Source organism: Pseudoliparis swirei, chromosome 9 (assembly GCF_029220125.1).
Source record: "Pseudoliparis swirei isolate HS2019 ecotype Mariana Trench chromosome 9, NWPU_hadal_v1, whole genome shotgun sequence".
NCBI lineage: Eukaryota > Metazoa > Chordata > Actinopteri > Perciformes > Liparidae > Pseudoliparis > Pseudoliparis swirei.
Window position 1 is genome coordinate 15,183,739 of NC_079396.1, and position 123,405 is coordinate 15,307,143.

Consider the following 123,405-nt stretch of genomic DNA (forward strand, 5'->3'; position numbering starts at 1 on the left):
GACCTTCCCCGAGGTGATTGGTGGAGTGACGAGCACTCTGCATGTGACCTCTACAATGAGCTTCCACCCACGGAAGAGAAAGAGACCGACAAGCCGGTTAAATACCCTCCAAAATAACACAGTCATCTAGATTATGGTGCAGAAAATATGAACTTAGAAATGTGACCAAGAAACTGACTGCAATAAACACAATATTAGTATCGTGGAACTTTGAATGCGTACGTTTTATTGGATTTGTATTCTACGTCTTGCTATGTTGACAATGACATGGCCTCCTGTGGCATGCTGGGAAACTGAGCCACAGCGAACCGCTACAGTATTACTGACTGGTGAACAAAAAATAGGATATTGTGCCGCAGATAATTGTGGCAAGAAATTATTTAGCAGGTAACCTTTGTTTCTTATTACATGCTTCACTAAAAATGGGCATTGCCTTCTGTGGGTCCAGTTCAGCCAGTAAAAGGCCCTAGTAGATAACACTGAACAGAAGTGCACAATGACATTCTAATATATTCATCTTGAGGTCATCCTGCTGCAAATAAAAGAACTTTTAAACTAAAAAGGAATAGTGAATAACAATGACCTTATGTCCCTGAGTTCCTTAGTGTATGGATACATTTCTCCACTGTGGGACTAATAAAGGATTCATCATTGGCTGCAAACTGGACTATCCGAAACAGATGGTGGAGAGGAGGTCACTGAAATAATGATTGTCCATATTGGATAATCCGGACCACCTACTCCTCCACCTTCTGCAGGGACACAAGGAAAGACACAGGAGAACATTCCTGCAATAAACACAATATTGGTATCGTGGAACTTTGAATGCGTACGTTTTATTGGATTTATACCAGGGGCGGCTTGTCCATAAGGGCGATTGGGGCGACGCACTGCCTCGGGGGGAAAAGAAAAAAGAAAAGAAAAAAGTCGCATTCTACCACTAGACGTCTGCTCTGCCTCTGTATGTCATTGTCCAATCAGGTAACAGTCATTCAGTCAGCCTAAAGTCGTGCTTCAAATGGCCCCGCCCCTTCTGGGGCGACTTTGGGCGAAATGAAAATCGCCCAGACCTCTCCCATTGACTCAATGTTAAACCCATTTTTTTCACAAAACAGAGCTCTCAATGCATTCTCTATGGCTTCCGGGAGGAGTCGCCCCTCCAGGTCTTGTCATCAGTAATCGACGTAAAAGCGTCTCAGTACGTCATACAGCTTCGACAGAGGCGTATTCAGTCGAGATGGCCAGTGCTCAGGGCAACAGCAGCGATTCAATACTTTCTTTGAAAGAGACTCCTTTCGATCGGCGTAACAATGAAGACACATTGGCAACAATATAAGTCGGACCTCCTAGAGCAGCGGTCGCCAACACGTCGATCGCGATCGACCGGTAGATCTCGGAGACGTTCGCTGTCACTCCAAAATAAAATGAAAATAAAATCAGAAACACATTGTTCCTCATTCTCGAACATTTTCTAAAGTGTCTTCTGAAACGTTTTCTTCCTGACGATCGACGTCAGAAAAGATCTCCGCCTGATTTTAATGAACGCCTGTAAACGGGTTCTCTGACAGCCGTGTTGTCAGCTGTGCTCTTGAAAGAGGAATGTAGGACGACAGGTGAGGCGCAGGGGAAATGCAGAAATACCTTTATTGATAACTTCACATGTTACACAAGGTCAAAGTACAAAGACAAATAAATGTTGAGATGCCTGTACCTTAGTGTAAATGTTTACGTTACGGCATTAACAAATTGCGCCTGCGCATGCGCGACAGCCGAGATTATTGGCGATTTGCCAGGTTTTACCTCCGTGAGTTCGGCTTTTCTGGTGTTGCCCTTCAAAACAAAAACTCAACATTGATCTTTTTTCTTGTCTGGTGGAGCAATCTGGTTTACTTGAAAGTGATTACAATTGCATTTATTCTAATATTTGAAAAAGCTCAGATGCAGGAGTCACAAATGAGGATCTGATATTTATTATTATTATAATTATTTAAATCTTGTTGAAAAAAATCACCAAATCAAAGACCAGGAGCTGGATTACTGACAGCAGCTAACAGACGGCCTCAGACTGTCTGTGCTTATGAACTAACTACAAGCTCACAGGCAGAGTTCAGTCACAGCCGTCACACTGACTGGAGTCACATGACTTGATGGCATTGTGATGATGCTACACATAGACAGCTGTCTGAAGGTCTGTGGTTTTGGGTTAATCATTATCAAAAAAATTGGCCCCCCTGAGAATTTTTTCAGGAGCCGACACTGCTTTATACACACACACATACACTGTATATACTTAGCATATCTTTTCATTTTCCTTATGATTTAATTTTCTTAAATGTCATATAGGGATGAAAGTATATATATATCTATCTTAAGCACATTCAGTAATTATGCTTTATGTCTGTTCTACAAATACAGCTGAAAACGGGTTTTTAATTAAACACCAAAAATTGTGGGTGGAGAGTAGTCTGAATTGGGTTCTGGAGCTGTGCCCCACCTCATACATCGCACTCATTTGCTAGCCGCGAGTAATTCCAAGCCTGTGAGCGCCACATCCGCTTCATGACGCTGAAACTGCGCCATGAAGCTTCTTCTGCGACAAGCGCTCACATTGGCCATTGCTTTCTGTTCACTCGCTCACCCGAATCAGGTGATGCCCTGCGAGGGTAGCTATTGGCTCTTGTCTCAGACCTTCCCCGAGGTGATTGGTGGAGTGACGAGCACTCTGCATGTGACCTCTACAATGAGCTTCCACCCACGGAAGAGAAAGAGACCGACAAGCCGGTTAAATACCCTCCAAAATAACACAGTCATCTAGATTATGGTGCAGAAAATATGAACTTAGAAATGTGACCAAGAAACTGACTGCAATGAACACAATATTGGTATCGTGCAACTTTGAATGCGTACATTTTATTGGATTTGTATTCTACGTCTTGCTATGTTGACAATGACATGGCCTCCTGTGGCATGCTGGGAAACGGAGCCACAGTGAACCGCTACAGTATAACTGACTGGTGAACAAAAAATAGGATATTGTGCCGCAGATAGTTGTGGCAAGAAATTATTTAGCAGGCAACCTTTATTTCTTATTACATGCTTCACTAAAAATGGGCATTGCCTACTGTGGGTCCAGTTCAGCCAGTAAAAGGCCCTAGTAGATAACACTGAACAGAAGTGCACAATGACATTCTAATATATTCATCTTGAGGTCATCCTGCTGCAAATAAAAGAACTTTTAAACAAAAAAGGAATAGTGAATAACAATGACCTTATGTCCCTGAGTTCCTTAGTGTATGGATACATTTCTCCACTGTGGGACTAATAAAGGATTCATCATTGGCTGCAAACTGGACTATCCAAAACAGATGGTGGAGAGGAGGTCACTGAAATAATGATTGTCCATATTGGATAATCCGGACCACCTACTCCATCACCTTCTGCAGGGACACAAGGAAAGACACAGGAGAACATTCCTGTATCGGCAATAAGACGTTATAATAAATCCCCTCTGGGAAGATCTTCCTCAAATTGAATAAACATCAACAACCCTTACAGTGCTTTCACTTTATATACTTTATACACACACATATACACTGTATATACTTAGCATATCTTTTCATTTTCCTTATGATTTAATTTTCTTAAATGTCATATAGGGATGAAAGTATATATATATATATATATATATATATATATATATATATATATATATCTTAAGCACAGACAATAATTATGCTTTATGTCTGTTCTACAAATACACCTGAAAACGGGTTTATAATTAAACACCAAAAATTGTGGGTGGAGAGTAGTCTGAATTGGGTTCTGGAGCTGTGCCCCACCTCATACATCGCACTCATTTGCTAGCCGCGAGTAATTCCAAGCCTGTGAGCGCCACATCCGCTTCATGACGCTGAAAGTGCGCCATGAAGCTTCTCCTGCGACAAGCGCTCACATTGGCCATTGCTTTCTGTTCACTCGCTCACCCGAATCAGGTGATGCCCTGCGAGGGTAACTATTGGCTCTTGTCTCAGACCTTCCCCGAGGTGATTGGTGGAGTGACGAGCACTCTGCATGTGACCTCTACAATGAGCTTCCACCCACGGAAGAGAAAGAGACCGACGAGCCGGTTAAATACTCTCCAAAATAACAGTCATCTTGATTATGGTGCAGAAAATATGAACTTAGAAATGTGACCAATAAACTGACTGCAATAAAAATCATATTGGTATTGTACCATTTTTAGTCCGTACATTTTAGTGGATTTGATTTTTAGAGCTTGTTCGTGTAACAGTGACACGGTCTCCCGTTGCATGCTGGGAAACGGAGCTGTTTTCATATGTCTCTGTCTGTTATGAATCGGCGTGCATTTCTGCACATAACTTAGTCTATTATTATTCCCCAAAACGTATGTAAATCATCCAGGAGTACTGACATCTTTGTTTCAAAAATAATGTAATTAGATATTTTCTATCGAAAACCAGATAGATTGTGTGGAACGTTTCCTCGTGGTACTTTAACGGAAAGTAGACCTAAGTTAAAAAAAACATATGTTTTGTCAATTTGTTGGACAGGTATATTAATGCTTTATTGTATCAGTAAAGGTAATCTAACATTTAAAGAAAAACTCATATGGCAACAAAGAAGAAGTGAAAAATAAAATACATTTCACCAAATTTGCTTTCACAAGACTTAGGCTACCTCCACAGTTACACTATTTAGTATTGTTTAGTCATTACTCTACGCCACAGGTGTCAAATACAAGGCCCGCGGGGCGAATCCAGTTCTTCCATTGTTGATTCCTCCAGACTCAGGTCTATCTCTGGTTCACACCTGGTTGAAGTGAGTGCTGACTAATGTTGTTCAATATTGACCTACTTATAAGATATTCAGAAGAAAAGTTAATGTCGTATATTTGAATCTTTTAGTTACATTTATTTTGAGTTTGTGGATAAAAGCTCCTTTTTGTAGTGCAGCGTTGGTTGTCATTGATTCAGTGAGTGAACAAGTTACATCTTTGGAGGCTTTTAAAAACTACTTCTCACTCGACTTTTGTATTTCATGTTTGTGCATGAAAGCACTGCTGAGGGCTTTTTGAAAGTCTGAAGTTCCTGAATTGTTATGCATGTTGTGTTACATTGTGTCCTTAATGTGCACTTTTTGGTTTATAATTGACTGTAAAAGGACATTTCCCGAACTATTTGTTTGTGCATTTAGTGATATACTTTAATATCTCAGGCTACGTCATCTTTTCATTACATTTTGCTCTTCGTTGAATTTGCTTCCTGCTATGGCTTAATTTGACCACTAGATGGTAGACAAACACTGTTTCATATTTAGTTCCCAATCGTGAGTGGGATGCTGTGTGCATGTATCTGTTGATTTAATCAATTTCTTTTCCACAGCCAGCTGTAAACCGAACAGTAAAACTCACCCGAACAGCATTGTTTAATAACAATCCTCACTCAAAAAGTAACCCATGTGACAGGTGTAAAAGGAACACAATCAGATGTTACAGCTGGCAAGAAAAGATATTTAGTCCTCAGCCCACAGGTAAGGTATTTATTGTCCTTTCATATGAGGGAATGTATTCATTTTCTTAACCGCAATCCAATCGCACAGCTTTGTGCGCACATGCACACGACAGCTGCGTGGGCGGCAGTGAGCATCCTGCTTCCTTGGTCATATAATAAGTTGCCAAGGTAAGGTGCTCTTTACATAAAGAAATAACAGCAAAGCAAGAGTGCATATATCTTGTTGACAAAGGAACTAAATATTGATTTTAAATTCATGTTATTATTAAGGGAAGCATCTTCAAGGGCAGTGCAGTCAGTTCTCTGTTTGTCTCCAGTAGGATTCTTCTCACACCCATTGCTAACACATTTATTTTTACCTGGCAAAGGTGACATAGCTCTTGTGTTTAATGAGTACATGAACATGTTCTGTCAGCCAGGGTTATTCCTACCTGAAAACAAAGGTAGCCTATTTCACTTGTATTTCAAGGAGAGAGAAAGAGAGCTTTTAGGAAGCATTTTTCTTTTTTGAGTGACCTTGGTACACCTCAGGAGAAGAAGGAAATAGTTTTGACCCAAATCCTCCTTGGTGTCCTTGAAGACACACTCGTATTAATAACCTCGGGAATCTGGAGACCACCTCCGCTGCTCCCTTTCCTCACAGCAGTGATCTTCCTCGTCCTAACTTTTATTCAACTCCTTTTCTGGGTGTATATGCTTTTACTCGCACAAACCTGCGAGGCCCATGGCCTCAAAATCAATCTGACAGAGCTTAAAATAATCAACCTAGTTGTGAGAAGAGGGCTTACCAGTAGCGTGTACAACAGCTCACTCCCTCCTCTCCCTGTGAGTGTGAGGAATGCCAGCCAGGGCTCGGAGGTGTCTTTTCATTTCAGTATGGTCCATTCATTTCCTTTATTTATTTCATTAATGCATATTCCTTCATTTTTCTTCTCTAATTAGAGGTTTCCATCTTTTTAATGTATTTTGGTTGGTTGTCAAGCTGGTAACAAATTTGTGTTTTGGGAAGACCTAGAAGTGAATTACACTGTAAGTACTTTTTAAAATGATCAAGTACTTATAGAGAATAATTTAAAGGGACAAACAGGGTACCTTTCACAACACATATTTCAGAAAAAGAAGCCAAACTACATTAGGCACCACAACTTAAAAAACAAACAGAAAACATCATCCTTTTGAAAGCATGAACACATTGTATACAACTAAAACCTATAGTGTTATATTCATAGTTGTAAATTCATACCATACTCACGTATACGTATGTGTGAAAAATTGCCTATTTACTAAAAAAAGCTGGAATTAAAGGTTATCTGGGCTCCATAATTGGTGACCCCTGTCTCAGTAAATGGTAACCCCCAGACAGCTGAAAAATATCATTGATCATCCAGGATAAGAATAGCATTAGAAGCTGGCCGATGGCCAACGCTGAAAATTAATTTAGGCAATTAACGACAGTGTTCACAGTGATGCATCCAGCTGAAACTTCAAACAATTGATATCCCTGTCTGTTACAACCTTTAACTAATGAGTTATCCTGCCAGTAAAACTGTCACTATTAGAGAACACTGGTAAAAATGTAGCATGACCCAGGTTGGAGCTAAAAACCACATTTAATGAAAACAATCCACTGAAGTCATGCTCTGTTTCTCTGTGTTCTTTTTCCTTTTCATGCTTAGTTCATTACATCTGCTGAAAATCTTTCCAGACTGCTATTTATTTTTAACGGAATGCAAATGTTTCCCAATCCAGTGCTGAAGTCAAGGAGGCATTAACCGCTTTACCTTCCAACTCAAATATAGCTGGCCCAATTAAGGCCAACTCAGTAAGCTACATTGAACATGTGGGAGAAATCCTTCTACATTACTGTTTTATTCTGTTGGACGACACACACCGTGTCAGTGGATACAATCAGCTGGAACTTTAGCGAGGCACAGCACACTTAATACCAACATGCATGAATGTGAACAAGACTATAGGGATAACATGGTGCATCTGATGGACTTTCCTTTTTGTCTTTTAGCGGTCCAAAAAAAATGGATCAGAGGGTTTAGTTTATAAAGTGGGAATAGCTATTCAATCTGTTCATCTTTTTCTTTATTCTATTTCTCGCTTTATCTTTTCTTACTCTCTCTTCATTCCTTCCCTTTCGCTGTTAGAGGAGGAGTGAAGTAATTACAACCTGCCTCTGACCCACACTGGCCTGCAGCCCAACGAGGAGGCCCTGTGGAGAGCCACCAAAAGAGAAGAAGAAGCAGAAAAAAGACATATTATAAAACAGACTGCTAACAAAAAAATGGGAGAAAAAGAGGAGGAAGAGATAGCACAGGGAAAGAAAAGAGAGTGACTGCGTGTGGGATGCGGATGAGTGACAGAAGGAGTAGAAGAGGGCAGGAGAGATGAAAGGATGCGAGGCGAGCAAGATGGCAGAGGGAGAAAGGGAGGGTAAGCTTCCGACAAAAGGAAGTGGGAGACAATCCAGTAAAACACATGGTGAGAGAGTGAGTGCATTTGTGTGTACGCATCCCTGAACATGTTAGAGCAAAAACACGGTTAGGGAGTGCAAGCACTCGATGGTCACGGCATTCATTGTATTATATTACTTGATGCCAAATTTAAAATATACATAGAAGGCTAGATTGCAGGCTGTTAGGAATTTAATTCTAAATTAAGCCTCTAAGTAGAAAATGTGCATGTGAGTCCATGTACCAAACCACGACTGTATGTATGCACAACAATCAGAAGCAATTAAATCAGAGTCAAGACAACCAAAGAGTGGGTGCCAAGATAACTCGTAAAGATGAGCCCAGATGCCCATACACACATAACTAAGTGTGCTTGAGTCCGGATGATGATTATTAAAACGTATAAATTGTTTTTCAACCTCTACCCTGTGAGGATTTTAATAGCCGATAGGTTTCGAAACTGAGAAACACACTGGCACACACACACACACAAACACACACACGTTCGCTGAGTTTACGCCAAGTGTGACAAAAAAGGAGAGCAGAGAAAGCAAAGGAATGGAGATAAAACTGTGTGAGGTGAGAGAGAGAAAGGAGAAGCAGAATGTGACAAAGTGAGTGAAGGAGAGCCAAGGCTCTGAGCCCTCCTTCTCGATGGCTGCCGGCCTTGAAGCCTGTCGTCTCCGAATGGCACATTTGGCACATGTTTGCTCCGAGTCCTCAAAGCTACAGTGCGTTTTACTTTTGTCCCAACAGCTGTGCTTTCTGCTCAGCTGACCTCTCCTCTGTGCCGAGTTAGAAAACTGTCTTTGTCCAACAGCGACAGTCAGTGTGTTTTCTAGCTTTTAGTGTGTTCAACTCACGGAGGCGATGATGATTCTTGAGGAAACATAACGGTCATCTCACACCTCTGTGCATGCACTGATGCTGTCTTGGTCCTATCTGTTACTACCAAGTTGTTGAGAAGACAAATGTCCACTACTTGATGACAACACATGCTATTTGATCATTAAAATACAAGTTTTTAAAGTAAGTATTTAAGTACTGTTTTTAGTATAGATTAGGGTACTTTAAACAAGGATACTTTGATATTATACTTTCAACTCACTACATTAGATGAACAGGCACAGCTGTAGTATAATGCAATATATCCAACCGCCTTGTCCCTGCATATAGATCTACATTTTAAATAAAGTATTTGTGGATTGTCAATGTTAATCCAACTTGATGGTAATCTTTGCCCCATACCCACCCATATGACCAAATATGGTCCAAATCTGTTGATTACACTTTGCCTAAACATGCACTGTAATGGTGGATGTTACCAAGAAATCACTGACGAGAATTTATGCTCATATTTTTAGGATTTCTAGATTTCTAACACATACAAACGCACAAACACACACATACTAACAAAGGGTTTTTTTCCACAAATGAAAGCTGCAGCAGACTCAAGGTCTCTTCTGAATGTCTGTGGTGTGTGTGTGTGTGTGTGTGTGTGTGTGTGTGTGTGTGTGTGTGTGTGTGTGTGTGTGTGTGTGTGTGTGTGTGTGTGTTTTGTTGGTAGAAGGCTGCTAGAAAAGGAAATAGATATCTGTTGCCTCTGCATCAAACTCTCTCCCTGTCTCTCACTCACACACACACACACACACACACACTCATCTAACAAGCTTGTGCACAGGCATGTAACCTCACAGACACAGAAACCCAGTAGTTAGTTCCTGCGTCATTACAGTAGCCATCTGTCAGTATGCAGGCACAAGTACAGCGACTTGGCTCTGCGTATGCGTCAACATAAACAAACACACATTGCATAGCCACATGCACACACATTCAATAAAGAAATATTCCATCCTGGTGATCCTATCTGCCCTGCACACCTTGCTGGTTGCCTGGTGGAATTTTACATGAAGCATAACAATTCATGTGAATCAGTCTAAAAGGTGAAAGGTGTCCTTTCCTATAGTGTTCTCATTTCTTCTTCTCTTTCTCTCCATCCCTACCCATATGAATATGTCTGTTTGTGTGCATCTGCCAAAGACTGATGTCAGTGTCATCAAGTGTGTGAGATGAAATGATGTTGATGTATAATCCTACGGTTTAATCCCTGGCCACTCCCAATCCCCGGCCCGCCAGCCAGAGGAACTCTTCTGACGGACACACAGACAGACCGTGTTGTTGAACCACACACATGTGGGCCTCCAGCAGCCTTTTATAATGATCTCACATTATTCAAATATACCCACCTGCTAGGCAAAGAGAGAGAGAGAGGAAGAGAGAGAGAGAGTGTGTGTGTGTGTGTGTGTGTGTGTGTGTGTGTGTGTGTGTGTGTGTGTGTGTGTGTGTGTGTGTGTGTGTGTGTGTGTGTGTGTGTGTGTGTGTGTGTGTGTGTGTGTGTGTGTGTTTGTTTGTGTGTGTGAGGGAAGGAGGAATAGAGAAAGAGAGCAGGACCGAGGGAAAGAGAGAGAAATATTGAGAGCGAGAGAGAGAGTGTGTGTGTGTGTGTGTGTGAGTGAGGGAAGGAGGGAGAGAGAAAGAGAGCAGGAGCGAGGGAAAGAGAGAGAGACATATTGAGAGCGAGAGAGAGAGATCGAGCGCGCGAGAGAGATGAAAGATTATGTGTTTCACATGGGTGGGACACAGTGAGAGTGAGTGAGTGGGAGGGCGGGCGGCAGTCTCAGAAACAAGCAAACTAATTATCATCGAAGAACAGACAGTCGTGCCAGAGCAACCCCCCCCCCCCCCCCCACTCTTTGTATATAATCAAAGGATCGATATAAGTGTCAGTTTCTTCTTCCTCGAGACCAGGTAGGCTACCAAGTGGGAACGGAGTTTCCATTTTGGATAGGAGGCTGCAAACACACGCACCCACACTTCTCCAAGCCGCGACAACTCAAGGTAAGGCACGTTGTATACACTCGCGCTGCATTCGTTTCGCCCAAATACTCGAATTAATGCAGTCGGTCAAGAGATGCGAGAGGAACAAGATAAACAAGCGATGTGTTGAACCGAGCTGCTGCGCGCGGTGCGACCGACGCGCGTAAAACAGCTGCAGTGAAATTGTCATAACTGGCACAGAGAAAGCTGAAAACGTGTCTTTGCGCTCATCGTGCCAACAAAGTTGACCGTGGTACGGTCTGTAATAAGCTATGGAGAAAATTGACTTGTTGAATTTATGAGTGCTTGAATGTCATCAACGGAGCGATTACAGCGATTGTACTTTGCCCTTTTTATATTTAATTGCAGCACGAACGGTCATTTTAGCATAGTCCTTTAATATCCAGGATCTGTGTGCAGCATTACAGTTAGAAGAAAAAGATGGGGAATGTTTTTTCTTTTTTCCCAACTGAGTTACTGCCTGTGTCTGTAATAGTTCGAAGAAAAAGGAGTCCTCTGAAGTGAAAGCAAAGAAAGGCTTTCACAGGTTCTTCCTCACACCTTCTTTCGCTGCCTGATTCCGTGAAGCTGCATTTAGCTTCAGCCCTTCCAGTGATTCACTTGTTAATTATGCATTAAACCGTCTAGAAGCCATCAGCCACTTTACTTTCTCCATATAGGTAAACATATTGACTGCAACCCTGTGTGGAAGGCTTTTAGGTTTTAAGCAGACATTTGAAATAGCTGATAGCAGTGACCTCACATGTTGAAAGAGAGGCTGCTGTTAATGCACATTTAATGGTTTCAGTGGCTGCAGCAGTAGCCTACATACAGTTTGAATCATTTCATATATACACATCAAACATGTTTTTAAAGCCACACCAGAGAGTATATCATTTAGATGTTCGTGTTGCCCCTACTGTCCTCATTAACTTGCTTTATATGATTGTGTGCAACTTGATAAACGAGGAGAGCAGCAGAGAAAAAAGAAAACATCACAGAAAGTCTAGTGTGGGCGACCGCTGCACCCCAGAGAGAGACGAAAGGAGATTGCTGAGCAAAGAAAGCGAACAAAGTGTCTGAGGAAAAGAGGCTAGGGATGACAAAAAAGAGGCTAGGGATGACAAAAAGGGGGCAGGCGAGTGAAGAATATAGATTTTAGATGGGGAACAAAAGCTTGCTCTGACTTTACGTCAGACACAACACGGAGCACAATAACTTTTTATCAGACCACATTTCTCCATAGTTCACACCTGTCTGCTGAGCTGTCAGCCTCACACTGTACTGTCACATGATGGTTTCACCCGGATTAGTCCATCTGTGTGTTACCTGTACAGTAATCTGCCTCCCATTTTAGCAATTCTCTATACCATTCAGTATCCTCTCTGTCTGTATATCTATCTATCTATCTATCTATCTATATATATATATATATATATATATATATATATATATATATTGATCTGTCCTTCAAGCCAACCTGTAAGCTGCAGTATTCATGTTTGAACCCGTCTCTCATTTAGAGAGTTTGGGAAAAGGCTGCAGCCTAAAGGACAATAGGCTTTCAAGTTATTTGTATGATTTTCATTGTATACTGTTCATGGTAAACGACAAAGATTTAAAAAATCTGCTATACTTGGATTTCTCTGGACAAGCCAGATAACCAAGCACAAGCCAACACAACATGCATGATCAAACACAGTTGGTTTCAGGGATATGATGTGTGTTCAGGTGTGTGTCCATGCTCTGTATGTTTTGTCATCGCCAATGTGTGCAAATTGAAGATGGTTATACAGTAATATACATTTAATCTTCATACACACCTGCTGTCTTTTATAAGTCTGAGATTCATGTTTGGAGATGTTCAGCTGACCGACCTATGTGCTCTCAGTCAGAAACATTTGGAGGAGGAGGTATACCAGCAATATTATATCAAACGGAGGTGAACATCTTATAGTAGTATAATGCCATAGATATAACAATTTAGGAAATCTTTGAGTTTTATGTAACATAAAATGTACAACATGTTGCTGAGCAAACATTTGAGCCACACGTGAAATCTGCTTGGTTTTGACTTTCTTTCATGATTTGGTCACATTTGTTTGCTTGCTGCCTGTCTGATGTATATAGTGTATATATATATATATTGTGTGTATATATATATATATATATATATATACAGTATATATAATATATACAGGACTGTCTCAGAAAATTAGAATATTGTGATGAAGTTCTTTATTTTCTGCAATGCAATTAAAAAAACAAAAATGTCATGCATTCTGGATTCATTACAAATCAACTGAAATATTGCAAGCCTTTTATTCTTTTAATATTGCTGATTATGGCTTACAGCTTAAGAAAACTCAAATATCCTATCTCTAAATATTAGAATATCATGAAAAAGTATACTAGTAGGGTATTAAACAAATCACTTGAATTGTCTAATTAACTCGAAACACCTGCAAGGGTTTCCTGAGCCTTGACAAACACTCAGCTGTTATAAATCTTTTTTTTTACTTGGTCTGAGGAAATATTAAAATTTTATGAGATAGGATTTTAGAGTTTTCTTAAGCTGTAAGCCATAATCAGCAATATTAAAAGAATAAAAGGCTTGCAATATTTCAGTTGATTTGTAATGAATCCAGAATGCATGACATTTTTGTTTTTTTAATTGCATTACAGAAAATAAAGAACTTTATCACAATATTCTAATTTTCTGAGACAGTCCTGTATGTACATATATATACATATATATATATCCATAACAAATTAAATAGAGATTTTAATTACATTTGGGGGCCAGTCACTGTTCAGAAACAACAATTTATTATCACTGATATTTATTTTAATTTAGGCACTTTGTGATTTTAACTACACTCAAAGAAATGACTCATTGGATGAACTCAATTAAATTGTTGGCAGGTTTTCCATCCAATAATTATATGCAACTCCAACTCAAATTTAGCACATCAGTGCAATACAATGTAATTAAGTTAGTCCAACTCATTTGTATCAAATACATCTAAAATAAAATAACAATATTCATTAAATTAAATTAATTTGTGTTTGTCCAACTCAAAATATAAACTAACTAACTAACTAAGAAAATATGCAAACTCCACACAAAAGGGAAGCCCCGACTGGGAATTGAACCCACAGACCTTTGGCTTTGAGGCAACGGCGCTAGCCACTACATCACCATACAGCCCTGAAAGTGTCTTCACCTTGTAAACAACTGATTTTCAGCTGGCGCATGCGCAAAGGGTAGTCCTCAATGAAACACATTTATTTTGAGTTGATATGCACACCATCTAACCTAAATAAATCTAATAAATGAAAGAATTCATACATTTTGTGTTCCACCCATTAAATATAAATATCTATTTTTGTAATTGATTTATTTAAATGTATCAAACAATATTTAAATGTGTCACCTCGAAGAAGGGCTTGAATCGTTTTTGTGAGTGTAACCTAAATAGATCTAATAAATGAAAGTATTCATACATTTTGTGTTACACCCATTCAAAATAAATATCTTCGTTTTGTAATTGATTTATTTAAATGTATCAAACAATATTTAAATGTGTCACCTCTAAGAAGGGCTTGAATCGTTTTTTTTGAGTGTACTGCAACACTCTCTTGAAGTAGAACAATTGATCACGATTGTTAATGCTGCATTCTGCTGTTGGAATAACATATTTCAAAGAGATGCAGCTCATGTGAAGGCATACTGATTGGTCAGCTGTTGAACATCAATATTAGGTTATTCGGCTGACTTGCGTCTCATATTCAAATAGTTTTAATTCACCGGCAGGGTGGATTTATTCAGCAAAGAGGAACAGCTGACATGGTCACATAGTCAAGATCTAAAAGACTTTGAACTTAATTAAATGGAAGTGTTATTTTTGACTGCTTACATCTGTCTCTCAACATCACTTCTATTGATTACCAAACCATCAAGGGAGGATTCTGTAGTTATTACAACACTGATCCAATGGTTTCAAACGATGAAATGAAATTGGAAAAGCAGAGGAAGGAATGAGGATGGAGGAGACGAAGGACGCTCATGTTTACAGTAACATTGCTGGTATCGATCAGCCCACATATCTCTCTGAGTTGACTCACTGCAGTCTGAACAGAGGCAGAAGGAAATGTACTATTTAGAACGAAAACAAAAAACTGGAAAATGGACTGGAACAACCTGAATATTGATAAGATTGTTTAATGTCAGAGAGCGGGAGGGCAGCATATCCGGCCCGGGCCCAGATGAAGGTCCACTTTTACAGGTTTATGATTTCATCAATAGGAAACCTAATACCAGGTTTGTGTAGATGCTGGTGCAATGCGGGCATCAATATCCCATTATAATGTAATGCAATGCCATGATAGCTGTAAACAGTGGATGTAGTAAACGCCTTCGGATTCTTCTGGGGTTGAAAGGGACTGTCCCACTGAGAATCTGCTGCTGAGGCACGGGGACCGAAGTGAAGGCTTTGCTGCAATCTGCAATCACCACGTCCACTCCCGCGGAGATTTTGCATCACAGCAGCTAGGGTAGGTTACAGATGGTGGCTGGAGAAGATTAGGAGGTGCATTGATCCATCAACATGACTTGTAAACCCTCTGTGCAGTGAGACACAGTGGTCCCTCCCTGCCACCATATTTGGTGGCAAGTAATGATCCTTATGTGCCCCGGGGGCTCGGAGATAATGCTGTTTTGGACAAGGACTTGGCAAATATTGCTCTAGCTGAAATAATTATGGTGGAGAGGATGAAGAGGCACACACAATTAGCAGTTGGTGCCAGTGGAGCCAGCAGTACCACGACAAAAATAAGAAAATGCAATCACAACCACTCCTTGCTTATTTCCACACAGATCACCTATGTTACATAAACATGAGCTTCAGGATACACTGCACACACAGCATATGTTTGTTTGTTTGTTTTCCCTTCACTGAGTTTGGTGCCGGAGGTATCTCATGTCCTGTCCTCCTTGCTCATCTTCTGCCTTTCTGCTCTCACACACTACTTCTCATCTGCTCCATCTGCGCCAGCTGAGCCCTCTGGTCCCTGGTGAACCCCCAACATGTCAGTCTGTCTGTCAGTCTGTCTGTTAGTCTATCTATCCATATATACACCCATCTCTTTATCATCTGGAGAGGTTTACAGTAGATGTTTATTTTCATATTTTCATAAAAAAAGTACTCTCAGGAAAACATGACTCTTTAGTGGTTTAATAATTTAATGGCAGCCCTACAATAGCACCATGGGCAAAAGTGTTTACTATCATAGTGAACATAAAATGTAAATATGTAGTTTGGAGAAAAGACCTGCTTTAGTTGATGTGACACCACTTGAGGTATGAGAAAAAGCTTAAATTAGCATGTCATGTATTTAATTTCCTGCAGAGCACAAACGGGTTATGCTTCAAATAAACAGTTTATTTCTCTCTTTCTCTTTTTAAGGCAACGTTTTCGATATGTAAGATCTTCCTCAGGCAAATTTTGGAATAGATCTACTCTAATCAATCAACAAACAGCCGGGGGAAAACAAAACACCACGAGTACTCACGGAAATATAAACATGTGGAAATTCAGTAAATAATATATCAAAGCAAAATAGAATACAATGTTAATATGATAGCTATTATAGTTATCAATATATTTGAAGAAATATGCCACAAAGGTTTATCTCCAAATGTTTATTTCCACCACTGAATAGACTATTATTGTAATGCATTATGCAAAAAGCCACAAAAAAGCATTACTTATTCATACTTTGCATAAAACATGTTTATGGCATCATTTACCAGATCCTTATTTCAGAAATAAGTGCAGAATGACTTGCAGAAAATAATGAATGTGAGAGGCTCTAGAATTGTAAATGAGCAGAATCATTCTATATTAATACAGATGAGAAATTCCACTACAATTGTGTGGAAGTGTGACTTATACAAATGATATCCATACTGATAAGCGATTGAACACATCTGTTAGCTGTAGTTGAACTATAGGAGGTACAAGTGCGCACATGGAGACATTTCTGGAAGATACCAAGTAGTAAAAGAAAAAACTCTGTGGCTTGTTTGTATTTCTTTATACTAGTCACGATTGCCTCGTGCCGAGCTAACAGGATGCAGCGACGACGACCGTGAGGGGAGGAGAATGTCAGCGGAGATAGGCGGCCAATGGCAGGATTATACCAGATCAAGTTCAGAAAGGAGACGCCCCACTGAGAGCTGATTCCCTGAATCTGTGTCAAGTGGGCTTCACCACTGCCCCGCCCCTTGAGGAGACTAGCGGCAGGGCCTGAGTGGAAGGGGACCTGAACTCAGATTATGACCAGTGTTCCCATGCATAGTCACCAAAGTAAATATTGGACCCATTTTTCATTTTGGCCATTGTATTGCAATTGGAGACTACAATATCTAGTTTTATCTTTGGAAGCCAAACTCCAGTTCCAGTTGTTGCACTTTACCAGTATTGCGTAAAACAATATCACAGTTAAAGCTAAAAAATTTTTTACAACGGCAGGAATCCCAGATTGAGGTCACTGCCAAAATGTATCAACTGATCCTCGGGCCAGGGATCTGCTCACCAAATTTCAGCCTCACTCATTTGTAACCTTTTGAAATATTTTGCAGACGAAGATGGGAGAACACATGCACCAACTAACTTCACTGGCAATGGAATAACTTCTGCATGTGTAACTACACTGACAGACAGGGACATCATCTCTATCACACACACACTAAAACACACACACACTAACACAACCGGTACTTGTGTTTTTTTAAACTTGTACTGTTGGGGTGGGACAATAAAAAACAGAGCCAAACTGTAGTCGAGTCGCAAAACTACTAACTGTAAAATGTAATTAATTAAATTCCATAAATCTGATACCACCAAGTAACATGTAGCAACACAACACAGCGAGGGAGCAATGAATATCACAAAATCTTCATTTTCTCAGTTGAAGCAGGCTTAAGATGGTTCTTCACAAAGCGCTGCATACACTTGGGTATGCACTCACATAAATAGAACCACAGCGTACAGTAATGTTAAGTGAGTTGTGCTTGTGCTGTGCTTGTGCCTTCCAGTACGACGTGCCATAGAAAATATGATTCCAATCATTTGTGTGAAGACTAATGGAGAGGGAGGATGGAGAAAGCAAATGTCAATGAAATCCCCACAATATTGCATTGTTCCACTTGAAAGGTTGTAGCACATGAAATAAATAACTTTTTTTCAGACTCATGTAGCTTCATTTGACATTTATGGAATCTATATATTTACATGCCATTTGCACTGGATTTATTTACAGCATTTCAAAGGTTTGCAGAAAAGTTCCTTGACAGACGAATAAGAAAATGAAGCTATTGATTGTTCACCTTTTCTCAATAGTGTCAGACTTCTGCTCTAAAATAGGATACAAAAGACCGACGAGAGACTCTTCCATCACCGGGAGTTTGGAGGCAGCTTAATCACACAGAAAGATGAGCTTTTTTCTGCACTTTGTTGTAAGATTCTAAATAAATGAGTATTCAAGGCCTTCTAAATGCATGTGGGGGGAACAATTAATAAATAATGAGTTATCCTATCCCCACGGTTCTCGAGTGTAAGAGGAAAGAGAGAGAGGAGAAAGACAGGTAGTGACAGAAACAGAGAGGGAATAGAAAGACAAGATAGGTTAGAGGCAAAAAAGGCCAATGGAGATGAGAGTACTTTATTAAAGTGGCATTCACTACTCAAGCCTGTAGATGCTGTCCTCTCTGCCTCTACATCCTCATCTGTCATTTCTTCACGTTCCCTTCCCTTTTCCGCTTTCCACTTTCTTAATGCTTTATTTCCTAGCCTATGTTTCCTTTCTCCTTCCTCTCAGGCCATCTCTTGCTTCTTTTTGCCTCTGTTTTGTCATCTTTTCTCCACCTCTCCTTATTTATCTCTGGCATTAGTCTGTTGTGCGAGTGACCACAGTTCCCTTTTGTGGGGGATGCATTGTGAACAGAAAGAGGAGACAGTGAAACTATCCTGCCATAGTTTTCTCTCCTGCAAATAGTCCTCTGGAGGCCAGACAACCGAGGCTATACTCTAGCACATACTCCACATGGCCCAATTCCACGTTATCCAAGTCCACTCACCTGTTTATTGGGGTTTTTCCTCATGCTGGTCCAGACTGAACAGAGCTTAATTTGGAGCTCTTGGCTGTCACTGTTTCTTTGAGTTCAGCAAAAAAGTGTGGCTAAATCTGGGCCAGATTCTGTGCCAGCTAACAGTAGCTAGGACACGGATCAGACAACATGACATAAAAGGTAGAAATGAAACCCAGAAATGCCACACACATAAATGAGTACAATCCTGACGACTGTAAGACTGATGAAGTTAAAATATAGAAGGGCAGAAGTAATTATAACTTAAGCATCCACTCTGTCTTTATGAGTAATAATATTAATATTACATTTATTTTATATACCGCTTTACATGTTTAAAACAGAAACAATGTAAGCTCACTTATTGCTTGCCCATTATATTCGTCACTGGGATTTATCATTTTTTTCTTCCTCCACCAGCCCCGGCTACATCACCCCTTACGTAACACCCCAAGCTGTTGTAAAGATGGATCCAACAAGCCACTGCTTTATCAGGCCTTCAACTGTGGCTCCCCATCGCATCATAATGATGGCTGCCAAAACTACAACCCCTCAACTTCTGGAAGCCGTTCCCCTGAACAGCGATTTAATGTAGCTAAGGCAAGCTAAGGACATCTGCGACACAGCATTTTTTTTAATTGAAAACCATTATGGTAGGGACTTCGCACAAGAGGGAATGGTTAGTGTTGGAAGAGACAGATAAAGGCAGATACACATACTGGGATAAGGTACATTTGAAATGCTTTTTTCATTGAACCAGCAGAGTAGTGCTAAGTGTCAAGGTTCTCCACTTATTCCTCTTTGGTCGAATGCATGGATGGATTAAAAAAATGAATATATTCATTACTGTTGCAATGTTGCTTCAAGAAGCAAAGACAGAAATAGGAATAAGGAGGAGTTGTTGGGCTGTAGAGAGTTCAACAGCTGAAACTATCTGTCCGCTTTATAGTAAAGACAACCACAGAGAGGAGGAGATAAATGGGGAAAAGAAAAAGAGGTCAGAACTGAGCCGGATTTATTGGCTCAGCTGGTCATAAAGGAGGCTTTATCCTCACATTGCATTATGCAAGCCAATATTTCTGCTATAGCTACAGGTGAAGGATGACTGCTCTGCAGACACAGATTCTCTCAGTCACTCTCTCATCTTCCTTCTGCCGCCCTCCTCTCTGTATATTTATTTCCCTCTCAGGATGGATGAGTTTAATACTGAGGTGGTTAGAAACAAAGGCAGATTTTCTCACTGAAGTGCATTTTTTACTCCGTCTGACTCGTGGAATAGAAATCCAGCCTCTCCTCCCTGTGCTTCTCCAATTCTTCACCCTGTGGCCTTTGCCTTTTCTTTATTTCCCCTTGTCTTCTCCCTGCTTTCACGTTCTCACTCGGCAGGATCTAAAAAGACATTCAGGACAGAAAACATGGTATTCTTTCACGATACTGTCTTTAAAGAAAAGAAAACAACTCGTACTAATATCTGGTGCAGTACCGGATAGTATCGTTGGTTTCGCTCACTCATGAAGCCAAAACTCATAAGTTTACAGTTCTATTGGTGACAATAAACAACATTCAACTTCCACATTTTTCCATGGGCATGGTTTGCTTTTTTTGGGGTAAAATGTCCGTTATATACAGTATTCAATGGTAGCTCAGTAATTAAATATATTAGCTTGTTTGATAGATAATATGCTCACAAAATTGAAAAACCCTCAGAAATACTGACAGGCAGTCTCTGCTTCATTTGAAGGAACTTGGAACTGAGAGGCAGGATTGTATAAGGATGGAGGAGATAATAACCATGACAGTCGACCTCATCAAAAAAAGAGTTAGAAAAGCAATAGCAAGAAACAATAGGAAAAAAGCTAGAGCAGGCTCTGCCTTTGCTCTGACCTGGTTCCAGTTAATCCGCCTACTCTACACGATGAACATTACCTCCACACTGTATTTATAGAGCCTTTTGCTGTGTGTTTTTGTGTGTAAGCCGATGGGTAGGCCCATATAAATGGGCTTCTTTTTAATGTTTGGCCATATTTGTAGAGTAAATGCATTAGTCCATGTCATATGGAGACAAGGGGTCTGATAGAACTATACAACCATCCTTAAGTCTGATTTTTTAATTATTGTTGAAGCACCATAAGTTACAGTTCCTCTGACAGACACGCCATGTTGTTTCCAAGAAAGCCTCAAAAGAAAATAACTTTTATTTTAAATTATTAAAACATATTGATCTTCAAAGAAAGGGAATGCTTTAGGACATGCTGGCTTGATTGACACAATCGGACCAACTTTGCCTCTGTATGGAAAAACACAACCTGTCTGATGAGGCCTGTCTGGCGATGTAGCAGGGACGCTAGTGCAGAGGACTCAACCTTTTCAGCAATGCAATGCAACATCATCCAGAAAAGAGGCCAATCAAATAGTATGTATAATGTTCGTCACCACAACGAGTGTTATTATAAACTCTTTTTTTCTACAATGCCCTCTCCATGACAACTGAAGCATGAGTGACGTAGTGCTTTGAGCTGAATGAACTACAGCTAAGGGTTGAGGTATTCGGCCATAAACCAAAGGAGAAATAAAAGGCACAGATAAAGTTCTTATAGTTCATTGTGAGTCCGACATTAATATGTGCACCAAATGTTATTGTCACAGTTTCAGCTCCACACCCTCCTCACTCCCCGTCGTCAGTCTCACTCTCTTCACCTGTTCACACACCTGTTGTCACAGTTCAGCTCCTCACTCTGTGGTTCAGTCACTCCCACCTCGTCAGTATGACTTCCTTCATCTGTTCACACACCTGTCTTTGATCACTAATCAAATCCCTATTTAGTCTCCTGCCACACACACACACACACACACACACACACACACACACACACACACACACACACACACACACACACACACACACACACACACACACACACACACACACACACACACACACACACACACACACACACACACACACACACACACACACCTTGCCAGACTCTCCAGCACTTGTTTCTAGATGGATTTCCTGTCGCCGACCCTGCCTGTCCCTGGTTAACCCGCTAGTCCAACTCCCCGAGAACCTACCAGCCCTTCGTCCTGTTGATACTCTGCCTGCCGTTTCCAGAGTGTGGAATATAAGTTCGAAGGATCCCTGAAGTCGAGGGTGCATTTGGGTCTACACACGAGTCGTTACAGTTATGGCAATATATATAATAGTTGTCGAGACATTTAACTCAAAACTGGAAATAGTCATGAGTTAATCAGTACTAGGACACCCATCAGTATCTACTGAAGATGTTGTGCCAATCTATCCAATAGTTGCTGAGATAGTTTCAGTCTGAAACAAGTCAACACTCACTAGAACCACAAGACATGTTGTCTTTTTTCAGTATTTTTACCAAAACCACGTTTGTAAACTAACTTTAACTAAGTTTGCGTCGTCTATAAGGTCTTTGATGTCAAAGGCCTGTGCTTCACTGTTAATCACCGCATATTCCTTAGAGGCGGTGAAGACACCCGCTTCATGGATACTGAACTTTAGTTGCGGATGCACGTTTAGCTCGAATAGGGCCAGTGAAAAAATGTTTCCAAAAATTCATCGTATCACTATTTAACATCCAGAGAGTGGTGCTCTCCTACTAAAATAGTAACCCAGAAGAAGATTGTGCCTAAGCTTCACAGGTATGCTGGATGCTATAAGGTGTAAGCAGGATACCCACACACTGGTTAATAATAGAGCAGGCCCTGACAGTCCTACACAAACCCTCCCAGCAGAGACCTCTCTGTTGAAATGGTCTCCAGCCTTATGACTCTTATCCAAAACTTCAATCACTGCTCCTTTCTCCTCCTCTTCTCTGTTCTTCTTCCTCTCTTCTCTCTCCAGGGAGAGGATTTTGCTTCTATAAGTCTTCAATCACACTGAATATTTCACAAAAGCACATTTTCCCACACACATTCACACACACACTGCTGACTTTCTCACGGAAGCGTTCTCACGTTCATTCCCTCATGCTCTTTACATCTGTCATCTTCCATGCTTTGTCTCTGACTTTCATGCTTCCCCTATTCTCTCATCGCTGTCTGCCACTCTTCACTCCTCTTGACTTTGTTCTGACCCACGACAGAAACTCTTTGCTCCTTCCTCTCTTATTTTGAACACAAGTTACTTTCTAACGTCCTTCTTTTAGGACTTTTCCAGGAATGCATTTGAGATACAAGTCTTAAAAGCATTGTAATCAATACGATATCCCTGCCTGGCCTTCATGCTATCTTTCTGCTTTGTCTATCTATAATACAGCCTATAGTGGTTTAAACCGATGACTTATTAGTTTTTGGGTGAGTTCAGCTACATTGCTGTAAATTAGTGGCGATAAGTTTAAAACTTCACTCATCAACACGGTTGACCTCAAGTTCACGCAGCTGTTCGACACAGTATTGACGCTTCCAGACAGGAAATGACTGAACCATTCGCCAGCATAGTGTATAATCAGACAGGTTCTCATAAGTAATTTTTGAGAGTTTTATTATTGTGCTTTTTGTCCCGGAAAGGATATTCCTCATTTCATCATCAGTGTTAGTCAAAGCTCTCTCTGCCTGTGTGTCTTTTGAAATGCTTCTGAGGCTCTAATCCAGCCACAGAACAACAACCCCCTCCCAAAAGTCTCCTACAGCATTTGGAGGCGTCTCTTATAGGAAACAGGCGCCGCTCTGACCGTGATGACTCTCCTACCATGTCCCCTCTTCTGCTTCCCGTTCCTCTTCTTTCTCTGACTGCAATGACATTTGTACATTTCATCTTTGAATTACAATGCAGTTCAGAAATTTGAAAATAAGTCTAATTGGAGGACCTGGCTGCTATTTCATACTTAGCTGGATGCCTCACACCAGCATACTGTTAAAATACACACCAGCCTAGAGTGCACAGGTGCCTGCAGTAGCCTCAGGATAGTCACACCAGAGTCTTCACTCACCGTGTACTGGGACATTCTGGTGTTGGCCACAGTTAGTTTTTGTCTCTTTGAGTGTAATCAGAGATGCAGTCTACATCTGGAGTACACACGTCATGCAGCACCAGTACGTTTTTGTTTCTCTGACAGTATATCAAAGTCTAATAGCTCTACCTCCACATGTTGACGGCATGATCTGCATTAATAGTCAGAATTTGAAGGATGCAAAACCTGCAGAATTATCCATTATGTTAAATGGACCCAAACTCAGAAAAAAAACCCGGATTAAACAAAAAGGACCAGTGGCCACCTGAAACTAACCAACATGGAATAATAAACTTAAGAGTGAACAATATGTACAGGGTTTACACATATCCTAAAAAACATAGGTGGCTTCATCTGTGTGTGATTACGTGTTGCTGACATGCCCAAACTGGAGCATGCCCAGTCATTCTTTCATCAGTCTTCTTTTCCTTACTGCTCCTTCTCTCTCTCTCTCTTCTGTATTCATCATAAATTGTGTCCAGTCTCTTGCCCTTCTCTCTCTCTCTCTCTCTCTGTCTCTCCCACTTTCCCATGAGACCAGATAACCTAATTTTCATCTCAAGACTTGTGCTTGAGCAGACTAGTTCTCATCACATGCACACACACACACACACAGGTGCTAGTGCAGTAGTAGCACAATGTGTGACCATGTTATGAATATGTCTATAAATACCCCAACATAACCACGGTTTGGCCTTTGCTCGGTCTCTACCTGCTTCACACCCTATAGTCGGTGGAACAGCAGACACTCCAGCATTTACAGTACTCTGATATATGGCTTCAGCATTTGAATATGTAACAACACGTGTCCATAGTCCCTGTGCTTACTTTTTTAGAACATAAGTGTGTATACACGTGTGTGAGGCAAAGCCTTCAGGATTCAGATTACTGCAGATGTGACTAAAACAGAAACAACCACTGACTAAAGCCTCACATAGCAGAGCTGTCCCTTAAACCCAGAAACTCAAATGCAACATTGAAGGTTATAATGAGCAGCTGCATTATGCTGAAATTAAAAAAGGCACAAAACAGATGAACCTTGAGAGTTAAATTATGCATAGGCCTTGGGTTTAAACTAAATCTGGAGAGAATAAATGTTTCATGTTTCCAAGGGGGAATTGGTGACCATTGCTATTATGTATAATACTGTGCAATATTCTATGCAACCATTTATTTAGCCAGATCAATTGAACAAATAATTTGATTCAAAGTTCAACATCTACTACAAGAAGAAACTGTGACAAAATGGTTACTGTAATAAAATGCATGTTGAGAGCCACACAGCTGTTTCATAAAACAGAGAGATGAATCTGTTCATTTTTGTTTCATAAAACAGAGAGAACAGAGTCACCAGGATGCTGCTCTGAAAGTCTTTTTTTATTTAATTTTTTTGCAGTCAATGGAGCGGTTCAGGCTCATGACATCTTGTCTTCCATATTCCCTGCGGAAGTTCTTGGTCGCTGGAGGTTTGCCTCAGATCAGTCAAAAGGAATCAGAGATGTAACATACAGTCGAGATAAAAGGCAGAGAACAGTTCTAGTGAATGAATGGAGTAAAAGTGGGAAGATGGTGGAGTTTTCTTTGCTGACGATTAGCTTTACATCCCGGCTCGGAGAGAGATGTGATCGCTTATGTCTGAGTGTTAGATTGTGTGTGCATCTGCATGTGTCTCTCTCCATTTCACTCTTACCATGTTGTGTGTACGTGTGCGTGTGTGTGTGTGTGTGTGCGCGTGTGCGTGCGTGTGTTTGAGTGCATGCAAATTGAGGTGTGAATTGAGCCTCTTAATTTAGGTCTTTTTTTGGAGAGGCACTTTGCGCGGTGTCTAAAGACTACACAAATAATTAATTAATGCAGTTTGAATCGATGGCACACACACATGACTTAATGTGCATGGCCACACACACACACACACACACTCAAACACACATACACACAAATGAATACTGGTAAAGAAGGTTTTGCAGTTTAATTTATTCCCCAGAGACCATTGGCTGAACACGTGCGTGTGTGTGTGTGTGTGTGCATGTATATGTGTGCATGTATATGTGTAGGTGGATCGTGGGTGGGTGCATTTGTGTCTTTGTGTGTTTGACAGAGAGAGTGAACAAAGGTGTGTGTGTGTGTGTGTGTGTGTGTGTGTGTGTGTGTGTGTGTGTGTGTGTGTGTGAGAGAGAGAGAGAGTATATTATTTTTCTGAAGCATCCAAAAGTGGATTATGTTGAAACAGAGGAGCTCCTCCAACACACACACACACCCACACACACACACAAATGAAGTTGTTTGATAATAGTATCATCCCTCATGGACTTAAAGGGAGGTTCATTTCAAGTCCTTGAAACGTTGTGCGCCTCTGAGTGTGTCCGTGCACACGCGCTCAGCTCTTCAACCCGATGTTAGGGGAGGAATCCACTTGGCAGAGAAGGTTGTTCCCCTCCACTGACTCCAGTCACAATCACACATGTATAATGAACACTCACACACTAATAGGTAGACACTGCCATCAGCTTTCCACATTCCATCCCCTGAGTATTACATATCCTTTGAATGTTTTATTGTGATCTCAAACTTCTGAAACATTAGCAACATTGCCTGCTTCATTCTTTCCTGGCGTTTACGTGGCATTCTGTGAGATGCACTTGTGTCAGAGCTGACAGGAGTCGTTTACTTCAGTGGTTTAATGTTTGACACGTGAGTCATGTGCGACATGGTCATATCTGCCTGGCAGGGCAATGTTTTCTGCATCACAAACTTTTTGCATTACGTCTTTGCATGCATGAGTGAAGCACGATATGTAGTTTTATTTTTGTTTTCTACTTCCGAAAGGTTTATAAATACAATATGTATTCACAGTAAAGACATTTTTCATTGTTATACATCAGGATAAAGAGGAAGCATTCGCAGTAGAATAAGTAGATCAGTCAGAAAATATCTGTAGCTGCAGAGTTGGAAGTCTTGTTTTAAAATATGCTATAACTGTAAACTAAATATAACAGTGAACCGTTTTTAAATGGAATACATTGATTTGTGATTGATGGTCATCCAGAAAACTGGAGACAACATCTGGGTGGCTCCTTCACTGTGTTTGTAAGCAGATGTGTGTCAAAAAGCTAAATGTATACATGAGCTTTTTCAAAATAAAATTCTCCATCATCATTAAAGAGCAAAACCAGCATTTTAAAATCAACAAATACCACATGAGCGATTATTTAAACAAATCTAATTTCCAGGTATGGGACATTTTCATTAAATTAATTGTTTTATATTGGCAGTATTTACTGTGTCCTCGCTCCACGCAGAAGCACACAATTCTCTGAAGGCACATGTGCTCACAGCTCAACAATGATTGGTGTGGTTCATATGTGGTTCACGGGATGCGGACGCAATAAATGTAACGTCTTTACACATTCGTACCAAAAAATACGATTGCGCTGCCATTTTATTAGATACTTCCTCTCCCTTAATGTTTAATTTGAGAACATAATATGAGGGACATCTTATATAACACATCCAGTAGCCTGATGGGTGAGACAAAACATTAGCTTCTTTAATATAATGCAATCCAGTGCAATACTACTATGACCTCAAAAGTTACATGAACACCTCTCGCAGAATCTAAAAAAAACGGATCATTCGAGGCTTCACAAATGTGCGATTTCTTGCAGGGCAATGGAGTTGAATGGGATTTATTCAAGTATTCCATTCATCTGTTGCCATCATCAGTTCACATGTTGTACTTGCCAAATACATAGAAAGTGTAAGACAGCCAAAGAAGCACACACATGGTAGAGTCATTGTTCTGAGCGAGAGCGAGAGAGAGAGAGAGAGAGAGAGAGAGAGAGCAGGCTCATGCTTTTGTTTATAAATAGTTCTACAGTTTTGTGTCTTACAAGAGAAATGCTCTAAATATGCAAATGCAAATGTATGCTTTATGGAATTGATTTATGTAATATATGTATGACTGTCTTCCTTTTCCTCCTTGTTTGTGATCCCCTTATACCCTCCATCACTCTCTAGCTAGCTGTCATGTGGATATCTTCTTTTTTATTTCACGTCCAACTTGGAGAGGAAGTGCTTGTTTGTTGTTCCTGTGACTTTTTGTGAGATGTTGTGCGCATGAGTGTCTATTCAACTTCTCTGCACACAATGTTACTCTCACACACACACACACACACACACACACACACACACTCTCTCTTTTTATCTCTCTCTCTCTCTCTCACACAAAAGGCACACTCTATCCATCAGTCTGTGTAACACATGCAGTGTGTATGTGTGTGCCTTCTGTTTTCGCCTCAGGCTGTTCTGGTGTCAGAAAGAGCAAGTCTGTCCACCACATATTGCATCATTCTACGTAAGCTACACACGCACACATTTTTGTCAAAACAATAAAAAAAGGGGTACTGCAGCCCTTCTCCCCGAGGACGCACTTACTGAGCAAGACCTGCACAGGTCCACTCTCCTAATGAGGGGACAGGAAACAGGAAGTATTTCTGACAGACTGCTAGGAGGTTAGGAAACATACAATTCCTATAATTTAAAATAATAAGGCAGTATTCATGTGCTGTGTGTTTATTTGAGTGAGGAGTCTGTGTGTGTGTGTGCGCATGTGTGTAGATGTAGGTGTGTGTGTGTGTGTGTGTTACGAAACATGAATCTGGTGGAAATGTGTTTCTTCCTCTCCCTGGGCCGATGTGATGAATTTTCATTAGAGCGCTTCCTTATTAAGCCTGTTACTGTCCTTGTGTATGTCCCCCCCCCCCCCCTTTTAGATGTGAACTGCTCTGTGAGAAATACGGGAAATAGTGTGTTTTAACAAGCACAGCAAGAAAACCCCATACTGGGAACTCAGTGGAAAAAGCCAATGTAATAGGTATGGATGAAACACAGATATTAACCATTCTGTGGTATCCACACGTCTAACTCGTAATACTGTGTAAAGGTTTTGTGTAAGAGTGTGTGTATTCAGAAATCCATTCACCCTCTTTTTCACTCTTGTGTCCTGTAGTGTACACACACACACACACACAGACACACACACACACACACATTTTAACAAGCACAGTAATGTCCTTTTATCTGTTTTTTGTCTTGACGTGTTTTTTAAAGCAAAGGTTTTTTTTAAGGAATCCGGAGCTGCAGGGGATGAAAAAATATTCATGGACAAATGAAAATTACTGAAACCAAATACGCTTACCTAGGCCTTACTAAAAACTTTTAAACTACCTCACAATTTCTAATATTCGGAAATGTCCAGCACAACATAAACTAAGCAAAACTGGACTACGCTGAGAAGCACCCAGGAGGCCTACACAATAATCCTCACAACAGAAATGGTGCCGTTTACACTTGTATCCCAACATTTATAAACGCATGCATAAGGTGTAGGCACAGCCTACAGCCTCCCAACAACGGCCCTCAACATCACCTAAAGAAAAAGGGACCTAATACCCAAAATAATCAAGACAAATAAACAAACAAACCCAGTTGGTTTAACAATTAAACAAAACGTAAAACACAGGGTATTAAGATATGTGACGGGCTGGACAAGTTTCTGTAACATGTAACCCTACGAGCCACCATAGAGACAGAGGACAGGGGTCAAAAAAGAATGAGGCTATGTCAACAGGTGTACCAGCTGGCCTTGATTGGGGTTATGGGAGGAGCCAGTCTGAGGGCTGCACTCACAAGACACCCTACCTGCATTCATTACTCAGGGAGCTTTCCCCACCACCCTAATAAGGCCTGGGGCCAACCTCGAGCTCCTGCGCGCTTCACTCATGATCGAAAACGCTAAGGTTCAACTCAGGCAATGAGCTCAGTAGGAATGAATCGACTGATCTCTGTTTAACAACATTATATTTTTAACCAGAAAGAGTAAATTATATTAATAACAAAATGAAAGTGCTTTTAGCTGTGTCTAGAATATTCATTGGGTTTTTCTTTCCTAATTACACCAGCTGCAATTCTGTAAATCGAATGAAATGCCCTCTGAGGAATTTTAAATCATGTCCATAGATGCTGGGGAAAAAGTCAATGTTGGCCATATTTTCTATGTGTTAAGTCAAATAAATCATGAGCGGTCTGGATTGATCAATACGGATGAGGCTACACCTGCCACGTCTTGTTATACATCGATGAAGACACACACAAGCACCATACAAATGATTAATGGCATGATTAATTTAAAAGTGCTGAGCACATTTATGGAACCAATTATTGCAAATGTTATTAAAATCTGATTGTAATGGTGGGCTTAATTACCCATGTGAGTGCTTTTTGGACCCAGACACTTTATACTGGAAGTGTGTGTATATGTGTGAGTGTCATCTAAAATGTATTCATGTATTCTGCCTGCTCACTCATCTACACACATACTGAGGGGGCTACAGGGTTAGTGGTTTTTAAGTGCAGGATTAGAACAATAGGGGTGGCCATCAGTCATAACCCCTGATGTTCTTATCCTGATCTTGGTGAGGAATTGCCAACATTAAACTTTTCAGGCCGGAGCTCTGCTAAAAAAGCGATGGGTGAGGGCAAAAGATGAAAGCAGAGGCAGCCATTGGTGCAGGAGGGGGAACATAAAGAAAGAAAGGGAGAATGCAGGGGAAGACAAAGAAGCCTTGAAATGACATGAACCCGCTGTCTGGTTTAAAGCCAAAACAAGGTATCCTTGTAGAATCATGCACCTGAGTCCATGCTGCTGTGATCGGTGGAGTGACAAGTCAAACACTAATGAGGGACAGATATGTTCTCTCCGCTTTTCTGTCAATTAAGGACAGGCGTATCGTGACGTGCAGCAAGCCGTACAATGTGTGTGCTTACGTGTGGATGTACACGCATGTGGAGGTTGGACAGTTGTCTGTAAGCGTGTGGTTTGTGCTCACATGGAGTCTGACATGCGAGGCCTGTGATCTCTGCTGCTCTGACATTGATATGCTTGCTATATATAGTTTATGAGCACACACTCACACACATGTTGTTATTTATCTTTTCATATCTTAGATAGTGTCACCTATCAAAGTCAAAGTCAATTCAGCATCACTGGATATCACTGGACTAGATATCAGGATTTGTATCGTGGGGTGCTGTTGTTGTTGCATTTGTATCGCTTGTGCTGCATTTGTATGACAGTGACAAGGATTTACTGACACACCTAACCACTTCACTGACATCGAAGAAAGAATCGGCAAAAGCAGCTGCGCACACAGCAGTCTGTGAAATATTGACATAACATATGTTTCCAATTGTTCTCCGCTTTCTGTAATGGAGACACATCAAATGCCAAACTAGTCATGGCAGCTTGTCAAACAGAACATAACCTTGCTAGAATAGACTGCTTTTCTTTCATTTGTTCTTTGTTTCCTGTATTATCTTGTAACTATCCTATTTCACCTGTGCTTAATAGGAAAGGATGGCTAAAGACATCAGTGTCAGTAAAAAACAGATTTTCTTAGAATAACCTTGACGCCGAGAACCTCTCAAGACACTTCCCCTCTGAGCTGATAAAAAGAAACTCTATTCCATTTGATTCATGTTGGAGCCTAAACAACACTTGTGAAAAAGCACACAGACACTCTCACACAGACTGGCACAAGCTCTTTGATTTAAGGTGCTGAAGATAAAGTGTGATGTCTCGGTGTGCCTTCACACCTGAGTCTGCGCCTACCTGTGTGTGTTAATGGGCGTGCACTCAAATGTTCAACAAATTGAGTTGCATAATATCATTCCTACACCGTTCTTCTTCCACCATTAATTCAACCATAAAAGAAAAAGATGTACGCAGCTTTTTGATCAAAATATATGATTTGATCTGTTAAATATTTATAATTTCAGTTTTGATTCATCATGTCAGAGCGGCCAGTTGTCTGGACCACTTTTGACACTCAATAGCAATATGAGAAGAATTTAAGGAACAAAAACACTTCGGTTTGGGAAAAGAGCATATTTGACGTTAACTTCACTGACTAGCGATTCCCATAAGCCAAATAACAAATAATACTCAGGACTCACGTGACTAATGACTGACTTACAGTAACACAATGTCAACAATTACACATTTTTTGGAAGGAGACACAGCAGCCAAGACTACCATATCACCACGGTCACATTACCTGATCGAATGGTGACAGTTTCCCAACAAACAATGAGGATGAATGAAACAACTCAACAAACATGACTGGATGTTCCATCATCTTTTCATGGCATCAAAGTATGGATAGTTTGGGATTATAGCTTCAAACTCATAAATAAATATGGAGGAATGACTGCAGAAAATATGGAATAGTATTTGAAAACATTCATATTTACTGGCACTGAAATGTCAAAGCACCCAGAATCCAGCATTTTAGTGATTCAGAGTAGCCCCTTCTGCTGAGAGATCAGTGGTGTCACTGAGTTTGTCAGAAATTGTACTTCAATGCTTTCATTTGATCTTACATTTCGGTACCTCCACCGACCTAGCAGATATTCAGAATGCGTGCTCTGAATTTTTTTTGCAGAGAGGTTGCCCTGTCAGCATGCCTTCAAATGCTATCTGACTTCTGGGACAGCCCTTAGAAACGAGTCACACAACACTTTATCACACATAGCCTGTTGGCACATACCTACGTGCACAGACACACGCACATAGTTGTGAAGCTGTGATGTTGAGAGGTACTCTCAATCTGCCTCTGCACATCTTTGTATCCACGTTTTCCTCAAGTAGACTATGTTCTCTCTATTCTTTTCACTTGGTCAGCTTTCCTTTCTCTTCCCACCATTTCTCACCTCTTTCCTCATCGCCCATCTTTTCCTCTCACCCTTTTTAATATCCTTTCTTCTCATATCCTCCGTTATCCTCTTCCACTCTCTGTTAACTTCAAGATTTGTACAAACTCAGTATTCAAGTAATCTGAGTTTTTAGGGGGACAAACAATCACCAGTGATAAATTCCAATCTTCACAACTACGATACACATAGTTTAAAAAAAAAAATCTTTATTAAGACAGCTGACCTTCAAGCCTTCAGATAATTCATATGGAAAAGGGAAGAGCATCATTTGAAATGTTTTGAGATTTGGCCAGATCTTTTGTTTAAACATTTAAAAGAATTTCTAACTAACATTCTCAACAGAATGTGAAGAGCTTACAGTTTTGACAATGTGTCAAATATGTCTGTGTTGCAGATATATCTTCTGTTACTGTAGAGTCCACTCAGTCCTACACAAGAGGACACAAAAGTAGAGCTGCCCTGTTTTCATCTTTAGTCCCACATTGCTTGGGCAATGGCTTCAGTCCCGCCTTTGGCGCTGATAGGTGAATCATCAATGGCGCTCATTTTCAACCGAGAAACCACGGTTTGTTCACAATACCAGACAAATCGGTCGATTTGAACTCGGTGGAGTGGGCGGATTCAAAGGTCTGGACCATGGGAATGTTTTCTTGACAGACAGTTCAGTCTGTCAGTTAGAGGTTCGCGGTAGCAACTCGCATTCAGCTGGCACAAGCCCCAGTGCAGGGGGTCACAGCGGACTGGTAGAGCACTGTGTCTAACCTGTGTGAAATCAGAGAAATCTGGCTGAACTAGGGCGAAATTGGGACAGTTTCCCGGGATCAGACGCCCCGGGATTATAAAATTGCAATGTTATTTTGAACGGCTCTCAGATTTTCTGCAACTTCTGCGCATACTTACCCTGGTATTCGGAAGTGGTTCACATTTCTTTTTTTCCTTTTTTTTTTACTGTAAATTGAGATCGTTTGGACCCAATGGCAGATTTTACACGTTGCATCTTTTGGTTCAGCTGGAGTTAAACCCATACTGACTGAAACAAATGGAGGAAAAGTTCCTTTTCTGTGTACAGATTTAGCGATACAATCATAGATTTGGTAACAGTGGAGAGAGGAAACAGGTTTTAGAGACAGCGAAATATTAAAAACTGTTTCTAACTATAGTGTTTAAATACATTAAGCATCTCAAAAGGTTTTGGCAAGTTTATCTGCTGACATTTATTGCTTGGCCAGCTTCACGTTCGCTGTCCTGGACCTTGTGCTTACATAATCGTCTGGCAAAACTAGACCTTTTCAATCCACTGCTAAATTTCCCTCGGTCTCCCTGGGACATTACACTCACACAAGGGCGTAGGCTACATATGGACAAACATGTACACACACACACACACATACACACAACCTTCTGCTCAAACTCATAATGACACGTGACATATTCGCGTCAACCTTTTCACTTTGCTCAGACACATACCTTCGTGCATGCACTCAAATACACACAAATAGTGTATCACAGCGCTCTGGATTAGGGGTACAGATGAGAGATTTGGGCCAGCACTGGGATTACGCAGTACTCTCCAGCCCCCGCCTCCACCATAGATCAGAAGCACCTTTGCCCCTATCATCTACAATGGTGATGCTACATACGCACACACAGAGAAAGAGAGAGAGAGAGATACGACATAGATTACATCACTGATTTTCATTCCTTAATCCTAAATTAGTACCTGCAAAATGTCATCACCTCTGAGGATCTCTATTGTCTCCCCATTCATAGTCATCACATCACATTTGCCATTTGTCTCAGTTATTGTCTTTCTCTCTGTCTCTCTCCGTCCTGAAGTCCTCATCTCTAAAGCTGCCTGAGCATCACTCACATGATTCACAGCTACCATCCACTCCTATCACATAGTTCCTGACTTGGTCAATTCCATTGATTTGCCTTTGTATACATAGATATCAGAAAGACTGAGTGAAAGTCAAGAGAACCAATACAAATACATTATCCAACAGCAATTGCCAGGCATTTACAAGGACATTGAGGATAGATGGCTGAAGCTTCCAGGGATCTGCTTCCTACAGTAGATGAAGTGTTAAAGTATGTGGGTGAGCATTGCCTGAGGACCGTGGTGAGATGGTATATATCGATTGCTGATTCACTACCTGGGTGTTTGGGCCCTCCTGTGGGGTCACAGGCTATTTAAGGATGGACATGATACACATAATAGGACATTACATCTATATGTATATAATTATACTTTTTTAAGATAAGATAAGATAACCCTTTATTCGTCCCACAGTCGGGAAATTTCAGGATCACAGCAGCAGGTGCATCTTAGAGCATTAATAAAATAAAACACCAAACACAATAACAACACTAAAACTAAAATACTAAATATACAGAGGAAACTAAATATACAAGGGGAAAACAAAGTAAAGTGCTGAGTAAAGTGTTTAGTTTGCCAGCATCTACAGCGATCTACTGCAGTTTGTTGTGCAGTTTGTTGTGCAGCCTGACAGCAGCAGGAAGGAAGGACTTGTGGTATCTCTCCCTCAGACACCGAGGGTGAATCAGCCGGTGGCTGAAGGAGCTGTGCAGAGCTGCCAGAGTGTCCTGCATGGGGTGGGAGGCGTGGTTCATCAGGGACGAGAGCTTTGCCATCATCCTCCCGTCCCCCACCACCTCCACAGTATCCACAGGGCACCCAGCACGCTGCTGGCCTTCTTTAGCAGCTTGTTCAGCCTCTTCCTGTCAGCCGCTGCCATGCTGCTCCTCCAGAAGACCACTCCATAAAAGATGGCAGATGCCACCACCGAGTTAAAGAAGGTCTTCAGGAGGGCTCCCTGCACTCCAAAGGACCTCAGCCTCCTCAGCAGAAAGAGTCTGCTCTGTCCCTTTTTGTAGAGTGCGTGTGCGTGGTCAGCCCAGTCCAGTTTGTTGTTCAGGTGAACACCCAGGTACTTATACGATTTTACAATCTCAATGTCCAGTCCCTGGATGCTCACTGGTACCGGAGTTGAGCGATGAGCACGGCGAAAGTCCACCACCAGCTCCTTCACTGCAAAAACTCGGCCTCAAAAAACAAGAAAAAAAAGTAATAAAATGAGGGAATATTACTTGAAATAAGCCAAATTATCTGCCAACAGAACAGGAAAATTTGACTTGCCAAGATTTCTTAAAACAAGTAAAAGTATCTAGCCTTGAAGAACCCACAAATATCTTAAAACTAGTGTAGCCAGATGAAAAACAAGTAAATTTGTCTTGATACAATGAAACAATTTAAGAATTATTTTCTTAATATGTAGGAAAATGTGCTTAAATTCAGCAAATACAAGTACCATCATCTTGCAATAAGGATATATGTTAGGCAATATATCTTAAAATAAGTAATGTTACACTAAAAACAAGTACATTCGTCTTGATACAATGAAAAATGTAAGAATTATTTTCTCAATATGGAGGCAAATGTGCTTAAAATCTGGAAATGAAAGTACCATCATCTTGCAATAAGGCTATATGTTAGGCAATACATCTTAAAATAAGTAATTTTACACTAAAAACAAGTACATTTGTCTTGATACAATGACAAATTTAAGAATTGTTTTCTCAATATGTAGGAAAGTTTCCTTAAATTTAGCATCCAATGCTCATGCAATATTCTTGGAATATCATGAAATTTAGAGAGAAATACCATAATATGCTTAAAATCAGTAATTTGACAATGTATATCATACTAGAAATGTGTAGTTCTTCTGTAAACCCAATGAAAAACACAGTACAACTGTATAATATATTATGGTACTTTATTGAAAAGTTCCAATTAACGGTGAACATACAAGACATGACAGTAAGTTTTGTAAAACAACAGTTATACTGTAAACTTTATTACAGTTACGGTATTTTATTACAAAGTTCAAAGGAAGTTGCTGGCAACTAAAGTTACCAGAATTCCTTTGCAAAAACATGGTACAGTGTATAACAATAGGTTGGCATAGATTTTACAGTCAACATTTGATTATTGTAAATTACAAATGGAAATATCTTAATAACACCTTTTGGAAAACAAGATACAAACCATCGTTGATGAAAACCTTAAGAAACTAACATTCTGTGAAAAACAGGTTGAACTGATCCACTCACATGTGTTGTATACTCACAAAGCATTGTTGAGATCTTGAAGAAACAGGATGTGGACATGAAGGATATCCCATGAATAAGCAAAGATTAGCCACTTGCCCAGAGTTGATTAAGAGCAATGAGTCGCTGTGTCCAGACTTGACTGAAGAGGGCACCCAGCATGGTAGAGTCTCACACAGACACAAAGTTCAGGAAGTTCTTCTTGAAAACTCGTATGTTGACATCAGGTGATCCTCTCTGCAGCCAAAAAAACAAAGCAAAGGCAAAGTTAGATTGATGCAGTGCTTGAGCATGATGCTGAAACAGATACACATTCACTGCCTTCTGGTAAACTGAGCTCCAATGATAAAGTCACCTTTATAGTTAAACAATATTAATAAGTCAGGTTCAATGTTGAATAAGGACATATTTTAGCATAAAGGCATTACAATGTGTTACATGTCTGTAATCTTGCAGCCTACAGGCAATCAAGACCATCATCACGTTTCACGTGGTTCGGGTTTCCAACCAGGGTAACAGCCCATCCAATTAATTCCATCATTTAAAAACATGTTTGTATTTTTTTAAGATACACTAACATAAAACCTTTTGATGTACCCCTATAAGCAATAACACAATTTTTATTGCAAAAAAAGGATAAACTAGATTACAGTCGAGCCTGTTGTGGATTTGTATAACTGAAATACTCAGTGTACAATAGCTGATATATCTTCCTCCGCCTTACATTTAAATTGTTTTAATGAGACCCAGTCCAATTGCAAACAATGCCCTCCTGCATTTACCATTACATTTATAGTACATGTCACCTGTGTGCAAAGACAGAGTTGCAAACCTATTTAGGGTGGATTTGGGAAAGATAGTACACATGACGATATGCCATAGAATTAATTAAATGTTTCTGCTATACGTGGAACTAAATTTAAGGGGGATATCAGTTCAAACCACAAGAAAATTAATTGAGGATGATCAATTGAGGGAGGTTTGAGTTGTGCTTGCACCTATCATTTGCTATACTGAACTACATCACTGCTTACCTCGATTTAGCCTCGACAAGACTGGTGTCTGAGTCATTAGGTCCAGACTGAAGACAGGTGGGGACCGAATCTCCTGCAGACATGACATGATGTTCAGGAAACTGGAACTTAAGGCAGGCGTAGTCATCATTACTGCTTGAAGACTCACAGGTCAATCGGTTGTCTGTGGGCTGACATGATTCTCTCTACAGCCAGAAAAAAGACAATTGAAAAGATTAACAATAATATAAATTTAAATAGCATTTACAACATGACAAAGTGGTTACAACAATAACAATTTATTCTGTTGTTAAATTAACACACTGTACTTAAAACCACTTACCACCGTTTATCCTTGACAACTTGTATCCGATCATGGGTCACACTAGTGGAACAGCAAAGAAGGTGTTGAGGTCCATGCTGGTAGTCGTAGTCACACCTAAAAAGAAAGAGTAAGGAGATAAAGGACAAGGGGAAGACGTACATCCTCTTCAGTAAAACCAAAATCATCTCAAGCATCAACTTTTGCTCTTTTCAATGCTAATGTTGTAAATCAAAATGAAAAGGCTAGATTCACACTCAAGTGCCCCATGTTGTCGTCATCATAGCGGCCAAGGTTTGATTTCCGGTGGGCCCTTTGCTGCAGATCCTCCCCTGTGGTGCTTGTGTGTCTCTCTAGCTCTAACACAAATAAAGAAAAAACATCTTAAAAAATGTCATGCTTCGGGAATTTAAATAGATTATAATCTCACCGTGTTGCTGGGTGTCATTAAGGTCACGAAGTTGTTCCATCCAAATTGGATGACAATATCTGAAAGGTGGCAGGAGAAAATAATTAGCATTTGACGATAAACTAAATGTTCTTAATTTTCTGTACATAAATGTAAACATCGACTCAAAGGACACTCTTTGGTGACGTCCTCATCTGATAATGTGGACGGTAAATGAAGATTTGATCATGAAACCATCCCCTCACTGGACAGCTCACGGAGCTTCTGAGGAGCTGTGAGCCGTCATGTCCGCTACAGCGCAGTTATAAGCGTCATGTTAACAACAGTCACGTGAACAGAGTCCAGACCACGTCAACAGCATCACGTTACCAGCAGTCCCGACAGCATATGACACAGCGCAGTTTAAAGCAGTCACGTGAACAGTCCCGACGTCACGTGAACAGACCTGTACAATAACGTGTCTGGTCACGTGACTGTCCGGACTGACCGCTCCGGTATATGTGAGCTTGTCTACACATGTCTGCGTGGAACCAGTTTCAAAGCACTTCAATAAAATGGTCGTTATTAGATGCAGTGTGTAGCACGTGACCCCTCAGGTGTCTTAACCCACCTGCCACAGTAATGAACCTATAATACGAATGTTAGCTACACATTGCCTGAGCTAACATGTGGTAAAGTAAGCTAATGTTGGCTCCTTCAACACAGAAACCGACAACCTACGTTACATCGACGATGTTAAAGAAACGTGAAGACACTTAACCATCAGATAGCTAAGTTAACTTACTCTTGACGTCCAAGGCGACACAGAACTGCAGAACACCATGCCTCGAATTCAAAAGTAGCTACCCGCTAGCTCACATGAGGCTAGCTCAACCCCTCACCAGAGAGCCGAGTAGAAACCTCAAAGTGTCACTAACGTTGCCCGTTCAATACAACTTTTACTCTCTGAAATTAAATTAAGTTGGCATTCTTACCTCAAGAAGAGCTGTCATGTCAGGAGGCTGTTGTTCAATCTGTGGCAGGAGAGCAGCGCGCAGCTCAAACTGCGGAATAGTGGCGCGAAACCGGGTTCAACAGTTCAATCTGTGATCGTTGCTTTCTGATCACTGCACCTGGCCTCGCCTTTGAACTCTCTCTCTCTCTCTCTCTCTGTTCTCTTGTCTGTCTCTGGCTGTCTGTGCTGTTTTCTCTAGTAACTAGATTATTTGAAGAATACAATACAATAAAATAAAATCGCAGGACAGGACATATTACATTTAAGAATTTAAATAATAAAGGACATTTAAAAAATTATAAAAATGAAAGTAAATACAGTGTATCTAAGTGTATATTAAGTGAAAGCGGTGTAATGTTCATTGATGTTGTTCAATTTGAGGAGGATCTGGCCAGAGGTGATTTATTGTAAAGTCTAATAGTTGCCAGGCATGTTCTCCTGTATCATGAAGGTTCTCCTGTATCTGGAAGGTTCTCCTGTATCATGAAGGTTCTCCTGTATCAGGAATGTTATCCTCTATCAGGAATGTTCTCCTGTATCAGGAAGGTTCTCCTGTATCTGTCCTTGTGAAGCGGAGCTGAAGCAGTCTGTTGAAGAACGTGCTCCGCTGTCCCTGCAGTAGGTGGTGGAGAGGGTGCGGTCCATGTTCTCCAATATGGACAAACATTTCTTCATGTCCTCCTCTCCACCTGTTCCGGATAGTCCTCCAGCCAATGATGGAGCTGGCCTTCCACACCAGTTTAGTGAGTCGGTTGGTTTTCTCCAGTTACAATGCTGCTCCCCCAGCAGAGTACGGAGAAGTTCAGAGCACTGGTCCAACAGCCTGGTAGAACATCACCAACATCTCAGAGCACTGGTCCAACAGACTGGAAGAACATCATAATTGAGATTTTTCATATATTACAAACATTTGAGGACTTCCTTGAAAACCTTCAAAGGAGTGCATTTGTTTTCTTCGTTTTTAAACCGCTACCAAGCAGGGATGCTAAGTGCTAGATATTGCCAGCCTACATGGTTGGGCCCCATTTGGGAGTGGCTACAACCTGGAAAAGAAAGCTAAAATCTGACATGTTTAGAAAAAAAGAAGCTAAAATCAGCCCAAACTCTTAACAGGGTCTCAGATTTACAAAGCCACACACCCTCTTCAAGTCCTGGATTTCAGACAGCCAATTAACTTTTGTGGGTGTTTTGGGGGAAATTTCACCCCTTCACCTCATTGTAGGCCCTGTCTTGAGTGTTTGTGTTCAATTTTGGATATCCAGGACTAATATTTAGGAGATTATGACCATTTTTGCACTTATCAAAAAATATGCGAATATAAGAGAATAAGGCCCAATTTGACCATTTGGACCTTTTTTAAATTGCAGCTATCAGTCCCAAACTTTAGGGTATTCATATTCAGATATCCCTCTAGAGGATCCACATCTCTAAGTTGCTTGAAAGTACGAAAAATTAACTAAAAGACTGGTTTTAAGGATTTTCCTCTTGTGAAGGTTTTGAGGCGATTTCACCCCATGACCTCAATGTATTATATTTAGTTTTCTCTGTGTCATTTGAAGCATTCTGAGTTTGTCGTGAGCATCACCACATGATTCACAGCTACCATCCACTCCTATCACATAGTTCCTGACTTGGTCAATTCCATTGATTTGCCTTTGTATACATAGATATCAGAAAGACTGAGTGAAAGTCAAGAGAACCAATACAAATACATTATCCAACAGCAATTGCCAGGCATTTACAAGGACATTGAGGATAGATGGCTGAAGCTTCCAGGGATCTGCTTCCTACAGTTGATGAAGTGTTAAAGTATGTGGGTGAGCATTGCCTGAGGACCGTGGTGAGATGGTATATATCGATTGCTGATTCACTGTCTAGATCCTGGATTCTCTACCTGGGTGTTTGGGCCCTCCTGTGGGGTCACAGGCTATTTAAGGATGGACATGATACACATAATAGGACATTACATCTATATGTATATAATTATACTTTTTTAAGATAAGATAAGATAAGATAACCCTTTATTCGTCCCACAGTCGGGAAATTTCAGGATCACAGCAGCAGGTGCATCTTAGAGCATTAATAAAATAAAACACCAAACACAATAACAATACTAAAACTAAAATACTAAATATACAGAGGAAACTAAATATACAAGGGGAAAACAAAGTAAAGTGCTGAGTAAAGTGTTTAGTTTGTCAGCATCTACAGCGATCTACTGCAGTTTGTTGTGCAGTTTGTTGTGCAGCCTGACAGCAGCAGGAAGGAAGGACTTGTGGTTCCTCTCCTCAGACACCGAGGGTGAATCAGCCGGTGGCTGAAGGAGCTGTGCAGAGCTGCCAGAGTGTCCTGCATGGGGTGGGAGGCGTGGTTCATCAGGGACGAGAGCTTTGCCATCATCCTCCGCCCCCACCACCTCCACAGTATCCACAGGGCACCCAGCACGCTGCTGGCCTTCTTTAGCAGCTTGTTCAGCCTCTTCCTGTCAGCCGCTGCCATGCTGCTCCTCCAGAAGACCACTCCATAAAAGATGGCAGATGCCACCACCGAGTTAAAGAAGGTCTTCAGGAGGGCTCCCTGCACTCCAAAGGACCTCAGCCTCCTCAGCAGAAAGAGTCTGCTCTGTCCCTTTTTGTAGAGTGCGTGTGCGTGGTCAGCCCAGTCCAGTTTGTTGTTCAGGTGAACACCCAGGTACTTATACGATTTTACAATCTCAATGTCCAGTCCCTGGATGCTCACTGGTACCGGAGTTGAGCGATGAGCACGGCGAAAGTCCACCACCAGCTCCTTGGTCTTACTGGAGTTGATGTGGAGGCGGTTCCGCTGACACCATTCCAAAAAGTCCTGGTTCAGTTCTCTGTATTCCCTGCCATCGTCGGCAGAGATGAGGCCGACAATTGCAGAGTCATCAGAGAACTTTTGCAGGTAGACGTGGTCAGAGTTGTAATTGAAGGCCGAGGTGTAGATGGTGAAGAGGAATGGAGCCAGAACGGTTCCTTGTGGAGCCCCTGTGCTGCAGGAGACCCGGTCTGACTCACATCCCCCTATCCTCACATACTGTGGACGGTTGGTGAGGTAGTCCAGGATCCATGTAGTGAGGTGGTGGTCCACCCCGGACTGCTCCAGCTTGTCCCTCAGAAGCAAAGGCTGGATAGTGTTGAAGGCACTGGAGAAGTCAAAGAACATGACTCTCCAGACTTGTTTTTTATGTGCTTTTTTCAGGATTAATTCAAATCCATTCACTTTCAGGTCGTTTAGCACGTTATAGAGGTCATTAGGACTGATCTAGATACAAGAAATAATCCAGACACAAACACACACAGAGACTACAAGCAAAAAGATAATTTTCCTGTCATTAAAACCCAGCGTCAGGGTTAGTCAGGCCGCCAGTGATTGCTGAGGAAGCCAGCTGCTTTAGGGACACAGGGAGGGACACTGCCCTTTATAAATAAAGTTTAACTTGAACTTGACAGACGTTGCACCGAATCTGTAGAATTTAGCAGAGTAGAGAGCAGCTCAGTGGGTAGTTTAGTATCTGTTGACAGGGCTGGCACGCAACCAGGCTGCCAGAAGCGTGAGTATCCAGATTCGTTCAGAAATGGACTTGTATCTGTATTTGTAGTTCTACAATATATTGTATATTTTCAAGGCTAATAGTACCTCCCTTGGTGTCTCTGACTTCAACCACTGGAGGCTTTCATATTGTTTCATCAGTACCTCTTTTCCTCTTTAACATGCTCGCCCACGCTGCTCTGCAATCCCTTTATCTGTGTGTTACCTAAAGGTGTCAAATCAAGTATCAAAATAATTCATGCTTTACTTTCCCCCTTTGTATTGCAGTGAATGAAATGTATTTGTCTTCATTTCTTAGGTGAATGCCGTCATGCCATTTGGGTGCCTTGCCCTGCGAGATGGGCGGAATTACAACAGCATGTCTGATGTCACGGACAAATATGAGATTGGACAGGTCCTCCGAGCGTAAGTACCATAAAGCTTAAAGCATTAATCTCGTTTGCTTCGCCCCTCCGCTCCTCTCCCACGTAGAATTCATGGACACATTCCAGTATTCCCAAATTGTCTTTATTCTTTTCATGAATTATGTCAAATTGGATCATATCCCCTGCAGATTTGGTTTGGCATATCAAACGCTTTTACTGAAGACATTACAGACGGTAAATAGCATGAGGCTTGTGTGTTACAGACTTAAGAGACATATTTTCAGCCTACCAATTGTCTGTATATTTTGATCATGACAGTTCATGAAACGCCATGTTGGAAGTCTATAATTTATTCAGTTGAGCTATTCTGTGTCATGCTTCATAGAATCTTTTGGACATATTCTCAAAGAGCCGTTCGAATCGCTGCTGCTTGAATGGCCGAATACTGAAATGTGTCTTCTCATGAACACCTCTCTTTGACACAGAAACACACACATACACACATGCACGCACACATGCACACACACACACACACACACACACACACATTCACTCATACCAATCAGAGTAAGAGGCCATATGGCATCAGCATCCAGATCAGCATCTGGCCTCAGAGATTTCTGTTCATCTTTTATATAACACAGACAGATGCACACAAACACACACACACACACACAAGCACACACAAACATGAACTCAGTATTAAGCGCACACATTTGCTGTACATATGTTCTTAATGTGGTGAAAACAAGGAAGATGAAGATGGTACGGCTGTGACAAAGAGAAAATGACCGCTCTATTAACATGAATGTGTTGTTAGATTGACTAAAGCTAAGAAAGAAAGTGAGCATTTTTACATATTTGAAGGATTTGTTATGTATGACCATTTTACCTCAATATCTACCCACTCAATTAAAGTCTTTCACTATATTTCACTAAAATATCAAGTGCACGTTGTCTCCATGTTGTGTCTATCTTTGGCCTTCTTTTTTTAGATGTAATCAAAAACATCCATATATTTACCATCTCTGCCTTTCTCTGTCTGTCTGTCTTTCTATTTTTCTCTTCTTGCGTAGGAAGGAGTTCTGCGAGCTGTGCCTGGCAAAGGACCGACAGACAGACAAGGTGTTTGTCTGCAAGAAATACCTCAAGAAAGACGGCAGGAAAGTCCGCAAGGCTGCCAAGAACGAAATCATGATCCTGAAATTGTACGCAGTCTGAGGACAGATGGATGTATGATTTAGGGATGGAGAGAGGGAGAATGAGAGAATGATTTGTGATTTGAATATACATAAACATTTCCAATCACACAAGCCATGCAATAACCCTGGTCAATAATGTAAGGTGTTTCAAACTTCTACTTTGCACTGTTTTTGATATCAGAGATGTACTCCCAAGCAGTCTTTTTTGTATATAAGGCTATTAAAAGGCCATAAATAGTTATCACCCTTCAGTTGCATGTGTGACTCTTCACTGTTGTAAGATTACAGTCTGTGACTCCTTTTTGCTCCTCTAGGCTCAACCATCCAAACATCCTGAAGCTGATAGACACATTTGAGACCCGGAAAGAATACTTGATCATCCAGGAACTGTAAGGGTTTCCTTCCCTGGTTCACTATTTATCTTTCTTGTACAATGTTGTGCATGTCTTAATTGTGTATGTGCCCTCATGTGCCTTACCACACACAAATCCATCAGCTGGAGGATATGGGTTGAGTCTACCTTCTTATTACTGTGTGCTCTGTTTCTCCCCTCAGCAACAGAGGAAGTTGTTAGATTTGATGAGGTATTTGCTCTTAGTCAGGCTCAACATGAATCAGTGGTCCTGATGCTATGCCAGAATATTGTCCTCGACAGAGAGCTTCTGATCAATACGTCAGAGTGGACCCAATCCGCGTCACTTGTGACTTGTGAATTTTACTATTTGAACTTTATTTGAAAGCAATAACATTGATTGGAGCTGAGTGGCAAAATGATTTCCCTTCTGTCACTGAGATAAGTGATGCGGTCTTCTTTGTGTGAATTAGTTTGTTTATGAGTTGGTGTCTGTTCATAGCTCACATGTTAGCCCAGACAATAGTCCTCGTGCTGAGGGCAATACAAGATGATTACACTCATCATATACAGTCTCTAGAGTTAACCAAGTCTTTTAGAGTTATGACCAATAGGCAGATTTTTAATTCCTCAGCAGTGCAAGCTTTAGGCTAGTAGGAGCAGATTGCCTTACTAATGGACAAAAACAAGAGCACAAGGCTTTTGATAACTGTGTTACAGAAAGATTAAAGTGAATTATCTTGTTGCAACATGTGGTTAACATTCCCGCCAGCTTTTTATTTGTATATACTGTATATTGCGATGAGTGTGCTGATGTTTTCGTGTGTTTGACTGCACGCAGAGCCACAGGAGGAGATGTATTTGACTGGATTCTGGACCAAGGGAATTACACAGAGAGAGACGCTTCCAATGTCATCAGGCAGGTCCTCGAGGCTGTGGCATACTTACACTCCCTCAACATAGTTCACAGGAACCTCAAGGTACATACTCACACTCTTTCTCCCTTGGCTGTGTGGTGAGTTTCATTACAACAAACATGTAAAAAGACTGGTGACGTGCTTCTAGGAAGAAATTGACTAAATTATTGGCAACTTTTCATCACCTCCCCAAAAATAATTTCAGGGTATAGTCAGATGAATCTCTTTGGAAACACATGAAAGCATTGCACTGCCATCTCAGTTAATGACTCAACATTTGATAACCTTTTTAACAAGGGAGTAAACCCGATCACCATTGCTTAATGCAATCTCACTTGATAAAGGCACACAGACAGATGAATATCTTTAGTCCCCATTATCAACCCATTAGGAGGGGATTACTTCATGTCTTGGGCTTCAGACTCCCCCTCCTGGTAGAAAATGGATTATTTCTATATTGTATATACATTATAGGGTCTGGACTCAAATAGCCTGCAAACCCATGCAATTTAATACAAAAATAAATGTTCAGATCAGAAATAGAGAGCCAAGAGGCTTCCCTTTAAGAAGATATGTTCCTGGTCAATATGTTTGCCTTATCTGCCTTCCAATAGTGATAACCCCAGACAAACTTTCTATTTCTAGTGTGATGTTTTCAAAAATGCTTTGCTTAAGCAACAAACCTGTTGGTATTCCAGGTTGTTATAGGCTGCATTATTGTGCACTTGACACTAAAAACTGTTGGTCAGAGGGATCTTTGTCTCTTTTTGCCATTTATTTCTTGTGAGTCTTGTTGAATCATTGTACAGCCTTTAAATCTCCACATCCGAAACTATTTTTTTTTAAAACCGTGATGAGACGAAGACATGAACAGTTACGTGGCAATGGTTGATCATCACCTTGTCATGAAAGAAATAATAAAAAAGGTCATTGTTGACTCCTTCATCCTTAAATGGGCCATTGTTGATTTTTTTTTACAGGTTGCATTTGTGTTATTATTTGCTGTCTGCTGATTATCAATTCCCATGTATTTACAGCACTGAACCAATTCAGTAGTGTGTTTGATTTCAGTCTGTGTGTATTTGGATGAGAATACTTAATTCTGTCCCTCATTTATTTAGCTGGAAAACCTGATGTACTACACAGAAAACAACCACAACAAAGTAGTTCTGCGAGATTTCTACCTCTCCCGGTTTGAAAACGGATCTCTCACAGAGCCTTGTGGAACACCAGAATACTTAGGTATACTACTTTTCACTATTTGTAGTTTTGTTTTTATGTACATTTGAACTTTACTTCTTGGTTTCTCCATCTCTCGTCAACTCATACGTCCTTCCATTAGCTTAGCCTCCAGCCCGCAGGGCTGTTTGTGAATAAAGCCCTGTGGGCATACTTTACCTATTGGATGTCTTTACTTCCATGTGCTTTTGAAGATCAAAATATGTCAGAGATAAACAGTTATAGTGATAAACAGTCATGAAACTCTCACCCTCCTCCATCTGCCCCTCTCTTTCCATGTCCTCTGATCTCACTCCCCTCATTCTCTCTCTGAGGTTTATTCCAGGGGCAACTTGGAGTATAGAACTTTGCTTTGGCCTGGTTCTCCACAGTGAAAGGTCAGGATAGTTATTCATAGTTATTCAGCTGAGTAATTAGACAAATAAACAAGGAAAAGGAATGTGGAAAAAGTGAGCCCCTGTCTGTGAATGGTGGAATTATGAATGTGAATTAGTAAACACATGGTTTACATGTTGTACTACCTTGTCATTTGCAAGTGCCTTTATCATTTCAAGTGTTGATTGTACAAATATGTACAAAAAAAGTTCTTTCCCACACAAAAAACCCAGCCATTCAAAGATCTATCTATCTCTCTCTCTCTCTCTCTCTCTCTCTATTTGTATGTCTGCTCTTTTCTTTGCTGTCTTTCAGCTCCTGAAGTGGTGGCTCGTCATCGTTATGGTCGTCCTGTGGACTGCTGGGCTGTGGGTGTCATTATGTTCATACTGTGAGTTTCCATCAGTAAAGTTACCAAAGCAAGCAGGCCAATACAAACAAAGCTGCAATTTCAACTGAATGTTTTCATTGTTGTTTATTAAGGCTATATCATGTAGTTCTTTACATGGTTTCAAAATAACTTATTTTTCTCGTTCTCTTTGTGAATGTTCCTGTTTTTTTGCAGGTTGTCAGGTAACCCTCCTTTTTATGATGATACAGAGGAGGAGAACACAGATCTACATAATCGCATCATCTTCTGTCGCATTGTTGGCGGTGAATTTGAGTTTGATTCTCCACACTGGGATGACATTTCACCTACAGGTACAGAGCTCCACCACACGATGGCAATACAAAGTTACATTTAAAATGACATAAGGCATTGCTGTTGGCATGGAGAAAAGTATAGATAACATAATGTCATGTACCTAAAAATGACCATCTTATATCCTTCATGATTTATTAAAGTGTACATAGGTTTTTCAAAGAGATAGATGCCACTTAAATTTGACCGTTTGTCTTCATTGTTTCCTTCTCAGCTAAGGAACTTGTCTGTCGACTCATGGAAGTGGATCAAATGCTGAGAATCACCGCGCAGGATGCACTTTGGCATGAATGGTAAATGTGTTCACTTAACCCTTGTGTTGCCTTCGGGTCAATTTGACCCGATTCAATTTTTCGACCCTCCTGTCGCCTTCGGGTCAATATGACCCGATTCAATGTTTAACCGCAAATATAGAGAAAATATATTTTGGCACACTTTGCACTCTCTTGTATGCTGTCTGTCACCTGTGCCATGCAGGATTGCAGGGAATGGTGCATCAGAGAAGAACCTAAAGGATGGTGTGTGTGCCCAGTTTGAGAAGAACTTTGCAAAGGCCAAATGGCGGGTATGAATCCTCCTCTCACTCTCTTTCTGTGGCAGTAAATAGAGTTGGTGGTACTATAGCCTCGTGAGCCGCATAGAATTGGCCTGTATGTAATGATGATCTCACATGAGGTGCTTTTACTGTCGCTCAGCATACAAGTATGGAGACGTATGTTATACATTTGCAAAGGATTTAGTGGTGGTCAAAGGGATGTCTGAGGGGAATGAATGCTGAAGACCAAGAAGGAAGAAGTCGAGATGGCACTGCTGACCTGACAGCATAAGTAATAGTTATAACCCTCTTTTCTCTTTCCCCATCTGGTTCCCAGGATTTGAAGGTATTGTAGTTCATTAAGAGGGAGAGTGGAAGGACAGAGCATGGGCAGAAACTTACCTTCAGTCTGGCATGAATCAAAAACAAACATCTTTCTAATGGCTGATCAACCTCTTGAATTAAGGTTTCTATTGGCAAAAGTGTCTAAAGAAGTCGACCATTTGCCAAACACTTTAGTTAAACCTCAGTCAATCTTAAGATGTGTTGATCATGTTTGGGCCGGTGAAACTCTCCTCAGAGGCTCTGTTCCTGCCCACTGTCACTCCTGTCCTGTCCCAGAAGATTTCCATCCACTCTGCCCCACTTTTCTTCATTGGATTAAGGCCCAGATGTTCAAAGTGGCCCACTCTGCTCCTTTCTTACTCCTCATCTGCACTAGTCCATGAAACCAGATTGGTAAAAACAACATTATAATCAGCAACAGGGAAAAGGGTTCGCTCATGGCTCGTGTAGTTTTTGAATCTGTGTAGATAAGGAGAGGGAGAAGTGGAAAGGATTTAAGGGATAGAGGCCACTGTGGACTGTTGAACAGCAGTGATTTCAACTATAACACCCTCTGTCATTCCTCTTCCGTGAATCCTGGCTCATTGCCCCATACTGTACCTCAGTGTTACATTCAAGTCATACTTGAAGCTGTACCGAAGCTTCTCAGTTAACCCATGTTGTATTCTGTTCTGTTGACATTTCTGTGTCCAAATGGCTTTTCACTTCCAGAGAATCGATTCCATGGTTTAGAAACAACTTCTAAGCTCACACATTTCCCCTAACTCCTTCAATGTTTGTCGATAGAAAGGAGTCAGATGTGTTCATTTACCTTTTCTAGACAACAAGCAATCAAGGAGTGGCTTGGAGAGAGTGAGTCTTGAGATTGATTGAAACCAGGGTACAATGTGTCATAGCCTTCTGGAAGTAAACAACGGGCACCAATCTTACTGCATAGTGGTGTCACTTCACCCTAATCACATCTCAGCGCTTAGTATGATGATGCTAAATCATGGTGCCATGGTTGTCTTCAAAGCTTATTTTCGATGCTTTGCCATAACCAACTATAGTATCAAATTATTTATTGTTTTAGGGAAACAAGTCAATATGGGTGTTAATGAAAAAAGCAATATCATGTAAATCTAATTCTCTTTACATCACTATCCTTCTCTCCTTTTCTCTTTGCCTCTGTCTGTTTTACAGAAAGCGATCCGTGTCACCACCTTCATGCAGCGATTAAAGCATTCAGAAGCAGTGAATGACAGTTCAGCCGAGGCTCAGGGCAGTGAGGAGACAGGAGATGGGGAAGGCGGTGTGTCCCAGGGAACAAGTGATGAGGGAGACAAAGGGACAAGTGATGGCGGGGTTACTTTAAGTAGCGTGTCTTTAGAAGTTACTGTTGAAAATACACCAGTGGGTATGGATCAGGATGAGGGGAGGAGTAAGGTTATAGAAAAACAAGGTGAGGTGAAGATGAGTAGAGGCCAATCGGTAGGAACTTCCCCATCAGATATTCTTGAGCCTTCTTATCAACAAAGCCAAACAAATGCCGCCCCAAAGCTCGCACAGGAGGAGCCTGATAAGGCCGGTGCAAAAAAAACAGCAAGTGATGGTACCAGGAAAATTGCTGCTAATTTGGGTCAGAATAAAATTGTTCCAGAATCCAAACCGACCCCTGTGATGACAGCTGATCCCTCCAAGGTGTCAGACTGTTCATCAAGCATCATAAATGACAAAAAACACACATCCACCTCCCCTGATCCCAGTAGCAAACGTAAGATGGCTGCAACGCTCCATGGCCTTCCACCCACAACCCCTACAGCTGGAACCGGCTCAACAGAGAAGAGGCCAGCCACACAGAGGGAGCCGAAGGATGTGACTGATGGAAGCTGGTGTCAGACACAAGTACCTGAGGCAGTGGCAGAGCGATCAGTGGCAGTCACTCCAGCAATGGGGCCTGGAACTGGGGTGGATGTAGTACCAGAAGTTAGATTAAGGGGTGATGCTAGCCCAGTGGGTGGAAGGGACAGGGATGCCAGGACAACAGACAGATACAGCGCTGAGTTTAGCATAGCAAGGACAGGTCCTGCAACAGGACAGGGTTGTTATGCCGTAGGCAGCTCCGCTAGTTTGGGCCGTCATGACACACCTTACAATCCAGACATTGCTACTGTAGGGATGGGGATGGCAGGTTGCTATGGGAGTCCATATAGTTCCCTGTATACAAGCGCAGGAGGGGTAGGGATGTATGGGACTGGGCTACCACATGGGGGAGGCGGGAGCAGCGCCACAAGCGACTGGGAAATGGACAGTGTGATCGAGCAGATAGAAAAGCAAATGGCCGCAGTGCTGGAGAAGATTGAGGGAGACATGCCCTCGCTGCTTGAACAAATCAGTGACTGTCCTGCTGAACCACCACGTGCCAGGAGCACACACGCCTCGCCTGCCACCTCCCGTGCACGCTCCTCACAGCACTCCACGACTGCAACCACAGCCACTCCTCCGACTCTTCCAACTTCTCCCAGGCCTGTGCTGCCATCTATCCCTCGCCTTACTATCCCTCCACCCTCCTATCCCCCACCCGCCCCACCCACACAATCCTCACACCATGCGACAGGAGAGCAGGAAGAAACAGATGGACATAGGGATGCTTGTTCCAGCCAGTTCCCCAGAGCTGGGATGGGTAGGGGGCTATGAAGCAGGTGGCCATGATACAATACACAACACCTAGAACATTGGATAGTTCAATTGTGAGGTTTTAAAAGGTCTCTCCCAGAGGTATCATCCACTTAGTCCACAGAAGAAAAGTAACCATGCAATGTTGTTCGGTTTGGCTGTGTGTTCATATTAAGAATACTGGTTGTGAGAAAACTCCTGAAGGCATTCCAATACTCTCATGACTAGAGTATCAAAGGGTACTGGATCTTTCTTTTGAACAGCTGCAAGGAGAAAGAGAGTTTGCATCTCAAATCCAGATTGTGCACATGAATGCTTACAACACAACCTCCTCATGCTGGAGACCAACCAAGCAGGTAGCAAATTATGGATCGATAAACAAGTAAAGAAGAGTAAAATTCTGAACTAATAGAGTGAGTTACAGCAAGGATGTGATTTGCATTATTCCCTGTTAATACATACAAAGAACAGGGTTCCTAACTCTTGTTCTACTACCGTGTTGTAAACTTCCTCATATCCAAACTGACAATTACCTTTTTCAAATCGGATCATCCCATTTTGTTATTTTATTGTTCCTTTTTCTATGTAGCTATTCATTCTTTCGTGAGGCTGCAAAATCGTAAGCTTGCAGACACATAGTTGTACAGACATTTGTGAAACTGAATTAATTAAGCCTTACCACTGGCTGCTGGAGATAGGGATTTGTTTAGCGTTAACTGTATACTGTATTTCAACTGTCACTCAAAGTCTTGTGCGCTGCTCCACAACTGTTGAGGAAGATGTTAAGACACAAGTTCTTGTGTAAAGGCTTTGCAATAAAACAAATACACATCCAAACATTTTAAAAGTTCTCCAAGTTTTGCCCATTTGTATCCAGTTTTGTCGACATATTCATTTGGTATGCGTACTGCCACTTGGACTGGTACTGTCTATCTTTGCTTCTTTTTATCATGTAAAAAATATTTCTTAAATTCATTCTGCTATTGGATCTATGTAATATCAAGTTATGTGCTTTTCTCCTGAACACGTCTAGACTTCCACCATTCCGTCCCTCTGTAAACTGTGCTTTGTTTGCAAGTCTTTCAATAAAAGTTGAACAAATAAAAAAAGATGGATTTTATTTTATTGGGTAAAAGCCGTTAGACCTAAGATGATAACACGTTAAAACGCGTTTCTCTCAGTTGTGTACATGCTGGCGCTGAAAGAACCGTTATCCAATGATTTCACACAGAGGAATTAAATCATCACGCCATGACTACAAGTCCCATCTGTCCCTGCGTGAATTTCGGAGTAGTCTATACTCCTAAAAGTACGGGGGTGAGAAAAATATTCCTTCACAGTTAACATGCGATCAAACTATTTAGTAGTGAATAATTTTACACACTTTAGATTATGTGTGTTGCAGTTGAACATTAAAAAAAAATACTAAAATGTGCTTCCGATAAATCAATTAGAATCACTTTTAGGTGAACCCTCTGGACAGGAATGGTGGTTGTGACTGTAACGTGCACATGTTGCTGCTTTGCTTTGCTTTCAACTGAAATAGAGTGAGGGGAAACGGTTCTGGAACAGCCGGTCAGGCAGCCGTCCAGCGGAAAAACTCACACAGAGCCCGCCACCCCGACACACTTTTCAGTTTGCTATCAGCAGCGGTGTTGAATTGTCACATTGCTTCTTTTTTTTTTTAGGTTTCTTGCTTACATACAAGCCGATTTTAATACTACAGATCAGGCCGAGTAATATCGGATGTGGTAAGTTCTGCACACTTGTGTAAGCTCTCGTCTCGGTGGAGTTAGCCTCAGCTAGTTGGCTAACACTAGCTAGTTAGCTAACATAGCGGCACAAGTAGGAAAAAGTCGTTGGATGGCTATATAGCTCGAGAGCTACAAGCTAACAACTACGCAGTCGTTTGATCGGCGTTATCGGGAGTCTATAACGTTAGTTGCTGTCTGCTAGCTGAACCCTTCCTGCCGCGCGCCGTGGCTAACCATCGCTAAGAAGCAACTGGCACGTACTCGTTGACTATGTATTTTTTTTGTTTCACGTGTCCGAGACGCTGTTGATGAATTATGATCTGTAAGGAGTACCGTTCACGGGATAACGTTAGCTGGGAAGCTAGTTGGCTACAAACATTAACTTGGATGGACGCGGTGTCCAAAGGGAGACACTGGCTCAACTTGCATCCCGCACCGATTGCGAGAAGCTACTGGCCGCGGTTCACCTCGATGGATGTGTTTGGTGAACGTGTGAGGACTACTGTCGGTGATAAGTCACGTTATATTGGCTTACAAAGTTAAGAAGTCCGTTAACGTGACATTAATACTAGCAATACGTGTCGGTCCGATAGACTGATGCTAAATAGTGTTTTGTTTTCCCCCCATTTCGCAGCAGAGGGATTCTAATTGGGATCCCCTCGAAATGTGTACCCGAGAATATGCGGCCCACTCTTTCCCTGGGCCTTTGTCATATGCCAGGCACCCCCTCCCCCAATACTCCCCCTCTGCAAGGAATGCTCACCCCTAACCTTAATGTGACTGAGGGCCTAGACGCTCAACATCACTCGAGCTAGCAAGTAGCCTACCAAGTGTTGTCCCTATATGTTATCATTGGGGCACAATCAGACCTGACTAGTGATGTGTTTGGCTGGACCCAGGAAAAGTAAAACGCACGTGAAACTCACAATGCACTAATTAGAGCTGCAGTGAGAATATGCACAACTTGGTTAAACCCTAAGATGTTAGTCTCGGGGTGATGCATTGTGTCACGTCTGTAATTGTTGTGTTTTAGTCTGGTTCCACAACGAGATTTCATCCAGCACCGATAGATATGTACGTTGAAAATATCAAACAGTCCGTGTGCACTCTTGCACTTTGGCCAGACGAGCTCTGTGCGTTTTTAGAATAAATTGCACGATGTTTCCTCCACGGCATTTATCGTGGTCCTGCAGTTCGTTGTACAGTAATATACATGGCATGCATCTTCTGGTTGCAAGGGCGGGTTGAAAGTGCGTTGTCTTATGTTTAGCGGCCAATGAGCTGCGCTCCTGGCTGAGCAGCGTGCTCGCTGCCACCCTTTCCTGTTGAAGATTTCAGCCCACGCGTCACAGCTTCTCCGCCCCTTTCTCTCCATCTGCCATTTTGGTTTTGTTCCCGTCTGCAGTCGCAAAGCCAGCAACGCGATCACACAGAGACTCGGTGACTCGACACTCTAGCGCAGACCGCCGAATACCGCATCGCGTTTCTTTTCTTTGTACAAATCGTCGAATTTACATTCATCGATATTACTGACATCTAGATACTGCGGCAGAGGAGCGGGTTCGCATTGGGTAGGAACCGAGAAGGATTATTGGTAAGAAAAGAGGAATCACTGGAGCACGAGTGTAATGGCTAACGTTTGTCTTTCATTCGCTGTTTTTTTGTTGTTGGCGGTGGATTTTGTTTGGGCTGTGCGATATTAAAGTGTATGAATAAAGGAGCGCTGCTCGTTGGCTGTCGAAATCAACCGTTGCTGTCGTTTGCGAGCGGGTTGGATCCAGCTCACGTTAGATTGGCTAGCTTGTGAAGTTGTGTTCCGCACTGGGGGAAACGCAGGCCTCGGCCGTGCTGGTCAACGGACAGGCTGGCAGGGTGGTGGTTTTTTGCTTTAAGTTATTGATGTCCAGATTGTTTCGTGGCACGCAACCTAACGTTCTCAATCGGTTTCCTCTGGGTTCACTGATATTTGATGTAACCATCGTCTTGTCTTAAACGTTAAATGGTGGACATTTTATCAGAGCAACATCACCTCGATGCGTTGCTGTTTCTTTCCCACTGCCTGCATTTTCGTTTTTGACAATCTGCGACCTTTGTCGTTCCAGTAAAATGTGACTTAATTGTATTCCAGTTGGTTGTGACGGTATTGTGGGAGACTTGACCGAACCCCCGTCGAGGATTAGTTGTAGGAGCGTTTATAAACGAATACGTTTGACTTTTGGGAGGAACATGTTGGTGCAATGGATGCGGAAATTGTCGGTGATCATATGTTCGCGGTGCGGTGAGCGAGAGACTGCGGCCCGTTCCACTTCCCGAAGTGACTGGATTAGGCTGGATTGTTTTGTTCTTTACAATGTTACGTTACCGTAATGCTATTTTTTTTAACCGAGTACATTTGCTAACGACCGTTGCGTCTGCAAGCCGAGGATGGTTTCATCAGCTTTCTGTAGTTGTCCACACCTGCAGGCCGCCATGAGGTGTTGCTCACTTTACCGCAGTGAAGTTTTAATGATTCAGCTCTTTTTGTTGAAACAATCCTTACGTACTGGTATAATGAACAATGGCAGTGAACAGCCAAGCCTGTCTCTGGGCACGAGCGGTGATAATGCTGCTATTCATTGCTGTTCCCAGGGTCTGTTCGTTTTCTAGCAGATTTGTTTTTGGCCTGTAGCCAGCCCAGCTGCTCGCTGGACTAGAAATCCTCTTCAACACGAAGGGGATTGGGGGCCTAGGATACTCTTAATGATGGATATGTAACATTGAGTCATGTTAAGTTATTTGAAAATGAATTAAAACGCGTGTACACTCCGCTGCCCCGGTTTGTTGGATTTATTTAGTCAGTCAAGCTTTCATATTAACTGTTATAAATTAATGTGAACTTGTAAAGGGCAACGTTTAGTGAAAATACGGGTCCGCTTGTTGTGTCTGATGGGACAGTCTTAACAGGGTGTGTTGATGTACAGATGTCCAGCTCGCCGCTGTCCAAGAAGCGTCGCTTGTCAGGAACAGAGACGAAGACGGGATCCCACTGCTCCTCCTCTAACTCAGTCAGAACTGATCTGTCCCACACACCTGCCAACGTAAGCACTAAAGCATACACTATACAACTTTGGTAAATACGTGTTGCATAAACTGACTGCAACCCTTTGTTTCCTCAGGGCATGGCTAAGAATGGCAATGATGTTGAGATTGATGAAGCCCTGTACTCCAGACAACTGTAAGTCTCATCTCCAGTAAAATGTTTCTCCTAATAACGGAAAACTGACACATTTTGATAATTTATTTTCCGGCTTGTGTTAAACAATGCATCCTTGTGCTCATGGTATGTTCTCTCTTTCTGTAGTTATGTTTTGGGCCATGAAGCTATGAAGCGAATGCAGAACTGCAATGTCCTAATCTCTGGGATGAGAGGTCTTGGAGTAGAGATTGCAAAGAACGTCATCCTGGGAGGAGTTAAAAGTGTCACTGTGCATGACCAAGGAGTTGCAGAATGGAGAGACCTCTCTTCTCAGGTGTGTGGAGACATGCTTAGATATTCCAGTTTTGCCATTGTCCTTTTTTTCCTTTTCAGTCTGGCAGACTTAAGCCATTTCATCCTAATTGGAGATACATCTGGTGTGCTATTGTCTTTGAGCCTCTTTCCAAAGTACAGTGTGGCGATCTGTTATGAGTCAGTTGTTGTGGAGTAATGTTGCCACCCATAAAGACTACTGCAGAAACCCCCGCCCTTTCCAAACATGGGCTGACCCAGATTTATCAGTGGGTGGCCTCTCTGTGGGTCATACTCATACTACAGCCTGTTTTAGGTAGGGCATCATTACAGTGGACAGATTGTTTTGGTCTGCCAGCCTACCACCCTGAATTCTGATGTGTCTATTTAGGACTAGACAGAAACATGTGTGAATAGACCGCTATGTTGTTCAATCAGAAGGCTCAGCAGAGATCTCTGTGACCTCACAGAGGTGTATGATTGCATATGTAAGCTGCATCTGAAGTCAGAGTCTTAGTTTAACTGTGTGTTCCTAAATATTTATATTTCAGCCACTGGCACATTTGTGCTATTTTCCTTTCTTATTCAAGCTCAACTGAGTCGTTTGTTTGTCGCTTATTTGACATGCCATCTATATTTTATAGGAAAGCTGCCTTTAACCAAAAACTAAGATGTCTCCACAGATTTCTAAAACCCATCTCTTACTTTCTGATTTGGCAATTTTTCAACAACAAATGCTTTAATTTAAATAGATGTGAAATATTTAGCCGGAATATTTGTAGATTTCTGCACAAATGTTCGGCTGTTCAGCTTGTGACAAAGCCAACTGTCACCTTATACTATCCCTGATTGCTTATTTTTAATGTCAAATAGTTGCGTACTGATTGGGTATTTAATTATATTAATTAATTTGTTGTATTGATAAGGTGACATAAATGCTGTTTAATCGACTTAGACCAGCAGCTGAGAAGTGGAGTGACTTAAATTTCCCAGACAATTGATAGAGAGCAGATGAAAAAGATTCAGTCTTTTTGGTATTTTTGTGTATCAGAAACTGTTCAAAATTTATTTAGAAATATCAGTATGGCAGATGTTGTTTTCACATGGTATGTCTGACTTTGTGTGGACATGTCTATTCTCCTTCTATTAACCATATCTGGCACATTACCCTGAATGGCTGTATCAGTTAGTCCCTGACATTTTATATATTTTGTGGTCAGTTTTACCTTCGGGAGGAGGACCTGGGGAAGAACAGAGCCGAGGTGAGTCAGCACCGCCTGGCTGAACTCAACAACTACGTTTCTGTGACCGCCTACACCGAAACACTCACTGAAGACTATCTGACCAAGTACCAGGTAAAGTTTAGGTAGAGACTAGTGCCCCACTCAGTTCAGCATTCAAAAGGGAAAGAAAAGTTGTGTTTAAAATGGTCTTTTGTTGCGACCTAGGTGGTAGTGCTGACTAACTCCACTCTAGAAGAGCAGCAGCAAATGGGAGAGTTCGCCCACAGCAAAGGAATCAAGCTGATTGTCGCAGACACGCGTGGTCTTTTTGGGTAAGATTCTGACCCCTCTTGTTGTGTTACTTTTCACATGGAATGTATACCTGTCTGTCAATGATTAATCTGCATGTTCACTTGTGTTTTGTAGCCAGCTATTCTGTGACTTTGGTGAGGAGATGGTGGTGTATGACGCTAATGGAGAACAACCATTGAGTGCCATGATTTCCATGATAACCAAGGTTAGTCCATACATCTGACCAAGAAACATTTTTCTTCTTTTAATCTCTTGCTGATGTTAGTAAAGAGGACATGCTTCAAGAGATATTTTTTTAAACAAAGTGTTGTTCTCTTTTGGTTTCTCCAGGACAGTAAAGGGGTTGTGACATGTCTTGATGAGGCTCGCCATGGCTTTGAGAGTGGAGACTATGTCACCTTCACAGAGGTTCAGGGTATGACGGAGCTCAATGGCTGCCAGCCAGTGGAAATTAAAGTTCTCGGTAAGACTGTTTCTATTTAGGAAAAGACAAGTTTTGGCTAGTATGGTTATAAATGTTGCAAATTGACATGATTTCATCTCTGTCTAGGTCCCTACACATTCAGCATCTGTGAGACAGCTGGTTTTACAGATTACATAAGAGGAGGAATTGTTTCCCAGGTCAAGATGCCCAAGAAGATCTCTTTCGTAAGTGATAAGCACAACTTCTAATCTCATAACAATACTGGTGCCAAAACATTTTGATACCGCTGTCACCAATCCAACCTCACTATCTTGTTTGTCTTTGACGTGCAGAAACCCATCTCTTCCTCGATGGCTGAGCCAGAGTTCGTTCTGACAGACTTTGCCAAGTTTGACCGTCCAGGACAGCTGCATGTGGGCTTCCAGGCTATCCATGCCTTCCAGAAGAAACACAACCACCTTCCTGCACCGTGGAACCGGGTAAATCTTAATTTTTTTTACATTCTAAATGTCACCAATTGCTAGACGATTCTGAGATTTGATTGAATTAATATGGATAAACGGACTATTTGAGCAGAACTGCATGGCAACATTTACACAATTGGTATCAATTAGTTTTTCATAATATTTTTGTAACCTGCTGAGCTGTGTGTATTCCAGGCTGATGGTGATGAGCTATTGACATTAGCCAAAGAGGTGAACTCTGCCCAGACGGGGTCAGCTAAAGTAGAGCAGTTGGATGACGCGCTTATCAAGAAGCTGTCGTATGTTGCATCTGGTGACCTGGCCCCTATCAATGCCTTCATTGGAGGTCTGGCTGCACAGGAAGTGATGAAGGTCAGTGGTGTACTCTGTGCAAATTGAGAGTTTCAGTCATAAAGTATCTTGTAGTTGTATTTAAATCATGTCGGTGCTTTTTTTTAGTGTACTGCCATGAACGGTTCAGGAACTTGGTTATCAGTGTGGAGTGGTGGTAGTTGTGTTATTTATGATTGGACATGTTCTGCACGAACCACAATTAATCACAAGACTAATATGTACACATACTGGAAAGTACACATGACATGTTTGTTGAGAAAAAAAAATAGATTTTGCAATTCTACAGTTTTATAATATTTAAAAGAAACTTTAAAAATAAATTATTTATATATATATATACATAAATATATTTCATTGTGTATTTCACTAAGCATGTTCTTTTATGATATATAAACACTACCCTGTAAGAGTCTACTACTCTATCCTCTTTAGACACACTCTTTTTATTTTGGGCATTTCATTTTCTGCGTGTGCACGGTCCTGCAGTCTCAGCCCATCTTAGTGGGTTTGCCAGGACGTATGTTAATTTGGGTGAAAGGACACAGTTCTTAAATTCATGAGGACAGTGGGATTCATCATTGTATGAAAAAATCTGATTTACAAAGTCATGAATTTGACCTCAACTTTTCTTACTCTTAAGAACAGATTTAAGTAAATTATTTGGAAAATATTGGTGCATGATTCCAGTTAAGTCGATGGTTGTGGCCTAACAGACCATTGTCGATTAGTGATCTGTACGGACTTTTGTTGAGAAACTTGAATAAATCAAATTGTTTAAAGTTGTTTTCACAACAACATAAATGAACATCTTTTAATACATCATTACAACAAGCGACAAAGCAAATAATTATGTGCTTGTTTCTCTTTTAGGCATGCACTGGAAAATTTATGCCAACAATGCAGTGGCTGTACTTTGATGCCCTGGAGTGCCTAGCGGAGGAGGAAGGCGTCGAGCTCACAGAGGAAGAATGTGCCCCAGTAGGTGTTCAGAGCACATCACACTCATACCGAAGGACAGGTGAAAATGAAGATGAAACAATGGTGTTTAATCCATTTTTTCCCCAGAGGAACTGTCGATATGATGGGCAGGTTGCAGTGTTTGGCACCAAGCTGCAGGATATGCTAGCCAAACAGCGCTACTTCCTGGTGAGTCAGGCACTGGAGAACTTTCCATCACAACTCCTTTGTTGTCCTATTGCTAAGGAAGCTTTAAAATGATACGTCTGGTGTAATCTATTCATCCCATGGGCAATGGATCCCAGGAAAATAAAACCGTGACTAGAGGAGCGCTTTAACCTCTCGGTAACGGCCCTCGGCAGCACAGACTGACAAACTCTTACAAAATGTGTTTGAGTCCCGTTTCTACACGGACGGTGCAACCGCGTGTCTGCACTGAGTGTTCTTTTTATCGCTGTCCTGCATTTGCGAGTGTAGACGTACCTCAAAGACACATTTTCAAGTAGTGGTGTAACAGACTTGTCGGGGGTTCAGCACAAATTTGAACCGCGGATTAATTATGCCATTTAACGTTAAAAATAATGCTTTGAAATAAAGTTTTACTGCCGATGGTTAGACGCAAATATTCAGTAAAATATTAAATCTTGATGTCAGCATTTATGCTTCTGTAGTTGCCGATCTCTAATAACTTTAAAAACAACCAATCCGGAGGGAGAGCTAGTATCGCAAATTGGCAACGTAAGTAGGTTCTGTTCACTTTGCTTTCAAGCTCTGTTCAGTGAGAATGTGCATTGGACGAAGGTACATTATAACTATCTGTTCACTGTAATATCGTCAAATGTGGTTTTTGTGAGAAACTTTAAAGAAAAGGTGATGTTTTCAGAACATACTTAAAAGAAGAAATTATGACCCTTACACACTGGCTCCAAGCAGCTTATAATGCATCATTAAAACTAATGACAGGATTTGTTTTAATCAATTAAAAGATTATCTTGTATGTCCTTTATCCTTTGAATTGTGTTTTTATGATCCAGGGAAGAGAGGGTTGACTCTGGACATTAAGCCTGTTTGGCAGTGCCACAGCCGCTGACCCTTCATAGCCTTCCGTTTAGACTTCAGCCCGAGCAGTCATTGCTTATGCTCCAACACAAGCAACGTGTTTAAATATGTAATAATTAACTGTTGATTTGTCCTAAGCATTCACTGTCTTTATAGTTTAAGACTTGTATTTCTCAAAGTAGATGTTTGATCATTTGTGTCTTCAAATGGCGCATATTTACTGAGGGGTTTATCATTCCAGGTTGGAGCTGGGGCCATTGGCTGCGAGCTGTTGAAGAACTTTGCCATGATTGGACTGGCAGCCGGGGAAGGCGAGGTCATTGTGACAGACATGGACACCATAGAGAAGTCCAACCTCAACAGACAGTTCCTCTTCAGACCCTCCGACGTTACGGTCAGTGTCATCTTTGCTCAACCCTGTCTCATGCTAGATGGAGAGTATATAGTGCACATTAGTTGGCCATTTATCGATTGCATTTCAGATTTCCGAGCAGTGGATATAGATTTTCTGTGCATTGTAATGGCTCCTGAGTTCACTCACTTCAAATGCCCTTGATAGATGTCATGAATCGACATTAAACTCTGGTAACAATGGCTCATCGTTTTATTAGAGTATAGGTTATTTCACAGGATGCTAAATTAAATGCAATGACCTACTGGTTGTTATCAGGACAATATTGATATATGTTATTACTCTGTTCATTCAAGGATGATTTGAGAAAGCCACAACCGCTAGACGCTTGACGTAGACCACCATTATTGTTTTAATGTCCTTTTTGATAGTACCTTCATTATAAAGGACTACAACACATGCACATAAATGATAGAAAAATAAAAATGTTATGTAGGCTACAAATCAACTGTCATCAGACTATAAGTTTCACTCGTGATATAATTTGTATGTATGTGGTAACAGAAAATGAAGAGTGACACAGCAGCTACTGCAGTGAGGCAGATGAACCCCTCCTTCAGGATCACGGGTCACCAGAACAGGGTGGGCCCCGAAACAGAGAGGGTCTATGACGACGACTTCTTTGAAAGCCTTAATGGAGTGACTAATGCACTGGATAATGTTGATGCACGTAAGAGACAAAGCTATTTATATTTTAACAACTGATTGTTTGATTAATAGAAAAATGATGATGAATGATGTATGATCTTGACTCTTACAACCATACGTCACATTTTTTGTCTGTGCCCATTGTATAGGTATGTACATGGATCGGAGGTGCGTGTACTACCGTAAACCCTTACTGGAGTCTGGTACTCTGGGTACCAAAGGCAATGTCCAGGTGGTGATCCCCTTCCTCACAGAGTCGTACAGCTCCAGCCAAGACCCACCTGAGAAGTCCATCCCCATCTGTACCCTCAAGAACTTCCCAAATGCTATTGAACATACATTGCAGGTCAGTAGGTGTACACAACATATTTGGAACATACAATTATGTATTGTGTATCGATTTTTATTGAAACAAAGAGCAGCTCTATTGCTCTCGCCAAATAAAACAGACTCCAAAAACGTTAATGTTTATTTTACTCTAAAGCAAAAAGGTCTATCTGTTGGGACCCTTATGTTACAAACAAATAAAAAGCAATTTTGTATGATGTTAGTCGCTAGCTTGGTCTGTGTTCGAGGGCCAGAGACTTGCAATGGGGGGGTCAATGGTGACAATATGATTAAATGGACTATTAATTGTATTGCCCACCCCTAAATCATGTCGCTAACACAAAATAAAGAAACCGTTTTAGTTAAACAGACTGTTGTTCTGATTTAGTAAATTGATTGATCTTTCCTCGATGTCTTTTATTCAGTGGGCCCGCGATGAGTTTGAGGGACTATTCAAACAGCCGCCAGAGAATGCCTTGCAGTACTTGTCGTGAGTTTTCTTTCTTGTCATACCAAAGTGATTATGTGATATAATTGTAGTTGCTTATATGACATGCCATTTGTCATCACGAATGTTCAGATTGATAAAAATACCCGCTTTAAAAAATAGTTGGTCTCATCTTTGTTCTCAATATGTAAGGACTAAGATAAGGCCTTGCACTTTTCTACAGTTTGATATTAAGGATCCGTTGCTTTTGTAATACTATACACTTGATTTAAATCTTGATTTAAAAAAAAAAAAGATATCCCAAATTTAAATTCATGCTTAAACTGACCTAAACCTAAATAGTGCTTAAAGTGACCATTTTCAAGTGTATTTAACCAGCTTATGAGGTTTATGATCATTGTCTTTACAGAGATCCTAAATTCATGGAGCGTACTCTGAAACTCCCTGGAGCGCAGCCTGTGGAGGTGCTGGAGGCTGTTTACAAGAGTCTTGTCACAGACTGCCCCCACAGCTGGGCTGACTGTGTAGCCTGGGCACGCAACCACTGGCAGTGCCAATACAACAACAACATCCGTCAGCTACTGCACAACTTCCCCCCAGAGCAGGTGACAAACCCGGTCTACTTGGGATCCTGGTACAACACTCAGTTATGCAACAGGCTTTCGGCATGCAATGGAATAGAATATTATGCTGCTGGTGTACCTGCAGCCTTAACTCGATTGAGACCCCAGCTTTATATTAATGTTGAATTTGATGATGAATTCATTGTGTGTTTTTCAGCTAACCAGCTCTGGTGCCCCCTTCTGGTCTGGTCCAAAAAGGTGTCCTCACCATTTAGAATTCAGCACTAGCGATGTAAGTATGGGTCAATTTTGTTTCTTATGTACTCCCACTAGATTATGATTTTCTCTGAATTTGTTTATCCAATCAAAAAAATAATGGCCGAGCTCTTTTGTAGGAGCTGCACATGGATTATGTCGTGGCAGGAGCCAACCTGTTTGCTCAGACTTACGGCATGCCAGGAAGCACTGATCGTGCAGGTGTGATAAAGATCTTGCAGGAGGTGAAGGTGCCACAATTCACCCCTCGTTCAGGGGTTAAAATCCATGTCTCTGATCAGGAGCTGCAGAATAGCAATTGCTCTGTCGGTAAGATATGCGGATTTCTATGTACAACAAAACATTCAGTCAGAAATATTCTGCAAAAACATTTTTATGGTGACGATTTCTTGTTTGTTAAGGCTTGCAGATGCTGTGAAACATGTACAACTGATTTGTTGTCTTTTTTTAGATGACTGCAGACTGGAGGAGCTGAAGGTCCAGCTCCCTTCCCCTGAGTCTTCTAGCTTCAAACTGTGTGCCATTGACTTTGAGAAGGTTCAGTCTTTCTTCCCATATCTACATTTCTCTCTAATAACCTCCATTGGGCTGTTAGTCCTCAATGCAACCTCAACCTGTGCTAATTGTAGTCCTCTTGTGTGTGATTGTTTTATGTGTTAACAGGATGATGACACCAACTTCCACATGGACTTCATTGTAGCATCATCCAACTCGAGAGCAGAGAACTACAACATTCCCGCCACAGACAGACACAAGGTGAAGGCACACCGTTTTATGGCATTGACTTTGGACCAATGAAATCTGTGACAAATATACATTTACATGTTGTAAAGCCACATGTTACTCTATCATGAAGATGTACGTCTGCTCTGAAGCGCTGCCTAAATAATAGTCATTTGATGTTTTGAGCTCCGATGATGATACAGCCATGCTAATACTGATACACCAGGCAGATCTGCCCGGGTGTAAGTGAGTTCAACTCACCTTCTCACGCTGGTTGTATCGGTGTGGGCTGAGGAGACGACGCTTGACATGTCTGTCGAGTGTGTATGTGTCTGTATAAAATGTACAGGTTGTGTATCGAGCTTGTCAAGTAATGAGCCGTCATTGATCAAGTAATTCAGTCTGTTGACTTCATAAATCACTACCTGTCCTGTCAAACCCTTTTACACAACACACCTGTGCTATAAGTTAAGATACTTTTATACATGAATCCTTGACACAACTTGAGGCATTCGATCAGGGGAGGGAAAGTGTGACATCTAGCGGCTGACTTGTTAAAAGCACTTCTACTGTCGTATGAACTGACTGCCAGCCCGTAACGGCACAGGAACAAATGTTTGCAACACGGATGACGTTGTTAACCTGGGGGGGAGGGGGGCCAGAGGAAGCGCGACATTATGGGTCAGGATGGTGTTATCGGTGGTAACCGCCGTATCAGTTCTGGGCAGTGACGTGTACATTTGTAATTTGGTAAGTTTGAATTCCTTGACAAAACTCTTTGTTCTCTCTTTTCATGCTTGTTCTCTTCACCGTCCAATACAGAGCAAGCTGATAGCTGGCAAGATCATTCCTGCCATCGCCACTACCACGTCCGCAGTGGTTGGTCTGGTGTGCCTGGAGCTCATCAAGATTGTCCAAGGACACAAGAAGTTGGAATCTTTCAAGAACGGCTTCATGAACTTGGCCCTGCCTTTCTTTGGCTTCTCTGAGCCCATCGCTGCTCCCACACACAAGGTAGGCAGCTGCAAGTGTATCACCGCTTGAGCTGCTTGGATGTCTATATGATGCTGAATCATGCTTGTCCACTGTGGGAAAACATTTCCCCGTGATACTCAAGATGTTGTGCGTCTGCGCTGAAGCGCTGCCTTAATGATAGTCATTTGATGTTTTGAGCTCCGATGATGATACAGCCATGCTAATACTGATACACCAGGCAGATCTGCCCGGTGTAAGTGAGTTCAACTCACCTTCTCACGCTGGTTGTATCGGTGTGGGCTGAGGAGACGTATGAATGTGACTTAAACACTGCTCTTAATGCAAAGAGCAGCAATAACTGGGTGCTGTTTGTGACATGACTGGCATCGATCCATATTCTTTGTTTTTGCAGTACTATGACATTGACTGGACGTTGTGGGATCGCTTCGAGGTCACAGGGTTGCGGTCCAATGGGGAGGAGATGACACTCAGACAGTTCCTGGATTACTTTAAAGTACGTTGTCAACTACTCTCCACTTCACCACCGCATGGTTTCTGGCGCACAATTAATCAAACACTAATATATTGTTTCTGTTCTCTCAGAATGAGCACAAGTTGGAGATCACCATGCTGTCTCAAGGAGTGTCCATGCTCTATTCCTTCTTCATGCCTGCTGCCAAACTCAAAGAGAGACTGGACTTGCCGTGCGTATATTTTCAAGATGCACATCTTTGGCAAGAAAAAATGTCATGTTTATTCATTGTCATACGTGTATTGTTCTGTGTCCTGTAGGATGACTGAGATTGTCACCAAGGTGTCCAAAAAGAAGCTGGGCAAGCATGTGAAGGCCTTGGTATTTGAGCTGTGCTGTAACGACATGTCAGACGAAGACGTGGAAGTGCCCTATGTCAGATACACCATCCGTTGAGCTCCACGCAGAACCCGCCCACAGGAGGCTGGGGGTGTGTGTTCCAAGTGAGGAGTTGATGTGGCGATTAGGGGTGGGTGGGTTTGTCCAGGTCAGCTCTGTTGGATCAATCAGTTTTGTTTTTTAGGCCTGCGGTTTGATTAAGCCAGTGCCTGAGTGTACATAGCCCCAGTAAGCGGATTTAAGGATACTTGTATGTGTGTTAGGGATCCAGTTGTTGCTTGGCTGTGGGAACAGGGGTGTCATCGGAGGACAGGAGCATGTATACAGGACCCTGTTGATGTTCCGCAGAAGCTCTCTGCTCAGTTTAATTCTAAGCCTTAGTGTTCTCTTGGTACTCCTAAACCCAGCTAGTGTCCTCCTGAAACATCCTCAAACTCTATACTAGCCTTCAGCTCTAACAGAGGGATCTTTTAATCCAGCCAACTGTCTCTCCTCCCTCCACCAAACCCTGTCGAGTAGACTCGGACCCACATTACTGTTTTTCAAAACTGCACCTCCCTTAAATAACAGAAGTTCAGCAATGAATCCCAAAAATAGTGACGTGTATTGAGAATCCATTTTTCCCCCAGACTGTATCGCTGCCCCTAATTATACCCGAGACTCCAAATTTGAAACTGTAGAAGCACCTAAAGACCCAGCTCCACCTGAGTCGACGGCCTCTCCTGACTGGAAAATAGCCCGAGTATCTCACGTGGACAGAATAGGAACCCTTGTCGGTTTGAGGCGCACCTACACCCACCTCATCTAGCACTCTGGCTCTTGCACATGACATCAGTTTTCTCATTTTTTTCTTTGTTTCATGTATTTTGTTTATTATTATTTTTTGGTATGGGGAGAGGGAGGGGGGGTCGGCAGAGTTTTGGCACACACCTTGTAGACCATAAACGGTCTTCTTTCTACTTTGTTAACTCCAATTGAGAAGTGTAAGAGCAAGGTGTGAGATGAATCTGAAATGGGAGCACTTAGTGTGATAGTGAATAAACATGTAAAAACACATCTGAATTTGTGGTTATTTTACTTTGTGTAAAGTTGTTTTGGTAATCATGTCACTTGTGGTGTTTTTCCTGTCTTGACTTGCTTCTGGCTCTTATCAGCAATTTCAATATTATCCATATCCGGGAAGCGCCGCCTGAATCTGAAACACCTACCTGTGAAAATGCCTTATCAGAGCAAGAAAGGATCTGTCCTAAATAATTTAACAAATGTGCGTTGGTTATGCTGGAATGTAAAGAGTAGTTTATTAATAGTTTAGTTTACTGTCGTACATTTCTTCTCATACAACTTATTCCATTTGCGTTCTTTGGGTTACCAAGTGGTTTTAAAATGAAATCTGTTTGAACAAGTCCATTTCTGAACCCTCCGAGTGGAGCGGATACGTGAATATGTGCAACCGTAACGGATGTGGTCGGCAGCGAGATGAGGAAGAAAGTGAGGAGGGAGGAGAGCACTGAACTCTGACGAGCTCGCTGCGAACAACTCGCTGTACTTTGCTGAAACCGAAAAGCCCGGCGTGAAAGTCTTATGCCCGTCTCGGTTTGAGAACGTACCGTTTCTGTGAAGATGCTTTGAAGACCAAGGGAAGATGGAAGTAGAAGAGACCGGTAAAACGAGGACTTCCTGGTATGCTACCTCTACATTTAGTTATGTTTCTACTTTGTGGTCCACAAACTGCTCTGACTGGCTTAACATGCATCCATCATGTGAGGAGTACCTCAAGTTGTTTTACATCTGGTGTCATGGGAACAACGCAAAACACTTTGATATTACTGTTAAGTACTCGCAGTAACTGTTCTCAATGGACTGTAGTACATGCTGTATTAGACGAGTGAGACATGCTCCTAGGATCCATCGAGCGACCTTGTGATTAAAACTATGAATGTAACCATCGTGTTCATGGCTGTTTGGTTTTGGCTTTTTTTTTAGTGCCGCAACATTAGAGACTCCCTCCATCCCCTGTGACCTTGCTGGGGTAAGTCACAACGTTTACCCTGATGATTTGACCTCATTGTGCTCTTATTATTATTTATTAAACCAAGAGCCTCAATCATTTACAATTCTTCTTTTTAGAAGAAGAGAAAACAAGACCCTGAACCTGTGGTGAGAATCATAGTGGTGAGTGATGTCTAACTTCACCTCCACGTTTCTCTCCAACTAGCGGAAGTTAGTCAACCTTCCCTTTGTGACCACAATGCTGAGCGCAGCGTGAACATTGTGCAGCCACGGAAGCTCCCCGAATGCCCCAACCTCTAAATGCTCTTTTATGACATCTTCATTTTGTTTTCGACTTTACGAGCGAACTTGCGTTGCATTCATTCATCTTTATCTTTTGTGTCATAAACGCACAAATCCATTTCTACTGCATGTATTTCGATGCATCTCCGATTCTTCGCTGAACATGCAGGTGATGTGGTGAGTGTTGCAAAAGCAGCCCGACATCTTGTGTTTTACTCCAGAAGCAAAGTGTAAACCTTCTTCCTCTTTGAAAGAGTCACACAGGAAATGAGAGCGCTGCAACATCTCACCCCTCTCGACATCTCTTTCCTCAACTCTCGTCTTTCTCAAGCGCACCTCATGCTTATTCTGTTGTGGGACCCATTATGTTTTTCAGGATGAAAAGGACGATGAGGAAGATGAGGAGGGTGAGATGATGTCCGACCCCATGAGGTATTCAGAGGTGAGTTGTTCCTCTTTTGCATGTGCCAGATATGTGTTGAGTTATTAATCGTTTGATGTGCAGCCAGTAATAGTCTGACTGACCCTCCCTGATGAGCCTGGGAACTAATCTGCTCAAAATGGGTAATGTTTTCATTTCAGGAGCCCAGTACCAAAAGGGTCAAACCTGTGGTGAAGTCCAACAGCCTAACCGGTCTCATAACCCCGGTGAAGACCCCTGCTCTGAAACGCATCGGACAGTCTATTTCGGTAACGATGCACAAACACTCGCAAACCTGTTATCATACAAAATGAATCGCCGGTGACTTTCAACCACTCTGCTCTTCACACAGCGGTCTATTAGTTTTCGCACGGAGGCTCGACCTTTGCCCCCGGCTCCGCTCCGCTCTCGCACAAAGGCCTCGTCGTTTCCACGCCGACGCAACAGCCAGTGCTGGAGTGACACTGTGGAGAGCCATAACCTCACTGCCAAGGAGATCAAACGACAAGAGGTGCTCCAGTGTCGCTCAGCCGCAGAAACCTAACTTCCATATTTTTGGAATATAACGTAATGTTTTTGGGTGGCGAGTGGGTCAAGCTTGGGGGCTGTGGTTGCAGTGTGGGCGGGGTGACTAGTGCCTCCTCTTTATTTCTGAAGCAGCTATACACTACACAGGCCTTCTGAAAGAGGATGTGAGCCTCAACTTCCTGTATTGAACAATCAGCTGTGAGAGCTCATGCCGTCCTTCTGTGTTTTCCACCTCGTATGCGAGTGCGTGTTTGCGCGTGTGTGTGCTCGCATCCACGTGTTGCCGTTCAATCCTCAGGTGATCTATGAGCTGACTCAGGGGGAGAGGCAACTCATTGAAGACCTCAGCCTGCTCAAGAAGGTACTTGTCCACCAAAATATAACATTTGACCTCTATTATTACCTCGGGACTCATTCTGCTGATTTAAGGTTCTCACACTTCCATACGCCTCTATTGGCTCTGCTTTTATTGTCGCCGCACCTTTCCTCCTGGTCTCTGTGCTCCCAGGTCTACTATGAGCCCATGCTCAAGTTGGACATCATGACAGAGAGTGAGCTTGGACAGATCTTTGGTACACTGGATTCTCTCATTCCTCTCCATCAAGGTAAACGCTCTCGCTGCTTTGATCTCTCCCCCATAGCAACCTGTCATAATTGTGTATGAAGGAAAGTAGGGCAGAGTGGAAAATACATATTTGACTTTCAACGTTTAAAACTGTATCAACGGTTTTGCTCAACATACTGTATATGATGGGTTTTAAATGTTCTGTCTTTATTTCATCCCAGATCTTCTGAGTCGTCTCGAGCGGCTGAAGGGATCAGAGAAGACCATCGGACAGGTGGGGCCTACCTTGATGAACTGGGTGAGTATCTCCATGGAAACCAAGGACGGAGAGAAGGGGAGAAAAGGGCACAAACCACATTCACTCAATAGTTCCTGTATTTACTCTATTGTGTTCCTCTCTAAACCCGTCGTCAAGTTCAGTCTGTGTGCATCTCTGCTTTTAACCGACAACACGTTTCATCTCCTCGTCCTTCTCTCCTCAGTTCCCTTGCCTGGAGGCCTATGTTACCTACTGCTGTAACCAGGTGGGGGCTAAAGCCCTGCTGGACCAGAAGAAGCATGATAAAAGAGTTGAGCACTTCTTGCGTCTGTGTCAGGAGTCCTCGTTCAGCAGGAAACTGGACCTGTGGAACTTCCTGGATCTTCCCCGAAGCCGTTTGGTTAAATACCCCTTGCTGCTGAAAGAGATCCAGAAGTGCACGCCTCCAGAGCACCCGGATGAGGACTTCCTGCCCGATGCTGTGAGTTGCTGTCCTCCCATTCACGTTCTTCTAAAAAGGTTCTCACGGAGCTCCAAGATGTGGGCTGCTTTAGATAGACCCGAGTTTCCTTTTAAATGTGCTTATATGCACTGTACAATAATTGTTAATTGCTACTAATTTAATTATTGTCACAATCTTATAAGTGGTCTGATTTTTTTCTTAGTTTCATGAAAACAAAAATGTGTCTGGCCAATTTCCAGATTATTAAGGCTCATGACTGAATATCCACTACTGCCAAGTAAATGTTGGACACTTAGTCTTTATAAGTGTATTCCCCTTCCTAAACCCATCAGACTGCAAGTGTGGAAAGTTCCGACACTTGTGTTCCCTTTTTAATTTAAAAGACTTTGCACCTTGGCGCCTCTTAATGGAAGCAAGAGAAAATGATTTTATGAAACATAAACTTCAGTGATCCTTCATTTGTAATGACTTTCTACCGAGACCTGAGGAATGAGAAATAATAAGTATGTTCGGGGGGCAGTTTTTAATTTAATAAGAAGTGTCATGTTATCATCGTAAACAGACTACATATTTGTACTATTCTTTTGCTTAAATATATAGTGAGTTGTATCCTACGCAGAACCCGGCCAAGAGATGACACACAAAATGACCCATGATAAACATTTGTTCTGTTCAGTTGCAACTAATCCAGAGCATCGTGGCGGAGGTGAACAAGAAGACGGGCGAGGCTGAGTGTCAGTTCTTCAGGCGCTGCCTTGTTTACCTCGAAGAGAGTCAGAGACTACAAGAGATCCAGCTGTCCCGCTTCCTGTACTGCCACGGAGAGCTCAAGAACAACAAGGGCCAGGTAGCGGCTCTCTGGTTCTCTTGAAGTTGTTGATTTGTTTGTATCTTAACTTAAAAACGGTCAAAACCTCTAAGGCCTCCCTAAGATTGTACCATAATATCTGATTAATAGATTATTTTGTACTTTCTTAATGTCTGTCTCCGTCAGCGGGTGCACGTCTTCCTGTTTGAGCTGGCCTTGGTGCTGACCAGGCCGGGGGAGGACAGAGAGGGAGGTCAGGTGTTCCATGTGTACAGACAGCCTCTGCCCAATGCCTTGATAAATCTGGAGGAGATCCCAGATGGGGAGGCTGGGGGAGGGGGCACCTTCAGGGGAGCCTTCACTGGAGGCAATGATAAAGGTAACAAATGCATACGACAAATGCATTATTTTGATATTGACAGCATCAAATGGTCTGAATATGGAAGCTTTATTCAGCAAATAGTTGGTATCCTCAATGAATGACTTAAACAATTAGCTAATTTGCAAAATTATTGCATTAATATTCTGTATATCAACTAAATTATCAATTGTTTTAGCCCCACAGTAATGGGGTGTAATTATAGTGTTTCATGCAGGTAAAGGGAGGGTTAAAGGAGGTACCTTTAGGCCACAACCAAGTCCTCAGATTGAGAAACAGTGACCCCTCCACCCCATTAGTTGAAGCATAACCTCCTCCTTTGCTTCCACTCAGTTTCCTTCCTCCATCTTTGTCATTCCATCCCAGTGAAAAACTGTTTCCGTGTGAGCAGCAGAGGGCGCTCCAAAGCTCGCCCGTACAGCCTGCAGGCCAACGACTCCTTCAGCAAGCAGCAGTGGATCACCTGCCTGCGCCAAGCCATCGTCCGGTCACGAGATGGGACCGCTCGGCCCAGCCAGTCGCAGCGCTCCCTTCCCCCTGATCCCGCCCTGTATCACATAGCTCAGCTCAGCCTCAGCTCAGACACAGAAATGGCTGATCATACCCGCTGACTGTCGGACTGATGATCATGGGGAAGTGAACTGCACATTGTCATTGGAGAGAATACAATATAAACTGTGAAAGATTATTGTGCTAAAACACATATAGAATTGCCGACATGGATTTAGTCTGTTCCTGCCTTTGCTAATGAATTGTGCGATTGTGGTGATGTTTGATGTACAGCTTTAGAACAGTATTACTGAATGTGGATTTAATGTGTAACATGTTTTCATTGTTTTAAAATAAACTGACATAGAAGTGTTTTCGGTACTCCTTACAAATACACACACGTTTAAGTAAACAAGATCTACATGTAAAAGATTAGTCATGATTATCCTCCCTCCCTCTTCCCCCTTTCGCGCTCTCTCCTCCCCCTGTGACACTGGTGAAAGGACAGGGGAGAGAGGTAGACTTTCAGTTTTAGCCTACAGACAGACACACTGTGAAACTGTAGACGTCCCCTGATGCATTTTTAACAGCTCAGCAGGGGATGGGAACAGTTTGGTTGGGACAGTTTGTTCACAGAAAGAGTGACGCAAGTGAGCAGGTGAGTCCAAACTGCTCTGTTTGTTTGTTAATGCTGGTATATTTATCAAGAATAGATTTGCAACAAATTTTGTTTGCGAGATTTAACTCTTAACCTGCGGAAAACAACATTAAGAGCAGATTTGGCTTTGATAACTTAAAATGGATGTGAGATTCTACATGGTATTTAATTGACTTATATCAGTAAACACTTAAGGTCAGGTCTCGTAATAGTCTTTTTAATTTTTTTAAATATGTGACCATTAGCTGTTATTGTCAAATCTGCATTCATGGAGCTCCGTTGGACCTTGACTCTCCTGACTGTCCTTACGAGAGGAAATGGTCAACTCGACTTATTCAAGATAGAGATTTATCTGCAGGGGAAGCTCATTTACAAATCAATACTTGTCTTTTCCCTCTCAGCTGTAAATGACATACCACATAATTTACCTGGAAAAAGAGGACTCTCTATTTCTTATGAACTACCGTCACGTTCTGCTGACTTGACACTAAATGTATGAATAAGCAGAAGTGGTCCCAATTTGAGGTGCAAACCTGCCTGGCTTTCATTTCTTAGGGAAACCCTTCTATCCGTCCCAGTTTAATTGGAAGACACTGCTGAGTTGTACCAGTAAAATAGGATGCCAGGAGCCAGTGGCGTCAACGCTGAGGGCTCTTGTGAGGCCCTGTGTCGAACCCTGGTCTCCCAGAACGGCCTCCAGAGAGAGACAGCCGACATCTCCCAGTCGGTTCTCTACACCTCACTGATGGGCTTGCTTCTGGTCGCTGACAACGAGGTGTGCGAAACGCATATAACCCTTAAATCTGTAGTAAAACCTCAGTCTGGTGTTCTGGAAAGTTTGTTCTTAACGTGGCATTTATGGGACATTTGTGAGACAAACTTTATATAGACAAAGTTTGTGTAAGATAATTAAAGAAGAGTCCAGACCAACACACATGTGCTTAAGCACCGGTCAGCACTCCTTGGTCTCTAATAGGATGAATCCTTCAGGCTGACCTCCTTTTAGCCTCTCTTGTTATGCTAATGGGATAAGAAGGCTAAATCTGGTCTTCCAATGTGGTACACACAGATCGAGAGTAACATGTTGTACAGACTTTGGGGTCAAATATTAGGGTACAAAATGGCTGTATTCTTGCAGATGTAACTGATTCATAGTTTGGGTCGATAGCATCATGAGTTGTCTTTTTTTTTCTTCCAGAAAGAGCATCTGTCCTTAGGAAGTGGAAGGTTTGGCCTTAGAAACATAGGAAACACAGTAAGTGTTAAATGATCCAGAATGTGGTTTGATTAAATACTTTTTCCAAAATCAATTTGTTTCCTAAACATGCACACTCTCTTCTCTACTTTGTCTCCAAAATAGTGTTTCCTGAACGCAGTAGTCCAATGTTTGTCTCACACACGTAGCCTCAGGGACTACAGCCTCCTCATGTCCTATCGGGATGAGAAGTTCTCCAAAGAGGAGGCTCGGCTCATGGAAGGTATTTTCCTCTCTCCTGCTGTTCCCGCCTCCTTAAGTTTTCATCTTTCTCATCGCTCCCCGTCTTCCTGTGCCAGCTTTCTCTCAGGTGCTGTCCGGCCTTTGGGATGTAAATGACGGGGACACAGTTGTAAACCCACGACAGTTTTACAGTATATTTAAAGAAGCCGTGCCTTACTTCAGTGGTTACAGGTGAGAATATAGATGATGTTTCTCTTTCCTTCAAGGTTACCTGCATCTTTCCATGAGCCTTGAATGCAGTGCAATACAATATCTTCTGTATCGGCACAGCTGTTTCAAGGACGAGAGAGGCACTGTAACTATTTCGATTCATTTTCTACCTCGAGTACAGGTTGCCTTTACATTTGAGACTGGAATAGAAATAGCTGCCTGTAACGTAAGGCGTCTTTGTCTCTGTGCTTAACCCAGTCAACAGGATGCGCAGGAGTTCCTCAGGTTCCTCTTGGACAAGCTGCACACAGAAATCAACCGCAGACCCTACATCCGACGAACCGGGAAGGAGCCCGAACTGACATTTGCCAGATTTAGGTGTGTTTAAAGTGGGAAATGTTCTCTGTTTGAAACGTTTGTGTCCTTCATGTGACCACATCTCTCTTTCCCTCGTCTCTCATTCTCCCATTAGGATTTCGGAGGAGGCAGCGGCCATGTGGAAGAAGCACTTGGAGAGAGATGACAGCAGAATAGTCGGTGAGATGAGCTTTCCAGTCTTGTTGATCCATCAGACTCTGCATTATAAATCCAATGAGGGCAACCCACTGACGATTCCTTCCGCCATTCTCGCAGACCTGTTCTCAGGCCAGCTGAGGAGCTCGCTGCACTGCTCCGTGTGCTCCCACGACTCCAACACATTCGATGTGTTCTGTGATCTGTCGCTGCCCATCCCCAAGAGGAGCTCTGTTGGGGCGGTCACGCTGAGGGAGTGCCTGGACCTCTTCTCTCAGGAGGAGGAACTGGAAAAAGAAAACTCACCAGTAAGCTCACAGTGTGCAACACCAATGGATTAAAATGCATCAACCATGTGCCTCTTACTGTTGAGGGCAAAGGTCAATGACGCCGACACTTTAAACTAGAAATGGTTTGGTCCAGAAACGATATTTGCATGCATCTGTTACCTATACACCTAAATATCTATTTGTTTGCACAATCTAAACATCACTGTGAAAAAGAAATGAAGCAATAGAGCGCCAGTAAATATTTGCAAAGGGAGGAAGGAAGCCAAAAAGCGTATACAGTGTCAATACAAAACAAGTATTCAACAATCAAATATAATAATAAACATCGGCATGAGAGATAAACATGAGTGGGAACAAGAAAACATGTGAAGTTTTGTTTTTCTATTGACTTTTTTAGACATATAAATGATTTTGTATTAGATTTCAAACTGTTACCGGGAGAGGGACCTCCACATTTAACGGTATATTTAGAACTACAAACGTAAGTTTAAAAAAATCCTGGTAGGATGTGATTGAAGGTCTGAAATGATACATAAACACATGTAAAAGTATTGATATCAATTGATCCTACGTTTAATTTCTTTATCAAATTGACTAAAGTTCCGGAGTACTTCCTCTGAATTTAAAGTGTCATTGAATTGGATGGGAAGTAGGATGAGTTAGTAGCACATCAAACAACATTTCAATAATGAATATATGGGTCAATACAGCATTATACAAAGTCAAATAAGAGTGGCAGATGACACTTTCCTCAACATTCCAGCATTTTTCATGAATTTTTTTGTACTGGCAAGTTGCAACAGACCATGTGTGTTTACAAATGTTTTGAACGTGTGTGTTTAAGATGTGCGAGAGGTGTAACAGGCACACAGAGTGCACCAAGCGGCTTTCCATCCAGAGGTTTCCCCAGGTTATTGTGATCCGTATCCTTGACCACAACTTAAAATATTAAGAGTATTTTTTGTGTCTGAAGTTATGATACTTAACAGTCTTGTTCAGATCTGAACCGTTTCACGACGTCACGGTGGTCCATCAGTAAAAGTACCGTGTACGTGTCCTTCCCACTCACTGACCTGGACCTCGGACGCTACGGGCCCGTCGACTGTGGTAACAACCAAATCCCTTTTACCTGCTTGAGTTGACCCTTCAACCAATTAAAATACAACATAATGCAAAAACTGTGTTCTATATTTGTTGTAATTTTTTTCAATGTGACAGATGAAGATTTGTTAAAACTGTTAGTTTTATTTACTTCTACAACTCATGGAATAATCCGACACACGTTATGAAGACGTATCTATGTATGTCCCCACAGGCCCAGTGCTGTATGATTTATATGCAATATGTAACCACACTGGGACGGTGAACATGGGCCACTACACAGCCTGCTGTTCAGACGAAAATGGTTGGTGTTTCTACAATGACTCGAGGTGAGGCGCACCCTGCACCCGAATAATTGTGTTTTAATAAGCATTGCCCTGCAAACTGCTACTTACAAAGCCCACTCTGTCTGTAGTGTGACACATACAGGATATAAACCTCTAGTTGTTTCTTATTATTACTCTCCATCTACCCAACTACAGTGTGACTCCAGTCTCGGAGAACCAGCTTCAGACCAATCAAGCATATGTGCTGTTCTACCAGCGCAGCAACAGCACCACCATCGTCAGGAAATAGAGCTGAGACTGGCTGAGCCAAGCAGCCAATCGGAGCATCTGTACCTGCAGTGTCCATAGAAACTAATAGAAGCAGCAGTGCTGTAACTCTTGCATCTATGAACAGCTCAATCTGAGTGAGAATGCCTTCAAATAAACTCTAAAGAGGAGAGGGAAGCCATGCTCACTTTAAAGGGAGCTTGAAGAGGGGATCTCCTCTTCTGAATCATGGAGATGCTTTTGAAGAGTCTCAGTGAGAGTTGAGACTGTAATGCAGTACAGCCTTAAGAGTCTCTGTGCCATACTTCTCAGGCAGGAGTGAGCTGTGAACTTGCACATAAAGGGCTCTTAATGTAAGATAATTGTGACTCATGCTTGCGATTCAACACAAACCCAAATATACAAAGCTAAATCTTGGGTGAAATGGAAATTGATGGAAAAATGATGACTCAATTGTGATATAGGATTTCATTTTAAGCTAAAGTTGAAATTGTCTAGTACTTCGACTCAACATGTAAATATCTGTAGCCAATACTATATGCTGTCATTTAGTGTTAATCTCCCTCCACTATTTAGCCATGAACACATGTAAATGGGCTATATATTTTCCCTCTACCTAAATTATAATTTCAATGTATAAATTCGTATGTACAAATAAATATGTTTTTTATATTTGGGCTTACAACTTACACAATTGAAAGCGTATTGCATTATTGAAAGCTTAATAAATAAAAGACACATGAAGTCTGATTATTAGACTTGTCCTATTTATGACGTAGTTCTTATTCATGTTTTATTGTTTCCGATACATCACTCATTTGTTGATATTTATTAAATAATAGAATTGTAAACTATGCTATATTAGGTAGATGAATTGATTGCCGCAGCCGACTGAAGAATGACGTCCTGGCGCACATGCGCATTAGAAGTGGGCGGAGTTCTCCAGTCGGTCAGGAAGAGGAGAAAAGCGGACACAGAACATCAAGCGGTAATCTTCCTCAGCAGTAGCCTTTAGACTTCATGCGGATTCTTGTTTCAGAGTCAGAAGTGCCACAGCAGTGCGATGAACGCCGCGGTGGCTCTTTCAGACCGAATACGATGAATGACAGTGTGACAAACCCCGGGAAAACCCGTTAGCTTGCTTGCTAGCTAGTGTTAGCTGTTTGACAGGCCCGGTCTAACGTTACTCTGTTCAGACGTGTTGTGTGTTTACACCTCCGAGGGAGCCGGCTCGTTTGCCAGCGGGCTATTTTTTAAATTAAAATGTAAGACATTCCTGCGTTTCTTACATTGCCTAAGCTGTTAACTTCTAACATGATGTGCCAACCAGGTGGAACTGTTGATGAAGGACAGACATCTTTGTAATGGCTCCGTGAAGTCTGATTCATCCGGTTACTTAACGTGCAAACTTGATTATATTATGTCTGGGTGTGCATTAGTGGAGAGCAACTTCGAGACTATAAATACTTGGATAACCGTGTATACTAGTTGATCCTTACATTGGACTCTGTTCCACAGATGGCAGCCATCAGGAAGAAGTTGGTGATTGTTGGGGATGGTGCATGTGGGAAGACGTGTCTGCTCATCGTCTTCAGCAAGGACCAGTTCCCCGAGGTCTACGTCCCCACGGTGTTCGAGAACTATGTGGCAGACATTGAGGTGGATGGGAAACAGGTGAGACCTATGAAGTACTCCGAACTGGGTTCATGCAGACATTCATTAATTACCAAATGTTTCCAATTTTGTTTTGGAATAGTCGGTTCCAGTTTGACTTTGCATAGCCAAAGGTCCAATATAATGAACATTGAGTGATATTGTTAGTGTTTTTATATTGTTGCCAGTATAGTACATATGTTCTCTCTATTCTGGCTTCATATCTAAAGTTTGTGAAGAATGTTAAATGGCTATACGTAGTAACATGTCTTGCCTAAACTCTTAATATTGTAATTTAACTTGCAAGCACAAGTAGCCCTCTTTTCATAGCCATAATGTATGCATCTGTATCTCTCTTTTCTCAGGTAGAGCTTGCACTTTGGGATACAGCAGGTCAGGAAGACTATGACCGACTGAGGCCTCTCTCCTACCCCGATACTGATGTTATTCTCATGTGCTTCTCTGTGGACAGCCCTGATAGTTTAGGTATTGTCTGAGCAACAGTCACACCACGATGTATCAAACGCCTTGTGACTGTGATGTATGTGTCTGATTACTGCATTCTTTCTCTCTTTTCGCTGTAGAGAATATTCCAGAAAAGTGGACCCCTGAAGTGAAACACTTCTGTCCAAATGTTCCCATTATCCTGGTGGGCAATAAAAAGGATCTGCGGAATGATGAGCACACCAGACGAGAGCTTGCCAAAATGAAACAGGTCAGTTTAAAAAAAAAAAAATGTATATGCTGGCTTGTGCATCTTGTCTTTCTTTCTTTGAATAGGGATAAAGCACAAACATGGACCGTAATATAAAATGAGAGGAGTTTTCTTTCATCCTTCAGCGAATAGCTTTTTTCCCGCTGCATATGGTGTAGAAGTAAACATGTAAACCTTCTCTCTGACATGTCTCCAGGAGCCAGTTAAATACGAAGATGGCAAAGAGATGGCGAACCGCATCAGTGCCTACGGCTACCAAGAGTGTTCTGCCAAATCCAAAGATGGTGTGAGGGAAGTCTTTGAGATGGCAACTCGGGCAGCACTGCAGGCCAAGAAACGTGGCAAGAAGTCCACCTGCCTTCTGTTGTAGGCTCTGGGAGAAGAGGGAGCTGCCTCCAAGCACAGATGGAAAGGGCAGCTTCCAATGAGATTTGACACGGAGAAAATTGGGGAGGGGCCAAAAACGTTTTGCTGATGCTTAATTTCTTATCAACCATTTGTCCTCAACAAATTAAAGCAGGTCTTAAATTATTTGATAGGCTTCTACACCGTGGTCCTTAGTCTATATATAGGATTATGTGCCATTTTGCTCTCTGCTATCAAACACTTTCAGATCTAAAAGCTGATGGTGAGGGGTGATTTGAAGTTGAGTAGATTTAAACAAGGTTGAAATGTGCCATGATGGGAATGAAGAGAGAAAGGGTCCTTACCAGATCTACATATGGAATTGGTTTGATTTACGACCAAGTGGATTTTACACAGTATCGCCTACATGTAGTGCCTTGAGAGCAGCGGTCAAGGAGAGTAAGTTGTGGGTTAGGGATTCATAACTAAGATGGGGTATTATTTTGTCATTTGTTGTGTCCACACATCACATTTGAGAATGTTTTGCTCCTTCGGGCCCATATTCTGACTCAGGCGCTATGCAGGGGTATGCTTCAACTAGAATGTATGAGAGATTTTCCCATACTAATTTACTTACTTGTACTTTGTAGTGTGTGTGCGTGCGCAACTGTATGGTGGTTTGCTTTCTCCAGTGCAGGTCTGCATGCGGTGAGTGTGTATATTTTGTGTGGGTGTGTATTAACATGTGTCTATGTACTGTATTCATGGAAAGGTCTTCTGCATTACTGACCTAACCCCTTGTTTCCATGCCAAAGTTACCCCTGATGGCCACATTTTGTGGCTCAGGTGGGTAATGGAATTAATAGCTACTCAGTGACATAGACATTTTCACTTTACTGGAAGGCATTGTACTATATCTCGAGGCACAATCAGGTTAAACATTTGAGTTTTTAGGACCGTCTTTGTGTGTACCAGAGATTCATTTGATTGTGTTAATCAGTGGGTCAAGTCATGAGTGGTGTAGTTGATGAGTTGAATATTCTTTCAGATGGATGATAGGCTTATCTTATTACTATAATGTCTACCATGTACTGTGTGTCTTACTCGGCTTTGTAAGGACATATTAATGTGTATTTCAAATTTGCCTTTTACTCAACTCTTCTCATCCCTTCTTTAATGATATTGTCATTATTGTACTATAACTTTTTATTGTTGTCTCTAATTTTCTTAGTATATTTTAATCGGTTTACTTAATCCTGCTGTTATGATCAGCTTGTCAGTTAAATGAGAAATTGTAACCTTTGTATTGTGTTTTTAGTTAATTGAAGTTAAAGCTTGGGGTGCAAGGCTAAAATGGTTTGGCGATGGGCCTTTCTTCTTTTTTTGTATTGTGACATATTACGGTTTTTGTTTATGGATTTCTTTTCCCCAAATAAAGCAGATATTAAGGTTGTATGATATTTTAGTTATTTCTATGTATTGATTAATAGCAATTACAATAATCGCTCTTATATATAGCATTAATTTACTTTTTTCCCAAATTACAAAACAACTCAACCCCATGAAATATCTGATTCTATGACTGATATCGGATCCAAAGATATCTACACAAACGCATCAATTAATGTCATGAAGTGTATTGGCCACTGGTTCAGGGTTCAGGGCCGTTTAATGAGGGCTACGTATTTCCTGTATAGCTTTAGTTCACGGAAATTAGCAGCGCCATAGAGCTGCAGCAGAATGGACAAGTTGGGATCTAAGGCAAGACGTTTTAACATTGGTGCTTTATAAATATTGCAATCTTTAATAGTGTAGCATAGGGATGCATCCCTACCGTTAGATAATGTGAAAGTCTCTTGTCAGTCATTCTAAGTAAACAAAAACTCAACGTTTCTTAGTTTCAGGTGATTATACACTGATTAAAACATAGTTATGGATGTTATATTCCATTTCTGCCAATGAATCCCCTATGCTACACACTATTCTTTTTAAAAGTACTAATAAAAGCGACCAGTGATGTAAGTGTAACCCACTGATTGGCTCAGGGAGGAAAATCCTTTAATTGGCCAATCCAGGACCCGAGTCCAAATAAATATCCGGGTCAAGGGTGGCCACAACCTGTTTTATTTTGGTGCAAACAACGGTGAGTGCAGCGCGATTGTACCTTGATTACTTTTAAGTGAATTTTGTGTTGTGGACTGTGCAATGTGCTTAGCATGTTTTGTGTACATGTTAGACCACCATTTTGTTATATTACATGGTTTTTTTCCCTTTTCCTTTGTATTTCCCTGACTATGTCAGCGCTTTTGGTTACTGCTATTAACATTCTTTTGTGTTTTGAATTAACTGTTTTTATGTGACCTTTTGTATAGGTCAGGTTTTTGAGCTGATACAAATTTGTATCGGATGAAGATGGCGAGCTACCCACGAGTTGGATGAACACGATGACTGCCCACTTTAACAAAGTTTATTTTTCATTATAAATATGTGTACTTGATTTATGTTTTCTATGTTCAGCAAAAACCCTTAAAACTCAACTATTTGATTTTGTGTTTTTCCCACACGAATTGAGCTCCATAGCCGAACCTGATGACAACATCCATAGATTTTGGTAAACAAATATTGAAATTGAGCCACAGGTTACATAAGAGCTTATCAATACTCTGGTCTTAAATCATTTAGCACTGGGATTCGTGAGTTTAGGTACCCATTGTTGCCTTTATTTAATGCAAAAATGCGAAAGGCTCTCGCTAGAGCCAGTATTCGATTTGGTTATTCTTGGCTGCTCTGGAAACATTTTGGTGCATTTATCATTCAGAAACTTCACACAACGATTCAATTATCTATCTATCTATCTAGTATTGTCATTATGCAGCACGGGGATGCACAATGAAAAGTATAGTACATTTCAGTCCTGCATTTATTACATTTGCATCAGCAGGAAGTTAAACGGCAGTAACAAAACATTCTCTGTGCAGGTAATATGGCCGACATCTGCGCATAAAAAGTTAAATATGAGGAAAAATATTGCCCAGCAACTTTGGCTGTTCGATCAGCAAGTATCATGATGTAAACCCTCCTCTCGTCCCACCAGAGTCCTGTGCTCGAGTGGCATTTCTTCACGAAATAAATTGCAACTACCAACCGTCATACTCGCAAGGACCTTAACATATTGTCACATAGTGTCAAATTATGACAAAAAAACGTGTGTAATAGTATTATAAGAGTAGCTCCTTGCCTATTCCTACAAGAGGTTTTACGATAAAAAAGGAAAGGTATGTTGTTGCTTGCAAACTGCAACCTCACCAGTAGATGGCACTACATCTAACTCTGGACTTTAGCCTAAATTTAAGGCTAAAATTCAGAGTGAAATAACTTGTTGAAATTCGGCCCTCAAGTGTGTCAACAAGTTGGTTATGTTTATCTGTACACTTATTCTCAAATGTTACCACATTTTACATAATTTTTTTTTTCAAATATCTAAATATGTATGTTGTTGCTCGAAATGATTATTGTAAATCAAATTATTGACGATTTTTTTTACCGTACGGTCCAAAGTGCGTACAACCTGGAACGATATTAAGTCTACGTGAATGACGTGACCAGCAAGCATTTTTAACTCAAACTTTATACGGCTCTGGTTTGGCTTGTCTGTCTTGTCCAATCACCGTCGACATTTATACGTTGCTGGCCAACCACGAATCACATATCAGAGTCAAGTATTTGTTCCCGCCCCCTCCGAGTTGTTGTCTTGCTGTGGCCATTTTACAGTATTCCGTGAAAAATAAAACACCCTTCTCACCTAGGCTTTGACGTGAAATTAAGATAACTATTGTTGGTTACATGTTGCACCGGTAAGGGTTCGTCCTCTTACAAATATTGCAGTTGATGTCTTTACAAACGGGTGACAAATGGTTCTGGAGACGGCGTCTCTGCTATGACGTGGGAGCCTACTGCAGGCTCGAATGGTTAGCTTGTCCGCTAACCGAGATGACCGCCACACGTCATTGTTGAATAGTCCTTTTGAGTAGTTAAGTTGTGCATGTGCATTGCATTCGTTAGTGATGCAGCGGCATGCTTCAACTCGTTGCGTGTGGGGTTTGACGTGCAGCGCTTTAATATCAGTATACGGTCAAGTGTGCAGTATTCAAAGCTGCAGCTAACCTGACGACATCAAAATGAATGCCTTATGCCTCTATTGAACGTACCCGTGCACATCACTACGATGCACGTCAGGTGACCTCTTCTTTGGAGAGGTTTTATCTCGAAAATAGTGTTGACTATCTAAATGTATTGCGTTTCTCCTGAATTGCTCATGCAATAGAGTAAACTATGATGTACGGACGCTGTAATCCTTTAGAAGTGGGGCAGAGACGAGGAGCAGAGTTGGTTGATCAGTCAACCAGCATAGTTCACCATGATCCTCCTGATTATTTCATCTCATGTAACTTCTAGGATGTCCAATGCTGTAACCAACTAGAACCAGGGCAGACCAGGAAGTGAATCACCATGGACTCTGAGCGGAGGTGAGCTAAACCTTTAGTTGTGCTTTTCTGTCTCAAAAAGAGTACATCTCATGTGTCCCTCACATTGTCTTCCTTGGTCAGCAGGGGTGGGCGAGGTGACCGTACAGGTCGCTATGGCAACACCCACAATGACCATAACTTTCGTGACATGGACTACCGAGGCTATGGCCAGGATGATGAGGAGGATGCAGGAGCAGGATGTGATGTCAGAGCAGAGGAGGACAGACTATATGGCCACGAAGAGCAATCACTGGGTGTCCATGACTTTTCACCAGGTTGTCTCCAGGACCGTGCGGGGTTTCACCAGAGAGGAGAGGGGCGTGGGGGGAAAGGGCTCCTGTGGCCCCCATGCGCTCAGTCGCTGACCGATTTAGCCCCTCCATTGCTTCAGAGACAAGAAGAGGAGGGATCCAGGCAGGAGTTCGAGAAGCTTTTGGCTGGTCGGCAGGAAAGAGGTCGGGGGAAAGGCGGAAGAGGCTTTCCTGAGAACATTCCCCCTCATTCAGGGGGTAGGGATGGCAACTGGGGGTGTGGTGGGGCTCTTTCAGAACAGATGGAGTACAATACTGCAAGACAGAGAGAGGAGGACAGGTTCTCCCGTGCAGCTGTGAAGAGGAGGGTAAGCCATTGCAGGTCCACCTTCTTTAACCCTTGTGTTGCCTTAGGGTCATTTTGACCCGAATCAATATTACACCCTCCCCCCGCCTTTGGGTCATTTTGACCCGATTCAATGTTTCACCCTCCTGTTACCTTTATATTTACTAACATATTTTACCCTTTGGGTTCAATTTGACGCCAGCAATTAAAACCTCCAGAAAATTATTAGAATTAATATTGTTTTCCAAGTTTAAGTGTGAGGCACTTTATGTTTGTTTGTTGACTACCGAAAGAACACCGACATTAAACATTGAATGGGGTCAAATTAATCCTAAAGCGGGGGGAGGGTGTAATATTGATTCGGGTCAAAATGACCCTAAGGCAACACAAGGGTTAAAGAACTGCTACAATTATATGTGTTTGTTTATTATGTTTAACTGCTCTCTGCAGGCCATTCAAGTGGGGGAAGAGGAGATAAGTGCTGCTCAAGACCTGTCCCTTGAGGAGTTGGACCAGGACTACCGTGCAGATCTAGACAATAACCAAAGGCCAAGCAATATCATAATGCTTCGCATGCTGCCACCCAATGTCACCACGAATGAGGTGAGTGTATGTTTGTGAGTCGTCGGGTGATGCTGCATGGGTCTTTAAAGTCCGTTGGCTTAAAATGCAATAATGTCTCGATCTATGTTCATAGATCCGAGCGCAACTTCAGGAGCAGGGGATCCAGCCAAGAGAAGTTCGCCTCATGAGAAACAAATCCTCAGGTAAAAACGTGTTCATTGCCTCTAAATGTTATTTTTCTTCTGTTTTCATTATCCCCTTGTGTCACACTCACTCATTACCAGCTCTTCCCACTCCACTGCTCTCAGGTGACTTTCCCTGATCGGCTCAGTCTTCTCTTTTTTTAATAATAATTGTTCTCCCTTTCCTTTTCCTTCTTTCTGACTATCCCTGTCTTTCTTCATCCTCTGACAGCTGACGCAAAGAATGCCTTTATATTTATATACTCATACAGGCTTTCGCTGCGATTCCTGCTTTGATTATTTTGGGATCTGCTGGTGTCTGAATTCTGGCTCACAGGGCAACACATGCACGCTATCTAGAATTGCCTTTAGGACATGAATGCATGCATACAGTGGTATGTTTTAGATCTTCACTCCATGGCATTCATTTTCTTTTTCAACTTGACTCTTATCGTCTTTACCTTCTCATGATTCTGCCTCATCCATCTTGAAGTGAAGTAATTGTTGAAGTAGTTAAACAATGCTCACTAACTAACAGTCACCTGAGAAATGAGCAGCAGAGGCATAATGCATTTGATGGTGTTTGTCATTGTAGTTGTACTCTTCTTGAGTGTGCAAGTGTTGGGATATGAATGTTGCAGCTACCTCTCAGCACCGTGAGCATCATCCATACCACTCGGAAAAGCTCTTCTTTTTCCAAAGGTTTTCCATTACGGTCATTATCTCACTGGTTGTCTGTAAGGTGTGCCTCTCTAACTCAGGCCCACTTACAGTCCTCTGCACTGCTCTGTCCTCTCACCCCGCTCCCTCATCACCGTTTAGAATATGTCCTTCTCAGTTGTACGTGTTTCAATGATGACCTTTTGTGATTGTTATATCATGTACAGTGTTCTTAAACATAATATAAATCTCAATAAGTTACATACTGTGTTCTCAATCTGTTGTAATGCATGAACAGAATATGGAGCATTCCACATATTGAAATGTGTGCTACATTGTTCAGACGACACTCTGACGCAGAGATATGTTCGCCTGTGTGTGTGTGTGTGTGTGTGTGTGGGTGAGTGTTTTGTTGGTGCCTGGGTGCTTCAGCATTCAAAGCCAAAAAGCTCTGGCTCAAACTGATGAGTGGGTAGGATTCTCCCTCTCTCCCCCTCTTTCCTTGACCCTGTTGAGATACTTGACATTGCGTCCTCCCACCCTTGCGGAGAATTCGACAGTGGATTTCCAACTAGCTGTCGGGTGTGTTATTTCCAAGGGAGAGAGGAAGCAATGCTTTATTTTATTAGTGCTGATACAGGGTCTCTCTCTCTCCTCTGGACATAAAGCACTAACCCCTCACTGCGTTGTTGTTATGTTGTTGTTGTTGTTCGGTTACCATGGCGCTGGGCGGTGTCCAGGTCAGAGCCGAGGATTCGCCTTCGTCGAGTTTAATGTCATACAGGAGGCCACCCGCTGGATGGAGACCAACCAGGTCACTCTCCCCTACACAGACACACATACACATATATACATGCATACAATGGGACATATCGTTTAACATCAGGACAAATGTACAGTCACATCATACCCTGAATGCACGTGATACATTCCAGTATGGTATAGACAGTGGAAAAATTTGTTTTGTCTCCGAGGTAGGTAGGTCTTTGTACTTGGAGAGAAAATTCATCTTTTCTTTCTTCTTATAGAAAATTCCACAAACAGGCAAACGCGCGTTACATCATGTTGACGCTTGTCTGTTTGGGTCCTAACTGCATAGTTTTCACCACTGAACTCTCCCAATCACATTTGCTCAGCATTGCCCTATTGAAGCGCCTCTATTAAAGGGGTATCCTCTTCTTTCAGTGACACGTTATCGCTCTCTCCAAAGTCTTCAGTACCACCTCTGGGATAGTGTGACATCGTGAATATATTTTCCCCCATGGTTTTATTGTATTTTGAATCAGAACCAATACAGTACTTCATTTTCTTGTTTTTGAATCTTTCATTTCTGGGTCATCTACCATTTTGACATCGTTAGGAGCGATCTTTTGTCCATCTGGGGGGTGAAGGTCGTGACAGTGGGATGGGATGTGTGAAAAACTGTGAAAAGGTTTCCCCTTAAGGGGGGAGGGATGACACAATTGATTAAAACACATTGTCCTTTAAAAATGGACACACACACACACACACCATCTCAGTCCGTCCCAATTTTCTAAAGCTGAAGGTTGCAATTCTCTGTTGTCCTTTCTTTCAGCCTGAGTTCTCTCTTTTTCTCTCTGTTTCCCTCTCCCTCTCGTCCCTTTCATTCTCTCTCATCTCTTGTGAGTTGAGGCCTTTCTCTGGCATGTTGGGCCCAATTATTGCTGATAATCATTCTTTGTTCCCCCTCCCTCTCTTTCTCTTTCTTTCAGGGAGTGCTGTTGATTCTGGGACAAAGAGTGTCGATGCACTACAGTGACCCAAAACCGCGTGCCAATGAGGACTGGCTCTGCAACAAGGTTGTGTGTGTTTGCATTGTGTGACATGCAAACATGGAAGTCTACATTTTATTTGTGAATTGCATTAATGTGTATCAATCAATGCAGTTGCTCATTCTTTAAAAAAGTATTTTAACAGTTGGTCGTGTAACATTTCAACAGTGCGGTGTGCAAAACTTTAAAAGAAGGGAGAAGTGCTTTAAATGCAGTGTGCCTAAATCAGGTAAAACATTTCACATCTGCTGTGAATATCTCTACTATTCTCCTCTTATAACAACACAAGCTGTCTCATATCATATCATAATACGTAAATGTCTTTCCCCAGAGGCTGAGCTGAAGTTGCCCCAATTGCAGAGCGATTTGCCTGTTGGTCTTCAAAAGGAGGGAGCCCAAGGCTTACTGCCATTGCCCCTCCCCTACCACTCCTCTGGTCCTCCTGTCAGTCCAGGACCGTCTACACAGCAGACGGATGTGGCCAATGACAGTAAGTCCCACCATGCCAATCTCTTCTATTTTAATGTTTAAACAGAAAAACTGGTGTTTAACCAGGTGTGCTTATTTAAATTGCTTTGACTTTTAGTAATTCATACTTTAGTCATTAAAACAAAATAGCTGACAAAATGTACATTTATTTGAACATTTAACATTATTTTTCTTCTATTTTATTGATGGGTTGATTTATGTGTGTTCATATTGTGTAGTATAGATTAAGGCAAATACTTGTATTTTCTTCTCTGCCTATTATCTGGCACCCAAATGATTAAATAATGTGTTAAAGAATATGACGTTCTCTCATCTTCTCTTGCACCAGCTCTGATACTCAGAAACCTCGGCCCTCATACATTCGTGGAAACCATCTTATCTGCTTTGGCTCCATTTGCCACTCTCTCGCCCTCCAATGTTCGCCTCATCAAGGACAAGCACACGCATCTCAACCGGGGTTTTGCCTTTCTGCAGCTTTCTACCATAGTGGTGAGAAATATGATGAGGCAGACACACACATACATAAGTGCTCGATGGATGAATTGTCATTCATTTTTAATCCATCGATTAATCCACAGACTATACATCTTTTCATTTTTGTAATGTGTTCTGATGATTTTAAACTATGCTTCATCCTCAACAGACTTGCACACAGAGGCAGTGACACGCGCACTAACTCCCAGGTTTGTTTGTTTGACCAATAGGAAGCCTCGCAGCTGCTCCAGATCTTGCAGGCTCTCCAGCCGACGCTCTCCATTGACGGGAAAGCAATTGTGGTGGAGTTTGCTAAAGGCTCCAAACGGTAAACACTTGCATATCCAAACTGAGCCAATTCAACATTACTGCTTTTGCAAAAACAAAAATATATAAAATACCACATAATTTTAAAAGTATTTGGTCATGGGGAAAATGTATTAGAAATGGCTTTGAAATGGTCACTGAATGCCTCTTTGTGCTGTTTCTCTCTGCAGCGATGTGTTCTTGACAGATGGCAGCAGAGTGAGTGCTGCTACAGTGGCCAGCACAGCAATAGCTGCTGCACAGTGGGCTGTCACGCAGGTAACCTGAATGACTTGTCATTACAGCAAAGTCAACTTGAGGGTGTCACACCTCTTTAATTAAATGTTGTATATTTAGGATTATATATTAATGTGTTTTTTATTTTTGTTTTAATTTTTTTTTCATTCTCAGACCACTCAGAATGGATCGGGTGTAAGCCAGAGTATAGATACAACAGTGTATCAGCAGGGGGCAGCAGTCACATACAACCAGGAAGGGAACGACTACTCCGGGCTCGATGGCACCACTTTCAAGGCCCAGGCAGATGTCAGGGTTGCTGTTTTACCTGCTGCAGGAGCAGCCCAGGTGGGAGCACACACAGGAGGAGGAGCCTCAGGTTGGTAGTATGTTACACATATAGAACATATTACCCAAATATTCTATAAAGCCATTTACATTCGACTTGAACTTGCGTCAACTTAAGCGACCTGTTTGTGTGTGTTGCAGCTGACAGAGTGGCATCTGGATCAGCAGTCGTGCAGCAGCATCATATTCACACACCGACTGCTCTCATAGCCACAGCAACCCCACCAGTACAGGTACAATAGTAATTGTTGTGTTCTTGCATGATTTCATATCATTATTTGAGCTAATCACTGAGCTCTGTCTCTTCACAGGTTGAGATAGTAGGAAAACCACAACCTTGTCCTGGTCACCCTGCGACCCCAGGCACTGAACACGAGCTCCAGCAATACCGTAAGGCTTCGTGTTCCCATTGTTGCCTACAGGTTTGAAATGTATTAGGTGTACCTTTTGGGACAGATGAGTCGGTCTAGCCACTGTTTCAAACTGGTTTCTACTGCATGTTAAATATGTGTTGGGCTGCGTACCTTCTAGCTAATAGTTCTGTTTATCTGAATGTATTTAAAGCCAAATGCTGGTAATCAGTCAAGCTAACCTTTTTTATGATCAATTAAAGTTTGTTCTGTTTTCTTTGAATTTAGCTGTGCCAGATGTGTCCACATATCAGTATGACGAAAGCTCTGCCTACTACTACGACCCCCTCACAGGCCTCTACTATGACCCCAACTCCCAGGTAAGGACCGTCTGATGTACAGCAGTCTCAAAGCCGGGCTAGCACCAATAACTTTCTGTATGTGTCGTCTTCCTCAGCATTTCAGTCTGGTTTTGTGCCCTTTCTCTTTGCAGTACTACTTCAACCCTCACACGCAGCAGTACATGTACTGGGATGGAGAGAAGCACACCTACATTCCTGCTGCAGCCGGCCAGTCGAACTCTGAAGGTGCTCCCTCAAGCATGGGCGAAGCCCCTTCAGACTCACCGTTTGCTACGCTTGGCAAGGAGAAGAAAGACAAACCCAAGAATAAAACTGCTCAACAGGTATTCTACATACTGAGTACAAGCTACTGTTCTGATAGCAGGTGAAACTCCACAGTAAAGTTTATTTTGCTTGCTTTGTTCTTACACAATAAACATAAAAGGCTGTTCAATTTCATTATGTATGATTCAAAACATCTGTTTGTGGGTGAAATAACAATACAGTATAATACAGTTCAGTTGAAAATGTGCCATGCTATTGTGTATTGCCCAAATGACCATAGTTAATTAACACCTCTTGCATTTTGTGGAGCTGTCAGACCTCACCAAGGTGGTGTTTGTTGGAGGACTACTTAGTTGGTTTGCATTTAGTTGTTCAGGTGTTGTTGGCCTCCACTGGCATGGACAACGCTTCAATTGTAATTATTCCTCCATTTGTTACATTATATTTGCCTGATTTTCATCTTTTGGCCTTTTTATTAATAGATTGCAAAAGATATGGAGCGCTGGGCTAAGAGTCTCAACAGACACAAGGAGAACATGCGCTCCGTCTCCTCCTCCCCTGCCGTCGGCACCACAACGCTTCCACCCGGTTACACTCGGGCACCGGGCCACAGTCGCCCCGATGACCGCCGAGAATCCGCTAGTGCTGACGCAGGCTATGCTGTTCTGGAGAAAAAGGTGCATGACCCTTACACAGAGACATGTGCTTAGCACCAGGTGAATCCGAGTGGAGGAAGAGAATGTCTAGAGGACTCTGGCTAAGGCTCCAACAACTACTCACCCTGCCCCAGTGCAGTGATCAGACAATGTCTTACTGACTAGCTCATCCCTCTGATTTGGCGTTTCTGTCCTGCAGGGTGCACTGTCTGAACGGCCTCAGATCTTTTTGGACCAGATACGACAAAGTGTAGAAGTAAGCGCATGGTCAAAGTTATTGTATTTTTCTTTTTCAAGCATAATATCACAATTCTCCGACTATCCATTATGTTCCTCATTCTTTGATCTTGCATCCTATTTCTGTAGCGGTCCCCTCCTCAGCAGCAGGGTCTGGTCCCAGCCTACAGCGGAGAAACTGACAGCGAAGAAGAAGGAGGCGACAAAGAAGAGAAGGAAGGGATGATGACTGACTGGGATAAACTGGCCTGTCTGCTGTGTCGGAGGCAGTTCCCCAGCAAGGAGGCCCTCATCAGGCACCAGCAGCTCTCCGAGCTGCATAAGGTGGTTACAAAGACCGCTTGACTCTCACGTCACACCTTTTGCAAATATAGATATACATAGAAATTAGAAATATATATTTTCATTCCTGGCTGAAACTTAGATGACATACACTGGAACTTGTTTCCAAATTTGTTGTCGTTACTATTTGTATAAAAGTGTAGCCTAAAGACATTCCTCTGGTAAACATGTCTAAACTTTTAACTTTCTGTTCTCAGCAAAACCTGGAGCAGAGACGAGTGCAGCAGGAATCTTCAGGGAAAGAGGTTGGTCAAGCCTCTGGATCTGAGTGGAGGAGTTGGGGAAACATTGCATGGACTAATTCTGTTTGTAGAAGTATTAATTTCATTTTCTTTTGCTTGCAGAGACTTTCGGATGGACCTGAGCCTCCTGATCCTAAAAGGAGGAAGTTTAGCCCCATGTAAGCAGCATTGATTGTGTGTTTGAGGTGTACAGTTGGTTTTGGGTGTGCAGAAGTGGTCGTTTACAAAATACTGGACATTACCCTGCCTTGTTTTTCATGTTTAGACATGTCTCTATATGGTGACCGTCTTGTTTTATAATTAGTGTGTACTGTCTACTATTATTGTAAGACCTGGGGCTTTCGCCATAGAGTGTGTGCTTATTTAGGTTTGTGTAATAATTGTAATCTCTTGCTCCCTTAAGTGACGGGATCACGGGCAGTAGTCTTGGTGCCAGGATGCTGCACGGAGGAATGAATAAAGGGCTTCTACTGCGCAATGTGCAAGTGGACTGAGCCCTCACCCTGAAATCTCAACTTCCTGACCCAGGACAATGACGAAGCTTAGCACGCAACACTTCACCGTTAACGTCGCATAGATAAACCTCTTAATTTTGGTTTGTAATTATAATTACCTCAACAGTGGTAATACACTCATGAACTGATCCTGTAGCAGTGGATGTCAGGATATTGCACAGAATGCACTTTTTTTGCTTTCTTATTGAATGATGCAGTTTTGTGTTCTTACGTGCTTCAGAGCTTGTGTGTGATAAACAAGCGTTATGTGGTTGGGGAACATTTGGGATTTTCTAATATTACTGTCTATGCACCATAGATTCTTTTAATTTAATGCTATATGGCTTGTCATTCAGTGAATGACTGATCTGGGCATGGACTATACATTTTAGAAGAGGTCTAATGAACTGGACACAGTCACACTAAAACTAGTGTGTCTATGAAAAGTGTCTGTCATGTTGCACATATTAATTGTTAATGTAATACATCATTATCTCTGGAGAAAGTGTTTTTTTCTTTCTGTTTTTTTATTTTTTATTAATTTTACTGTTGCATCATTACTGTAATTCAGAATAACATTTTCATGATCTATTAATATATTTTAACAGTTGATAATATTTTGAAATGTCACATTTCTAAAGCCATGTTTCTGCAAAATGGTGGTTTAAAAAAAAGGAATATGGTGCAACATCTTGAGCTGCATACATCTTGTGCAGTTGCACAGCACGCTGCTCGCTCCCTGAACGTGTGCCCATCAAATTGGTTTTATTTCACGTGTCCGCGTGTTGCGGCTGTTGCGTTACCATGGCAGCAGCAACACAGAAGACCGTCGGTCCGGTCAAACCCGGAAGCAAAGAGTTGACAACTTATTCTAGCGTCTAGTTCCCGCTTAAAGCTCGACCTCAAATTAAATTGTGGTTGTTATATTTCGCATAGTGATCCAGTTTACTGAACCCAGTCGTTGCATTAGTGCCGCTGACTTGAGCAAAGAGAGCAGCATGTCTGACGTCGACGAGGACGCAGTCTGGGATGAAGAGGGCGAGGAAGAGCACCAACAAGGAGCCGAGGACGAGAAGGTAGAAGTAGCGAACTAGTTCACCTGAGACATCACGACTGAAGAAACGTAACCTAACAATGAAGACAGTTTTACTGTCCCAAGTTGTGCACTGTTGATACCTGGGAGATGTGTGCTATTACATTTAGTACCGTTCATGTTGGAGCACTATTTTAACTAACGTCACTACCATAGGTTGGTGGTTTAGATCGGCGCAGTGAACACAATATCCTAAAAGCCTCAGGTCTCATCCCATAATCTAGTGTACTCCAGATAGAAGGAAGGTCCAGACCGGATGACAACGCCCCTTTCTATCTAAGGGCCCAGCACGTGTTAAATATGCGAACAATAAACGACTACAGGGTATGGGTGGTTGGGTTTACGGTTATCTCGGTAACGCTTTTATAATAAGGGTACAAATCCAGTAATCTAACTAAAATCCAGCTAATTTGGTAGCATATCAACTCAATATGAAGTAACTGAATTAACATAATTTAAATCCATATTAAGTGCCAACAAATACTGTAAAGTCATCATGACCATCATATGTTGACGAGACCAATAGGAATTTATGACACAGCCTTCTTTCATTTGTGCAGTAAGTCATCATTGGTCATGCATGAGTGTGTTACTTCAGTGTGTTATTTGTACCTTTTATGCACACATGTTACAGCTGTATTTGTAAGTACTTCACACAAACTTCTACATGGGAGATCCAATTCATGGCTAACATGTTAGGTGGGGTTGGAGCTCCATGGTGTAGAGGGGCTTGTGTCTCAGCTGGGCCTAATGCTTACACTTAGACATTGATGGGGTCTTGTTGTACATCTACTCCCCGATGTTGACGATGTAATCCTGATGTCTTCCCGTCTAATAGGTACAGGTTTGCCTTTTGACCCAAGAAACCATGGCGGCGGGGCTGTCGTTGCTCTGCCGAACTGGAAATGGACTTGGACATGCATTTGTCAAAATGGACCTAAAAAACAAGTAAGATAGCAAAAATACATGAAAAACAAAATTGTCTGCCATCGCCAAATAATTGTAACAATCTCTTTAATTGTAGACTAACTTTCCCTTTTAAATCATTGTACTACTTAGTGGACTGAATGACATTACTGCAATCAGCAGTTTTATTCACCTACGTTTTCTGGATGTATCCAACAACCGCCTTGTTGATCTTTCTCCTCTGGCGTCTCTCACCCAGCTGCTCTGGCTTAAGGCAAGGACCTCTCTTAATTCATTCATAAAAGGACGTTGACTTTAACTGATGGTGAATCTTGATAGCAACTCTTCCTCTGTAGGTTGACAATAATGCTGTGGAATGCCTCAAAGGGCAACCGTTAGCCCAGTTGACCTACTTGCAGTGGCTGAGTCTGGCAGCGAACCGGCTAACAGACCTGGACGGCCTGGACGGGCCTGCCTTGGAGAGCCTCAATCTTACAGGTTGATCTGCTGGTTTTATATGAGGATAAGTGGTGTTTGAGTTCACTATGTGAATGACTAATGATGTACACCGCTAAGTCTGAGTTTCCTAAACTGAGGTCTGTCAAATGAGGAAGTGTTAACTATCATTATAAATTGAAATGAGAGAAATGATAACATCACAGAAGTTATTTATTTGATCAGAAAGGGGTTTACTATGCCATGTGTTATCATTCAGTAGATATACTGTATATATGTAAATATATATTAGCAATTAATTACATATGATGTGCCTAATGTATATTTTTGGAAAGTCTTGGACATTAAATGTACCAACCTCTATGGCAGGTAACGCTATTAAAAAAGTGGCTGGTCTTCAGAGTAGCTGTTTTGCAAACCTGGTAACTCTGGAGCTGAGGGGAAACCAATTGGATACCACAGATGGCATCAACCTTCCCAACCTGCAACATTTATTTCTGGTAATACAAGCACTATTATTTGGTAAATTGCACTACCACACTGGATGAGGTTAATCACTTAATACCAGCCTTAATATTCATGTAATGACTCAGAGAACAAATTGCATGTAAGTGTTTTTGCGCTCTGTTCAGGCCCAAAATGTTATCAAGCGTTTGGAGGGTTTAGAGAAGTTGGAGCGCCTCACCACCCTTCACCTTCGAGATAACCAGCTAGATACTCTGGATGGCCTCAGCCCCAACATGAAGTGCCTCCAGTACCTCAATGTCAGGTACACAGTTGTATCCCAACAGGGGAGATCAGAGCCTTTCATCAATTCAGTGAAACACCACTAAAAATGATATAAACCACATGCTTCTGTCTTTGTCTCTTAGGGGCAATGTCATCTTAGATGAGAATGCCCTGCAATGCCTTGCACTTATGTCAAACACTCTGCAAGCTTTGGTCCTTTCTGACAATCCTCTGGTGGAAACGATGGACTACCGGCTGAATGTACTGATTCTAATGCCACAGCTGAAGAAACTTGACAAATATCCTGTGTCCCCCGAGGAGAAGTCTGAGGTCTGTAAGAGAATCAAGGTAAAGCTAAGAAACATCTCAATTCTGTTTGTGACATGCTCAGACAAAAAAAAGTTCTCTTTTTCTGGTTGTTTTAATGCTTCGGGTGTCCTCTCAGGTTCTTCAAGAAGAGGAACTGGTTGAGCCATAAGATGTTCAACAATGAGGAACTTGTTGACTTCCTTGAAAACGGTGATTGTGTTGTATGAAAAGTATAGGCTACATCTTCATAGCGTATGTGACAGATGCACTTTGTATCTGTAAAATGTATATATAAGGGTTGCTTTTTGTCACGAGTAGCCTACAGCCTACATCTATTTTTTGAACAATAAAATTGGGAAAATGTTTTTTTCTCTTGCATCCATTGACATTTACACATGCAGATAATCAGCAAGCTCCAAAAAAAACGTGTCAGTAACTACGGAATAAGAAACGTGGGAGTATTTTAACCTCGTTTTGCAGGAACAACTGTCCTGTGTTTGTTTCCCTGAGTAAGGATGAGACGGCAAAATCCGCCACCATTTCCGTGTTGGCAGCCATCCAGCTTCAGCTTTAAAGGGACAGCGACATGCATGTATGGAAAAATACCCACCTATACACTGAGCTGTACTGTTCTTCAAGTATAACATTATTTCTGATTAAATGTTGTATTCTTAACTCTTAAGTCATTCGTATTTCCATAGCTCACATACTGTTACAAACAACCAGGAAGCCACCTCATTAAAACGACCGCCAGTTTTTGTACGTCTTCAAAGCATTGGTTGCAATTGTTGTCGTATTCCATGATGATTCAAAAACCAAGCCATATAACTTGTTTCAGTTCTCCACATTGTGTCTGGCTGTAATGATTAGTGCTTTATTTATATTCACTGGCGACGTGCTCGTTAAAAAGAACGTTATAAGAACAGGGCTCTCAAGTGTCACGCATTGAGCGTGAGACTCACGCATTTCGGTCTTAAATCACGCACTCCCGCCACACATCGTATTTCTCACGCTGAAAAAAACTCGGCTATTTAATGTTTTAATGTGCCGCAGCGCGCCAACATGAGCTGGCCGCGCTGCCCTCACCGTGGAGGAATCAAGCGCTCCCCTGGAGTTCTGCTGCGAGGAGCCACTTATCAGCCAATCAAAAAAAAGAAATGGGCTAATCTGTTGTATCTGGGTAAGATTTAATCCAGCAACCAATGAAAATAAAGCATCCTGGAATTGCGCGCGACTGACTGATATCCGAAAATTTCGTTTTGCGGGGGGGGGGGGGGGGTGCTGATGGAAATGTCACTCTTGCCTGTCTTCAAAACTTGAGAGCCCTGGAAGAACGAAGTCACCACAGAGCTGAAATCTTCCTTAGCTGTGAAAGTAGCTCACAGTAGACTGGTCCTCCAATGATTGGACCAGGTGGGAGGGGCTGTGCACGAGACATAAGTGCCCCCTCCTCTCCGTGCTTCCTCCTCCTAGGTTGTACTTTGATCCGACAGCTTGCCGCGGCATTGCGCAGTTTCGAACCTCCGACACCGGGAAGCCACTGTTAAATTAAAGTAACCAAACTAGTCAAGTCGACGCTGTTTTAAAAAAAAAAAACAGGAATCATGACAAGCTACCACAAACCCGACGAAAAAACTCTGCAGGGACTGAAAGACATCGCCAATAAGCTCCGGATCAACTCCATCAAGGCGACATGCGCCTCTAACTCTGGGTAAGCGTTAACAAAGTAATGCTGGAATGAGTTTATACGAAGCACACCACCAAAATGTGCAATGTGTTGTAATGGGCATTGGTAACGTGACGGTGACGTTAGCTGAAGCGCGTTTAACCGGCGCGGCTCGGTGGCACGTGCTGCAGATTACTTTCACGCGGTCTAAACGCAGCCACGGCGGACAGCGAGCGAGTGATTAAGAGAACTGCTCCACAAACGCTTTAAGCTACTTTGAGTTATTTTTGTCTGCGTGCATGACTGTGCTAACGTGAGCATAAGATGACACTTTGTCGTCAATGAAAAGCAGCAGCGGCGTCTTGTGTCGACGGCGCAATCGGAGACATCACCCACTCTAAAGAAGCAGACACGCCAGCTGCTACGTTACTGGATTACATTTGTTCTTTAGCACCGAGCTCCTTCTTCTTCGCGTCTTTCGTCGCTCTTTCGCATAGTCGTGTGGCTCCTCGTTCCACACGACTATGCGAAAGCGCGACTCTTGTGGTCAATTTGAAACTAATTTAAAGTTGCAGCAGCGTGCTAAATTGACAGACGCACCACCAGTTGCAATTGTTTGCAGGAAATTGGTGTCGCCTGTGATAACGTGGCTATCAAAGGGGCACTTGAAGTTTTGCTTCGTCCAAAATGCTTCAACCTGAGAATCTGTTCGGCAACCTGAAGTCTTCCTCTCCCCAGCGCTGACCCAGGGTCCGAGCGGGAATAGTCTAAATGGTTTCTTTGTTGACATGGGTGCGATTTGTTAATTTTGTATCGATGCTGTTATCTAGCTAGAGATTATTCTTGTTGTCCTATTATTCTCCAGATGTATCTGTGTACACACCTACAATGAAAAACCACAACCTAATGCATCAGAAATTCCGTGCACCACCACACTTATCTAATTAATGCATGTGTGGGGGACAGTTTTGGACCTGAAGTTTAGATTCTCAATGAAAGAACAACGATATTCATGGGAATTTTTATTTATTTATTAGTTTCCTTAATTTGGTGTGTTTTTGTTTTCTAGCATCAAAACGCGAGACAGTGGGGAGGGACACCATATATTTTATTGATACAGTAAAGGACCGCAACTCGTATATTGTATGTCATTCACCTGCCAGGTATATTGCATTGAGAACTTCCAATCCAAATGGTTCCCATTGTGTCCAGTCACCGTTTTAGTGGATTCATCTTGCAAGATATTGCATTGTGACTTGTGCAACTCTTTTAAAAATGAAACGTTTGTTCGTAAACCGGTTTGTCACTTCCTTATGGCAACTGACAAGGAAATGGTTGGATTACATCCTGGATGTCCTGACTGGAATTTGAAGTGCTAATACTGTTTAAGAATGTTTTTCAGTTTTGCCCCTCAAAACTCCACACCTATTATTATTTTCTTGATATGGATCATTACGCTTGAGTATATGATTACCTTCAGTTTATTTGCCAACAGGTGTTCACCAACAGGACAAGGGGTAAACGGAGCACTGGATTTTTTTTTTTTTACTTGTGAAATCTAACAGTGGCCGTGATGTATGTTTGATTAAGATAACCGTGTTGCAGCATGGTTGAAATGTTGCCATTTGTAATTTAACCTGCTTAGGAAAGCGGAGATGCTGTTGAGTAACCTGGGATTTCTAAACATGAATATTGCAATACTTTGACCACTATTGCATAAACTAACCGTTTTTAAAATATATACATATAAATGTTAACAGGCACTTGGGATAACCATATATATTATATGATCATGTTGCAGATTAATTATCTATTGACAATATCTATTTTCCTAGTTCCAAGAGATAGAAGGCTCTCTTTAAAATAAGCATTGCTTGCATTGCAAATGCATCTTTAAAAAAAGAATTAATGCTTTTCAGGAATGAGGAAATGTGAAATGTTCGTGTCAGACTAAAACTGGTGTGAGGATTCCTGAACGTAGCAACACATGCATGTGCATGGTGTGAGTTTTTAGTTCTCTTGTTTTTCTTTTATATTCTTGTGACATGTTCTTAACCGACTCGTCTCCATTTTTCTCTCCCCAGTCACCCCACATCATGCTGCAGTGCAGCAGAGCTCATGTCTGTGCTCTTCTTCAACACCATGCGCTACAAAGCAGATGATCCTCGCAACCAGTGTAACGACCGCTTTGTGCTCTCAAAGGTTGGCTTGCATTTCTTTGAGAATATTCTCCAGTTGGCCAGTGCACCTGTGATGTGTTATAAATCCGATGTCTTTAAATCTTCTCTCGCTGTCTCTAGGGTCATGCTGCACCTATCCTGTATGCTGCGTGGGCAGAGGCGGGTTTTGTGAAGGAGTCTGAGCTTCTCAACCTGCGCAAGGTTGACTGTGATCTGGAGGGGCACCCCACACCAGTAAGTTAAAAATCCTGAGTTCCTTTTTGTGTTTCCTTGGAAAATAGAATATCATCTTCAAGTCACACTCTGTGATTATTATGTTATTTTCCCCATCTTCTATCCATCAGAAACTGGCTTTTGTCGATGTGGCAACCGGATCTCTGGGACAGGGCCTCGGGGCTTCCTGTGGGATGGCATACACTGGCAAACATTTTGACAAATCAGGGTGAGTATGTATACACAAATATGTTTCATCAAGAGGTTCAAAGAATTGCATTAACCCTCAACGAGGGTTTAGTTTCCAACAAACCGTCACAGTGCAATACCATGACCGGCAGTCCAGTAACTCCTTTCTTTTAAAGTGATGCCTGAAACACTGTAATCGCTTGAATGGATAAACTACCTGTAGTTGTGAAGCTGGTATTGTGTTAAATCACACCCACGGGTGTCTGCAGTGAGGTCAAATGTGATTTGCACAGCAAAAACAATACCAACTAATTTATTTACCTCTTTGGGGCAGTGTCAAGACTATCCAATATCCCTGAACAAACGTAAGACATGTTTACTTTTACATGCATGCACACTCATGCAGGGTTTTTCCTGCATAGAGAAAATTTGGGCGCACGCCTAAGCCGTCTTCCCGAATGCCTATGACAAATCCCGAGCGCCTAAGGCAAAAAAGTCTGCGATGGAAAAAAAAAAAAAAAAGTGTTCATCACGTGCATGTCAGCAAATATGTTGTCAATAGTATGTTTCAAGTAGGCTACAGCCCAACCCTCGTTCTGTTTTGATCAATAGTAATCTAGTTGATAAGCGTGTCTTCTTGTCTGATCAATACGCAACTGTGAGGTGCGCGAATGGACAGAGCGGCCAGCTGCTGATCACTCAACAGCCCGACGTGCACGAATACACCTGGACTATTGTCAATCTATTAAAGTGGAAGCAAAATGATTTCCTCAAGCATAGCCTCCATTATTTATGAAAAAAATGAAATAAAAATGCATGTCTGCTAATTACGGTGACATTGGCAACACAGACCGTGAAACATTTTTTTGGGAGCACCGATGACCCATTTTGACCCAGGAAAAACCCTACTCATGCCTACACCAACTCGATATAATTACATTATTTATCTTTCTTTTCTTTTATCTGTTTTATGCAGTTTTCATTTTATGTTATAAAATATTATCTAGATGGAGGCTTCAAATAAGCCCCGTTGGCTTGGTGTCTCTTCCTGCTCTGTGATATGAATTTATCTCTGTTGGGATTTTTTTTTTTTTATTGTGCAAAATAAATAAGAATATCACTGTTGGATTCTAAAGAAAATAATAACCCAATCATTTTTAAGTGGAAAGATATTATTAAATGCTTTTTCCACTGAAGTTTGAAATGTTTATATACAAATCCACTACTAGCGAGACTTCTATCTGATGAATTTAATGTATAGTTTTTGATTTAAGACCAGTGATTTATTCTGAACTTTTTGGAGACAAAGGGCAACACTTCTGCAGCCCTATGGTCTGACCTTTCCCTTGGGTAGTCTACTTCCAGTCTCAATTCAACAGACTTTAATCATGTAGTAACTATTATGTACTCAATGGTTTGGAGAACAACATCATTGACGTTTCCTGTTTCTCCGCTCTGCATTGGCATGCATGTAGATACCGTGTGTACTGCATGATGGGTGATGGAGAGTGTTCAGAGGGCTCTGTGTGGGAGGCCATGGCCTTTGCCTCGTACTACAAGCTGGACAACTTGGTGGCTATCATGGATATCAATCGGCTCGGTCAAAGTGAAGCTGCACCCCTGAAGCACGACGTGGAGACCTACCGCAAGCGCTGTGAAGCCTTTGGGTCAGTACAAAGTATTTTGGCTCAGCAGTTATTAAAGAAACATGAACCCGAAACACAGGGCTGTACGGTGTCTGCATGCTGGTAAGCTGAGCAATATGTGTGTAGGTGGAACACGTATGTTGTGGATGGACACGATGTGGAGGAGCTGTGCAAGGCTTTCTGGCAGGCTCAGCAGGTGAAGGGCAAACCCACTTGCATTGTGGCCAAGACGTTCAAGGGCAAAGGACTCAAAAGTAAGTGGGTTTTCATTTGGTGGATATTTAATTTCCTGAGCTATGAATTTTTGTGGATTTGACTGACATGTTCATCCATTTGTGTAGATATTGAGGATCTTGAAAACTGGCATGGAAAGGTTATTCCCAAGGACAAGGTGGATGCCATCCTGAAAGACCTCCAGGCTCTGATCCAGGTCCCCAACAAGACCCTAATCCCTGAGCTGCCCAAGGATGACACGACACCGGCAGACCTCAGCACCATCTCTCTGCCTTCACCCCCAGCATACAAAAAGGGAGACAAGGTACCTTTTTTTTTTAAGGCGCTTCTTGCTTTCTTATTGAATGCTGGCTAATGCGATTGATTACATTTTTAGGGGACCTTAAATCATGTGTCGCAATGCATGCAGAGCCCCGTAACAGTCAATGAACGTTTACTGATGCCACTGTTTATTAGTATAAAAGGTCCAAGCAGACTTGGTTTTAATGTATGATTTGAGTTTTGTTTCGTTAATTACGGCGTTAATCCGTCTTCACCCATCCCGTCCTGTCAGATGGCAACAAGGCGCGCATACGGCGTTGCACTGGCCAGGCTGGGCCAAGCGAGCGAGAGAGTGGTGGCCCTCGATGGAGACACCAAAAACTCCACCTTCTCTGAGACATTCAAGAAGGCCTTCCCTGACCGCTACATTGAGTGCTTCATTGCTGAGCAGAACATGGTACACAATTTAACTATTTACACGCTCTTAAACTTTGTCTAATATGTTTCTATTTATACTCTAACATGAAAATCCCAGTCTCTTGCAACTCATTTGTGATCAGTTTTCATGTGGCTCCATGCCTTATCACATGCGCCATCATTACGACTAACCCGTAATACCAATTCTCCTTATCGCTGCAGGTGAGTGTGGCCATTGGCTGTGCCACCCGAGACCGCACGGTTGTGTTTGCCAGCACGTTTGCTGCCTTTTTCTCCAGAGCCTATGACCAGATCCGTATGGGAGCCATCTCCCAGTCAAATGTCAACCTGGTAGGGTCCCACTGCGGCGTCTCCATCGGTAAGCCTTCTGCTGAAGTGTTGCAAGCTTTCTAATGTGGATGAGTGAATGTTCCGGGCCCCCGACTGATCTTCTTCTGCCTTCAGGTGAGGACGGGCCTTCCCAGATGGCCCTAGAAGACTTGGCCATGTTCCGTGCCATCCCAACATGTACCGTGTTTTACCCCAGCGACGCAGTGTCCACAGAGAGGGCTGTTGAGCTGTCAGCCAACACCAAGGTTGGTAGGCCACCTTGTAGTGGATTATGTCCAGTAATTTATGTAATCCAGGCTTCACAATGATGGGAGAGTAATGTTCTTATGTTGTAACTTATCACTCTATATTCTCAGGGTATCTGTTTCATCCGTACCAGTAGACCAGACAATGCAGTCATCTACTCTCCAGATGAGAAGTTTGAAGTGGGCGTTGCCAAGGTAATGATCAAGAAAATGATTTTGACACCCAATACTTGTCCAGAAACAAAGATTTGAATAAACGCCAGAAATTGACGGTACATGAATAAATGTCTACTTTTCCAGGTTGTGCGTGAGTCCGACAGCGACTGTGTGACTGTGATTGGAGCTGGTGTGACTCTGCATGAGGCCCTTGCTGCCGCCGATATACTGGCCAAAGAAGGTAAACTTGCACTGCCCTCTAGTGGCTAGATGTAGGTATTGAAGCCGACTTCATAGCATTCATCATCAACTCATGTTTGGTAATTCAAGGGATGGAAGCCATCAGTTTCTAGGTTAGCCAGAATGGTTTAATCAGCATTTCCCAAAGTAACAATCTCCTAATTAATACCTATAGGAAAGAACATCCGTGTCATTGACCCATTCACCATCAAGCCCTTGGATGCCGCTACCATTCTGGCCAGTGCCAAAGCCACAAAGGGACAGATCATCACTGTGGAGGACCACTACAAGGAGGGTAGGTTGTTTTCTGTGTTTGTGCTATTGAAGGCGTCTCTAGTAATGTGTGTGTGTGTGCCATAATTGCAAACTGCTCTTCAGAGCTCCTGGTTGGCCCTAGAAGTCTGTTTAAGCAGAGTGGGCGTGTTCTCAATGTACCAGGATCTATTATGGGGGCGTCATGTCATCCTTGGTGGTTTGAGCTGACGGTTTCTCTCTCTCCCCTGTCCAGGTGGTCTTGGTGAAGCGGTGCTGTCGGCAGTGGGCCAAGAGCCTGGCATTGTTGTGACCCGGCTGGCAGTGACTGGTGTTCCCCGCAGCGGAAAGCCCCAAGAGATGCTCGACATCTTTGGCATCAGCGCCAAGCACATTGCCAACGCTGTGCGTCAGACCTTTGCAAACTAAGGACTGCCCCGCACCCCGCTTGGCGCTTGTTCCATCGCAATAAACATGCAGTTAACCGGCTTGTCCTCGTGAAGATCTGTCAACTTCTGGGCCAAGTGCCGTCTCGTAGCTTTGACTCGCGTGCCGTGTGTTTCCCCTGTATTGTTGTTACCACAGGTTGTGAGGGAAGGGAGGAGGTGTGCAGTGTTAAAGACTCGTGTTTAGTAGCCTTTTCTCCCAATGGGTTACTCTTCAATGTTCCTTTCTTGTATACTTTTTGTTATGTATTCAAAACCATCACTAAATACAGTAAATGTGGCATGTTGACCGATTAAAACCAAACCAGCAGCAGATCTAGTCAAGCCGCTACTTTTGTTTTGCATTCCAAGCTTTTCCTTTTCACATTCTTTACAGCCATGCCTCATGTCCTCTCACTTGGATGGCGTTTATGCTCTTTCTTTTTTCTTTTCAAGAAACACTGTTACTGTTCATGAATCCTAATGGATCAGTTTTGTTTTTTGATTCTCAAAAGCGTTTGACATGAACAATTTGACCATTCATCTTGTGTTCTGGCCACATGGGCGTCACACAAAGCTACTGGTGTCATCCTGTTGTACCTGTGTTGAGCTGAATTAAAACGATTAACTCTGTTTTTCTGTAGTGGTGTCTTTGTAGTGCCACTGAACTAAAGTTCCAGACTATATTGCAGTGGTTCTCAAATGGGGCTATGTGACGTTTTTCTGAAATATATCTAAAATTGGTATATATTAATAGTTATGTTGAGAACCACTGATAGGATAATCACAAAGCTTTTTTGCACATGTGTTCATGATGCCCCAATGAAATATGTAATGACAGAATTGACCCCCCTATTTTCACCCTTGTCAACATCACAATGAATTACCACAATTCGTACAGCCATGCGTGGCTCCCGCACCACGTCTGATTGACATTTTCTCGTCATTAGTGAAATATCTGTTTGATACGGCTTTCCATAAAATGTGGTCCAGGAGTCAACTTTTTAGGTGCAGACTTTTCATTCAGTGTCTACCATCATGAGGATGTAATTTGTGGTTTTAAGAAAAGTTCTCATCAGGCAATCTAATTTGATCAAAAAAGTAGTTGCAAAACAAACCCTTTGCCATCAGCCTCATCTTTCACTGCTCAGCAAGTGTGGGTGAGCCTGGAAACATACCTGCAAAACATCAGCATGCTGACAAGTAAGCTGTATGCACCGTTGTCTGTTTATTTAAAACCTGTTGCTAGAAAACTGGGTGTAATGTTTACTCAATTAAGCTTTCATAGGCAGATCAAGAAAATTTTCCAGTCCTGCAATTAAGAATCATCTCAAAAACTAAACCCTCTTTTCTCTCGACTCAACTACTGTAACTCCCTCCTTTGCGGCATGAATCCAAAATCCATCTCTCGCTTCCAACCGGTCCAGAATTCAACAGCTAGGCTTCTTACTGGATTTACCAGATGGCCTTCGATCCTCCGGTGGGGCCCTCCTGGCCGGTCCAAGGTCAAAGCTTAAATCAAAGGGTGACCGTGCATTTTTTCCATAGGGGCCCCTTGACTGGAACAACCTACCTGAGGGGATAAGGGTCGCAGAATCAGTGACTTCTTTGAAATCACTTCTTAAAACTCAATTATATAGAATTGCTTGTATGTGATGTCATTATTTTAAGTGCTTTTATGCAATTCTTTGGTTCCCCTGATTTTGTTTGTTTTTTTAATTCCATTTTATTTTTGGTTGTGTTAGTTTTGTGGTCTTCATTGCCTGTATTAAGAGCCTGTATTTCTTAAATGTTTACCTGTATTGATGTTATGTATAACTATGCTTTTCTTCTCTGTCAAAGTAAACTGTTTTTAAAGGAGCTATATAAACGTATTTTTATTGTACGAAAGTGCAATCTCGTGGCTTCAGACCCCTGGTCCCATCTAACTGTTGTTGATCCTCTGCCCCTTGTGGCTTTTACAGATACCTGTCATACATGTTGTAGAGCTGGCAGTGTTCACACCTTCTAGACCCCTTTCAATGCTGAGTGAGAAAACAAGGTCGTAAAGTTGCTCTACGTTGCCAGAGAATTCACAACAGGTCACAACAGAGAAAGTAACATTATTTTGTGTCTTAAACAACCTGAACTAGGAGCTTAAGTATTTCCATTTGATGAATCATAGGCCTTAGCACCATTCTCTGCAGTGGAAATTGTAAATCCAGGGTGTTGTCAGACTGAGGTTAAGGAAGGGGTTGAATGTGTGGTCAGTGGATTACTGCACGCTCCTGTCGAGATTTAAATGACGCATCACTATTTAGCTTGGAAGAGCACATTAGGACCTGAGTGTTTACCGGTTTACTGTTAAGTTGTCCAATGTGCCATTTTGGAATAACTTTGGATTCTTGTGTCGTCTCTGCCTCATCAGCTGAGCTTCAGGTGAAGACAAACTAAACCAACCACAATTAATACACAACATTAACGTGACCGATATCAGAAATGTTCATATTTCAGGCCTTGTTAAGCCCAGAGGCTGTTGTCTCTAGGACATGCGTACATGCACACACATTTTGACAGATTTAGTGCGAGTATGTGTGGTTACTGAGTAAATACAGTGGGTCTGTCAGCAGGTTTCACCCCACAGTGAAAATTCCACTTTGGCTCAACAGTCTGCCAGTGGCACCTGCTTGGCTCAGCTGTGACTGAGGGGACGCACACACTCCAGAGTACATGATGTGCATGCAGACAGGAGAGGGTGTACAGAATGTAAAGATGGGCCAGTTGTTTGCTTCCCACAGGACGTGTTTGTTTTCATACATAGATGCTAACGTTTGGCTCCAACCTGAACTTTCTACCAACCTTGTTTCTTGTTTGGAAAAGGGCCAAAGTCAGTCTGATTCATTCAGGAGAAAGACACAGACATGACACATGATCACATGTGTCACAATGTCTGACTAGAAACTATCACAGTTGTATGAAACATATTGTGTTAAGGTTTCTATCCTTTGCCTCCAGTCTGTCTTTCATTTCCTCCACCAAATGTTAGCAGACAGTTCTGAGAGGGTGAGGAGACAAGGAGGAGCAGGGCGGGTCTGTGTATGTTATGGTGTGATGAACAAGCCTTTATTAACAATGTGAGAGTTTATTTTTTGACCTGTCCGCCTCCTAGATATTCCTCCTCTTCTTCCTCTCAGCATTCACTGTGAGTTGGGGGCATGTGCAATATGGTTTAGTCTTTTGGCTGACTCACAACAGAGACGCTTTGTCGTGATGTATCCTCTCGCCTGAACTCTCAAGTCAACTTCTACTCACTGAATTTCTTCCCTTTGGCATTACCATCTGAAGTCTCTGTGGATTTGCTTCATCTTCGCCTCAGCCCCAAAGACTTAATTGTTTTGGACTTCTCTCTCTGACGGAAACAGCTTTAACTGATAAAGCATTGAACAATGAAAATGCCAAAGACATGGATCACGTTCATTTGTCTCTGTGTCACATTTTTATCAGGACAAGGCCTCAACTCTCTGCATGACGTAGATTCATTCTTGGAAACCTCTTCTGAGACAAGCATATTGGAAACAGCAGCAGCAATTGATACGGGAGAGACCTTGTTGGGAACATATGCTTTAAGTATGACCCTCCCTTCTGGTAAGATTTTTATCTTTTGCATTTTAATCTGTCTGCATGATCTTGGCGAATAAATGCTTAAATAACTTAAATCATTCTACAACACTAAGCATAAAAGGCTTAGTAATTATTTTTTATTTCTTTATGTCTTAAATTGTCTTTCTGCTCGGCTTTATGACCAAGAAGTGACTGAAGACGAACGTCTCCAAAAGGAGGCAGAGGAGGAGAGGGAGCATCACGGAGCTGAGTTCAGAAAGCTGGAGGCTGGTAGAAGAAGAAGAAGAGGTGCTTGGGGGAAAAGGAAACACGCGGCTACTGTGGAGGCCACTGCGTATAGAATAGTATGACACCTTTCTACTATTTGAACATGGAAATACATATTTCTAAATACATTTAAACAAAACAGCCCACATGGGGCATCCAAATACGTTTGTTTATTCCCTGGTTGAAACGTGTCAGTGACTTCCGGCTGCTTATTGCAGGCAGGTATTGGGCAACCCCTGACGGGCTGGAGAAAGCGTGGGAAAGGAGAGGAGGAAACCAGCTCTCTTATTGCTGCACTTAAGGAGCTTCATGCTGAGAAACAACGACTGATGGATCAAGGGAAAGCACAAGAGGAGGAGGGAGAAGGAGAAGATGAAGACGACGATGAAGACGACGACGAAGATGACGATGATGACGATGATGACGATGATGAAGAAGAGGAAGAAGAGGAGGAGGAGGTTTGACTTGTGTTGTATTGCTTCAGGTAATTGAATCAGCCATTAATCAATTGTTTGTCATGTAATTTATTCTTTAATCTTTTGTGTCAGGAAGAGGAAGAAGAGAAGGAGGAGGAAGAAGAAGAAGAAGAAGAAGAAGAAGAAGAAGAAGAAGAAGAAGAAGCGGCAACTGAGGCTCCCAGCAATCAAACAGAAACTCAGTCCAGCTCTACAGAGTCTCCTCTCAGCAAGTGTCAGACTGCTGACAGAGAAATCAGCTGCAGAGGCATCGGCATGACTCTCCTGCCAATCATCCACAACCTGCTGGCCACCAATCTGGACATGGCAGGTGTGTGTTTGTATGTGTGTGTCTGTGAGTGAGTTTGTTATGATGGTTTTAGATTATTTGAGCAAAAACATCGTATTTGGCAGGAACAGTAAGCAATATGGTGAACCAACTAAAATAACAAAGTTCATTGACTGATTAATAGATTAGATTAGATTAGATTAGATATTCCTTTATTAGTCCCACAGTGGGGACATTGCAGGATCACAGCAGCGGGTGCACATTAGAGCAGTAGTAAAAGATTAAAACAAGATACAAAATACAATAACAATATTAAATATACAGAGGAATCCAAAATATAAATACAAGGTAGTGATTCAAGTGTATTGTCTTATATTATTTACATGAAAACAAAAGTTATACATCACATGATTCAAGTGATTTCCCCGATGACACTCTATGTGAAATGACTATACAAGCCATATTATATAATTCTTCTCCATGTATGTGTACATGCATATGTATACATCATACAATACCATATTCATGTGATTTATCTTCAAAGAAAACAACATCAGAATTATCAGTCCACAAGATTTCTCTGGTGTGCCGAACCTGGACACACTGGACCTGAGCAAAAACCAACTGGATGATGAGTCGTTGAGCCAGAACCCGCTGTCGGTGAGTCACAGCTCTCTTCTTCACAGTCAGTCTCAACCGCCTGGTCTGAAAACCTCATCTGCAATTGTACATCACACCCATCGAGTTGTATTCTGCATGTTTAATTGTGCTTGAATGGGCATCCCACTACTATGTTAGGGTTCAACTCAAGGTCCATGTTGCATCGGGTATGTATGTGCAAAAGGGCACACGTGGATGTGATGCACCCCAAACCCGTCCAATGGAATCTAACTGCACTGTCAGCAGTCTCAAACCTGTTGTTCCAGAACAGAAGTACAGGTGCAGCTGCCTTTACCTACGGGCAAGGGAATGTTACAACTGTCATTTTTTGCAGTTTTAAATAAATATGTGTGTCAAAAAGGCAGAGCCTAGATCAGGGGTCAGGAACCTTTTTGACTGGGTGAGCCATAAAAGCCAAATATTTCTAAATATATTTCATTGAGAGCCATATAGTATTTTTAACGGATAATAAATGAAATATGTCTTGCTTTTAATGCGACTTCTGGAACAAAGACGTCTTTAAGAAAAGGACCTGACATTACTTCTGCTGTACAGGGGGGCGGGCGGAGATTTTTTTCTTTTTCTTTCTATGGGTGGATGTGTAGATTTGGTCTCATACTGACCCCTAAAAAGATCCCTTATTTGGCTTGCTAAATGTGAATACGTTTTATTTCACACTTTGCATCCAATTAAAATAAAAAGCAGGCTGTATCCTGTATCATTACAGTAATAAAAGAGCATGGAAAATTGCATTAACTAATCCTTTCTAAGAATAACCTCTGGTCCAACCTCTAAATGACCACAGGCCAAACTCAGATCCTGACCACACCGAGGCAGCCCACCACACTCTGACCAATCATTACGCACCACCACCAGCATACTCTCCCAGTATTGGCTGGACAGACCTGTTGGAAAACAGCTGCAGCCAATGACGTGGAAAAATTAAATACAATTATATTTAGAGGATGTTTTTTTCTTTCTCTCCTTTTCTCCTTTTCTGCTCACATCCCAGTAATGACAGAGGACTGGTGAACTGGCTTCACGAATCCTGCGAAAATTTCAGTCCACTGCTTTTAGTTGACACAAATCAACCACAATGGCTCCAACTGAAGAGCCACACAGCGTGGCTTTGCTAAAAATACAACATGATAGATGACATAGATTTGGTGTATTTATGTGAACTCTGTGATTGTGTCCTGGTAAATTGGGTTAGAAAATGATGGATTATAAAGTATAATTGTGTCTGTTTTATCTATCTCGCCTATTCACTCCTCTTTTTGCTGCGTGTCATGCAGAACTTGACCTTTCTGAAGAAGCTGAACCTAGACGGCAACCAGTTCACCAGCATCCCGGCCCTGCCGCCATCTCTGGAGGAGCTCAAGATTAACAACAACAAGCTCAGTGCACTCAGCCCTCACTGCTTCAAAGGTAGGAGTTGTATCTTTGGACATGGAGGAGAAATGTCTTGTATGGAAAATAATGTAATGTAGTATTCTCCTCTAGATCTGATGAACCTGTTGAATCTGGAGCTTGAGGAGAACACTCTCCATGAGGGCAATGTGTCACCTCAAGCCTTCAGACCGCTAGAGAGACTACTGGAGCTCCGGTTGGACAACAACCACTTCCGTTCCGTCCCTCTGGGCCTCCCTCCCTCTCTTCAGGTGCACTGGTATCCCTTCACTGAATCCTGGAGAGGAAATCCTTCTCCTCAACATATTAAGTTCAGCTAAAGGAGGAAACTGGGATTTATAATCGCACTCAGGGTCTATGAGAGAGCCAGACTCTGAAATGAAGATGATGATTTATGTTCCAAATAGGACATATTTGTCTTTCTACTTTCTATTGGCGTAGAAGCTGGAGATGAATGGAAATCTGATTGAAGAGGTGACAGAGGAGGCCTTGAGAGGCTATATCCATTTGGGAGTGTTGGAACTGAGTCACAACCGGCTGCATGAGCAAGGCATCGCTACCCACGCCTGGACCCGACTCAAGTACGTCCATCCATCCATCCATCCATCCATTCATCCATCCATCCATATATATATTACTTCTTTCATCCAACTATCCATTCATTCTTCTATCCATTCATCATTCCATCCATTCTTCCTTCCACCCATTAATTAATTAATCCATCCATCCATTGATAAATAAATATAATGATAAATGAATATAATGATCTACAGTTCCTCCATCAGCCACAAGAGGGTAGACTGGTATTGTTTGAGATGCTGAACACTTAAGTTATAATTTTGTATTCAAATGTGTGAAAAATCTGTACTTTGTGATTCATAATGAATCATTTGGTTTAATTTTCTTTCCTTCTTTCTTTCTTTCTTTCTCCCTTGCTGTCTCTCTCTCGCACGCACACACACACTCTCTCACACACCCACACATGCATGCATACACACACACATACACACAAACCAACCACACTTTTCACAGAAGTTATGACAGCTGACCTTGTGTACTTACATGTGCAGGCGTGTGAGGGAGAGCTTGAGGGCAAGCTGTATGTGTCTGTTTGTGTACGTATGTCTCAATGTGTGTATAGTGTTGTGTGTGTGCGTGCGTGTACACGCACCTATTGTTTAAATATAGTGAATTCCAGTGTTTTTTCTCTCTTTGCTCTGTGGGATCCTTGTGAACCACAGTGAGAGCTTCAGGGAAAACTGAGGGGAAAAAATCCTAAAGAAAGACAGGAAAGTGCAATTGTTCAAACTTTGGGTTGCACTCTATGACTTGATTATTATGTGAAAGTGTACGTAGAAATCTAAAATAAGGAAAATAGATTCTGGGGAAGAAAATCGCAGAAATTCTTAGATGTTTCTTTATCAAAAATAGAACCAGTAAAACACAAAACCTTGCCAAAAGAAAAACTGAGAGATAATGCTAAGAGAGAAAGACTTTGAGTGAAGTTCAAATGGAGTTAGGCAATACTCAGAGCCTTCACTTGATTTCTAATTCGAATATATTTGACACCTGACCCTTGACCTCATTAGTGCTGACAGCAGCGGTCTTCCCATTGGCTCTGCAGGCTTATTAGCAGGTCCTCCATCTTAAAAACTTCCTTCAGCATGGCATAGACAGGAGAGGGGAAACAAATTTTTATTATGCAGACCTTTAATAATTTAATCCACACTGAAGTACTTGTGGAGAAATGTATTCATCATGTAGCTCTGTAGTGTGCGGAGGAGTATGCTGAGAGGGACTGAGGCAGACTGAGAAATAAATTGCTTAATGATAAAATACACTGCAGTGTGCTGGTTCTGGTTAGTGTTCCATGTAATGGAGTCAGTGTTATTGCTGCCTCCTGCTGGGCTTCAGCGATTAGAGGTACCGTTGAAGGCTAGAGGGAGATGTCTCAGATTGACTGTGTATCAGATTCCCTTTTTTGTATTCTGTAAACTTATCCCAGATCTATTTTTAGTTTGTGTTTTTCTGGGTGTGTTTGCATTTGCTGCCAATGCGTGACCACGCTGTAAACATAGCACATGCTTATAATTTATTGTACTTCAGTAATGTGCTTCAGTCCAGTTTTTTGTTCTTGTTGTACCATTAGAGTACTTACTATACATTAAAGTATTGCTCTTTTTACTCCACTTCAGCTGAAGTTACTATTTATTTTATTTTTACTAAGTGAATGATTATATATATATATATATATATATATATATATATATATATATATATATATCACCTCTGACATTTATTGCATATTGGGTACTTCCACTTTTGATTCTTTAAGTAAATTTGTTTTAGCTGACATTACTTGAAAAGTCCTCTCCTCAGGGGCCAATCAACATCTTTCACCCTGATGCATGTGTAAAAAAACAACACACACTTACACACACGCTCTTTATGAACCTGTCAGTTTAAATAACGGTCTCAAATGCCTCCGTATCCGATCCTTCTCCAGTCGATCAAAACTACCAGCGATCCCTGCTGCGAGCTAACAGACTTGACTCAAACTTCACAAATTCACTGACAGAACCCGAGCATGTTTACATTATCCACTGATTAAAGCTGCATAATCATATTCCCCAAAAATATATTCCATGAGTTGTATGCTTTAATTGCAGTTTTTAATTCATGACGTCAACTATTTTTATTTGACTTTGTGCTTGTACGTGATACTTCTACATCAACTTAGAAATATCCTTCTGAAACGATGTTGGCATTGTTAATTAATAAGTGACATGCAACATAATTGATATGTTATTTGATCTTCGGTTTGTTGAAAAGGTTGCAGCGCTGACTGATGGAATTTTTGTCCATTGTTTTTTTACTTGTTTTTTAATGTATCATTGCTGCGGGCTGCTCAGACCGACTGCATGTCGGCACAGGTTGAGCGATAACCACACCAAAGATGTGTGTGTCGTGATATGTTATGAGCCTGAGGACTCAAACCTCTTTATTTTTGGACCACCACAAATTGGTTTGTTATAAACTTTCATGCACATACCATGCAAAAAACTAAGCATCACACTGAGGTGAAATAAAAAAGCTATGAGTTTGATTTCAGGGATCTTTGGTTTTTATTTGGTCTGTAATGCTGGGACAGATGACATTGTGTGTGTGTGTGTGTGCGTGTGTGTGTTTGTGTGTGTGAAACGAACTTGTGCTTCTGTCTCTGCAGTCAAACCCCTCTGTATGCTGGTTCCTATTAGAACCCATCACCCATCGATGAGCAGACCATCAGCTTCATTACTCCTGGCCATGCTTTGCACACAATGATGGACACACACATTTTGTTTTGTGTAATTGTTGTGCCTCTCTTCAAATGTTTTAGTCACTAATTCATTTCGGGAAACGGAGTGTATGTGTGTCCCTATTTGATTGAATACTCTGTACTTGGTTTATTTTGTGTTTGTCTATACATGATCATGGCACATCTCTGTGTCTATGAACATGTGTGTGTATGCATTAGTGTTTCTTCTTCACAGCATGTTGCACACACATGTGTTTGTGTGAGTGTGTTTGTGTGTTGAGTGTGTGTGTGTGTCGAGAGTGGAGGCCTCTGAGAAGAGAGGGCTGTGTGTCCCTCTGCTCATTAATACCATGTGGAGCTGTATGCAGCGATGGACTGCTGCTCAGTTTCCTGGCAAAGATTAAAAATACAAATCAGCACACAACTGGTCTGAACTGGAACTGAGAAGCTAATAAAATTATGTATTTCAGGGTTTAATTGTCAAGCAGAAAACAAATTTTCACAAAAATCTATAACTGCCAAAATACTTATTGGTAAAACAATAAGCCTGTCTGACTCGTGTGTTCTGAGTTAAGTCTGTCATTGTGCTTCCTCCCCTGTCTTCACTTTATTTTAAGAAAAACATTTATTGTGTTACTACACCTCTGTTAAACAGTGAGGCATGTAACCTAGATCTGATGTTGGCCTTTGTTTGAGCAAACTGAGCCAGGAAGGCCTCATGCTAACCATTAACTTCTCTCTGATTTAACATAGCAATATTTTGATTGATTTAGGGATTTTTACCCCTTCTCATTGACACACACCATCTACAGGACTGTCTCAGAAAATTAGAATATTGTGATGAAGTTCTTTATTTTCTGTAATGCAATTAAAAAAACAAAAATGTCATGCATTCTGGATTCATTACAAATCAACTGAAATATTGCAAGCCTTTTATTCTTTTAATATAGCTGATTATGGCTTACAGCTTAAGAAAACTCTAAAATCCTATCTCATAAAATTTTAATATTTCCTCAGACCAAGTAAAAAAAAGATTTATAACAGCTGAGTGTTTGTCAAGGCTCAGGAAACCCTTGCAGGTGTTTCGAGTTAATTAGACAATTCAAGTGATTTGTTTAATACCCTACTAGTATACTTTTTCATGATATTCTAATATTTAGAGATAGGATATTTGAGTTTTCTTAAGCTGTAAGCCATAATCAGCAATATTAAAAGAATAAAAGGCTTGCAATATTTCAGTTGATTTGTAATGAATCCAGAATGCATGACATTTTTGTTTTTTTAATTGCATTGCAGAAAATAAAGAACTTCATCACAATATTCTAATTTTCTGAGACAGTCCTGTATTTAACTGAAATAGAAACACCAATGTGAAATGTAACCCGGGAGTTGTAAAGTTCCACGGAGGCGAGTTAATGCAGAGGTCTTACTGTAAGTCACCTTTACGAGGAGCAGAAATGTGAAAGCACCCAATATCAGTCAGACAGATGCCAGTTTAAGCGTTTCCTACATTCATAACCCTTCCCTCTCTTTCTCCTCATTGGTCCCCATTTTACTTCACTGTGTGGTCATTGGCTGCCCACCTCAGGGTGCTCTGCGCCCATTGGCTGTTTAGTGTGGTCTATGGATGGAAATTAATAGACAGGAAATTAGGTTCCACTCCTGTGGTGAGCTTTGCTGTAAACTCTCAACAGCTGTGTTGAATCTGATTGGAAAAACACTGAACTTCTGGAAGGCATGTTCACCTCAGACCCCTGAAACCTGGTCCTCCCTCGATGGCCGTCCATTCGCTTTCCCGCAAACTAAACATTTTCATACCCCTTATCCGCCACTCAACCACAAATCTCCCCATATGCTGCCACACTCTCTTACATTGACACACCCTTGGGTCCAATTATATCCCCCCCTCCTGTTCCCATGATTACCCCATAGCTTTGCCTCCCACTCTGCACTCCTGACTCCCCAACAGCACTATGCAGGAGCCCAGCAACTATAAAACATGAAGTCTGCAGTTAAATGCCTTGGAATTAGATCATTTGATCTAATCTAGAGCTCCTTAAACCATGCTAACATGCTCATGTCAAGCAGGTGTAATGTTCATCATGATGATTAACGTAAACATGTGTACCTTGCTCTAAACAACAAAGCCCAGCTGAGGCTAATTACAATGTTCTCAGTTTGGTCGGTATGTTGTCATAATCCATAGCATTGGCCCTGATGATGACACAAGATAAAACGTGAATAGATCATCAAAGTTGTTACAATTCATCCTGAGGGGCACAGGAATGTGTGGATCAAACGTCACGGCAATCCATCCAATAGTTGTTGAGGCATCTCACATAAAACCACAAAAGTCAACTCTATGGTGGCGCTAGAGAAAAAGCTGGAGGATCACCAAAGTTTCAGGTTACATCATCTGGAAACCATGAATAAACTGAATTATGTGCCAATCCATCTTGAACCTGTTGAGGTATTTCACAGGATAAGTGTAAACTTGACTTGCAGTTGGTGCGAGAGTAAAAAGTCAGGGCATTGCCAAAGTAATATGTTGCATCCAATGGGACCATGAGTGACATGAAGGTAATCTTAAAGTGGTTGAGAGGCCTCCGTCTGGACCAAAGTGCTGGATGGGCCAACAGTTCAACAGCCTGTCATTGCTGTCCACAATCAATGTATATGTAGAAGTTGTATTTGAAGGTCTTCTTGTAGATATGAGTCATGATTCTTCTGTCTTCTCAGGTCCCTGGAGGCCTTGGACCTGTCCTACAACACATTCACCTCTGTCCCAATGAATCTGCCTCGTCGTCTCCATAAACTGAACCTCCAACACAACAACATCAGCCACATCGCCGCCTTCACGTTCCGTCACATGAAGTCCAGCCTACAGTCCCTCTGTCTATCCCACAATGAATTGAGCAACGAGGGAATGGATCGAGTCTCTTTTGTTGGAACGTACCGCTCACTGGGCGAGCTTTTATTGGACAACAACCGTCTGGGCGAGGTCCCTCGCTGCGTTCGACAGTTTAAGAACCTGCAGGTGTTGAGACTGGACAACAACCAGATCAGGTAGAATCACACTTTCCATACATTAGTAAGTGTTTAATGTGATTTTCAAAATGTATAGTGATAATTTAAATTCTCCCTTGCTTGTTGCCCAATCCTGTCATAATACTATTAGCTCTTCCAGTACAGCTCCCTTTGGAAATCACTCTAAGTAGCTTGGCAAAGAAAGATATCATGGCACATTCAATGTCTTATTACGGTCTACATTTCCTCATCATCTACCTGAAGGACTCTCTGTCTGTCTGTCTGCTTATATGTATAAATGTATGTATGAATGTCTATCCTTGGATTTTATCGACAAACTTCATCCGTTTGACTCAGCGAATGTACTGCAGAGGACCAAAGGAAGTGTTGACATCAAGGTCATGAGATCCACGGGGCATATTTATTAATCGAGCGTTATGTACTCAGCCTGTAGTATATTGAGAGGGGACCCCAATAAACGGTTGGACCGTCAAAAAACATGCTGGGTACAGCTCGCAACAATATCAACCGTTATGCCATCAAACGGAATGGTCCAACACTGTTGGCCAAAGCACTTTTACAGCTTGCACTTCTTTGTGCATTTGGGAAATCAGGACTTTTGAAAGGAAAATAGAGAGTGTAAATGTAGTATTTCTAAATGTAAGTGCATCTTGTGGTTGCAGGCTGGTGAGGCAGTGGGGAGTGTGCCACCCTCATAATGCTGGCTCCTCCTTGACTTCGATCCACTTGGAAAATAATCTGCTGGATGTGAAGAGGATTCCCCCAAATGCCTTCTCCTGTCTCACTGATGCTCAGGGACTGGTCCTCTATCCACAACAACAGAGTGTGTCACTTGACCGATAGACCACACAGTGGGAAGGATTTACATGGACTGATACAAACACACAATAAACGCATGTTTACAGAAAAGAAATAACATCATGTAGTTTGCTTAGTCAGTCACTGGTATAATGTTATCATCCCCAAACACATATTTTTCAATCACATATTACCTTTGATTAGGAAGATGTGTAATTTACACAGATGGAAATAATCATGATGTAAAATGCTGTTGGAAGTATAAATGGCAAATACACTGCAGTGGAATCCAGATCTACTCAAAGCAACACTTTTCATTCCAGTATACAGTATTTAATTGATAATTTTGGGAGAAGGAAGACTGAAATGGATTAAGACTAAGTCTGGGCTTGTGGGTGGAGCCTGTATTCAGTGCAAGTTGAAATAAAGTTGGGGTGTTTGGGTGCTGGTCATCAACCATTCAAATATGAATTGGGAATGTAGCATGGGGGCCCATGAGAGGTGGTGAAAATGTCTGGGGACCCAGTGTGAACATTAAGGGCCGATTAGAAAGGAAAATACAAACATCACGCAGGTTCCCTATCACCAGATGACTTCCAACATAAACATCCACCATCAACTGCTCAGCAAAAAGAGACACTTTGACTGGGAGGGGGGCCTCAGTCCGGGCCTCCAAACATGTTTGGATGACGTAAGTCACTGTCACATTGTGTCCTGTAATTGGGGTGCAAGTATATGTGCGTGAGAGAACGAGGGCCATCCATTATTTGTGTTAACAGGCGGGAAGATGGCAAGAAATGTGAGGTTAGTGAAGCTAAGGGGGAAAAACAAGCTGAATATTAAAACACAATACAGCAATTGTTCTCAAAAAGTCTCTGAGCTCAGGGAAAGATGAGAAAAAGCAGCAGTTCATGTCTCGTTGATTCCAATAAGATGTGGCTAGAAGACCAAAAAAAAAAGAGAGTGGAGCACGCTCAGAGCTCTTTGACTGTTTGGGAACTAAAGCCACGAAAGCTCTGGTGTTCTGCCAACCTTGTTGATTTATCAGATTGCAATGTCCTCTCTTTCTCTTTCTGTGTATCTTAGGCACAACTGTGTCTCACTTTCCATTTTCTGCTGCTCATCCACCTCACAATGTCATCAGTTTTTGCAGTTTCACTCACAAAAAAACAATCTAAATATGTTATGAGGGCTGATGGAAGAGCAGTAGTCTCTTTAATTTAATAATCCACCCGTGCAAAGACTCAATGCATTTTGAAGGATGTCACAGTAATGCCTGTAATTAAAATTATAAAATGTTAAGTTGTGCTCACTGTCGTAATTTACAGGCGGTGCATTTGCTGTGTTGCTCCAGGAACGAGTTTTCAGTACAGAGCCGGGATTCTGCTGCACTAAATGAAGAACAGAAGGTCCCCTGCAGACTCTATGGTTTCAAACACACTCAGAGGGAGGCAGAGAGAGAAAGACAGTTAACAATAGAAAGAATGGAGCTGGGTTATTGAGAGGTGAACAACTGACACAGTTAACAAGGTTATGAGAGCACAGTGTGCACACACATACACACACACCTACACACACACACACACACACACACACACACACACACACACTTTCTCAGCCTGGGCGTGTAATCACATGTTAGAGTTCTGCTTTCGGTCTTGTGCATGTGGCGCAGTCTCAATTCTCCATAATTGTACAGTCATTTTGTAAACAGCACATTACTGTCTAACAAACTACACATTCACATTTATACTGCAGGTCCTGCATTTATAGAGAAGATCAAAACTGCATAAAATCTCTTTTTGCAGTTTCTCTTCTGAGTTTTGCACAGATGGATGCTCCAGCTTTGATCTTAGATCCTCAAACCTCCCTTCCAGAGCTTGTCACAAATTTGACAGGCTTGCTATATTTGTTTTGCATCTCGTCGAGCTGAGGACGGAGCCAGTTTGATAAAGAAGTTGACCGTAGAGCAGCGCAGTGCTTTCTTTTTTACCCGGCGACAGCAGCTTCCTGTGTTTGTTATTGGAGAAGCGATGGAGGGGGGGGGGGGGGGGTTCGGCTGATAAAACAAAAAAGCACCAGTGCGCACACAGAGAAGCCAGCAACGGAATTTTATTTCATGCCTCAGATGGGCATCAGGCATAATAATGTGAGCAAAAGAGAGCGCTGGAGGGTCAAGTCAGAACGGGAGATTAGGTTCCAGTGTCAAGGGTCAACTATTTGAGGTCAACAAGAATGTGCTTACTGCAGCTGACCGCTCGGCCATCACCCCTGTTGTGCTTATCCTTGACATCCAGAAGCATTAATGAATATGAAGTATATGAAGGCTTCAATCAAAATCCAGAAATACACTTGACAATATGGTCAATACTAGTTTTTGCACACACAAAAGTGACACACAGTCACTCTTATGGTAGCAGCTACCCAAGAGCTAACTAGTGGGTGTGCTAGAGACACGTTAGCTGAGCAATAGCAGGACAAAAAGAGTTTAATTTGGATGCCAAGCCCTCTAGCTACCGACCAACCATAATCAAGTGAACCGCAACGAGAGAGAGAGAGAGAGAGAGAAGGACAGACAGAGACATAAAAAGAAGAGAAACGGAGGGAAAGACTAAACCTACAAAATGAGGGAAAGAGGAAGTAGAGAGGAGGAATGTTATCTGCAAAGGCCTTTATCAAAACTCTGCCTCCTGCCAACACCCCTACAGGGCATTGATCTGGTCTGCATGCCTTTTCCGCCACTGTGGATTTTGCACTCTTAGAGAGAGAGAGACAGAGAGAGGATATAAATTAACACAAACTCGAGCAGGATTGTAAGTCCCCTTTTATATTGATATGGAGGATGAGTTATGGTTATGATTTGCTGGTCAAAGTCCTGAAGCGTTTAACTCGTAGATAACCGCAAACACTGTGTGGCCGACTTCGTGCAGAGGCGGAAGGGTTCCCACATGGGCCTTGCCAATCTCGCTCCCCTCTCTGAGTGCTGCCAATACAAAGAGGAAATCAGTCAGTGAACACTTCATTCTTTCAAAAAAAAAAGAACGTTTTTTTATGAGAAAACCATGAGAAGATGCTGAATCATGGATGTTATATGTTCTTTTCTGCATAATTTTGGTGGGGCTCGGTGCTGTCACCATGTTCTCTCCCAGTAATCAAAGAAATGTGTAGCTCAGTGTCGTACAATTAAGTACTGCTGAATTTAAAACACAATAATTTCCATCCGAAGTAAGACTCTGCAAAAATACACCAATATGTTAGATGGACGGATAGATATAGATCCTGTTTTAATGCAGCCGCATAAAGACACATGTGTTGCTCTTTACTGTACGATGTTACTATGAGAACAACACTAATATAGCTTACTCAGGGTCACTGTGAAGCAGGGACGTCTGTCTCATATGTTTCAGACAAAGCTTATGTTAGTTTTTTAATTGGCATTGCCAAAATTACAACGTCTTTTATCTACATGTTCTTCAAAAGCAATTAAACTAGTCAAATATACCCATAGATACAATATTCATAAAGTGAACCGTCTCCTTCTCTTTCTTTTTCTGTTGTTAGCATTACTTTTGGGGAAATGTTTTATATACAGTACATACTGTATATCTAATGAATATACTGTACA

At 41.9% G+C, this 123,405-nt stretch overlaps 9 protein-coding genes, 1 long non-coding RNA gene and 2 other non-coding genes across 20 annotated transcripts; 11 read left to right on the forward strand and 1 right to left on the reverse strand.

The window, feature by feature from the left end:
- Positions 1-10,854: 10,854 nt before the first annotated feature.
- camkvl (CaM kinase-like vesicle-associated, like) lies at positions 10,855-53,006 on the forward strand. Its single transcript, XM_056422777.1, has 11 exons — positions 10,855-10,891; positions 43,517-43,623; positions 44,660-44,791; positions 45,100-45,174; positions 45,979-46,117; positions 47,176-47,296; positions 47,984-48,059; positions 48,234-48,370; positions 48,586-48,664; positions 48,849-48,936; positions 50,434-53,006. Exons 2-11 carry the CDS (start codon positions 43,529-43,531, stop codon positions 51,925-51,927), a joined length of 2,436 nt encoding a protein of 811 aa, XP_056278752.1. The 5' UTR covers positions 10,855-10,891; positions 43,517-43,528; the 3' UTR covers positions 51,928-53,006.
- LOC130199391 (uncharacterized) lies at positions 36,618-39,709 on the reverse strand. Of its 4 annotated transcripts, XR_008832817.1 has the most exons (7): positions 39,626-39,702; positions 38,673-38,731; positions 38,498-38,601; positions 38,264-38,359; positions 38,090-38,126; positions 37,942-38,014; positions 36,620-37,144 (listed from the first exon to the last, which is right to left on the reverse strand). It is a non-coding gene; the product is annotated as an uncharacterized LOC130199391 (long non-coding RNA). The 4 variants fall into 4 exon arrangements; XR_008832816.1 differs by having other exon boundaries at positions 36,618-37,144; positions 38,264-38,595; positions 39,626-39,709; XR_008832815.1 differs by having other exon boundaries at positions 36,618-37,144; positions 38,264-38,601; positions 39,626-39,709.
- Positions 53,007-53,451: 445 nt separating the features above from the next.
- On the forward strand, positions 53,452-68,239 carry uba1 (ubiquitin-like modifier activating enzyme 1). 2 transcript variants are annotated; one of them, XM_056422771.1, is made up of 26 exons: positions 53,452-53,657; positions 56,621-56,737; positions 56,816-56,874; positions 57,001-57,169; positions 58,368-58,502; positions 58,596-58,702; positions 58,797-58,887; positions 59,013-59,145; positions 59,233-59,330; positions 59,439-59,585; positions 59,766-59,942; positions 60,795-60,902; positions 60,990-61,070; positions 62,182-62,334; positions 62,857-63,022; positions 63,150-63,346; positions 63,753-63,817; positions 64,185-64,380; positions 64,556-64,630; positions 64,734-64,923; positions 65,066-65,151; positions 65,278-65,370; positions 66,160-66,351; positions 66,725-66,826; positions 66,916-67,016; positions 67,105-68,239. In XM_056422771.1, exons 2-26 carry the CDS (start codon positions 56,621-56,623, stop codon positions 67,238-67,240), a joined length of 3,174 nt encoding a protein of 1,057 aa, XP_056278746.1. In that variant the 5' UTR covers positions 53,452-53,657; the 3' UTR covers positions 67,241-68,239. The 2 variants fall into 2 exon arrangements, with proteins under 2 accessions (XP_056278746.1, XP_056278747.1); XM_056422772.1 differs by lacking the exon at positions 53,452-53,657 and adding an exon at positions 55,057-55,254.
- LOC130200208 (small nucleolar RNA U6-53/MBII-28) lies at positions 65,524-65,635 on the forward strand. Its single transcript, XR_008832950.1, has one exon. It is a non-coding gene; the product is annotated as a small nucleolar RNA U6-53/MBII-28 (small nucleolar RNA).
- Positions 66,511-66,621, forward strand: LOC130200209 (small nucleolar RNA U6-53/MBII-28). The gene has a single exon (XR_008832951.1). It is a non-coding gene; the product is annotated as a small nucleolar RNA U6-53/MBII-28 (small nucleolar RNA).
- A 92-nt stretch (positions 68,240-68,331) lies between the features above and the next one.
- arhgef3l (Rho guanine nucleotide exchange factor (GEF) 3, like) lies at positions 68,332-73,759 on the forward strand. 2 transcript variants are annotated; one of them, XM_056422791.1, is made up of 13 exons: positions 68,332-68,863; positions 69,167-69,212; positions 69,311-69,355; positions 69,852-69,917; positions 70,058-70,165; positions 70,249-70,407; positions 70,723-70,785; positions 70,933-71,029; positions 71,211-71,287; positions 71,472-71,729; positions 72,388-72,558; positions 72,706-72,898; positions 73,265-73,759. In XM_056422791.1, the coding sequence occupies exons 1-13, from the start codon at positions 68,826-68,828 to the stop codon at positions 73,507-73,509; spliced, it is 1,566 nt and encodes a 521-aa protein (XP_056278766.1). In that variant the 5' UTR covers positions 68,332-68,825; the 3' UTR covers positions 73,510-73,759. The 2 variants fall into 2 exon arrangements, with proteins under 2 accessions (XP_056278766.1, XP_056278767.1); XM_056422792.1 differs by lacking the exon at positions 69,311-69,355.
- A 92-nt stretch (positions 73,760-73,851) lies between these two features.
- usp21 (ubiquitin specific peptidase 21) lies at positions 73,852-78,901 on the forward strand. Of its 2 annotated transcripts, XM_056422802.1 has the most exons (12): positions 73,958-74,045; positions 74,601-74,820; positions 75,244-75,300; positions 75,406-75,523; positions 75,600-75,714; positions 75,952-76,071; positions 76,166-76,230; positions 76,327-76,514; positions 77,341-77,419; positions 77,496-77,603; positions 77,812-77,926; positions 78,080-78,901. In XM_056422802.1, the coding sequence occupies exons 2-12, from the start codon at positions 74,665-74,667 to the stop codon at positions 78,171-78,173; spliced, it is 1,215 nt and encodes a 404-aa protein (XP_056278777.1). In that variant the 5' UTR covers positions 73,958-74,045; positions 74,601-74,664; the 3' UTR covers positions 78,174-78,901. The 2 variants fall into 2 exon arrangements, with proteins under 2 accessions (XP_056278778.1, XP_056278777.1); XM_056422803.1 differs by lacking the exon at positions 74,601-74,820 and having other exon boundaries at positions 73,852-74,045.
- A 133-nt stretch (positions 78,902-79,034) lies between these two features.
- LOC130199381 (rho-related GTP-binding protein RhoA-C-like) lies at positions 79,035-82,317 on the forward strand. The gene is made up of 5 exons (XM_056422839.1): positions 79,035-79,139; positions 79,670-79,825; positions 80,170-80,290; positions 80,389-80,519; positions 80,716-82,317. Exons 1-5 carry the CDS (start codon positions 79,050-79,052, stop codon positions 80,887-80,889), a joined length of 672 nt encoding a protein of 223 aa, XP_056278814.1. The 5' UTR covers positions 79,035-79,049; the 3' UTR covers positions 80,890-82,317.
- Positions 82,318-84,609: 2,292 nt separating this feature from the next.
- Positions 84,610-94,494, forward strand: rbm10 (RNA binding motif protein 10). Its single transcript, XM_056422775.1, has 23 exons — positions 84,610-84,718; positions 85,320-85,390; positions 85,475-86,009; positions 86,438-86,590; positions 86,685-86,754; positions 88,134-88,207; positions 89,127-89,213; positions 89,355-89,415; positions 89,518-89,676; positions 90,004-90,164; positions 90,380-90,477; positions 90,647-90,734; positions 90,867-91,071; positions 91,182-91,273; positions 91,352-91,430; positions 91,679-91,770; positions 91,884-92,075; positions 92,499-92,693; positions 92,872-92,928; positions 93,039-93,233; positions 93,449-93,496; positions 93,596-93,651; positions 93,897-94,494. The coding sequence occupies exons 2-23, from the start codon at positions 85,374-85,376 to the stop codon at positions 93,985-93,987; spliced, it is 2,805 nt and encodes a 934-aa protein (XP_056278750.1). The 5' UTR covers positions 84,610-84,718; positions 85,320-85,373; the 3' UTR covers positions 93,988-94,494.
- Positions 94,495-94,578: 84 nt separating this feature from the next.
- Positions 94,579-97,846, forward strand: lrrc23 (leucine rich repeat containing 23). 2 transcript variants are annotated; one of them, XM_056422813.1, is made up of 8 exons: positions 94,579-95,063; positions 95,919-96,028; positions 96,140-96,260; positions 96,343-96,484; positions 96,812-96,942; positions 97,075-97,211; positions 97,315-97,519; positions 97,617-97,846. In XM_056422813.1, exons 1-8 carry the CDS (start codon positions 94,986-94,988, stop codon positions 97,647-97,649), a joined length of 957 nt encoding a protein of 318 aa, XP_056278788.1. In that variant the 5' UTR covers positions 94,579-94,985; the 3' UTR covers positions 97,650-97,846. The 2 variants fall into 2 exon arrangements, with proteins under 2 accessions (XP_056278788.1, XP_056278790.1); XM_056422815.1 differs by having other exon boundaries at positions 94,976-96,028; positions 96,246-96,260.
- A 1,068-nt stretch (positions 97,847-98,914) lies between these two features.
- On the forward strand, positions 98,915-106,586 carry tktb (transketolase b). 2 transcript variants are annotated; one of them, XM_056422787.1, is made up of 15 exons: positions 99,101-99,191; positions 100,216-100,309; positions 101,231-101,348; positions 101,447-101,560; positions 101,671-101,768; positions 103,204-103,395; positions 103,501-103,628; positions 103,716-103,912; positions 104,162-104,326; positions 104,509-104,665; positions 104,752-104,882; positions 104,994-105,077; positions 105,183-105,279; positions 105,454-105,573; positions 105,787-106,586. In XM_056422787.1, the coding sequence occupies exons 3-15, from the start codon at positions 101,265-101,267 to the stop codon at positions 105,957-105,959; spliced, it is 1,740 nt and encodes a 579-aa protein (XP_056278762.1). In that variant the 5' UTR covers positions 99,101-99,191; positions 100,216-100,309; positions 101,231-101,264; the 3' UTR covers positions 105,960-106,586. The 2 variants fall into 2 exon arrangements, with proteins under 2 accessions (XP_056278761.1, XP_056278762.1); XM_056422786.1 differs by lacking the exon at positions 100,216-100,309 and having other exon boundaries at positions 98,915-99,191.
- Positions 106,587-110,205: 3,619 nt separating this feature from the next.
- Positions 110,206-119,825, forward strand: si:dkey-32e6.6 (extracellular matrix protein 2; the record flags this gene model as incomplete). Its single annotated transcript, XM_056423977.1, has 8 exons — positions 110,206-110,280; positions 110,371-110,608; positions 111,111-111,226; positions 112,522-112,654; positions 112,730-112,887; positions 113,078-113,217; positions 118,674-119,000; positions 119,645-119,825. Coding segments are annotated over 8 exons (1,368 nt in total), but the record flags the coding sequence as incomplete, so codon positions are not given.
- Between the last annotated feature and the right edge of the window lie 3,580 nt (positions 119,826-123,405).

Excerpts from the sequence above, each read along its gene's own strand:
- camkvl (XM_056422777.1), top strand. The coding sequence starts at position 43,529 with ATGCCATTTGGGTGCCTTGCCCTGCGAGATGGGCGGAATTACAACAGC. Across the intron at positions 43,624-44,659 it reads ATTGGACAGGTCCTCCGAGC|GAAGGAGTTCTGCGAGCTGT; the intron begins GTAAGTACCATA and ends CTTCTTGCGTAG. Across the intron at positions 44,792-45,099 it reads GAAATCATGATCCTGAAATT|GCTCAACCATCCAAACATCC; the intron begins GTACGCAGTCTG and ends TTGCTCCTCTAG.
- LOC130199381 (XM_056422839.1), top strand. The coding sequence starts at position 79,050 with ATGACGTCCTGGCGCACATGCGCATTAGAAGTGGGCGGAGTTCTCCAG. Across the intron at positions 80,291-80,388 it reads GGACAGCCCTGATAGTTTAG|AGAATATTCCAGAAAAGTGG; the intron begins GTATTGTCTGAG and ends TTTTCGCTGTAG. Across the intron at positions 80,520-80,715 it reads AGCTTGCCAAAATGAAACAG|GAGCCAGTTAAATACGAAGA; the intron begins GTCAGTTTAAAA and ends ACATGTCTCCAG.
- arhgef3l (XM_056422791.1), top strand. The coding sequence starts at position 68,826 with ATGGAAGTAGAAGAGACCGGTAAAACGAGGACTTCCTG. Across the intron at positions 69,918-70,057 it reads ACCCCATGAGGTATTCAGAG|GAGCCCAGTACCAAAAGGGT; the intron begins GTGAGTTGTTCC and ends TTTTCATTTCAG. Across the intron at positions 71,030-71,210 it reads TCTCATTCCTCTCCATCAAG|ATCTTCTGAGTCGTCTCGAG; the intron begins GTAAACGCTCTC and ends ATTTCATCCCAG.
- tktb (XM_056422786.1), top strand. The coding sequence starts at position 99,085 with ATGACAAGCTACCACAAACCCGACGAAAAAACTCTGCAGGGACTGAAA. Across the intron at positions 101,769-103,203 it reads AAACATTTTGACAAATCAGG|ATACCGTGTGTACTGCATGA; the intron begins GTGAGTATGTAT and ends GCATGCATGTAG. Across the intron at positions 103,629-103,715 it reads CAAGGGCAAAGGACTCAAAA|ATATTGAGGATCTTGAAAAC; the intron begins GTAAGTGGGTTT and ends CCATTTGTGTAG.
- rbm10 (XM_056422775.1), top strand. Across the intron at positions 91,274-91,351 it reads CAGCAACCCCACCAGTACAG|GTTGAGATAGTAGGAAAACC; the intron begins GTACAATAGTAA and ends GTCTCTTCACAG. Across the intron at positions 93,234-93,448 it reads AGCTCTCCGAGCTGCATAAG|CAAAACCTGGAGCAGAGACG; the intron begins GTGGTTACAAAG and ends TTCTGTTCTCAG.
- uba1 (XM_056422771.1), top strand. The coding sequence starts at position 56,621 with ATGTCCAGCTCGCCGCTGTCCAAGAAGCGTCGCTTGTCAGGAACAGAG. Across the intron at positions 63,818-64,184 it reads AATGCCTTGCAGTACTTGTC|AGATCCTAAATTCATGGAGC; the intron begins GTGAGTTTTCTT and ends TTGTCTTTACAG. Across the intron at positions 65,371-66,159 it reads CCGCCACAGACAGACACAAG|AGCAAGCTGATAGCTGGCAA; the intron begins GTGAAGGCACAC and ends CGTCCAATACAG.
- lrrc23 (XM_056422813.1), top strand. The coding sequence starts at position 94,986 with ATGTCTGACGTCGACGAGGACGCAGTCTGGGATGAAGAGGGCGAGGAA. Across the intron at positions 96,261-96,342 it reads CCCAGCTGCTCTGGCTTAAG|GTTGACAATAATGCTGTGGA; the intron begins GCAAGGACCTCT and ends CTTCCTCTGTAG. Across the intron at positions 97,212-97,314 it reads CTCCAGTACCTCAATGTCAG|GGGCAATGTCATCTTAGATG; the intron begins GTACACAGTTGT and ends TTTGTCTCTTAG.
- usp21 (XM_056422802.1), top strand. The coding sequence starts at position 74,665 with ATGCCAGGAGCCAGTGGCGTCAACGCTGAGGGCTCTTGTGAGGCCCTG. Across the intron at positions 77,420-77,495 it reads TCCCCAGGTTATTGTGATCC|ATCTGAACCGTTTCACGACG; the intron begins GTATCCTTGACC and ends AGTCTTGTTCAG. Across the intron at positions 77,927-78,079 it reads TGTTTCTACAATGACTCGAG|TGTGACTCCAGTCTCGGAGA; the intron begins GTGAGGCGCACC and ends ACCCAACTACAG.